The sequence below is a fragment of the Pelobates fuscus genome, chromosome 1 (genome assembly GCF_036172605.1).
Source record: "Pelobates fuscus isolate aPelFus1 chromosome 1, aPelFus1.pri, whole genome shotgun sequence".
Lineage (NCBI taxonomy): Eukaryota > Metazoa > Chordata > Amphibia > Anura > Pelobatidae > Pelobates > Pelobates fuscus.
The window spans coordinates 362,730,568-362,874,746 of record NC_086317.1 but is presented as its reverse complement, the minus strand read 5'-3'; positions in this window follow the sequence as shown (position 1 = coordinate 362,874,746).

Below are 144,179 nucleotides of genomic sequence, written 5' to 3'. Positions count from 1 at the left end.
TAACGAGTATATACCCCTACACGCAGGATCCAGCCTAACAGAAGACAGTACAGAGGAGAGATACGTCTACCGGACCTTAGAGTGGCCGGACTCGACGTAATAGGATAAGACAGAGTCAGGAACGATCCGAGGTCAAGGGCACAAAGAGACAGCGTAAACGAAAACTAGCCGGGGACTGGTACACAGGAATCAGCAAGCCGGCAAACAGTACAGAATAGGATAAAGCGAAAACGAAGTCAGAATACAAAGCCAAGGTCAAATACGGAGAAACACAACTGAACACAACAAGCACTAAAGGGAACTGTAGCAGAAACCACGATAGGGCAAGGAACTAAGGGAAAAGGGTAAGTATAAGTAGCCTTCAAACTAATGTGATTGGCTCCTGTCACTTCCACTCCCCCAACAGGTAAGTGTATGGGGTGATTGGCATGACAGGAGCCAATGGGAGCCTTTTTGCAATTTAGGCTCCCACTGTCTCTTTAAGAGCGCGCCCGAGATTCGCGGCGCGCTCTTAGCTGCAGGCAGGACACGTGACCGCTTCCCGCGGTCACTGCCCGCCTTCCTGTCTGAACAGTCGGACGAGCCGCGCGCGGCTCGTGCAGCCGCAGGACCGCGCGCGGCTTGAAGAGAGGACCGCGTCCGGCCCCCGGATAAGGTAAGTACCGCTACATGGACATACCCCACTTGCAATACCTTGGGTTGTCTACTTTTGCAAATGGTATGCCATCATGGGGGTAATTCTCATTCCTGGGCTACTATATGCTCTCAAAGGCAACATAACCAATCTGGAAATTTCAATGTCAAAAAAAATGAAATGCAAGCCTTATATGTGACTCTCTCACTTTCCAAAACACCATGAAACCTGTACATGGGGGTACTGTTATTCTAGGGAGACTTCGCTAAACACAAATATTAGTGTTTTAAAACAGTAAAACATATTACAACAATAATATAGTCCATAAAAGTGCTGTTCGTTTGTAAAAAATGCAAAAAACATAACTTTTACTTAAAATATCATCATTGTAATACAATTTACCAATTTGAAACACTAATATTTGAGTTCAGCGAAGTCTCCCGAGTAAAACAGTACAATCCATGTACAGGTTTTATGTTGTCTTGGAGAGTTACAGGGTCAAATATAGTGCTTGCAAATTAAATTCTCTGCACTTTCTCCCTGTGTTGTCAAGTATGTCAATCAAATTTTAATTAATCAAATCACCTAATTATGTTAAAAGATTACTTAAATATACACGTAGAATTTTAATATATATGCATTTATAGGTATTTAAATTCTACGTGTATACTAATGTAATCTTTTATGTAATTATATGTATTTATCTATATATATATTTGCGTTTTTTTGCATTTTATATATAGATAGATATCTATAGAATGTCATTCTAAGTGTATTTTGTTACCAATATATATATATATATTAATAACAAAATACAGTTAGAATGAAATTACATATGTATATATATAATTTATATAAAATTTTGTTTCAATATTTTATTTATTAATTTTATTATTTTATTTATTTATTATTGTAATTATACGTATTTATATATATATATAATATATGTGTATATATCTATTATATATATAATATATGTATATTATATATATATAACGTCATTCTAAGTGTATTTTAATACTAATATATGTACTTATATTAGTATTAAAATACACTATGTATGACGTTAAATATATATAATATACATATATATTATATATATAATATATATACATATATTATATATATATATATATATATATATATATATATAAATAAAAAGGTAGAAATCAGGAGCACTCGCTTGGATTTTTCAAACGTGAATAAACTATTTAATCACAACTTCAACATCAACGTTTCGACCCTTCAGGGTCTTTATCAAGATAGTGATAATGTACAAAAAATGCAAATATATACATAATAATAATTGATTAACTTACCCCACCTGTGTGAAGTGATTTCGGAATAGTGTTGTTGCGAACCCGGAATTTTCGGTTCGCGAACGGCGAACGCGAACTTCCGCAAATGTTCGCGAATCGGCGAACCGCGCAAACCGCCATTGACTTCAATGGGCAGGCGAATTTTAAAAACAACAGGGACTCTTTCTGGCCACAATAGTGATGGAAAAGTTGTTTCAAGGGGACTAACACCTGGACTGTGGCATGCCAGAGGGGGATCCATGGCAAAACTCCCATGGAAAATTGCACAGTTGATGCAGAGTCTGCTTTTAATCCATAAAGGGCAGACATCACCTAACATTGACACCTGTCCTCAAAGCCCAGCCCTGATACACACTGACACAGAGCAGAATAGAGACTGTTCCCCCTACATAGGGTCACTTGGCAGATATGGATTGACACCTGTCCTCAAAACCCCTGATACACACTGACACAGAGCAGAATAGAGACTGTTCCCCCTACATAGGGTCACTTGGCAGATATGGATTGACACCTGTCCTCAAAACCCCTGATACACACTGACACAGAGCAGAATAGAGACTGTTCCTTGTCCACAGAGACCATGATACACACTGACACAGAGCAGAATAGGGACTGTTCCCCCTACATAGGGTCACTTGGCAGATATGGATTGACACCTATCCTAATGATCCCTGATACACACTGACACAGAGCAGAATAGAGACTGTTCCCCCTACATAGGGTCACTTGGCAGATATGGATTGACACCTGTCCTCAAAACCCCTGATACACACTGACACAGAGCAGAATAGGGACTGTTCCCCCTACATAGGGTCACTTGGCAGATATGGATTGACACCTGTCCTCAAAACCCCTGATACACACTGACACAGAGAAGAATAGGGACTGTTCCCCCTACATAGGGTCACTTGGCAGATATGGATTGACACCTGTCCTCAAAACCCCTGATACACACTGACACAGAGCAGAATAGGGACTGTTCCCTGTCCACAGAGACCATGATACACACTGACACAGAGCAGAATAGAGACTGTTCACCGTCCACAGAGACCATGATACACACTGACACAGAGCAGAATAGAGACTGTTCACCGTCCACAGAGACCATGATACACACTGACACAGAGCAGAATAGGGACTGTACCCCCTACATAGGGTCACTTGGCAGATATGGATTGACACCTGTCCTCAAAACCCCTGATACACACTGACACAGAGCAGAATAGAGACTGTTCCCTGTCCACAAAGACCGTGATACACACTGACACAGAGCAGAATAGGGACTGTTCCCCCTACATAGGGTCACTTGGCAGATATGGATTGACACCTGTCCTCAAAACCCCTGATACACACTGACACAGAGCAGAATAGGGACTGTTCCCTGTCCACAGAGACCATGATACACACTGACACAGAGCAGAATAGAGACTGTTCACCGTCCACAGAGACCATGATATACACTGACACAGAGCAGAATAGGGACTGTTTCCCCTACATAGGGTCACTTGGCAGATATGGATTGACACCTGTCCTCAAAACCCCTGAAACACACTGACACAGAGCAGAATAGAGACTGTTCCCTGTCCACAGAGACCATGATACACACTGACACAGAGCAGAATAGAGACTGTTCACCGTCCACAGAGACCATGATACACACTGACACAGAGCAGAATAGGGACTGTACCCCCTACATAGGGTCACTTGGCAGATATGGATTGACACCTGTCCTCAAAACCCCTGATACACACTGACACAGAGCAGAATAGAGACTGTTCCCTGTCCACAGAGACCATGATACACACTGACACAGAGCAGAATAGGGACTGTTCCCCCTACATAGGGTCACTTGGCAGATATGGATTGACACCTGTCCTCAAAACCCCTGATACACACTGACACAGAGCAGAATAGAGACTGTTCCCTGTCCTCAGAGACCATGATACACACTGACACAGAGCACAATAGGGACTGTTCCCCCTACATAGGGTCACTTGGCAGATATGGATTGACACCTGTCCTCAAAACCCCTGATACACACTGACACAGAGCAGAATAGGGACTGTTCCCCCTACATAGGGTCACTTGGCAGATATGGATTGACACCTGTCCTCAAAACCCCTGATACACACTGACACAGAGCAGAATAGAGACTGTTCCCTGTCCTCAGAGACCATGATACACACTGACACAGAGCACAATAGGGACTGTTCCCCCTACATAGGGTCACTTGGCAGATATGGATTGACACCTGTCCTCAAAACCCCTGATACACACTGACACAGAGCAGAATAGAGACTGTTCCCTGTCCACAGAGACCATGATACACACTGACACAGAGTGTCCACGTGAAATAGGGCCGTGAGTAATGACGTCATGGGTAGCCTGCCCATAGTATCGCATAGGGTGGAAGAGCTGATAGGACATCTGAAACGTATTGGGATGGAGATGCTTAATTGTTCTCCAAAATGCTTGACAACACCCCATAGTGAATCTCTGCAAACTTTAATACCATCAGAGGAGGAAGAATGTGGCAGCCCACTGGGATTATTCGAAAAATTTCAAATTGATGATTTTCCAGACCCTGGGGTTGACATTAGTCCAGATTTACATCTTGTGACCCATGAGGATGTTCCAGGCACTACTTGTGAAATAAAGACAGATAATAAAGTGAATGATCCTTCTCCTTGGGACTTGCACCCTGTCGTTGAAGGTGGAGTAGGCAATGGCAAGAGCATGCTGTGGGTAGTCAGTGCAAACACTCTCTTCCCGGTGAATAATGAGGAGACTAACTATGATGACATTATTTGCGTTGAAAGTAATGATGCCAGAGATCTTTTGAAACCATATGGAAGGAACGAATTGGTTAAAAGAAAGGCAAGAGACCACCTGCATATAGACAAGAATACGCATAAGAGAAAGAAGAGAACAGGTGAAAAAGAGAAGCTGCAGACTGCCTATCTGCAAATAGTTGAGTTATGTCCTGAAGATGTCCGTGTTACCACAGTGCAGACTCTGTTTGATACACTACTGAGGAGAGTCAGAGAAACCCCAGATCTTCACGTATTGGATGAGTCGGTGCGTGGAGTTGCAGAGAACGTAGAACAAGAAATATTTAAACTTTTCCTGTGTACTGACAGCAGATATAAGAATAAATACCAGATCCTCCTTTTCAATTTGAAGGACCCTAAAAATCAGATCCTGTTCCGTCGTGTGGTCCTTGGTGAAATCACCCCACAGTGTTTGGTTCTAATGAGTGCAACGTAAATTGGCAATGCGCACTGGAACAGTTCTGCAGAGCACACGCTGAAGGAAGGACTGACAGAGCCGCTTGAAGACAAGTAACTGCTATTCAATCTATAACAGTGAAAAACTAATTTTGGTTTTAAAAGCACGCTATAGAGACACCAGATATGAGTGGCAACTGTCAAAGTACGCTGGCAGGGTTGTGCAGGGCACACGCTGAAGGAAGGCCTGACAGAGCCGCTTGAAGGACACTGACTGTCTGCTATTAGCTTACACTGGAAACCTTTTTTCTTTGTAAAAGCACGCTAAAGAGACACCAGATATGATTGGCAACTGTCAAAGCACGCTGGCACAGGTCTGCAGAGCACACGCTGAAGTAGGCCTGACACCCAGATGCTTGATGACAACTAACTGATCTTCTATTACAGTGAAAAAAAATGATTTCTTTAAAATCTAAAGCTTAAGCTATTGTTAAAACAGATATGAGTGGTGGCACTGACTGTGCAAATGGGCAAGGCATCCAACCTGACACAGAAGCTGGCAGGCAGGCAACTGCTCTTCTATTACAGTGAAAAATATTTATTTATTTTAAATCTAAAGCTTAACCAATTGTTAAAACAGATATGAGTGGTGGCACTGGGCTAGTGGGCACAGTATCCAATGTGAACCTCACACAGAAGCTGGCAGGCAGGCAACTGCTCTTCTATTACAGTGGAAACAAAATTTTGGTTGTAAAAGCACGCTAAAGAGACACCAGATATGATTGGCAACTGTCAAAGCACGCTGGCACAGGTCTGCAGAGCACACGCTAAAGTAGGCCTGAAACACAGACGCTTGCAGACAACTAACTGCTCTTCTATTACAGTGAAAAAATAATATTTATTTTAAATGTAAAGCTTAACCTATTGTTAAAACAGATATGAGTGGTGGCACTGGGCAAATAGGCACAGTATCCAATGTGAACCTCACACAGAAGCTGGCAGGCAGGCAACTGCTCTTCTATTACAGTGAAAAAAATATATTTATTTTAAATGTAAAGCTTAACCTATTGTTAAAACAGATATGAGTGGTGGCACTGGGCAAATAGGCACAGTATCCAATGTGAACCTCACACAGAAGCTGGCAGGCAGGCAACTGCTCTTCTATTACAGTGAAAAAAAAATATTTATTTTAAATGTAAAGCTTAACCTATTGTTAAAACAGATATGAGTGGTGGCACTGGGCAAATAGGCACAGTATCCAATGTGAACCTCACACAGAAGCTGGCAGGCAGGCAACTGCTCTTCTATTACAGTGAAAAAAAAATATGTATTTTAAATGTAAAGCTTAACCTATTGTTAAAACAGATATGAGTGGTGGCACTGGGCAAATAGGCACAGTATCCAATGTGAACCTCACACAGAAGCTGGCAGGCAGGCAACTGCTCTTCTATTACAGTGAAAAAAAATATTTATTTTAAATGTAAAGCTTAACCTATTGTTAAAACAGATATGAGTGGTGGCACTGGGCAAATAGGCACAGTATCCAATGTGAACCTCACACAGAAGCTGGCAGGCAGGCAACTGCTCTTCTATTACAGTGAAAAAAAATGTTTATTTTAAATGTAAAGCTTAACCTATTGTTAAAACAGATATGAGTGGTGGCACTGGGCAAATAGGCACAGTATCCAATGTGAACCTTACACAGAAGCTGGCAGGCAGGCAACTGCTCTTCTATTACAGTGAAAAAAAATATTTATTTTAAATGTAAAGCTTAACCTATTGTTAAAACAGATATGAGTGGTGGCACTGGGCAAATAGGCACAGTATCCAATGTGAACCTCACACAGAAGCTGGCAGGCAGGCAACTGCTCTTCTATTACAGTGAAAAAAAATATTTATTTTAAATGTAAAGCTTAACCTATTGTTAAAACAGATATGAGTGGTGGCACTGGGCAAATAGGCACAGTATCCAATGTGAACCTCACACAGAAGCTGGCAGGCAGGCAACTGCTCTTCTATTACAGTGAAAAAAAATATTTATTTTAAATGTAAAGCTTAACCTATTGTTAAAACAGATATGAGTGGTGGCACTGGGCAAATAGGCACAGTATCCAATGTGAACCTCACACAGAAGCTGGCAGGCAGGCAACTGCTCTTCTATTACAGTGGAAACAAAATTTTGGTTGTAAAAGCACGCTATAGAGACACCAGATATGATTGGCAACTGTCAAAGCACGCTGGCACAGGTCTGCAGAGCACACGCTGAAGTAGGCCTGAAACACAGACGCTTGCAGACAACTAACTGCTCTTCTATTACAGTGAAAAAATAATATTTATTTTAAATGTAAATCTTAACCTATTGTTAAAACAGATATGAGTGGTGGCACTGGGCAAATAGGCACAGTATCCAATGTGAACCTCACACAGAAGCTGGCAGGCAGGCAACTGCTCTTCTATTACAGTGAAAAAAAAATATTTATTTTAAATGTAAAGCTTAACCTATTGTTAAAACAGATATGAGTGGTGGCACTGGGCAAATAGGCACAGTATCCAATGTGAACCTCACACAGAAGCTGGCAGGCAGGCACCTGCAATTACATTACACAGGAAAAAAAAAAAAAAAAGCAGACTGATGTTATAGCCCTAAAAAGGGCTTTTTGGGGTGCTGTCCTTACAGCAGAGATCAGATGAGTCCTTCAGGATTGTAGTGGACACTGAATACCCTAGCCTAGCTATCAATTTCCCTATGTAATCAGCAGCAGCTAAACTTTCCCTCCTCTCACTAAGCATGCATCTTCCGAATGAATCAAAAATGGATGCTGGGAGGGAGGTTGGAGGGTGTGGAAGGGAGGGAGTGCTGCTGATTGGCTGTAATGTGTCTGCTGACCGAGAGGCACAGGGTCAAAGTTTGCCCAATGATGACGAATAGGGGGCGGATCGAACTGCGCATGTGTCCGCCCGCCGTGGCGAACGCGAACACGCTAATTTCGCCGGGAACTGTTCGCCGGCGGACAGTTCGGTACATCACTATTCCGGAAATAAAACTAACCGGACGGAGTGTGTGTGCAGAAATGAGAATGTCCGCATCATGACGTTAATACGTTCGTGCGTGATGAAGTACGTGCGGCAAAAGGTGCCCCCCCGCGTGATGACATCATCACGAGTAATGTATACCGAAACCATGGTAACCACACGATCCCCGTGTAGCTAGCCATTCAAGGAGAAACAATATATTATAATCCTATAAACAATTAGTGAGAGAGATATATGAACATGCAAGAGCCACATTGTGAACAGAAGCCAGAAATTGTACCTAAGGCATGCCAACAGAAATAAGAGTGGACATGGAGTGAATGTGTGCGATGTATTAATAATAAGCACAATATATGAAGAATAAATCCTAAGAAAATGAAAAATAAACTAGAATAAAAACATACAATACAAAGAATAACAAGATCAAATGGGATATATGTATAAATATGAGTGTCAGATGAATGCGAATAAGATGTATGTGTAAGTATGAGAGTAGAATCCGATGTATGTGAAAAAAGAGTGAATAAGGTAAACACTATATTGACCAAATGGGATATATGTAGAAATATGAGTGTCAGATGAATGTGAATAAGATGTATGTGTAAGTATGAGAGTAAAATCCGATGTATGTGAAAAAGAGTGAATAAGGTAAACACTATATTGAGACATCATCACGTGGGGGGGCACGTTTTGCCGCACGCACGTCATCACGCACGCACGCACGTCATCACGCACGCACGTATGAACGTCATGATGCGGACGTTCTCATTTCTGCACACACACTCCGTCCGGTTAGTTTTACTTCCGGAATCACTTCACACAGGTGGGGTAAGTTAATCAATTATTATTATGTATATATTTGCATTTTTTGTACATTATCACTATCTTGATAAAGACCCTGAAGGGTCGAAACGTTGATGTTGAAGTTGTGATGAAATAGTTTATTCACGTTTGAAAAATCCAAGCGAGTGCTCCTGATTTCTACCTTTTTATCTATTGGCCTGGAGGCACCCTGGTAATATACATTTGATATACTTTTTTTTTTCTTTGAGGTTGAGTGCCAGAGTCTGGTCTGATATATATAAATATATTTATTTTATTTTTAAACATGTTTAATAATTTTTTTTTACACTACCTACCAGCAGGGGGACTGTCTAATATTTTAGACAGTCCCCCTGCTGGCAGATCCACAGCCAGCTATAGGGGGCCATGTGATCGCTCTTTGAGAGCGATCACATGGCCCCCGGGGGCCTGATTTGCCGTGGGGGGCTGCCTGGGCTGTGAGGCAGTCCTCCTGAAGCGGAGCGCCGGGAAGGTAAGTATCCCGGGTGCTCCAGGGCTCAAAGCCGTTACGGCGTTTTATGCCGTCACAACGGGTTTAAAGCCCACTTAAAGCGTGACGGCATAGAACGTCGTAACGGCGGGAAGGGGTTAAAATGAGGGAGATATAAAAAGTATATCCATATGGTTTCTACATCCACGAAAGTACAGTGTTTATAAATGCTAAAAAAAATTAAAAGAATCTAGATACTAAAACCAGTAAGAGAAATTAAAAATAGCTTCAGCCTTCTCATCCTACTGAATATTACACGATGACATCACATAATGTTAAATAAAAATAAATCAATATGCTCTAATATCTGGTCATATAATACATATTTGTTAGGTTTTTTTTTCTCTTACAATAAACTGCCAATTAACAAAATGTTTAAAGAGAAATGAGTCTACACCTAATTAAGTACTACATACATTTAAAACAAGTCTGAAACATAAAGAACATTGACAGTGATAGAAGCCACCTGCTGAACATCTTGTCATAAGACAAGAAAATCATACAAATTGATTAATTCATAATAAGCCATAATATTAGTAACTAGTTATAGACACATGAGCAGATGGATTGGTTATGAAGTCACACTGTTGGAATTAAATCCTTTACACAAGTTCAGCTAAATATATATATATATATATCAAAACAATTGCTAGAATTATGTTATTCCTCAACATCTTAAAGGGATACTCCAGGCACCCAGACCACTTCTGCCCATTGGCATGGTCTGGGTGCCAAATCCCACTACCCTTAACCCTGAAAGTGTAAATATTGCAGTTTTCATAAACTGCAATATTTACATTGCAGGGTTAAGTCCTCCTCTAGTGGCTGTCTGCTAGACAGCTACTAGAGGGACTTCCGTGTTCATAAAACACAAAAAGTGTTTTCAACAACGATGGATGTCCTCACGCTATGTGAGGACCTCCAGCGTCACTGAAATTCCCATAGGAAAGTATTAGGTCTCCCCTGCTGGCTGACACGGAAGTCATGTTTTAACCCCTTCATCAACTTGGGATAGGGGGTGGGAGGGAGAGGGGCACTGCGGGAACCTGCAGTGCCAGGAAAACTTATATGGTTTCCTGGCACTGGAGAATCCCTTTAAATATATATTATTATTATTATTATTATTATTATTATTGCAATTGATATAGCGCCAACAGATTCCGTAGCGCTTTACAATATTATGAGAGGGGGGATTTAACTATAAATAGGACAATTACAAATAAACTTACAGGAAACAATAGGTTGAACAGGACCCTGCTCGATCGAGCTTACATTCTATAGGAGGTGGGGTGTAAAACACATTAGGACAGGAATTTGCAATCAAATAAGGTGGACTGCCCTTTAGGAGAGGGCAAGAGACAGGTATGTGAGGTATTGGTTAGTCTTGGAGGCCATAAGCTTTCCTAAAGAGATGGGTTTTAAGGCACTTCTTAAAAGATGCAAGACTAGGGGAGAGTCTGATGGCGGTAGGCAGGCTATTCCATAGGAAGGGAGCCGCCCGCGAGAAGTCCTGCAAGCGCGAGTTGGCCGTACGAGTGCGGACAACGGACAGGAGGTGGTCACGGGCAGAGCGGAGAGACCGAGAAGGGACATACCTATGGATCTGTGAGGAGATATAAGAGGGGCTAGAGTTGTTCAGTGCTTTATAGGTGTGAGTTAGTACCTTGAATTGACTCCTATAGCATACAGGAAGCCAATGTAAGGACTGGCAGAGGGGTGAGGTGTGAGAGAAACGACTAGAGAGGAAAATCAGTCTAGCAGCAGCATTCATTACGGACTGTAGGGGTGCAGTACGGCTTTTGGGAAGACCAATCAGGAGAGGGTTACAGTAATCCATGCGGGAAATTACTAGAGCATGGACAAGCTCCTTGGTAGTATCTGGTGCAAGAAAGGGGCGGATGCGGGCTATGTTTTTAAGATGGAATCTACAGGATTTGGCAACATGCTGGATGTGAGGCTCAAAGGTGAGACCAGAGTCAAGTATGACGCCAAGACATCGCGCTTGCAAGGATGGACTGATGTTGGTACCACAAACTTGAATGGAGAGCGAAAGAGGAGGATCAGTATTAGGAGGAGGAAAGACAAGGAGCTCAGTTTTTGAGAGATTGAGTTTCAGAAAGCGGGAGGACATCCAGTCAGAGATGGAAGAAAGGCAAGCAGTGACACGTTGCAGGACAGCAGGGGAGAGGTCCGGGGAGGAGAGATATAGCTGGGTGTCATCAGCGTACAGGTGGTAATGGAATCCAAAAGAGGTAATAAGTTTGCCAAGAGAGGCAGTATAAAGAGAAAATAGAAGGGGACCAAGGACGGAGCCTTGGGGGACTCCAACCGAGACAGGGCGAGGGGAGGAGGTATCATTAGAAAAGGAGACACTGAATGAGCGTTGGGAGAGATAAGAGGAAAGCCACGAGAGGACAGAGCCACAGAGACCAAGCGATTGAAGAGTTTGAAGAAGGAGAGCATGATCAACGGTGTCAAAGGCCGCTGAGAGGTCAAGAAGAATTAGTATGCAGTAGTGGCCTTTGGATTTAGCTGCGATTAGGTCGTTAGTGACTTTGATAAGGGCAGTCTCTGTAGAGTGGAGAGGGCGGAAGCCAGATTGAAGGGGGTCAAGGAGAGAGTTGGAATTGAGGAAATGAGACAAACGGGTAAAGACAAGTCATTCCAGAAGCTTTGAGGAAAAAGGGAGCAGGGATATGGGACGGTAGTTAGAAAGGGTGGATGGGTCGAGGGATGGTTTTTTTAGTATAGGTACTACAGTGGCATGTTTAAGGTCAGCAGGGACGATGCCAGAAGAGAGCGAGCAGTTGAAGATGTGTGTTAGAGAAGGCACGAGACAAGTGGAGAGAGATCTGATAAGGTGAGATGGGACAGGATCGAGCGGGCAAGTGGTGGGGCGAGAGGAGCAAAGAAGAGCAGCCACCTCTTGGTCAGTAGCTGGGGAGAATGTCTGAAGGGTAGGAAAGGCATGATTTATGTGTGATTGAGAAACAGAAAGGCAAGGAGGGGAGAATTCTTTCCTTAGCTGTTCAATCTTGTCAGTGAAGTAACATGCAAAGTTATCAGAAGTAAGGTTAGTTTTGGGGGTGGCCACAGCAGGGCGAAGAAGAGAATTAAAGGTGTAAAAGAGACGCCTGGGGTTGCGGGAACATGAACTAATGAGAGAGGAAAAATAGGACTGTTTGGCAAGGGCAAGGGCTGCACTGTATGAACACAATATGAATCTATAATGGAGAAAGTCTGATTGGGTACGAGACTTCCTCCAGGAGCGTTCAGCACAACGGGAGCATCTTTGCAGGTAGCACGTTGATTTAGTATGCCATGGTTGGGGGCGGGTCCTCCTCGAGGTGCTGGTTTGGAGTGGCGCTGCAGTGTTCAAGGCAGATGCAAGAGTAGAGTTATATATGGAGATGGCCAGTGAAGGACAGGAGAGGGAAGGGATGGACAGCAGTTGTGAATCAATGTCAGCTGACAACTGTTGGAGATCGAGAGAATTAAGGTCCCTCCTGAGTTGAGGGGGGTTAGGCTGAGGTTGTTGGGTGAGGGGGTACGCAAGAGCAAATGATAAGAGGTGGTGATCAGAGAGTGGATATGGAGTGTTGCAGATATTAGTTACTGTACATGCATAAGTGAAGATTAGGTCAAGGGTATTGCCAGCTACATGGGTGGGAGAATCTGCCCACTGCGATAGCCAGAGGGAGGAAGTAATTGAAAGTAGTTTAGTGGCTGCAGAGGTCAAAGGTGGGTTTATAGGAATATTGAAGTCCCCGAGAATTAGGGATGGAATGTTAGAAGAGAGGAAATAGGGTAGCCAGGCAGCAAAGTGGTCAAGGAAGAGAAGAGGGGAACCAGGGGGACGGTAAATAACAGCAATGTTAGCAGAGAAGGGTTTGAAAAGGCGAATTGAGTGTATTTCAAATGATGGGAAAGAGAGGGAAGGGGGGATGGGAAGAGGTTTAAAAGAGCAGTGAGGGGAGAGGAGAAACCCAACACCACCACCTTTACATTCAGAGTTTCTTGGGTTGTGGGTAAGTTGGAGACCACCGAAGGACAAAGATGCAGGGGTGGCAGTGTCAGAGGGGGAGAGCCAGGTTTCTGTTAAGGCTAGTAAATCTATTGAACGAGAGATAAAGAAGTCATGGACAGCAGTGGATTTAGTTATATTGCAAACAGAGCGTGCGGTCCAGAGGGCAGTATTGAAGGAGGATCTAGAGGAACATGAGATGGGTATGAGATTAGCGTGGGTCCTTGGGTTAGTATGTGCTGTGTTTGTTGAGAGGGGACCAGGGTTTGGAGAGACATCACCAGCTGCTAGGAGCAGAAGGATAGTAAGGAAGTGAAGGTGGGAGTAGGATTTGAAAGTTTTGTAGGAGGGTATGTATGTAGAGGATTTGGGAGGAGTTGGTGGAGATAGGCTGGAAAGGTATGTGTAGAGTGCATGGGATGAATAGAGAGGGGAGGGGAGTAAAGTGGAAGTAATGATGATTGTGTTGCCAGGGACAGGTGAGTGAAAGGATAGGGATATTTTAGTGATCAGAGAAGTTAGTGTTAAAGTGAAAAATAAAAGGGAGAACATTAGAGAAAATGTGTATTATATAGATATGTAGATCATATATACAAACACACACAAATATTAATGAGTGTTTAAGCCAATGTAAGGATGCAGTGTGTTAATTGAATTCAGGTGAGGAGAGGTTTGGTGACTTGATTGGTGTTTTAAGGAAACCAGCTGATGTGCACTATCTATAAGTAAGTTGTTGACCATGGGGTGGGATGGTGTGGGGAGGGTAGGGTGGGCAATCTTCCAGAGATGATACCTCTGCTCAGAAGATTCTGCAGGACTTGGTTGCTTGGGAGTGCTGGGTGTTAATGCTGTTTTAAGGGGTCCAGTCTGAAATATAAGGTCTGAGGTTAGAAAATAAATAAATAAAACACACTATTATGGGTGGGGAGACATGGGGCTATTGAGGTAATTAATTAGAGATGAAAAACTAAAAGGAGAGAACATTTGGGATAAAAAGATAGGAAGGATCAGATAGGTGAAAGTCATAAACCATGAACATAAATTTACTAGATTATCAGTGAGAGTAGTGACACTAGCTAAACAAACAATTAACAACGAGTCTTAGGGAATGAACATAAAATTACATGATCACACCAGCTTTAAGAAAAACAAAATCAGAAGATCAGGATGGGAGATATAGTTATCAATTAAGTAGTGATAGTATAGGCAGGGAGATGGAATAGAACACAATTTTAAAATAAGAGTTTAAAGGAAACAGTAATACAGGTATTCTTGAGTAGATCTTCCAGAGATGATACCTCTGCTCAGAAGATTCTGCAGGACTTGGTTGCTTGGGAGTGCTGGGTGTTAATATATATATATATATATATATATATATATATATATATATATATATATATATATATATACACAAGTTAGAAGATGTAACGGACCGTTTCAGTAGACAAGGGGTTAAAATCGTTTAGGCGATAATCCCCTTTACACAGACAGGCATAGCTACTGTAAAATCACCAAAACTCACGAATTGGATATAAGTGAATGCACCAAACTCCCGAACTGCATACAAGGGAATAAAGTAGCACTCCAAACTCCCAAACTGGAACCTCACGAATAGCTGCTAGCAGACGAACAGGAAAAGCTCCCAAGCGGCTTACACTCCTGGCAGTCAGTCCCTATCAGCATACAGTGAATTTCCCCAAGAACGAGACAAGGCTCCGTGTTGAGGGTCAAGCAGTGGTCTGTTTATTGAGGGCTACCTGCCCCTGTATTTATGCAGGTCTCCCACCTGGTGGACACTCCCCTAGGGGACCAGATGGAAGACTGTAACAACGGACAGACAAGTAGCAATTACAGACATACAGAAGTAAGACATCACCACAATGCATCCTGGCTTCCTCCCCTCTGCCCTGGAGAAGTAATTTAATTATCTCCCAGGACAAATGCAAATCGCCATTATGCACGTGTGGACACAAAGACAGTAAAACACCATGAAATACATAAAGTTACATTTTACACACTAAACACAGACATGTCACATATCCCCAGATAGCTGGGATCTGAGCGCACAAAACTACCGAATAGCGTTCAGATCCTATTCACACAGTTCAATTGCCATGGAGCCAAAGTCTTTAATTACACAAATTGGCTCCATGGCTGTGCTATCTGGGTTAACATTCACATATACAAACTACCAAATTAACATGTATTCGGTTAAATATGCACGAATAAGAACCAGGGGGCTGGAGGCTCAGCGGTGCCTGCACGTAAAAGTGTCCGCATTTAGTGCACTGATTCTGGGCTGAGCACCGCTGGCCGTCCGGGGAGCTCCATAACACAGCCACCTAGCGGCCGCTAAGTGTAACCGCGGCCACCCAATAACAGTCAATTAAGCTGCGGTTAACTGCAGCTTCAGGGAGGTAAATTGGCAGCACACTCCAGCTCCTGGGTGGCCTATTAACGGCGCCGGCCGGCTTCCCACTGCTCTGGGGAGGTTGCAAACAGGCTGTTTGTTCGGTAGATAGAATCTACCGAACGGCTGTGCAGAAAGGGAGAAATAAATCCTTCTGCACAGTAAAATTAACCCTTTAGCTGCCGGTTCATAATCCAAAGGCAGCAGGCGGGCGACCAGGCTCCTCCAATGCAATGTGCGAGAATGGTCTCGTCACAAAAGACAATTGAATTTACAAGGTACTGAATGGGCTATGTTGCTGACACTATATTTTAGATTTGGTTTCATCTTCTAAAAATTTTGTAAGTGGACATAAGGATTCATAAGCATGATCAAATATCCAACAAATCCAAACATCTACTTTACAGCTACAATTTCAAATCAGTTCCTAATGCAGAATTGTATTCACTAGGTGCTTTCCATTTATTATACCAATTACATCTCTGACAAAATAATACATTTTGGTGGAATATATTTGTTCTTCTGCCTGATGTTTTCACCTATTTAATATTCAGAAAATCTTTCCACTACCAACCTTCTTTTCTGCAAAACTCCTTATGCATAATTTATCTTTGCCAGGCACGATTACTGTAATTCCCTTCTACTTGATCTTCCACAACACTCCATTATTCCACATCAACAAATCCAAAATGCTGCTGCCTGCATACCCGATAACATGTCCAGTTCTGCTCATGCCAATCCCTTCTTTAAAAGCTCAACTGGCTTCTGATGAGCAGTCTATATTCAAATGCCTTACCCTAATGTTGAAGTCTTGCTCCTCACTCATCTTCCACAACACTCCAAACTGTCTTCTCTGCTCTTTTGTCTACCACTACTTTACCCAATGTCCACACCTAACAGGCCCATTTGTTTTCTCTTTTAACCTGCCTACCAATGGAATAAACTCCCTCCCCACATTTAGTCTGCTACCTCTTTTTTATCTTTCCAAAAACTTCTTAAGGAACACCTCTTTACTGAAGACTTCCATGTTACTAGCTAGCCAAGGCAACTTCTGGCACTCTAAATGGCATCTCCCTTAATGCTTTATCAGCATTATGACAGTAAGAGCATTATGGGAGATGTAGTCCAAAACATCTAGAGTGCCGAAGGCTGTCTATCCCTGAGCTAGCCCAACTCATCACCTTTCTCATCACCTTGCTTGATATGTTTAACCCTATTACCCTCCAATCATTCTCTGATCTCCAGCAGTGTGGCCACCATCCATGCTTCTTCTTGCTTCCAGATGCAATTCTTCCATGCTAATTTAAATTTATTCTGGGCATATGACAAAACTTGATAAATTATCTTCTACAATAAACACTCTTTTCTTCAACACCATCTTCCCTTCTCTTCAGGTCCGTTTGACCCAGGGTACCTTCTAACATCTTACTTCTTATCAACATCTTTATTCTATACTTTACTTACTGTTACTCATTTCTACTTACTTCTATATTCTATCTTCAAAATAACCATGGTGTATAATATGCTGATTTTAAATCACTACTCATTATTTTGCCACAATCATAGATTTATTTCTAATTGTTCACAATTTTTATTTTCTCCACAACCTTTTGTCTCTATTTACAATTGCCCTCTAGATTGTAAGATCATGCGCAGTGTTTTCTTTTGTTTTGGTATGTTTAAGTACTTATTCCATGTTTGTTTAATCACATATTTTTTTGTATAACTTGTAAAGCACACTGGATAAAAGCACTATATAAGAACTGTCAAATAAGTAAAATATCTTTAAGTGCATAAATTGTCCCTCAGGCACACCCTTAATTAAATATTTCAGATGAGGAATGAATGAACAGTAATTTCTAAAAAAATAATTCTGATTATCATCAAAGTCCCTTCTCAGGCTCAGATCTGAAATATAACACTTGTATTGGGTACCATCTTAAAAACTTGTATTTTGATATTCAATATTATCACTCTGTCTACAATTGTTCATGTCTCAATGATGTGTATGAATCATAATTACCCAAAAAACTTGATATAAAACGGGCACTCTTTTCCCCATGTCATTCCTTCACCTCTGGATATCCTATTTAAACAACATCATTATGTGTTAGAAAGATGCAAACAAAGAATGTTTAAATGCAAAAAAGCTTACAAATCACATGCAATATACAAAATGAATGCAAGATAGTGCCACATCCTTAGATTTATTTTAAAAAATTTATTTCAAATGTATTCAAACATTTTAATTCAATTGAAAAGCTTTCTAAAAATATTACATTAGTGTCTACTTTACATTTTTTTTATAGATAGAGGTGTAACAAAATAGTAACAATAGTAACAAATTGAAACAAGCTTTAAAAAAAATATCTTAGTGTTACATTTAATAATCTCCACACAGCAACTAATGAAAAAAAACTCAAAATAGAGTCACAAATTAATCCTGATTGTTCAAATTCCCAATATGTATGGGATTTCTATAACATTTTAGAAGTTATAAAACAAATATTGCAATAAGTGAATTAATGTTTTAATGCTAAAACTTTTCAAAACTTGCCATGCTGAGATTACAACTTACATAGTAGTCACAGAATCCAAGATGGCTACACAAAAGTATATATTTGTAGAAAGTTTAGGAATTACCCGTTAACAACACAGTACAAAATGTTTTGTGAACTCTGTGCATAAGTGCAGCTGGAGAGAGGTATCCCTCTCATGCAGCAGCTCCTGAAATTATGATTTGTGCTGTGCAGCTGGCATAGCCCAGCACCAGTCAGTGGGCAGAATGGTATGCAGGTAGACTTCACAAGGGTCTTTTTAAATAATACCTAATAATAATATCTGTGTCTTCCTGGTTTCAGCAGGGATTTTACCCCTTTTAATGTATGGTGGTCTATTACGTCAATGAATGTTAAAGCCCTGCATTGCATGAATAGTCATGAAGGTAGATGGCAGGTCCAATTTAAGTGTGTTTAGTTCTCCCTTAACAATGTCTTCCTTTTTTTGGTCTTTTTATTATTTCCAATGCCTCCATATTCAGCTAGCAGACAATAAAAAGCTTTGCCCTATTTGTGACACTAAGTCAACAAACTGAAAACAGCAACTTAGGATGAAAACGTAACTCTTGGTGTCATAGATGAATAAGAAAATACTTACAGCTTACTGAAATGAATATTGTCAATTAGAAAGTATAAAAATATTATGATCTGTCTGACACTTTTTAAAATAGAAAATATGCATTCTTAAGCAGGAAAATAGTTTATTGTTCTAATTACTTTTTTTTAAAATTCTTTATTTTGTTGTGCTGAGGATAACAAACAGGTTTACTTCGCCATGACAGCTGAAGCAAGCAATGCAGTGACAATCATTTACATGACATATCAAAACAGCACATTTTTATATCATAGGGAAAACACGTTAAGAACAACAGTTTATATCTTAAGACCTGCTTTCAACAGTAAGTTACGGCAAATAGAGCTATGTCTAAGAAGGTCAAAGGCAAATTAATAGGAACGCTAAGTAACAATTGGATACAAGAGTAAGCCCCCAGGGAGGTCCCAGGCTGGCGACATTCAGAACGTGGGGCAACAATATAATGATATGTATGGTCTAGCAGTGGCAGCAAGGGGGGTCTACTTTAAAACAATAGGCAGCGTGCCTAATGGTACAAGTGCTTAGCTGCCAAGTAGGTTGCCCGTTGTTATCAAAACTGTAAGGAAACAATCAAGTAAGCCACGCACGCCCCTGCTTGTAACAACACAGCACCATTATCCTGCATAGTGGCTAATCCGTGTATGATGTCGATGGTTAGTGTGGACTTGTTTTAGTTAAGTATCTGTGTCTACATTCCGGGAAGAGACAATTCCAATATGCATGAAGTACTTTACACATGGAGAACTGTGCATTATATAATATATGAGACGGAGAACAGGCTAGGTCTAAAGCTTAAAGTTCACCTCATCACTGGTCCCTGCACAATGAGAGCTGAAAAAGTTTAGTAAATGAATGATAACATAAACACAAGAGCATGGCATATAAGAGAAGATTAGTATAAATCACAGCTAATGGTGGCTATCTAAACACTTTTGAGGCTTAAATATTAGACAGCAGCCCTATGCCCATCAGAAAGCCGATTCCTAGGCTCGGGAAAAGCCAGGAGTGTGTTGGTGGGAAGTAAAATGTCCCTGACAGAGTTGGTTGCTCAGGCTGGTGTTGCATGCCTCTGGTGCCCTCCGTGGTTATGCTGTGCTTCTATATCACAGCAAAGCATTTCGGGTCTCTGCGCCAGATTGACAGTGTAAGAGGCCAATCTTTTTGTCGGGTCCAGAGCTGTTGAGGAGCAGAATTTCGTTGCTCTGCGGACCCAGGCACCTTCAGGTGAGGTGAATGAGGCATTTTTTTTATGTTTCTGCGGCGTGTCTTGCATCTTCATCTCCTATAGGATTTTACCCTCCAGTGTTGGGGTCGAGTGAGCAGCGTGCTCCGCCGCCATGATGAGGTCTGTCCTGCGTGCTGGATCTGTGGAGCGTGCTGCCGGGTTAAAGGCTGCTTCTCAGGTGGATGGCTGCTTGGTTGCCATGAGGTAAGTGGCTGTGTCCTGCTCTCCAGCTCACGACAGAAGTTGGCGATTAGTGTGTCTAGCTGTTGTAGGGCTCCCTGCTTTGAGTCAGCAGGGTCGGGGAGACACATGGCGTCTGCCATGATGGGTGCCACACTGGGTCGGAAGCGTTTTGGTGGTGCATCGCCCTGGACTCCCTCTATTCCAGGCCTGCTTCCCTGGGGTGGACCGCGATCACCCCCGTCGGTCCAGGGGGGGAGTAACGGGGCTCTTGCTTGTCGTGAGTCGGCATCGCATAGCGCCGGACCGGGAGATCGTCCGCCTCTCCCGCCTAACACGCGCTAGGCCTCATGCTGCGAGAATGCGGCATGCAGGCTTCAGGAGGAACACAGTCCGCTGAGTTGGATCCCTGCCCTATCGTGGGTCAGGTAAGTCGACTAGTGTCTCCAAGTAAAGGTTTAGTTGGGCTAGAAGTGGCATCAGTCTCCCTGTTTTCAGAGGAGCTCTGCCAGAGCACGTCTGTCCTCCATGGTAGTCAGGCCCTGCCCCCCGTTCTAATTACTTTTAATGTTTGCTTGCATTAATTATGGTGTTACAGTGGTTTGTAGTGGTTTGTAGTCTCAATAAGTGCAAGCATCTATAAAGAGACTTTTTATGGTATTTGATGATATTGATATAAATGAGTAAGTACTACACATGAACATTTTGCTACATGATTCTGGACCTTTAGGTCATTTACAATTATACTCTGATATAAAATATGTCATATCTGGATAAACAAAACAGCTAGTTAAACTAATCCTTAACAACCATCAAAATTTGTCATTAATAAATACAAATAAACACTATAACATTTGAAATAAGTCTAAGGCTGATTGAATACAAATGTTTACAGGGCCGGTGTAAGGATTTTTGCCGCCCTAGGCAAAAAAATTTTTGCCGCCCCCCCATATGTCCAGCCCACCATGTGACATCACAATGCCCCGCCCATATGCTCTGCCATATGGGCCAACGCGTCTTCACAAAGTGTCATCTGAAAAGACAGTGTGTTTACATTAAAAAGCCTACAGGCACAGGCTATAGACACCAGAACCACTACATTATGCTGTAGTGCTTCTGGTGACTATAGTATCCATTTAATGTGAGGTAAATTAGAGATTAGTGCCACTAATAATATATTGTATTGCCTACTTACCACCAGATAAGGACAAGAGGCTGATGATGGGCTCAGTCTGGCTCCACAGGTCTGGTGTAAAAGAGGCTCTCTGGAGACTGTTTTTAACAGTGCTCACAACAATTAACGAACAGGAAGCAGCTCCATTTTTTAGGGCCCCTTACACAGCTCAAGGTCTGGGCCCCCAGGGGGCATACGCCTACAATGCCCACCCATAAATCCACCTACATGGCCCATCCATGAGTTGGGGATGTTTTATGTGTGCAATTTGTGTAAGGGATGTAGTGTGTTTATAAGGAATGCATTGTATGTTTCTGGGTATGTGTGTGTGTAAGGGGTGCAAGGTTTGTTTCTGTGTATGTAATTGAATGCAGTGTGTGTCTGTAAGGGGTGCATTAATTGTGTAAGAGAACGTAAGGGATGAATTGTGTGTTCCGGGTGTGTCTGTGTGTGAGTAGGAATGCATTGTATGTTTCTGTGTGTGTGGGGGGGGGATGCATTGTGTATGTGTGTAGTGTAAAAGAGAGGGTTTGTGGGGTAGGATAGGGACTGAGATGGGAACAGCTTTCTTTTTTTTAAAAAAAATTGATAGTGCTCTCCCCTCAATTATTGATTTCCCCTTCCCTTCTGTCCCTCCGTGTTCTCCCCTTCTGTCACTTAGTGCTCTCCCTTGGCCCCCTGTCCCTCTGCAGTCCCCCTTGGTGGTCTTCTCACTCCCCCCTCCCCCCTTAGTGGTCCTCCCTCTCCCAAACCCCTTAGTGGTCCTCCCTCTCCCAAACCCCTTAGTAGACCTTCCCCTACTCCCCCCACCCCCTTAGTGGTAATCACCCTCCTCCCCTCTCCTTAGTAGTCCTCCCTCCTTACCCCCCTTTGGTGGTCCTTCCCCCCCTTAGTGGTCCTTATCCCCCCAACCTCCCATAGTGGTCCTTATCCCCCCACCCTCCCTCCCCTAGTGGTCCTTATCCCCCTCCCCTAGTGGTCCTTATCCCCCCTCCCCTAGTGGTCCTTATCCCCCCTCCCCTAGTGGTCCTTATCCCACCTCCCATAGTGGTCCTTACCCCCCCCCCCCCTCCCTCCCATAGTGGTCCTTACCCCTCCCCCTCCCTCCCATAGTGGTCCTTACCCCCCCCTCCTGCCCATGTAGCGTTGCCGGGCGGCGCGGAACGCGGGACAGGAACCTTTGTTTCCTGTACCCGGCCGCCGGCGGAATGACAGGAAATGCTCACTGAGTGAGCACTTCCTGTCATTCCGCCGGCGGCCGGGTACAGGAAACAAAGGTTCCTGTTCCGCGCCGCCCGGCCACGCTACATGGAGAGACCGGCAGGAGGGAGCGCTCTGCGCTTCCCTCCTGCCGGTCATAAACCCGGCCGCCCTCCATGCAGCAGTGCTGCGCCGCCTGGGGCTTGCTAAAGCGCTCAGGCGGCGCAGCATGAGGAGGCGCAGCGGGGACAGGGATACGGCGCCCCCTGGTAAGTTGCGCCCTAGGCGGCTGCCTAGGTCGCCTTACAGGTGGCGCCGGCCCTGAATGTTTATATATAAGACTAAATGCCTACTTCATGTGTTAAGGCTATATGAATATATACTTAACTAAAGCTCTCCCTCATGGGTGCTGACATCTTTTTTGTTGGATGTGTCTTTAGCTCCTGGTACTTGAGCCACCAGGTGCCCATTCACTATTTTTACTCTTGCATATGCATGAGAAATCAACAATGAACAGAGGAGGTTGGTAGTCATTCCGGCAAGACTATGGGATCCTCCATAGAACATCTGGCATGAAGTGCAAAATGATGACTCTTTTAACATATCTAGCAATGGCAAAGTTGACAAAAACAAAACCTGGTGATGGAATCTACACCTATTTTTAAAATGAGTCAGCCTCTGCATTTACCATAAGATAAAGTAGTCCTTCCCTTGTCTTATATTATTGCAGTGAAACAACAGCAACATTTCTAAAAGTTTCTAAAGAGCAAATATTTCTTTATATTATACTCAGAAATGATAGATCAACTTTAAATATTTGAAGTATAAGGAACATCTAAGCTTATTATGGTTGGAGATAGGAGATAACATGCATTAGAGATTTATGTTTTTAAAGTTATTCAAGGTCAACAATACGAAATGTAGGTCTGTATACATAAGAGTTACAGGGATTCTGCAAACTCTTGGCTAACACAGACAATGTGAATAAATACCTCCAGTTAAATTGATTTGCTGAATAGTTAGCTAATTGGCTGTCAGAGGTGCCTCATTCCAGGACCCTATTTAACCTTGACCTGCAGAGAGTCCCAGGAGGAAGTATTTCCCAAGTAAGTGGATTACTCTCATAAGAGCAAGCATTAGGCTGCTAGAGTAGGACCTGCCAAGAATAGGGCACATTGATTTTGTTGCAGGCTTATGCAACATATGACATTTAATGTAACTAAACCCCCATTATTTTTTGTTTAGTTGAGATGTTTTTAAATAAAACTATTACAATCTGTAAGATTTGAAATCATTGTTTAGTGAATAAGCGAGTGCGCCGGATTATGTATTTTGTATGTTGTATATATTAGCCCCAGCAGCACCCTATAATGTATGCATGTTCAGGTAAGTGCAGCCCTCTTGATTTCATATAGATATAGTTATTTATGTGGCAACATAGGCACACAGACCACTTCAGCTCAATGAAGTGGTCTAGGTACACTATCACTATCTAACAGACAGCCACTAGAGACACTTCCTGTTGTTTTACGGGTTTTGTACCGTGAAACGACACTGGATATCCTCATAATTTGCTAGTCTTTTAGTGTCTTTTAAATCCCTGTAGAAAATAATTGGTTTAATACATTTCTATGTGCTTCATGCACAGTGCTTACAGTACCTGCACATTAGAGGGCAGAGGGACACTATAGTGTTAGGAATACAGCTTTGTATTCTTAACACTATAGTGTTCCTTTAAAAGTTTATCTAAAAATATCAAATCATTTGGAAAGCTTACCAAATCGAGGCCTTAGTTAATTATAGAGAAATTGAGCTAGCAACTAGTAGTTTTAATAGGGAGACCAGAGAGAATTGAGAATCATATCAGTAGACTAGAGATTATCTTATTAACCAACATATTTGGTCAGTGGCCTAAAAGCCAGCAGTCCCATATTGCAAATGAGAACTACTTTAACCACTAGTACTATGCAAAGATAGTAGCAGCAATTACCTTTATGAAAGATTTAGAGGTAGAGAAGTGTTGGTCAGCAGCATCAGTGTCACCTCTTTTACTTGCCAATGTAACCTTTTCACACTCCACCAAAAAAGTGTATGAAGACAGCATCATTAGTTGGAGTATGAGTTGGAATTAGATTACGGTCCAGAGGAAAAAAGAGGAGGAGAAACAGGAGTCTACTATGGCAACTCCATCAGGTGAAGAACAAAAAAAAACAAGTAGAACTAGTAGGATTAGTAGTTTGATTGAAGTCGCAGTTACAATCCCATTAGCTGTACTGTAACCACCAGAGTCAGACTCACTATTAGTGATACAACAGCAAGCACAATAATAAGAAGCAGCAGTGGCACTTGAATGGAGCTGGAGATTGAGCAGAAACAGGTCTACAGCATAGCGGAAAAGTGTGGGAACATTTTTATTCTGTGGGAGATTTGATTTTGACAAAATGCAGGCTGTGTGGGTAGAAGGTTAGCAGGGGGAAAGTTTGGGAACATTTGAGAAGCGTAGGGCTGACCAATCATCATTCTGTTGTAGGTGGAGATGGAATATTCAACAACAGAACCAGCACTCTCTGTTGGTGCCAGAAATGAAGAGGAAACTCAAGCTAGTCAACAGAGAAGGGGAGGGGGATTATGGAAAAAAAAGACAATTCCATTAGCTGACACTCAAATAATTTGGTGCTGTATATGTCAGGGGCATGTCAAATGCATTTCATGAATATGCACATAAATAAATTTCATAGCCCTTCTTTAAAATTAAAATTTTTTAAATTTATTTTATTTATTTTTGGCTTTATTTTATTTATCTTTTTATTTGCTTTTAATTTGCATCAATCCTGCCTTACAAACATTCATCATCATTTTTTCCATAGAGAATAAAACAAGTTGGTAATTAAACTAAAATGTTACTGACATCCGGCCAAAAAAAAAAAAATATATGAACAAAAGTTGGTCAAACCTTTAAAAATTTTAAATTAACCAAATGACCAAAAAGAACCTAAAGTTTTGTCCTTGCACATTTTTACTATCTTCCTCCATTTCAAATGTAATATATTTAAACTATGAATGCAAATTAGAATTTATGTAATTTTTGACACAAAAAGCCTAAAACAAAAAACGGAAAATTTATGCATATTACTTCTCTTTTTTTTTCTCAAGAAAGCAATAAAAGTTTAACATAGAAGGAAGCAAAAATATAAAAAAAGAATTAAAAGTATCCTTGTTTACTAGACAGGTAAAACAATGAAAGTAAAATGAACAAATCAATATTGCAGCTTTAAGGAACATTGATTTAGCTAGGGGAATGCTGGAATGTCGCCAAGAAAAGCAAAACTGGAAAGACACGATGATCTCCTCAGTCTGGAGCCTAGAGGGAAATATATTTCTGCGCTGGGAGTTTGAAGGTATGGCACCCCAGCAATATCAATAAAGGCTGGACTGACTTAAGAGATAAAATAAACTCATGACCTTGGGTTAATTTACAGCATTTATCAGTTGCAAACTTCTCTTCTACCCATTTAAAAAAAATAAAAAAAATTATATTACTAGTGCTAGACTCATGATGCCAATGTGATTAGCAAAGACGCTGTAATTATAAACGCAAGAGAACTTACTGGCTTGTATTTTAGAATCTATTGTGATCATATCTACAACAAATGCTGAGTGAAAATCAGTCTCCCAAGTGACAATTATTTCAACATAGCAATTGTAATGTTGTGCACAGTCTGATTGAACAGACTCCTGATTGATCAATATTCTATTCTGTTGATGTCATGGACATTATTGTGTGTTAGCTAAGTATGGTTGGAATGAAATTGGTCATGTTCAACCTCCTCAATAAAATAACCTTCCTATTTATCATTTTTAAGTGAGCAAAGTCCTTACTGTGAAAACACCACAATGACAGCAAAGGACATCATTTTAGAAGCGTAATTGATTCAAAGTGAATAGAAAGATGCATTAGATCTTTTAACAAAAACCTCCAAGCCTTCAAGAATCCTAAATAGATAAGTATTTTCCTTGATTTTTTGACAGAAATAACTTCCTCTGTCTATTGACCTTCAGCTTTTGGGAATCATTTAAGTATTTGTTATTAAACTTATTTCTAATATGAGAGTAAATTAGGAGGTATGCACCAATTTTCATACTGTAATAAGAATAACACAACATTTGTTTTATACTTTACTTAATTATTTATATGTTACAGTGTTGTGGACAGAAGAATTAAACCAAAATAGCTATTTACTAATGTCTATTTATTCTGTGTTCACTATGTTAAAACTGGCTGCTAGAGTAAATATTCCCTTCCCCCTTTATGGTTCAGTCATTATTTCCTCTGCAAGTTTCTTGTTACACATTCTTGTGTTAATAGGTAGCCTCCTTTGCTAACTCCTCCCCCACTTCCTTTGTGCCAATTCCACGTGCAACAAAATGGAGAATCACTGTTAAAGTAACAAAGAAACTACTCACTTCCCCTTTCTTCATGTATCCAAGCCAGAGCTGGAATATGGGGGGAAGAGCTCTGTAATGATGACATCACATCCTGTAGGGTGGGACCCTTTTTGAATGTTAACCAATTGTTGAATTGATATTGTATGTTTAAACTGTGACGTATTTTTGCTTTAAGAAGGAGACCCCCCTCTGGGGAATAAAGCTTTCCTTAGTATTTCACTGATCAGAAACATTGTCTCCGGTGTGAATTACTTCTAGGGAAAGCGTGCACGCATTCATCAATCAATTTGGAAGGTGTAGATAGACAAATAATCAAAGTTTTCTTTGATCCAAAACAAATTGGCGCCTGAACAGGGACATTAAGGGTAGTTAATTCACTTGGAAAGCCGTATATACATTACAAGACGGGAGAACAAAAGGACTACCAGAGATTGGAAAAGGAGACTGATCAACTCTGGCTATGGTAAATGAGTTAATTACCTACCTATATTTTCCTTTCTTTGGATTTCGTTTATTCTCCGTGGCTTCACTACGGCTTCGTGTGAATGACGTCTTCAGACAGGTATATATATACACCCATATGTCCTCTTATAGAACTGTATAAACCCTGTCACTTGTCTATCTACAGCCTAACTAAATCCAGAGTTTGAGTTTTTATGTGTGAAAGTGTCTGTTTGAGAATCTGTTTTGCTTTCTTTTGATTATTTGAGGTCGGGGTGTTGAAACCTGGCGTTTGTGGCCGGATTATATTAATTGATAATCCTGGCGTTGTTTTTATTTTGAGATCAGGGGGTTCATAAGACAACCCTGGCGGTTTTTGGCCGGATTATATTAATATTTTAATATTAAATCCTGGCGTTTCTCTATTGTTTTTATTTTAAGTTCGGTTTTGGGAAATACCAAACTGGCGTAATCGGTTTTAGTTTGTTGAAATAATGAAAACAACAAACAAAGAGTTAAGTTGTTGTATGTGTGCTTGAGTGTGAGTTTCTATGTGTATATGTACTGAGTTTATTTTAAGGAGTCTATTTTCAGCTGGCATTAATTTTAAAGAATTTGTGTGCTTTGGCATATATATTGTGCTTTTGCATGTATACTGTTTTTTTTTTTTGTTTGGTTTTTTTGGGGGGGTATATGTTACTTGTTATATATTCTATCTGTGTCCTGTAGTTCTCCTATTCTATCTTTTGTCTTCAGGAGAGCTGTGCTTAGGCACTCACATGGTTAAATACTTTGTGCTGCTTGCAACTCACTTTCTCCTACTTCCCCCCTTTCCCCCCCCCCCCCCTTCTGCCCCCTCCATTCCTTGGAGTCTGTGCTGCCAGATGTTAGGTTTTTTTTTTTTTTTTTTTTGCATCACTCTGGGTGTTTTCTGTGCTCTGCTAGCTTGGTGTGACACTTTATGCAAGTTTCTTGCAAGTCTCTCTCTCTCTCTCTCTTTACGTCCCTCTTTCTCTCTCTTTCAGTCTCTTTCAGTCTCTCTCTCTCTCTTTCTCTCTCTCTCTTTGTCTCACTGTCTCTCTCTGTCTCTTTAAGTCCCTCTCTCTCTTTCAGTCTCTTTCTCTCTCTTTCAGTCTCTCTATCTTTCAGTCTCTTTCTCTCTCTTTCAGTCTCTTTCTCTCTCTTTCAGTCTCTTTCTCTCTCTTTCAGTCTCTCTCTCTCTCTTTCAGTCTCTCTCTCTCTGTCTCACTTTCTCTCTCTCTCACTCACTCTCTTCACTATCTTCACTCTCTTTTGGTCAAGAGTCTGCTTGCTGTCTCTTTTCCCTGTTTCTCTCTATCCAGTTCTACTGTAGTTTATCAATGGGTCAGACTCATGTTAACCCCTCCCGTGGTCGGTTAGCCTGTGATCTTGTAAAGGAAAGAGCTGGGGACTTAGCTGTGGTCAAACTCCGGAAAATTATTAAACTGTGTAGTATTAATATGTCCCCCAGTGGCAGATTGCAGGCGGAAGACTGGAGAAAACTTTTAAACGACAAACATGGGATCTTGGTAGATCATGGGTTGAAGAAATCAGCTGATGCGTGGTATAAGGTTGCTTGTGTAATTAAGAAGGAGGGGTGGATTGAGGAGGAGATAGACCTAGAAGGAAAAAAAGTCTTTGTATATCATGAAAAAGGTTGTTTTGTTGAATCTGTTGCAGACGTTTCCAGCCCTCCTCCATATGATAAAGCCTGGCCTAAAAGGGAGGTGGCTCAACCTGCCTCTGGAGCGCCCCCACAGCCCATTCATGCTAGCTCCCTCTCTCCAGCCCCTGCTGCCTTGTACCCTGTTCTTAAAGCAGATGGTTCATGTTATTTTCCAACCCCCACTCCTTCTCCACTCCAAGTCTCAGTTCCCCCTTCCCTTCCTGTTTCTCTGCCTCCTCCTCCTCTCTTGCCCATCTCTGCAGCTACACCCTCTCTTTCGGCTCCTGTTGCTTCTGTCCACGCCCACTTCCTTTCACTTCTCCCTATAACTTCCGCCCTTACTTCTCCTGTGGAATCCTTCCCTTCTGCCCTTTCACTGACACCATTTCCTGTTTCTAACACACCCATCCCTTCCATGATGGTAACGTACCCTACCAACACCCCTGTGGTCTCTTCCCCCCCCCCCTTCTGTATCCTCTTCCATTCCAACCCCTCTTATGGCTGCCCCCAGTGTATCTTTCTCTATTATGACTATTGGATCCACTGTTCCTACAGCATCAGGCTTTCCTCCTGCTGCGACCCCGGCAGCATCAGGTTATTATCCTGCAACCTCCACAGCTTCCTTAGCCACTTCTCCCCCTGCCTCGCAACTTGATTCGGTCCAAATTACTACTACAGTTAATCACCCTGCGACCAGTACTACAGCTGGTCTGATTCCCATTCTCACTGCCGATAGTAGTGTCCAAGAGGCGCAGCCTCCACAGACCACAACTAATCTACCCTCCAGTCCTATAGCAGGTGCTTGCGGTGCCCAGCATGATCAGGAGGGTGCCCCTTTGATGTATGTTACCTTCAACCCATCCCAAGCTGCAACACTGGTACAATCACTTCCTGACCCTGAGAAACAGCCCATGCCCTTTTTCCGTCGGATTGTTCAGATCCGTAAAACTTACTCTGCAGCATGGCGCGATTTGTTTAGTCTGTGTGAAATTAAGGCAGGGGATGCTTACTGGCCCGTAATGGAAAGGAGCTTTGATGATGCCCGTCTCACTACGGATACAGATTTTCAGTCTGGTATCACATTTTGTGAACAACTCCGTGCATGGGCTCAAGATAAGTTGACTGATCAGGCTATTTCTATTGCTGATATTGTTCAAGAAAAATCAGAAACAGTTGAAAGATTTCATTCTAGGTTAACTCAAACCTTTTCTGATCTAGGTTTCAACACATGTAATAAGTCCCACACACAGATGCTGTCAGCTGCTTTCGTTGCAGGCCTTAAGGAACCCATAAGGAAAGGCCTGGTCCAGTCCCGTCCCGAATTCAGGATAATTCCCCTGGACACTCTCCTCCTGGTCGCTAAAGGCCTGGAGTCAATCCAATTGCCCCTGCAAAAGAAATCCAATCCTTTAATGTTTTCCTTATCTGACCCTGCAACTCATCTTGCCCCTGGCGGGTACCCTATTCCATCACCTCTGGACCCTTTCACAGCTCAGGCCCCAGGACCACCACTCAAAACGTGTTATCACTGTAGGCAACTAGGACATTTTAGAAATGAGTGTCCAAGTCTGCATGCACCTAGGCAGCGCACACATGCTCTACGGCCACCATATCCTGTGGCCGGTTATCCTCCTGCCCAGGCGCTTGGTTATCCGTTACCTGGTTCTCATTATTATCCTAATAACCTACCCTCTGCAACTTATCTGCCCACTAACAATCCAATGCCTAGACAACGACGCCCTACACAGCATGCTCGGCAACCATACTATCCAACTACACCTACACGTACATACCCTGGTCCAGACCAGTCTCATATTGATCTTGTCCAATAGGTAACAGGCAAACCTGTGTCCAATGCCCCTGTCATGGCAGTGTATACAAGGGATAAAGGGGGGCCCCTAGCTACAGTGGTCCTACCTGTGGAAGGCTGCCCAACCACCTTCTTAGTTGACACAGGCGCAGCCCGTAGCGTACTTAGAGCATGTGACCTGCCTGACGATTCCTTTCTCTCTAATATAGATGTTTCCTGTATAGGTGTTGATGGAACCCCTCGTAGCAACCCATTAACTAAGCCCTTACGGGTGGGTACTTTCCCAGATCTCCTTACTCGTTTTGTAGTGTCTTCCTCTTGTCCTCTTAATTTGTTAGGGGCTGATGTCCTGTCCCGCTTGCAAGCCTCCGTCTCCTTTACTCCAGATGGTAAGGTTCAGTTATTGACCCCTCTCTCCAGTGATGATACCTCAGCCCTTTGTTCTTTACCCCTCCTACTCCACATGGAGTCACCCCATGGGAATGCAAGGGTCCCAGATAATTCCCCCAGTGCGCTTGACAGAGTTCCTGTGCAACTGTGGTCTACTGGTCCCGATGATATTGGACGTCTTAAAGTTCCTCCGATACTTGTGCAGTTGCTCCAAGGTGCAAGTCTGCCCAGAAGACCACAATATCCATTGACTCCTGCTCAGTCCCTTTCTATCTCCAAACAAGTTGAAACTCTGCTGGCTGCGGGTGCTCTGGTTAAATGTGTATCGCCTTGTAATACTCCTTTGTTTCCAGTTAAGAAAAAGACCGAAAAGGGTGAGCCGGACAAGTACAGGATGGTTCAAGACCTCAGAGCAGTCAATGATGTTACCATCTTGGAAACCCCCATTGTTCCAAATCCTCATACTCTTCTATCCCAGGTCCCTCCGTCAGCTAAATTCTTCACAGTGGTGGATTTGGCAAATGCCTACTTCAGCGTGCCTTTGCATCCCTCTTGCCAATACCTGTTCGCATTTACTCATGACCGCCAACAATACACCTGGACTGTAATGCCCCAGGGAGCACAAAATTCCCCAAGCCAGTTTGCAAGAGCCATGGCATACATCCTGGAACCATGGCAGAAATCACACACAGACGTGGTCCTCCTGCAATACGTGGACGATCTCCTTCTCTGTGCTGATGATCTCCCGACTGCAGAATGTACCTCTGAAGATTTCCTCTGTTTCCTGGCCGCCCAAGGTTGTAAAGCATCTAAGAAGAAATTGCAGTGGTGCCGACCATCGGTGATCTTTTTGGGGCATTGTCTTTCTCATGGCACCCGGCACCTTACTAGAGACAGAGTGCGGGGTATTACATCACTATGCCCTCCATCGGCTCATAAGTCCCTCCATGCCTTCCTGGGTCTTATCTCTTACTGCAGAGCCTGGATTCCTGAAGCCTCTACACTGTTGCAGCCGCTCTGCGATGCCCTCAAAACTGAACCATTTGCTTTATCTCCTGAAGCCCTTACCAGCTTCTTCGCATTACGACGTGCTGTTGTTACTGCTCCTGCTCTGGGCCTTCCCAATTACGAGAAGCCCTTCAAGCTCTTTGTCTACGAAAAGATGGGCCATGCATCTGGTGTTCTCACTCAGTCTCATGGGTCTCGTCAACGTCCAATAGGGTATTACTCCTGCCAGTTGGATCCTGTGGCCAGAGGAGGACCCTCCTGTCTTCGGGCTGTGTTTGCAGCAAGTGCTCTGCTGGACAAGACATGTGACATAATCCTTGGTCACAAGCTAACCATTCTCGCTCCACATGATATTTCTGCGATACTAAACCAAGTTCAACCTAAACATCTCTCTACTCAAAGACATCTTCGTCTCCAAACAACTTTAATGTTACCCGATAATGTCTCTTTACAGCGATGTTACACTTTGAATCCTGCCACTCTTCTGCCACTTCCCAAGGGGGGAGTACCACACTATTGGTACAGTCTGAACATAGATCCTGATGCCTTCCTTGATCTGGATGTCCATATGCCCACAGTACCACACGATGAACAGCCATCTCCTCTATGGCATTGTACTTTATGGTTCAGAGACGTGTCGGGGCCTGACCCTCAGTATGAAGAAGAACTGTTTCAATTGATTGAAGTACCTCTCACTTTGACAGACATATACTGTGATACAAAAGGTAACACTGTAGTTTTAGTCCAATTACCCACAGAAGTGACTCATATGTACCACCATTGGGAGATGGCAGTTCCTCATGTCTCTATTACTAAATCTCCAAATATCTCATGGAAGGAACTTGGTCCATTAGCCAAAGCATGGAGTGCAACAGATCAAGACCAACTTTCTGCAGAAGGTGTTACCAAACGAACTGTGAATTGTAAGACTACTGGTTACCCACAGTATCACACAGAAATATGTGAAGATGCCCCTCCCAAAGATTCTGACCCAGACATCCCCCATGATTGTTTTGAACAGATGAAGATGGAAACAACCCATCTTCCTACAGTACATGAAACGGCTCTGCCAGATCCTGACTGCACACTGTTTGTGGATGGCTCCAGATTTGCAAATGAACAAGGAAGATACCACACTGGATTTGCAGTGACCACAGTAGATCAGGTACTTCAAGCATCCCCACTTCCTGCGTCTATGTCTGCTCAAGAAGCTGAACTAAAAGCCCTCACTGTAGCATGCCAAATGTTTGAAGGGAAGCGTGTTAATATTTATACCGATTCAAGATATGCCCTGGGCGTAGCACATGATTTTGGATTAATATGGAAAACAAGAGGTTTTCTAACAGCAACCGGTACACCAGTTAAACATGGTACAGCTATCAAGGAATTGATGGATGCTTTACTCCTTCCTGAAGAAGTGGCCATACTGAAAGTAAAGGCCCATGGAAGACGGAATTCGGAAGAAACATGTGGCAATCATAAAGCTGACCAAGCTGCCAAAGATGCTGCATGTCAATCAAGGGAAGTGGACAGAAAAGTGTCCGGTGAGGAAATTACTATTTTTCCCATGCAAACCTTACCTACGGACCTCAAGTTTTTGAAGGAACAGCAAGCAGCTGTAAGTCCCGAAGAAAAGCAAAGCTGGAAACAGAAGGGAGCGACCTTACAGGATGGAGTATATACTAGTAATCTCAAATTTTGTCTGCCTAAATGTATGTATCCGGCTGTGGTTCAATGGGCCCACGGAGCAGCGCACTTGTCTAAGACCCTCATGAACTCTTTAATTGCTAAATATTTCGAAGCACCAGGTATTACCACTCTGACTAAAAACTACTGTAAGTCTTGTGCTATCTGTGCCAAGTGCAATCCGGGAAAATTGGAGAAAGTTTTCCCCAAACATCTGGCGAAGCCACACTACCCATTCCAGAGAGTCCAAATTGACCATATTCAGATGCCAAAGAGTGGCCGGTATGAATATGCCCTAGTTATGGTGGACATGTTCTCAGGATGGCCAGAAGCTTTCCCGGTTACTAATATGACCGCCAAGACCACTGCCAAGCGGTTGCTCACTGAAATTGTCTGTAGATATGGAGTTCCTGAAGTGATTGAAAGTGACCAGTTTTACAGCACTAGTAACTAAGGAAGTCTGGGCAGCACTAGGGGTGACCCTTGCATTTCACACACCCTATCACCCACAAAGTAGTGGTAAGGTAGAACGTATGAATGGCACCTTAAAAGCCAGAATGCTTAAGATGGCCCAAGAAACTAACCTACCCTGGCCAGAGAGTCTCCCCATAGCTCTATTTAGTGTCAGGTACACACCAAGAGGGAAGTTTAACCTGTCTCCCTATGAGATTTTGTTTGGTTCAGCCCCTAGGTTAGGTTGTTACTTTCCTCAACAACTCCAACTGCAATCAGATGTTATGGTTAATTATGTGACTGCTCTTTCCCAAGTTTTAAACAAGATACATGCCCAAGTGTTTTCTTCCATTCCAGATCCAGAGTCTGATACAGGCACACACAAGTTGCTCCCTGGTGATTGGGTTCTGGTTAAGAAGTTCGTGAGAAAACATACCCTTGAACCCAGATATGATGGTCCGTTCCAAGTCCTTCTAACCACAACTACCTCAGTTAAATTGGCTGGAAAGAACTCTTGGATACACGCTTCACACTGCAAGAAAGTTCCAGCTCCAGAGGAACCAGATCCTGTTATAACATGAATTTTGTGTATTTGTTCTTGCTGCTAGGTCTGATAAAGGCCCAACAAGTCGCTATAACCAAAGACAATCATGTTTATACATTTTGGTACAATTCCTCTAATACACGGGTAGCCACATTTGCATTTGATTATTGTGATATCGTAAACTGTACTTTTCCACCAGCGTTGTTGTCAACAGTGTACAAAGATATACCTAACATTAAGGACCCATACATATGTGTGACTAATGACTACTGGGGATATGAGTGTAGTTCATGGAAGGCAGCAGGGTGGAATACAGGGCCAGCCTGGGGCTATAGACCACAAAGTGCCTTAGACAGATTAGATAAAAATGGGGAGTCCTTACTGAAAAGAATGACGTTCAGGAAACCAGGGGGGGGCGACACCTATGAAACTAGCCTTAAACATAGAACACCCCAGTCCTGGAGATGCTGGACAATATGTAATGGGAATGTACTGGAAGGGAGGAGGTTCATACAATAAACAGGGGACCTTTTACTTACAGGACATGTATGACTCACCTGAATGGGTAGGAGCCACACACATGACTATTAATCCTCTTAAGCCACATATCAAAACTCTAAAAGAGATGATAGCTATAGCTAACCCCACGTATGAGGACACTATGGCTGTAGAGACGGGTTTCTCTGACACTAACTTATGGCTTGAGTGGATGAAATATAATGCTAACAAACACAACAGATCTAACTGCTATGTCTGTGGAGGAGCGAGGCCTCACTTAGGTACTGTCCCTTTGAACATACCTCCGGAGATAGAGATGTGTTTCCTAAGTCTCTATACTATACTTAAAACCAACCGGACGGAATGTGGATCATGGATAAAGGAATACCCAGTTGTCCTTAAAGATGTCAAGCCAGATAAAGGTATCACCATATATCCAGGGAACTACACTTGTTATGGTATATATGATGGGGTAGGCCAATTCTTTGGTAATTTCACTGGTAAGTACTGTGCCACATATAGCCCAATTCCAGTTGCCTTTATCCAACAACACATAAGATCCCTTGGAGATATATATTGGATTTGTGGGGATATGCAGATTAGAACCAGATTGGAAGGCGTATGGTGGGGAGAATGTGCTCTAGCTAAGGTAATTATGCCTATACACATAATCTCTGACGGACACCAAGATACCCCAGGTACGTTACACCAATACTCTAGAATAAAGAGAGATACTCCTGTAAAAGGCAGTTTTGATCCCCATATTTATATAGATACCATAGGAGTGCCAAGGGGGGTGCCAAATGAATTTAAAGCAAGAGATGAAGTGTCCGCAGGGTTTGAATCTATTTTTCCAATCATCACGGCCAATAAAAATTTAAATTGGATTAATTACATCTATTATAACCAACAACGTTTTGTAAATTATACAAGAGATGCCCTCCAGGGTTTGGCGGAACAATTACAAGCTACTTCCCAGATGACCTTCCAGAATAGACTGGCCTTAGACATGATTCTGGCAGAGAAAGGGGGAGTATGTAAAATACTCCCAGACACCATGACATGCTGTACCTATATCCCAGATAATACAGGCCCTAATGGTAAGGTAACGTTGGCAATAGAAAAGTTAAAAAGTTTATCCAACGAACTGAAAAGGAATTCTGGGGCCACAGATCCATGGGAAAGATGGTTTGGATGGATGTCTGGATGGCAAGGTGCTCTGGCCCAAATAGGTGTTGCCATTTTAATAACGATACTCATCCTCGCTCTTCTTGTTTGTTGTGTATTACCTTGTCTTAAGAAATGCCTACAAAAGACAGTTGATCAGACAGTCGACCAGACCACCCCGACCTTCCTTCACCAAGAGATTGATGACATAGACCGTGATACACCACATACACCCTTACAGTCCCACCGCACTAAATCAATAGCTACTTCTTCTTAAGGACATTCAGGGATAGCGTCTGTCTCTACGGGCAGAAGTCTGGCGCGGAAGAAGTAGTGGACAAGCTGCTATGGGTAACCCGCACAGTGAAGCGTTCGAGGCCTGTTCAGACAGATGTGCAAGATAACCTTTTGTTATTTTTCTATAGGGACAGTATTAGAGTTAGAGATAGTAGTTATTAGTAAAATAGCCATTTTAAGGGGGGACTGTTGTGGACAGAAGAATTAAACTAAAATAGCTATTTACTAATGTCTATTTATTCTGTGTTCACTATGTTAAAACTGGCTGCTAGAGTAAATATTCCCTTCCCCCTTTATGGTTCAGTCATTATTTCCTCTGCAAGTTTCTTGTTACACATTCTTGTGTTAATAGGTAGCCTCCTTTGCTAACTCCTCCCCCACTTCCTTTGTGCCAATTCCACGTGCAACAAAATGGAGAATCACTGTTAAAGTAACAAAGAAACTACTCACTTCCCCTTTCTTCATGTATCCAAGCCAGAGCTGGAATATGGGGGGAAGAGCTCTGTAATGATGACATCACATCCTGTAGGGTGGGACCCTTTTTGAATGTTAACCAATTGTTGAATTGATATTGTATGTTTAAACTGTGACGTATTTTTGCTTTAAGAAGGAGACCCCCCTCTGGGGAATAAAGCATTCCTTAGTATTTCACTGATCAGAAACTTTGTCTCCGGTGTGAATTACTTCTAGGGAAAGCGTGCACGCATTCATCAATCAATTTGGAAGGTGTAGATAGACAAATAATCAAAGTTTTCTTTGATCCAAAACAACAGGGCTGTATTAACATAGGGGCTGACAGAGCTGCAGCTCCAGGCCCATGCCCATGGAATAGGCCCATTGATTTAAAAAAATATATATATATTTTTTTTTACACACTACTCTTAGGGTTGCCACCTGTAGCGGTACTTACCTTATCCGGGGGCCGGCCGCGGTCCTCTCTTCAAGCCGCGCGCGGTCCTGCGGCTGCACGAGCCGCGCGCGGCCCATCCGACTCTCCTAACAGGAAGACGGGCAGTGACCGCGAGATGCGGTCACGTGTCTCGCCTGCAGCTAAGAGCGCGCCGCGAGTCTCGGGCGCGCTCTTAAAGAGACAGTGGGAGCCTAAATTGCAAAAAGGCTCCCATTGGCTCCTGTCATGCCAATCACCCCATACACTTACCTGTTGGGGGTGTGGAAGTGACAGGAGCCAATCACATTAGTTTGAAGGCTACTTATACTCACCCTTTTCCCTTAGTTCCTTGCCCTATCGTGGTTTCTGCTACAGTTCCCTTTAGTGCTTGTTGTGTTCAGTTGTGTTTCTCCGTATTTGACCTTGGCTTTGTATTCTGACTTCGTTTTCGCTTTATCCTTGTCTGTACTGTTTGCCGGCTTGCTGATTCCTGTGTACCAGACCCCGGCTAGTTTTCGTTTACGCTGTCTCTTTGTGCCCTTGACCTCGGATCGTTCCTGACTCTGTCTTCTCCTATTACGTCGAGTCCGGCCACTCTAAGGTAGACGTATCTCTCCTCTGTGCTGTCTTCTGTTTGGCTGGATCCTGCGTGTAGGGGTATATACTCGTTACACCACCTGACCGGTATTTATCCGTCTTTGATGGTGCCTGGCCAGTGCCAGTATTGCAGTAAACAGAGATTATTCTGCAATACCAGCACATAGGGGTCGCTGTATGTGTGGAGAGAGGCAGGGATAGGAAGTTCCAGCATATTCCTCCATGAGTCCAGAAAGCAGCTCCCAGCCTGCAGAGACAGCTCAGGGAAGTGAGGGATGGGGGAAAGGCTGCAGGGAGACATAGGGACACTGAGACACTAGGGGACACTATGAGATACTAGGGCACACTGAGACATGGGGCACTGTGAGGCATGGGGACACTGAGACACTAGGGGGCATAAATACACTAAAGGGACACTGGGAGACATAGGGACACTGAAACACTAGGGGAAACTGTGAGACATGGGGACACTGGGAGACATGGGGACACTGGGAGACATAGTGACACTGGGAGATATGGGGACACTGAGAAACTAGGGGACACTGAGACACTTGGGGACACTGGGAGACATGGGGACACTAAAACACTAGGGGACACTGGGAGACACTAGGGGACACTGGGAGACACAGGGACACTGAGACACTAGGGGATACTGTTAGACACGGGATACTGAGACACTAGGGGACACTGGGGGACACTAGGGGACACTGAAAACACTAGGGGACACTGTGAGACATGGGGACACTGAGAGACATGGGGATACTGAGAAACTAGGGGACACAGACACTTTGGGACACTGAGAGACATGGGCACACTGTGAGACATAGGGACACTAAGACACAAGACATTAGGGGACACTGAGACACTAGGGGACACTGGGAGACATGGGGACACTAACACACTATGGAACACTGAGACACTAGGGGACACTGGGTGACATAGGGACACTGAGACACTAGGGGTCACTGAGACACTAGGGGACACTGGGAGACATGGGGACACTAAGACAATATGGAACACTGAGACACTAGGGGACACTAGGGAACACTGGGAGACATGGGGACACTGGGCGACTTTAAGACCTGGGAGATATGGGGCACTCTCAGTGTCCCCATGTCTCCCAGCCAGAGTCCCTAGTATCTCAGTGTCACCATGTCTCCCGGTGTCACTGGTTCTCTCAGTGTCCACAGTGTGCCAGTGTCCCTAGTGTCTCAGTGTTTCCTAGTCTCCCAGAGTCCCTAGTATAAAAAAAATGTCAGGCACACACTGATTTAAGCAGGTTTATTTGACACCGCAATTTTTCGACCTGTAGCCAGGTCTTTATAAAGTCTCCAGTGTCCCCTATGTATCACTGTGTCCCAATGCCCCATGTCTCCCAGTGTCCCAGATTGTCTCAAAGTCACCCAGTTTCCCCATGTCTCCCCTAGTGTCTCCATGTCTCCCAGTGTCCCCAAGTGTCTCAGTGTCCCCAGGTCTCCCAGTGTCCATCAGTGTCTCAGTGTCCCTATGTCTCACAGTGTCCCCTAGTGTCCTAGTGACATGGGACACTGGGAAACATGGGGATACAGACATTAAGGGACATTGGGAGCCATGGGACAAACACACTAGGAGCATGTGCGTCCGCAGGAAATTTTCCAAGGGGGGGGGGGGGCATAATTGTAATGACATCCATGCTTGGTCCCTTTTTGACAGTGTCATGAAGGGGAGGAGCATAGTCATTATCACATAATTCCTTTAAGGGGTTAAACCGCTCTCAAATGGTTTAACCCCAAAGGCTTCCTCCAGCTCCAGATTTCCAGGTCGCTCAGTGGTATTCGGCTTCTGAAATGGAGTGTCAGGAAGTGCAGATTGACGTCAGGCATGGGTGCTACAGATTGGCTAGAGTGGTCAGTTGATGCTTTAAGCCAATCGCTAATTCAGGGTTCATAAAAATGTTTTACTTTTTTATGAATGGGGAGCTACTGATTGGCTCAGAGTGCCAGCTGATCGCTCTAGACAATCAGCGACACCCCTCCCCAGTGGCACTCTGTGCTTCCTGACACTCAGTAAATAAAAGTGAACACATTAACACTGATATTTTTTTTTTTACCTGGGGAGATGAGAAGGTCCAAAGTTTCCCTGCCAGGCCAAGGTACCAAAGCCTTATGATGTGGTGTCCAGAATAAAGTGGAGAGTTCACTTCACTTGTCCTTCCTGCTCTAATCTCCTTTTCTTCTCCTTCATTTGACACAGTGTTCTTTTTCTTCTGACACTGTCTTCTCTCCTCCTTGGCTCCTTCTGTTCCTTTACCTTTCTGCTACTTTCTGCTTATTGTGCTCCCCCTTCTGCTTCTTTCTCTTTCTGATCCCTTTCTGCTCCTTGCAGACCCTTTCTGCTCATTCTCCTACTTTACCTATGTGCTCCTTGCTGTCCTTTTCTGCTCCTTCTCCTTCTTTCCTTTGTGCTCCTTCTGATTATTTCTGCTCCTTTACCTTTGTGCTCCTTCTGTCCCGTTCTGCTCTTTCTGCAGACCCTTCCTTCTCATTGTAAACCCGTCCTACTCCCTGCTGCCCATTGCAGACCCTTCCTGCTCCTTGAAGACCCTTCCTGCTCATTTCTGTTCCTTCTCCTACTTCACCTTTGTGCTCCTTCTGTCCTTTCCTGCTCCTTGCTGCAATTTTCAGCTTCATGCTGACCCTTTCTGCTCCTGCTACTTTACCTTTTTGCTGTTTTACCTTCCAGCTCCTTGCTGACCCTTCCTGCTCCTTGCTGACTCTTCCTGCTGCTTGCAGACCCTTCTTTCTCCTTGCAGACTCTTCCTTCTCCTTGTTGACCCTTCCTGCTTCTTGCAGACCCTTCCTTCTCCTTGTTGACCCTTCATGCTCCTTGCAGACCCTTCCTGCTCCTTGCTGACCCTTCCTGCTCATTTGTGTTCCTTTGTGCTCCTTCTTCTCTTTACCTGTTGTGCTCTTTGCTGTCCCTTTCAGCTCCTTGCTGCCCCTTTCTGCTCATTTCTGTTCCTTCTCCTTTCTGCTCTCTTACTTTACCTTCCTTCTCCTTGTTGCTCCTTCTCTTACTTTACCTTCCTGTTTCTTGCTGATCCTTCCTGTAGGCTGTCTCCCCCCCATCCCTCACTTACCTGATCTATATGCTGTCTCCCCCCATCCCTCACTTACCTGATCAATAGGCTATCTCTGCCCCCCCATGCCTCATTTCCCTGATATGTAGGCTATCTATGCCCCCCATGCCTCACTTCCCTTATCTATAGGCTATCTCTGCCCCCCCCATGCCTCACTTCCCTGATCTATAGGCTACCTCTGCCCCCCATGCCTCACTTCCCTGATCTATAGGCTATGTCTGCCCCCCATTCCTCACTTACCTGATCTGTAGGCTCTCTATGCTGGCTGTATTTGTTGCTCCTCTGCGGATTCAGTCAGAGAGAAGCAGGGATAAGATGGAGCTTCCTATCCCTGTCTCTCTCCATACACACCAACTGGCCAGTGCTGGTATTGCACTGTATTTTCAATCTCACACAAAAAATAGCAGAACAAGCTGAAAAATCCAGCCCCCCCCCCCCCCCCCCTCCCCCCCCACTGTGGACGATCATGCTTCCAACAATGGAAAAAAAATTAAACTTTCCTTGTTGGGGAGATTGAATTCAATGAAAATAACAATCCTCCCGAAACTGCTATATATATTCTGGATTTTACCTTTACGTGTACCGATGACCGTTCATAAAACATTACAAAGAACCATCAATGATTTTTTATGGAACAAACAGAAACCAAGATTGCTTAAAACCCTGGTGTACCAGCTACCCCAGGATGGGATGTCTGGCCTCCCCAACATTATGACCTACTACAGAGCCTCTCTACTTGATTTGGCGGTCAGACTACACACCCCAAAGGGTACACTTCAGTGGGAAGACATGGAAGGAGAGGTGCCCATCCTAGCACTAAACAGGGTATCACAGTGGCTTAATTTACAACCCTGGGCAACAGCAGGTATCGAATCTATACAAGACCTCTGCACTCATGCTTCCTACCTTTCCCTGATCTACAGCAGACATACTTTCTACCAAACTCGTTTATCTTTCAATATATACAAATGAAGAGTATTCTGGCCACATGGGTGATCCATAAGGCTGACATGCCAAATACACAAGATGGGTTGACACAACTCTTATGCAACTAATATAATAAAGCACCAACAAAACCTAAAACACTATCTCTATACTACAAAGCACTTTTGAGTGCAAACCCAACCAAAACACACACGTACATGTCACAATGGGCAAACGAATGGATCTATGTGCCCACGAGCGATCAGTGGCTAAAATCTTTCAAAGCCCTAAAAGGTGTCACATCATGCTATACACATGAGGAAGCACACAAAAAGCTTATATATCACTGGTATTTGACCACACACCACCTACATAAAATATATCCCTCAGTATCCCCACTATGTTGGAGATGTGGGAATGCAGACACTGGGTGACATTGTTCCACAACTGGTAGGAGTGCCCCAATATCAAACCACTATGAAATGAGGTTTATTTACTCTTCCTAACACTGAATATCCTGAATATACCCTATACTCCAATAGTAGGCCTGTTTTTACTTTTCCCTAAAGATACACCACTTCAAGACTTCAAGCTAAGCGGATAGCAGTTATAATGCTATTAGCAACATGAAACCTAAACGCTACACACTGGAAGCAGACGCTTTGCCCGACCAAGGCGCTCCTCTGGGACAAAATACACTAACTGTACATATACGAGAAATCAACAACAGACTCCCACTTCAGATCGGAGGCAATAGCCCTCATATGGCAACCATGGCTGGAATTAAGAGGCACCTTATGCTCAATGGAAAGGACAAAAACAAAATAAACAACAACAACAAAAATATCTATGCGTTTCTTTTCATGTCTGTTGGTAGTCAAGTAACAAAGCACGGTAGACACAGATGAATATATAGGCTCTACCTATAGGTAAGAAAGTTTCCGATCAAAGGGACGAACCAGAGAAAATAGTACTGTTACGGTTACCCCCAGGTTAGCTGAAGGCTGGACCGGTTGGATGTCCTGGTTCCCAAAGCTGGAGAGAGAGAAGCGCTGTTCCGTTCAGCAGACCACCAGAGTCCTGTGAATACAAAGCAATCCCACTAGCTCTAGAATAGCTAGGATACCTTGGTTCCCACAAAACGAGTTGAGGCTGCGATTTGAAGGTCAAACACGAACTGGCTTTAATGGCACAGGGTTAGCGTTATTTATGCAAAAGCCCAGGTCCAGGGACAGTCCCCTCTGGACCTGATGGGATACAGGGACAATACATACAGTTGACCAATGACAATACACTGCATCGTTTGAAAAAGTCCCCGCCCAGCCTGGAGATAATAATTCCAACGGTTATGGCAATTCAATTATCTCCAAGTGCCCAGAATCCCATGTGCATTTCCAACACGTAAACACAGAATAAAATATATATTTATAACAATTTACGAAATACCCCTTATATTCTACCATTCGTTAGATAGCTCGGGTCTGAGCGCATCAGATAGACGAATAGCACTCAGACCTCACGAATGGTATGGCTAGTCTCTGAGATATAAGTCTTTTTGTGTCTCATTGTCCCGAACACGAGATGGGGGCCATCTTTTCTACTTGTGGATAGGCGAGCAGGTATCGGTTCCAAAACTCCTGGAACCAAACACGGATAGCAAGCTGCACGAATACCGCTCTCTGGCTGGTTGTCCCAACCCTTCGGGAACTGAACGTAGGCCGCCCTGAATGGACCAATTAGCCTGCGGTTAACCGCAGCCTCAGCATTCTAATTACGAACACACGTCGGGGTGTAGGTGGTCCTCGTTCGGGAGTTTGGATACGGTGAAAATAGTCGACGAATGAGGCCACTTTAAAGTAGTCAATTAAGGTTGTGGTTAACCGCAAACCGCAACCTCCCGGTGGTCGTCCGTTCGGTTGTTTCCGAGGTCAACAGGGTTAAGTGGCGGCACACGCCAGGGGCCGGGTGGTCCGAGTTCGTATGCACGAATTTGTAATCCCAGGGGTTCGTGTAAATATGTATAAGTAATAGAAATACCGAAGGAACCGTCTTCGGTACTTTAACATAGGGTAATCCAATATGATTCTGTGGAGTGTCCGTAACAAGTACTGAGAAAGATGTGTTGGAGAAATAGAAATACACCTATATAAATAGCTGAATGTGGTACGCACAGTGTTGATCTTGTTTCCCCCCTCCCCCCAGTTTTCCCCCATATTCACACATCCCCTCATGCCCATCTCTACAAATCTACACAAGCAGCATCGTAAGATGGTGCATAGCCTTGAAAGTCCGGCTCAAGGCATTCATCTATCATTCATTGGGGGCCACCCAACCTTGACTAAAGAGGATCTGACAAACCCCTAGCTGGCTAGCTAAACCTTTGCCTGTCCACTTTTACACCAGTAAACCGGACCGCCTGTCCTCCAGACAAGTTTATACAAGGCGGGCCCCAGCAAAGGGTTCAGTGGGGCACAGTCTTAAACCAGCTATTTGCCGTTGCTACACAGGGACAGACGGCAGCACTTATGTACTTACATGCCTCTTTGTGTTTTTTTATGTACGAACAATAGAACTGTAACCTCAAACGATGCAATTGTTGTAACCCCATGATTTCCCCTTTTTTTTTCCTTTCTGTATCCCCTATATTTTTTTCTATACTGCAAAATAAAAATTACGAATTGATAAAGAAAAGTTTTTGACGCTAGTCTGAATTTTGTCCCACCCTGTATATGTGACAGATAAGAGCTGTGAAGTTGGAAGGTGTGTTATCATATATCACTGGAACCTTTATTAGTATGTCCTGCACCCTATGAAGACATATTCACAGATATCTGTGAATGCCAAGATACATGGTCTCAGACATTGTAGACCACTGGAAAATATCATAGTGGGTCAGTCCTAGCCTGGAACACGTTGAGAGCACAGAACAACAATATGCTGGGCTAGCAAAGGTCCTGCCTTCAATTTGAATTCAATTTTAATTACACTTTGAATACTCAATTTGGTGAATAACCTTGTAAATTTTATGTCATTATTTTTATTAATCAACTTGGTTGTAATCCTGTTTTTCTGTCTGGTACAGTGGAACTGGCGCTTTAATAACATAAAAAAATAAGAAAAATAACTATCTATAACCAACTATTCAGTTTAAAGAGTAAAACATTTGTTTTTTAATGTAACATTTCATAACAAAATGATGCATATATAAATATTTTACTGTATAGATATAAAAACATATATATATATATATATGATACAGTATTATATATATTTATATATATGTCAGAAAAATATAATGGACATTTTCTGACTTTTATCCATGCATGTGGTCTTTTTTTGTTATGAGTACACAAATGCTTAAAGTGTTTTAGTAACTGGGAACAAGATCTATTTTTAGTTATCGCTTATAATACTTTTGGGTCAATTTCTGAGTGCTTCATGTTCTACAATAATGGCTTTACATCTTTAGGTTATCAAAAACCTTCTGGTTCAATGGATCATCAGATTGTGTTTTTCATAGGTGATATTAAAGAAATTGTTTTATGCAGCTCTGTGTTAAGTTTACAATGCTGAAAAATTACACTGAAAAATATATTCCTTTAAAATATATATACTCTTGAATTACATTACAATATATGTATTTGTACTTTTCTTTGAAAACCACATTTATTTAAAGGATACTAACACACACACACACACACATACTAAAACAGTCACTATTTTGTTTCATTTTAATCCACTCAGCCTCCCTGCCTTTAAAAATATGCATAATTAGCATTATTTAGCATAATTATGCTTTTATCAACTATAAAGAATGTTATCTAAAACATCACTCTGACTAGTTTAATGAAAAAGCCCTCGGTAGAAGGGCGAAACGCGTTGATAGGGTGCTTTACATCATTTATTTTCAACATCCATCTGTAGCAGATCATACAAGTGCCCAGCAGAAGCCTGACTTTTCAGCCAGCGTTCCCCTGCTCACTTCATTACTGACAGCCTTCCCGAGTGCACCGGAGAGGAGCTGCCACGGGGAGATACACCTGCTGCTGGGACAGACTTTTTTCCTGCTACATATTATGATGAGTACAAACTTATTCTAATGTACGAGTTTTAAGTTGGGGGGGGGGACTTTTATTTTGTTCCTATTCTTTGGGTAATAAATTTTTGATACAGTATCACGCTATGTATCTATTCCTGTCTCCTTTTTTCTAAGGTATTTCTACCAACTACTGAGCCCCTGCAAACCACCACGATATTTGGACTCTGTTTTCAGGACTTTGTTTTAGATAGAACTTTTGGACACTTTCTTTTTTCTTTTGTGTATGACTTTTTTATATGACTTTTCCATTTTTGCATATTAATGCACCCTTTTTAATTTTTAAGGGGAACATCTACTTAGCGCTGAAATTTTTATTGCAAATTTGTTCTTGGGAATTTGGGAAAATTCTTTTTGTTTTAGCAGCTATGATTGTTTAAGTACCAGAGGGTACCATATTTTTTGTATTATCTACACTACACATAGACTTTTTATATAGGTCTTTTATTTTCCAATTGTACTCTCTTTTCAAGTATTTCTGACTAGTTTAATGCAGACTAATTCAATGTTATTGTTCCTAATTGGTGAGTTGGATTTCACTTATACACTTTGTTATAATAAAAAAAGCAATCTTCTATATAAAAATAAATAACACAAGTTATAGCTACTTGTATTTGTGACTTTTAAATACTCAATTAAATCTGAAAAATCAACGTTAAACAGTACAAAAGTTTTGTTTGGGGTTTTATAAAACTATAAAAAATTGCATTTTGGTATCTTTTGTGTATCAAACTACAAAGGGCCCATTTGTAATTGGAATGTCATCTATTAAGCTGACATATGGCAAGAAAATATTACAAATTGCTAGCAGTGAAATTAAATTAACATGCGGTGCATTGTACAAGGGGGCTGAATGAAACCATTTGTTCAAGCATAGATGGCAAAATGTAAACCTGAAATGTTTTTTTATTTATTTATCTCAGGCTCTTATCTGTCCATCTCTCAAATCCAATGCGTTATTTAAATAACAAGTCTATTGTTACATAACAAACAATTGGCATGAATCTAATGAGTTACAGATAGCCTCATTTATCATTCTGTTGACATAATAAAATGGTTGCTTTTTAGTACTCAGATTAAATTTATATCTTGTCTGACAAATATTCTGACATCATCCAAGAGAGTTTGCATAAAGAACTGTGAAAGAAGAGAAATTACATGGCTCTCGTTTGTTTATTTGTTGATTTTAGTGTCTATTCAAAAGAATGCTTTTTTGAAGCTAACTTGCAAAATCTAGACCAATAAAGTAAAAAGACCACTAAAATTCTCTAGTTTTGCAAGTTAGTGTTACTTAAGGCATCTTACTCTTAAGTAAAATAACCTTCTAGGTTTGTCAAATAATAAGAAATAGTAGTTAGAATAAATTGTAGATTATGCTAGCTTTAGTGTACCTATAATCTTAATTTTATTAATGACAGGAGGCGAGTATTTGCTTAAGTCTCTCTTTACTAGAACTCCACAGCAGCACAGAAAACAACCAATCAGAAAAAAGTTAGGTACTATAAAACTCCCCTCCCCATGCATCATTTCCTCTTTCAAGCTGCGACAAAACAGAATAAAAAGGCAGAGAACATCATGGGGAAGAAACGAAGTCCTAGATACGATGAATATAACGATGTCCACCATCCAAGTGTAACCGTCAAACTAGATAGTGTAGATGGACTGTAAACTGAAACGAGAGAAAAACAGAATCGAACAGGTTGATTATCCAATGAAATGTACTCTGAATAAACATGTAGGTACCCGATGTAGCAACCAAATAAACCTAATATGTAAATATCCCAACCCTACTTATGGAAAAAAACAGACATAAGGAACAAGCGACAGGTAGCAGAGACAACAAACAGGGTTGCATACTTACCTGATAATCTAAACTATAACATTAAACAAGGGAGGGACAAGAATGGGTGGGAAATACTCGCCTCCTGTCATTAATAAAATTAAGATTATAGGTACACTAAAGCTAGCATAATCTACAATTTTATAACATGACAGGAGGCTTCGTATTTGCTGTTTCAACGCTCAGTTCACCAATCCAACGCTGTTTGTGTCGCTGGTAATTATTCCAGGAAATATCAGAGTAATCCTAATTGGACATTCCAATACGATAAATGACAGCCGACGGGTCAAAGAAGATGCCACCCGACGAAGTATCTCAAATACGGAAAAAAACACCTTCCGTCGGTAAATCCATTGTACGTGGTGTAGCAACCTGTTTCCTAGAAGTCGGTCCATGAGCTGGTAAGCTGACCTATAGCCACATTCCTGTAGTTGTATAACTTCGAAATCCGATCTAGGACCTAGGGTCGTGAGAAGAAAACTGACACCAAGTCTCAACTCATGACCCGTAAGGCGGCTCCTCCGATCGTGCCAGGGCCATTCGGTGATGCGGCCTTGCAGGGAGATCTCCAATCTCAAGGAATGCACCGAAGACCACCACCAAAATCGCAATAGCAACCGAGGAGGATCTTTCGTACCTTCCTGTCCTAACCGGTGGGGTGACTCATCCGAGCATAAATTCATAATGCAGGCGAGAGTGTGGCCAAACCAGCTGTATACTAAGTGATTCCAACATTCCAAACGGACTGTGTAAACTTCGGACGTCGTAGAGAAAAGGCTCCAAAGAACGTCCATTCAGGGTTCCGAACTGAACTTGAGTGGAGGAACGGTGGTCGAGTATCCTGGGAATAGGGAATCCCAGAAATCTTCAAAGGAATGGGAAGTGCAGACAGGAACGCAGATTCCCATCCAGAAATGCCCTCGTCCAAGAGTGAAAGCTGTCTGTGTAGGAGACGGGGTATACCAGGTACCACCATAAGGTCTCGTAGGTCTCCTCGACGATAGGTGAAAAGTAGGGCAGCGTGAATCCAACAAAAACGGCTCCCGTGAGGAATAACTAGAGTATAGACGGAGGGTCCCCCATCTCCGAACCCTGATCACCAGGTATGCGTTTCGAGGAGACGGGGCAGTCCTGCCATCTCATCCCAGGATCTGATGACCGGGGAGGTCAAGACAAACCGGGTGTTCCGGTCTTACCATGTGAACCATAGGTACGGTTTTTACCTTCAGAGCGGGTAATAGGCCCTCCTTAAACTTGTTACCCGAGCAAGGCAGAGCCCGTGTGCTCCATGAAGGTCCCTGTATCTCCTGCCACCTAAATACGGGAGAAACTGTCTGAGCAGTTGAACACAACGGTCTGGATATCCAAAAACAGAAAGCAATCCTCTGTTTTTATGGTGCAGAATATACCCAAACCTGCACTCACATAATACCTGAGTTCCATCCGATAGTCGAACCATGTCCAGGAGCGTGTATAAAATAAGTGGGAGTCACCCCTCGATATACTTCTGTGAGAATATCCCTCCATGACAGGAGATAGACTAGAGGGATCCAGTCTAAATATGGATATCTTGCATGACCAGGCAGTCCTCTATATCGAAATCAGTAGCACGGACGTCAGATCTACTTGAATGCAGGAGGGACACCCCTCCATGTAGTCAGCGATGACTTGCTTACAAGTCTGAGTGCTGAACAAATGGATGGCACCGTAGAGCGTCGAGTGTATGAGAGAGCCGCGCTCTCTACTAATGTGATCAAATAACGTGCTAACGTCCAGCTGATAGCCTGAGCGGGCCGCACCCGTAAAAAACCAAACAGTAGAGTCTGCATCCATGACCGTTCCTCTCTATGAGAATGTTTCCTCCAAACATGACCCCTGTATCCAGCTCAGTCTCTGGCTGAGGTTGAGGGAGGGCTGCGCCCTCTAATAACAAATCAGTGTCCGGTTCCGTATCTGAGAGGGGTTCGCTCTCTGCTCCAGCAGATAAAATATTCTCGGATTGAAGAGATGGAGGGCCGCACCCTCCTGTGATCCAAGCTAGGGTCCCTAGAGACTCAGGGTGACCAACTAAAGGGTACACCAAATACGAGTATCAGCAGAAGGCTGAGGGCAATCTACGGAAAAACGATGGAAAAACTATCAACTGACCGTCCGGATCCCGTGCGCGCGCGCGGGGTCCAGGCGGACTGTTGGTAGTCTGAGGAAAGCTGGAGACGTTCTCCGCAATCCACGAGCACCCGGGAGGTCGGAGGAGGTCAAGTCAGGCCTCTCGACGACCCGAGCGAAAGGAAAGTCACGAAAACGACAAAGACAACAATAATGTAGATACGAGTAAAAACGCAAATTCTATCTCAGTTAGAAGGCAAAAGGCAGGCCGGAAGGCAAGACAAGTAAGCCCCACTGAACAGGGCCAGGAGCTAACCTTACGCAGGAATAATTGCCGATAGCTATATGGATACCGGGAGACAGATACGGAGTTAGTTGATAAAGACAAGGAAAACACCGCGTTCTCCTGTAGGTGTCTGAGTACCGGTCCTTGCCCGTGCAAAGTTCTCCTTGGAGATGTGCCGTCGCCGGACTGGCGCAAACCGCGGATGTGTGTCCGGGGTCTTCATAAGAAAACTTGCCCTTCAGGTCTGAGGTTTAGGGCCTTCACCCTACCTACCATATTCAGATGGCCGTATATTGGTGTCCTCTTGGATAGTATGGCAAAGGTGCTTGGCCGGACACCCGCCTATTTCCATGTCACTGGTGGGCACTGGCTTCTCCTCAGTGAAATTCCCCCAGGCCTGCGGCCAAAAGGGGATAGAGCAGGCCCAACAGGCCAAACTAATGGACACAGAATAGTTGGCCAAGCAAATAGGCACCGACATAGTAGGCCATACAAATAGGCACCGACATAGGAGGCCAATAAATGGGGCACCGACATAGCAGGCCATGCTTATGGGCACCGAGGCCGTTCTTATGGGCACAGACATAGCAGGCCGTTCTTATGGGCACAGACACAGCAGGCCATTCTTATGGGCACAGACACAGCAGGCCGTTCTTATGGGCACAGACATAGCAGGCCGTTCTTATAGGCACAGACAATGCAGGCTGTTCTTATGGGCACAGACAATAGCAGGCCGTTCTTATGGGCACAGACAATAGCAGGCCGTTCTTATGGGCACAGACAATAGCAGGCCGTTCTTATGGGCACAGACAATAGCAGGCCGTTCTTATGGGCACAGACAATAGCAGGCCATTCTTATGGGCACAGACATAGCAGGCCATTCTTATGGGCACAGACATAGCAGGCCGTTCTTAAGGGCACAGACATAGCAGGCCGTTCTTATGGGCACAGACACAGCAGGCCGTTCTTATGGGCACAGACATAGCAGGCCATTCTTATAGGCACAGACATAGCAGGCCGTTCATATGGGCACAGACCAAGCAGGCCAAACAATGGGGCACAGACATAGCAGGCCAATCCTGGGTTAAATATTATATCCTATGAGTATCTGTTATTTATATAGCGCTACCCAAATCCACAGCGCTTTACCATGGGTCTTGGAAGAGTAATGGGGACCTCTGAGCTAGGGTAGAGTTCCCCCAAAATTTTGTAGATCCTCAGAGCACCCTGACATAGGGCCCCCAGACGTCAACCCTTTTAGACAGCGTAATGCCGTGAGAATAAACTCGAACCAGGACTGGCGGTCCCTGAATGCCCAGCAGGCAAATATCGGTATCCCAGCTGTATTGTTATAAGCGGAAGTAGTTTCAGTGATTACCCCGTCCACGAAAGTAAGCTACATGAGCGATACTCTCCTTAAACTGTGAATTGGAATGCATCTGCACACACAGATCTGTTTGATGTTTCCATCATCAATATAGATACCATCATCATATCTGAAAATATTGTATAGTATCCGTCTGCAATTCACAGCAATCCGTGATCTACCCTGTCAGTAAAACTCCCAGGAAACTGTGATATACCTCAGCAAACACACAGCAAACTGTGATATACACAGTCATGAAAACACACAGTAATCTGTGATATAACTGTCAGTAAAACACCCAACAATCCGAGATGTACACTGGCAGCAAAACGCGCAGCAATCTGTTTGCCATAATAGGGTCTGGTGTACCATGCGAAAAAGGGGGTCAGACGTAGGCCCCTGATACAGTAGATATGGTGTATGCAGGGCACAGGTTCCCACTGGAAGTAAGAGTAAGAAGTAAGGAGCCAGTGGTAAAATAAGGTCTGTGTCGCAGACAGAGCATTTAATGGATACTGTCTATAGGCTGTACTACAATCCAGAAAGGATATCATATATACACATATCTCAACATCCATACACGCACACATATCTACATATATATACAAATACATACACCCACACATACATACACCTGGATATAGAAGAACTCATTGGAAAAGTCAAATAATGTCCCATGGAGAAGGTGTCAGCTCAAAGCTGCATTAGGTCCCCCAAAGCAAAAACTGACGTGCAGTGGAAGACGCTGAGCTGGTGGAGGCAGACCTCACACAAGTAATGCACCGACGGGGGAGGGACCGCGAGCGGTCGCACTCCCTCCCGGTCGGGTTCTCCCCCACCCGGTTGGACACACGCGGTCCGCGGGCGGAGGCGGCCGCGGCCACGTGGGGAAGAAGATCCGGCCGCTGGGTACTCGTGTTGCGTACGCGAGTGCCCCCGCGACCGGGAAACCACATGGGACCGCCGGAGATGAAACTCCGCGGTCCCGGAGCTCGGGGTCGAAGGAGGCAGGAGTAGTCAGCCTCCTGAAGCCCCCGAGCGGCACGCACAGCGCCAGGCAAGGCAGGCATACAAGGAAAAGTGAAATGGACAGGGGGGGCACAAGTCTAAGGAAAAGACAGCAAGGACCCCAAAGCCCCCACAAAACATACACAAATAAGGGAAAATACAGTGAAAGCCTGAAGAGCAGGCATTAAGAAAACCCCACAAAGATATATAACAGTACATTGGAGTAAAAACCCACACAGATATATAACAGTATATAGGAGTAAAAACCCACACAGATATATAACAGTATATAGGAGTAAAAACCCACACAGATATCTAACAGTATATAGGAGTAAAAATCCACACAGATATATATAACAGTATATTGGGATAAAAACCCACACAGATACATAACAGTATATTGGGATAAAAAACCCACAAAGATATATACCAGTATATATGAATAAAATCCCACAAGGATATATAACAGAGTAGAAAAGAATACATCTAACCAGGGGAAAACAAACAACTGGACATAGATAAAATCCCACAAGGGCAATATAAAATATAGAAAATAAAATACTGAAAATAAGAGCAAAACCCAAAGCCACCCACTATGAGCAGGAGGCAGAGGTACTCTGACCTGTACTGGTGCGGAGCAGCAAAGAAAGAGAAAATGATGCATGGGGAGGGGAGTTTTATAGTACCTAACTTTTTTCTGATTGGTTGTTTTCTGTGCTGCTGTGGAGTTCTAGTAAAGAGAGACTTAAGCAAATACGAAGCCTCCTGTCATGTTATAAAATTTAGTTTTCGTGAGAAAATATTTTCTTCAGCGCAATGCCCGTGAAACATTATCATGTTTACAATACAAATATATATGCATAATTTGAAAATACACATGGAAATTGTGATGGTTTTATTGGTTAACAATTATTTTAGCCTGAATAATTATATACATTCTATCTTTTCTTAAAACATGTTGCAAGGCTAAAAATTAAGACAATAACAAACAAATGTGTACTAAAGGATGTATGCAAACGAGTGTTTTTTATTATCATGATAGTACATCATATCTCCCAACATTGTGTAATATACCGGTAAATTTAGGACTGTAGGGAGCATGACTGTCATGGAGGAATTGTCTTGATGTGCACAAGAAAACACAATGCAGGAAAGGACTGTTCCAGCATAGTTATTTGTCACAAGCATCTTCTATATTCTTTCTTCTCTTAGACCAATAAATAAATAAATAAATAAATAAGTAAATTGTAAATTGTAGATATATATCTATGTGAAACTTTCATAAAATATGCATCACTGGACTAATACAGCTACAAATCTCTACTCCAACATATCTATTTGTGTAGTTACATAGGTAAGTGGGTTTATGTATATTATTATTATTATTATTATTATTATTATTATTATTATTATTATTATTATTATTATTACTATTATTATTACTATCATAATTTCTAAAGTATGTATATGTGTCTGTGTGTACATATGTACAAATGTATGCATATGTATTGGTGTGTGTATGGGCGTATGTATAAATGTTAATATTTGTATTTGTGTGTGTGTGTGTGTGTGTGTGTTTGTGCATGTGTATATATGTGTGTGTGTTTATAGGTGTATGTACAGGTAGGTACCTGAAGATGAGCCTTTGTCATGCTGTCACTTAAGAAAGGAGCATCTTTAGGTGCTGAAATGTTGGGGATGTAGGTTTACACCCGTCCAGCTCTTAGAGACTTTGTGTAAGTGTTATTTTGTGATTTCATTGCATTTGTCTTTAGTGAATTGCAATAAAAAATATTTGTATATTGATAAAATAGTCTTACACTAAGATGAATGCTAAAATGCCTACTAATCTCCTATCTTCCACTCAATGTTTTCTCTACTACTCCTGGCAATAGTAGCTGTTAGATACAGTATAATGTTAAACCTAGTCTCACACAACAATCAACAATATATGCAAACATCCAAATGGTTTCTACAAGAAGCAGTCTTTATTTTGGAATGTTTGAATATATTTCCAGGGGATCCTTTAGAGGATTTGGCCTCCCTGTCTGGAACACCTTTGTGGATATTATCCCTTACAGTGAGTTAGTTTAGTCACTTTTTTGTACAAACTAGAATCAACAATTACAAAAACTCTCTCTCACTCCCACGCATAATTGTCTGCTTCAATAGTTGAATTTGAGAATCCTGCTTGGAAGTATTGTTGTAGTATTGCTCTGCTATTTTATTATCTATGTGGGTCAGTTGTCATTTGATTTGTGAATAGAATTTAGCCCACTTGATTGGGCAGACCCAAGCTTCGTATTTGCCCCTACCCAAAAAACAAACAAACAAACAAATAAACCCAAAATAAGCCTTTTCTTCATTGCATCCCATTTTTTCTGTTGCTAGGAGATATACATTGAATAACAAATTAAAACAAGCATGTTCAGGCTCGCACAGGTATGTTCTCCTGAGATTCTTTCGAATGTCTGCTATGAAATCTGAAATTTTTTCAATCATCCAATCAGCCCAAATTCGACTGAATTGTAGTTCAGTCTGAAAAGAATCTCCAAGTCTATTCAATAGTAGAATAATATACTGATTGCTGTTTAAATTAACAACTGTAGAAATGATACAATATACTGTATCTTGCAACGTTTCACACAGAGTAATATTAGTATAAAAGTAAAAATAAAATAAAAAATTCAGTAGAAAAAAATGTTAATAAAAATGGTCATACCCTGCTTGAAGGTAATTACTTACTTCTATATATTTGTAAGGACAATGTTGACATTATTAATGGTTTACGAAAGAAGAAAGGACCACAGGCACTCCAAATTGAAACCGTATGCAGATTTATTAGGAAAAAATGCAACGCCAAGCAACGTTTCGACCAACAAAGGTCTTTTTCCAGCTTGAAAAAGACCTTTGTTGGTCGAAACGTTGCTTGGCGTTGCATTTTTTCCTAATAAATCTGCATACGGTTTCAATTTGGAGTGCCTGTGGTCCTTTCTTCTTTCGTGTATAATTCTGGGATTGCTGGTCCTGATCCGGAGCACCCTTGGCCGCTGGGATTGAGTGCGGTTCCCACCATCTACTTTGCGTAATATTATTAATGGTTTGGCATACTAAAAATGGCAACATAATGTAAAAATAATGTCTGCATTTCAACATGCAAAAACCATAGTTAAATATTCATGTATTTGGAAACATAGAAACATAGAATGTGACGGCAGATAAGAACCATTCGGCCCATCTAGTCTGCCCAATTTTCTAAATACTTTCATTAGTCCCTGGCCTTATTTTATAGTTAGGATAGCCTTATGCCTATCCCACGCATGCTTAAACTCCTTTACTGTGTTGACCTCTACCACTTCAGCTGGAAGGCTATTCCATGAAAATATAAGAATTACCTTTATATAAGAAACCTTTTAAGCAATGGATATAATATAATGCATATGGCATAACTTTTATTTTCAGGTTGTTTGCAGACATGACATGAGTAGAATGAGTTCCTGTTGTACAAATTAATTCCTTTACAATCTAGTAACCATTTCAGGAGTTCAACTATTATGTGAGGCTTTGTGGACTAAATTTTGCTTTGCAAAGCAAATAAAAGTAAAAAAAATGTGTGTACATCGTTGGTTGAGTTGTAGAAACGGTACTTTACAACATTTCTAAAGGCCCACCCTGCATATGTTTGCATGCTGTGGTCATACTGGGAAGAACACTTTACAAACTGTATATCACATATATTTTGTAAAACGTATCATTCCTTAGTCCCCTATTACAGTTTTGCTCAAAAGTTTGCATACCCTGGCAGAAATTTAGACATTTTGGCATTGATTGTGCAAAAAAAGTATTTTATTGAAGGATTGTGATAATATGAAGCCATTTATTATCACATAGTTGTTTGGCTACTTTTTACATCATAATGATAACAGAAATCACCCAAATGGCACTGATCAAAAGCTTACAGCTTATATACCCTTGAATGTTTGATACAGACACACTAGATGACACACACAAAGCTTAAAATGGCAATTAAAGGTCAATTTCCCACACCTGTGGCTTGTTAAATTGCAGTTAGTTTCTATGTATACATAGTCAATGAATTTGTTAGCTCTCACGTGGATGCACAGAGCAGGCTAGATACTGAGCCATGGGGAGCATTAAAAAACTGCCAAAAGACCTGCGTAACAAGGTAATGGAACATTATAAAGATATAAAAAGATATCCAAAGCCTTGAGTGCCTGAACTGTTATTTATTCTGCATATCTTGGAAGGGAGGCCTGGCCAGACTTGGCTTCAGAGCACCTGGGTTATTTGATGAGTGCGGTATCCAGTACGTCTCTACCTAAGACTTAGCATTACCTGGAGGCATTTTGCCAAGGCAAATGGGCAGATATACCACCTGCAAAATGTAGGGGCCAAATAGACAAACATGCCATGTTTTGATTTATGATTGTGCCATTCTGTTATAACCTACAGTATTATATGAATCCCATAAGAAATAAAATAAACGTGTTTTGCCTGCTCACTCATGTTTTCATAAAAAATGTTACAGATATTACTAATTCTCCAAAGGTATGCAAACTTTTGAGCACAGCTTTATCTTTCTTTAGCCCACACCCAGTTCTTTCCCTAGCTACCCAAATAACTGTCTGTAGTTATCCAGTTTTATCTCACTAGCCCACTCATGTTTTTTCTCCTGTGTTACATCCCTTAGCTTTTTCTTCCGAACCATCATTTATTCCTCCTTTGACGCACCTATTTATTTTTCCCACTTTTCTTTCTCCGCCTTCCCAATTATCTTTTTCTATCATTGTTAGTCATTTCTACCTAGCCCACATCCTGTTATCTCAACCTAGTTCACTCCCAGTTCTCCCATGCCATACTAGCTCCCAGTTGTCTCTGTCTACCCCCAACTGACTCTTGATCTCCTGTTATTTTTCCCTCACTCTCTCCTAACACAGGATCTATAGCCTGGCCAATCTGGCATTGTTTAAACATCTTCTTATCATCCCACCCGCACATTGTTGAAGGTAGCGCTGTGAGTGGAAGGGGCAGGGAGATAAAGTAACATAAACTTTCTATATGTCTTTCATTATACATTCATTAAACAAACAGTGTTTAGCTATTAAGACTGGGAAGAAGGCACTGCACTAAGCTGCGCAGTAGATTATCACATGGGCAGACACAAGGGATGAAGGTGTGCAGTGTATTACTGGCATTGTGGTGACAACTCTATCCCTTTGGGACTGCAACCCTGCATGCTTTTTGCTCCATGCACTCTCTCTGCATTAATCTCTTTTGAATCATAAAATAGTGACATTGGTTCAGGACAGTGCCATATGAAGGTATTGCAGTCAGGTATTGCAGTCTCCCCTGGCCTAAACTGCAGTCTTGGGTAATGCAGACACAACTTTAAAAATACTTAGTACAGACGATTTCATGAGTACACCCCTCAAATTTTGGTAAATATTTTACTATAATTTTTCAAGTGACAACACTGAAGAAATTACACTCTGCTGCAAGGTAAAGTAGTAAGTGTAGAGCCTGTATAACAGTGTAAATGTGCAGTCTCCTCAAAATAACTCAGCACACAGCTATTCATTTCTAAACTGTTGGCAACAGAAGTGAGTACACCCCTAAGTGGAAATGTCCAGAATGGGCCCAAAGTGTCAATATTTTGTGTTGCCACCATTATATTCACCAGAGCTTCACAGGTTGCCACTAAAGTCCTCTTCCACTCCTCCATGACGACATCACAGAGCTGGTGGATGTTAGAGACCTTGCGGTCCCCCACCTTCCATTTGAGGATGCCCCACAAATGCTCAGTAGGGTTTAGATCTGGGACATGCTTGGTCAGTCCATCACCTTTACCTTCAGCTTCTTTATCAAGGCAGTGGTCGTCTTGGAGGTGTGTTTGGGGTCGTTATCATGTTGGCTTACTGCCCTGCAGCTTCAGTATGTCACAGTACATGCTGGCATTCATGGTCCCCTCAACGAACTTTAGCTCCCCAGTGCAGGCAGCACTCATGCAGGCCCAAACCATGACACTCCCACCACCATGCTTGATTGTAGGCAAGACACACTTGTCTTTGTACTCCTAACCTGGTTGCCGCCACACAAGCTTGAAACCATCTGAACCAAATAAGTTTATCCAGTAATCCATGTCCTTAGTCTGCTTGTCTTCAGCAAACTGTTTGTGGGCTTTCTTGTGCATCATCTGTAGAAGAGGCTTCCTTCTGGGATGACAACCATGCAAACCAATTTGATGCAGTATGCGCAGTGGTGTACATACCATGGTTGCAGGGGTCGCAGCTGCGACTGAGCCCGTCATTCCAGGGGGCCCGGCTGCCCTGCAGACCCCTGCAACCCCTGCGACTGGTTGCACGCTGCCATGTGTTGCTGCCCTGGCTGCACGGTATAATTACCGGGGTCGCACGTGAAGGGGCCCATCAGGTGGCCCATTGTCAGGGTACCTGCTGTCTCTACCTCTGTGGAGGTGAGACACTTGGATGTTCTTCCTCGCAAAAGGGTTGAATAACTCGTTCCTCGCGGTTCCCTCGGTCGTTTACACGCCGGCCGCGAGGGATCCACTTCCTTTTATGACGCGGCGTTCAGTAGCCGACGTCATGACGACAACCCAACCCGATCTGTCAATCAAGCCCCAAGCACGAATGAGGATTCGTCGGGGGCGTGATTACCTGTTTAGAATCAGGGTATAAAAGAGGGCTTTCTACGTTTGTTCATTGCCCTGTCGTGGTTCTAGCTTGTCTAGTCACTCAGTGCTCTTGTATTCTGTTTCTTTGGTTTTGACCCGGCTTGTCTGTTCTACCTCGTTTACCTCTATTACCCTTTGACTCGGCTTGTCTCTCGTTTACCTGCTCTCTCATTCCCTCGACCTCGGCTTGTCTCTAGACCATTCTTTACTACTACTTACGTTAGTCCGGCCATTCTAAGGTCCGGTATACGTACCCTGTACCTGTTTGTACTCTGCGTGTTGGATCCCTGTCCCGATCCTGACATTACGACAGGGCCATGGATCCTGCAGGTACAAACACTCAGGTTGGTTCTTCCGATTCTAGATTTGATGCCATGGATTACAGAATAGACCAGATGGCTCTAGCGCTGCAAGCTTTATTATCTCGATCTAGTAATCCACCGGAGGAGATGCGAGCTACGTCCATCTCTCCTGTAAGTTCAGGTCTAGAAGTAGCCACTGTAGGTGCTTCTTCCCGTATTACACCTCCTGTACGTTATGGTGGTTCTCCGGAGAAGTGCCGTGGTTTCTTAAACCAAATTGGTATTCATTTTGAATTACAACCTCGCTCTTACCCTACAGATAGGGCAAAGGTTGGATTCATTATCACACTCCTCATTGATAAGGCTCTGAGATGGGCCAATCCTCTGTGGGAGAATGAGAATCCGTTAGTCTATAATTATAATGCCTTTGTCGCTGCTTTTAGAAGAACTTTCGACCCTCCAGGTAGAAAGGTCAATGCAGCTAGATTACTATTGCGCCTTAGACAAGATAACCAAACCCTTGTGGATTATGCACTAGAGTTCAGGTCTTTGGCGGCAGAAGTTAAGTGGAATGAACAGGCCTATATAGACGTATTTGTAAACGGATTATCTGATGTAATCCTAGACGAGGTGGCTACTAGAGAGCTCCCTGAACATTTGGAGGATTTAATTTCTTTTATTTCTCGTATTGACGAACGTTTAAGAGAGAGACAGAACACTCGTGATAATATTCGTAGACCTTCCTTTAAACTAGCGCCTTTATTTCAAAGTCCTCAAACCACTATCCCAGTTTTTTCTGAACCTATGCAAATAGGCAATACTCGCCTCTCAGAAGAGTCTCTATTCTGCTCTGTGTCAGTGTGTATCAGGGGTTTTGAGGACAGGTGTCAATCCATATCTGCCAAGTGACCCTATGTAGGGGGAACAGTCTCTATTCTGCTCTGTGTCAGTGTGTATCATGGTCTCTGTGGACGGTGAACAGTCTCTATTCTGCTCTGTGTCAGTGTGTATAAGGGGTTTTGAGGACAGGTGTCAATCCATATCTGCCAAGTGACCCTATGTAGGGGGAATAGTCTCTATTCTGCTCTGTGTCAGTGTGTATCAGGGCTGGGCTTTGAGGACAGGTGTCAATGTTAGGTGATTTCTGCCCTTTATGGATTAAAAGCAGACTCTGCATCAACTGTGCAATTTTCCATGGGAGTTTTGCCATGGATCCCCCTCTGGCATGCCACAGTCCAGGTGTTAGTCCCCTTGAAACAACTTTTCCATCACTATTGTGGCCAGAAAGAGTCCCTGTTGGTTTTAAAATTCGCCTGCCCATTGAAGTCAATCGGGTTCGCGACAACACTAATGCTCATTATTTATTTAGTTTGCCAAGTGATAGAATAGGGAATTTGCAAGAATTTCCTGTATTTTGTTTGAAGTTTTACTCGCATATTACACCTGATATGCATTTTGCTTCAGACATATTGTTCTATCAGTTCCTGGATGCTATCCCAGTATTAAAGCCACCTTGATGATACAGTGGTGTATTTTTAATGCTTGAATTTTTGATGTTCACAATACAATTTTTCCCTTCCAGACAAAGGTCGACATCAGAGATTATCCATCATTAGAAAGATTATAAGTAGAGTTGAGCGGACACCTGGATGTTTGGGTCCGGCGGGTTCGCGGGACTTTGAAAAAAAGTCCAGGTTCGTGCTCGAACTTGACCCCGAACTTGACCCCGAACCCAAACCCCATTGAAGTCAATGGGGACCCGAACTTTTGGGCACAAAAATGGCTCTAAAAACTCCTGGAAAGGGCTAGAGGGCTGCAAAAGGAAGTAAAATGGGGGTAAGAGTAGGACAAGTGCCCTGCAAACACATGTGGGTAGGGAAATCACTTAAAACATAAAATTAGCAGCCGCTTAGTAGATAACTCCCTAATTCACACGGTATTAGGGAGCTATCTACCAAAAGGCTGAGAGACCTAAATTGGTCACCTAAATTGATCTTTCAGCCACATTTACTAATACTAAGTAAAGATTACTTAGTATTAGTAAATTCAGCCCCTACTCGCTATACTGCAAGTAGGGGCGTGTCTAGTAAACAGTAAAAAAAAACCAAAAAAAAAAAACCTGCGCGGTGGGTGGGGGCCATAAATAAACATTGGGGGGGACCTAATGTCCTCCCCCCGGCCCCCCCGGCCCCCACCCCTGAGCGGTGGGTGGGGGCCATGAATTCAAATTGGGGGGACCTAATGTCCTCCCCCCGGCCCCCATCCATGAGCGGTGGGTGGGGGCCATAAAGAAAAATTGGGGGGGGGGACCTAATGTCCTCCCTCCCAACCCCCACCCAACCCCCACCCCTGTGCGGCAGAAGGGGGCCCTAAATAACAATAAGGGGGGACCTAATGTCCTCCACCCCCGGCCCCCATCCCTGCGCAGCGGGTGGGGGCCCTAAATAGCAATAAGGGGGGGACTTAATATCCCCCTCTGGCCCCCACCCCTGAGTGGGTGGGGCCATAAATAAAAATTCCCCCCAGGTGACTAGGGGTCCCCAAACCCCTAATCACCCCCCTACCCCCAAAAAAATTACCCTTACCTACCCCCCTCATCCTAAAAATTATAAGGGGGGACCCTTGTATAAATACCTGTAAAAGAAAAATAGACTTACCAATCGCGCATCGCTCAGGAGGGGGGAATTTTTTTTTTTTTTCAATTTGACAATTTTTATTTTGTCGAAAAGAATGAGCACTAGGGTTACAGAAGAGAATAGGGAGGGGGAACAACATTCATAAGTAGTACATAGGCGAGATAATCATACGTATGTGAGATAATCATATTTGTGAGCCGGTTTCGTGTGTTCAACGTTTAATATTACATATTATGTGCATTTTTTTGGTAGATCATTAGCTGAAGCATCAGTTCCACTTATGGTATATCGTTAGATTGGGTAGTTATGCTTGTATAGGCATGAGGGTTGCCCATTTTTTATATCGTGATGCTGTTGGGAGGGCGCTCTCAGTGCCGGTGCTATATTGCGTGGCCATGTGTGTGTGCCTTGTTTATATTGCATTTGTACCCTTCTTACTATCTTCAACTCCGTTGCCTTTCTGCTAGTTGTATGAATTATTGTTCAAGGGGCAGTATGTGCTAATTGTCACTTCTGTTTGTGTTGTTCTAACAGGGGGGTGGGGGTTGAGGGTTGTGTAAGGATGGAAGTGGTAGGTGACTTTGTGGAGTGAGAGTTCTTGTCTTGAGTTGTGGTTTGGTCGAGACTTTTTTATGCTTCTGTCGTGGGAGCTCATAGCTGTCTGTATGTCATGTTACGTGTTTGTACTTCATGTTTGTCTGGGTTTATGTTTGTCCCACAGTTCCTATGCTGTTGTCCAGTATGTGCCCTTCAGCATTGTTTTCCTTGCCATCAGTTCGTGGTGTCTGGTTGTGTCCATAGTTTTGATGCATTGGTTTAGCTTGGGAGGATGAGTTTGTTTCCATTATCTGCTTATAGTAGCTAGAGCTGCTATGATGATGTGATATAAGAGGTATATGTGGCTTTTTTGTAGTCTGTTTGGGAGTAGTAGAAGGAGAAATATTTCAGGTAGGAGCGGTAGGTGTATTTTGGTACATCAGGCTGCTAGAGTCGCTACATCTTGCCAGTATGCTTTGAGCGCTGGACAGTGCCACCAGGTGTGTATCATAGTGTCTTTGTCCACCAGACATCTCCAGCACATATCTGAGGAGTTGGGGAAGCTGTGTTTAAGACGTGTGGGTACCAGATACCACCTGTAGAGTAGTTTGCGTGAGAGTTCTATATGGGTCGTACAGAGGGTTAATTGTTTGTGGGCTTTAAAGATGTTCTGACATTGATCTTCTGATAGTGGGTGCTGTATGTCTTTTTCCATGCTACTTTGAAAGAGAGGGGGTGTCTCGTAGGTTTGGTGTGTTCTGAGGCATAGATCAGAGAGATTCGTTTTTTTGCTGGTTTGATTGCCAAGCAGATCTTTTCCACGTCCCGGAGAGGTGGATCTGGGGAGGTTATTGTGGATTGTCTTGTTTGTAGTGTAAACCAGGCCTGCAATTGCCTGTAAGAAAAGGTGGCTGTTACGGGTAGTTTGAACTCCATTTGGAGTTTGGAAAGTTTTTTAAGATGGGAACCTGTCATAAGTTGAGACAGGTTTAGTATGCCATGTCTGTTCCAAATTTTGTAGTTAAAGTCTGTGATAATTAGACTCTTATATAGAAGAGTGTCAGTGAGGCGCCACGGTGGTTTTCCTCTGTGTTGGTATTGGTCTTGCATGGTCATCGTAATCGGAGCATGGTCTGACCATACTATACTCCCTATGGAGCAGTCTGTGATGGTCGGGAGGAGTGTACCAGAGATCAGAATGTGATCAATTCTGGAGTAAGTTTTGTGGACTTGTGAGTAGAACGTATACTCTCTTCCATTTGGGTTGCGTGTTCTCCAGGTGTCATAGAGGGCGTGTTCATGGATTAGTTTTGTGAGTGCTTTGTTTACTGGTTTTAATTGGGAATGCCTAGCGGAGTCGGCAGGCATCGTAGAGTCTATGCGGGAGTTCATGGTATGGTTGAAGTCCCTACATATGATCGTTGGAGCATTAGTGTTAATCGGTAGCTTGGTGAGGACCTTGTGTAAGAAGTTCCTTTGTTGGTAGTTCGGGCTGTATATGCATACCAGCAGGAATGGTAGGTTATTTAATATGTAGTGCAGGATCAGAAACCGTCCTTGGTTGTCTTTCTTAATATTGAGCAATTCTATTGTTAGGGATTTGTGCAGAAGGATAGAGACACCTCTTGATTTTGAGGAGTGTGTAGCGTGGTATTTTGTGGGGTAATCTTTAAGAACAAATGAGGGGACTCGATTAGTGGCAAAGTGTGTCTCTTGAATGCATACTATGTCCGCTTTGTGACAGACTGTAGGTCTGTTAGCAGTATTCTCCTTTTGTGTGGGGTGTTCAAACCTTTAGTGTTATGTGAGTAGAGTTTCATCTTGTGTGGCATATGTGGGGGTCTAGTCAGTCCAAGTTCGAGCAAGTATGGTCCGGTTGTCACCTATGAAGTCAGGGAAGGGGGAGGGTGGGGGTCGGGTAATGAGGTTAGATCTTGATAAGGATCTAAGGAAAAGGTCTAAGGTTACCTTGAACCTTTCTCGGTCTTGTACACTAGTCGTGCCGTGGGGAGTTGGAGTCGAAACTTCCAATTGGGTGGCTTGTAGGGCTCCGATATGGAGTACAGTCTGGAACAGAAACATTTGTTGCGAGCTCGAAGGTTAGTCGAGTCTCGCGGTATATCATTCAATACAATAAACATCAATGGGCATGTAAAGTTTTTAACCATATTAATCATGATGGTGCATTGCAGCAGTTCTATCTTATGTTGTTAAACAATGCCTTTATGCAGCAACGCGTCGGCATGTCCCCGCTGAGTCAGGTGTTTTGCGTGCGGGGGGGGGAACAGTTTACTTGTTAATTCCCCCTAACAAATCAGGGGGAGGTCCTGAGTTACCTGGTGTTTGCTTCCAGGGCCTGGGTGCTAAGGGGTCGCATTTGCAGACGAGGCAGGGGAGGGGAAGAGAGGCGTGCCAGGTACTACGCCCTATCTAGAGCCCTATGTGAGGGTGTTTCACCTGGCTTTATGATATGTGCCTCTATATGTCATCGGCTACCTTATGCTTTCAGTTTTCGCTAGTGGCCGTGCCTAGATCATGTCCCCTGGTCATGATATATCTCGCCTGGTATTTAATGGTCCGATTGCTGTTTGTCTAAGTCTTCTGATGTTGCTGGGCTCTAATGCCTCACTGTTTCCAGTGTGGCCTTAGGTATGCTTAATTTGGTTGTGTGATGCTGGTTATCTCCAGCCTTTGGTGTAGAGTGGGCTTGTCTGGCAGTGGTTGTGTGTGATCGGCCAATTTGTTCCTCTTACTCCGGAACCTAATCTGGCCTCTGCTCCTCCCAGCCTCTGAGTTGTTGTGTTATAACCCCAGCTGCTGTGGAGAAGTTCGAGGGCCTAAGTTAACATGTGTGTGTCCCTTCCCCGTGGGTTAGTCTATTGTGGCCACCCAGTGAGCTACTAGTTGGATGTCGAGCGCTGTAGTCCTGCTGCGGTCATTAGTAGCGTTAGTGTCTTTATTGTGGGCATACATGTTTAACACTGCATCAATCATTTATAGCATTAATAAAAAGGAACTTAGGGATAACTGGGATAATATAATACTTGCGGCAGAACTTTGCCTCTTAACGTTCAGTCCATGTACTCAGTTTGCATTAAGTTTGCGGCCTTGGCGGGAAGATGTGGAGAGGTGCTTTGCTGATTGCATGGGCCCAACTCTGCATGCTCATTCATTGCTTCCTCTGGCGTGGAGAAGAATTTTGCCTCTCCATTTCTTGACAAGATAAGCTTTGTGGGGAAGCCCCATCTGTAGCGGATTCCCTGGGTCCTCAGCTTCGTTGTAACTTGCTGGAAGTCCCTTCTCCGAGTGTGAACCCTATCGATCAGTAGCATGCCCATGGGTATTTTAGGGGCATAGGCATGCATTAGGCCCCTCACATATAATTGCAGGTCTGACTCTGGTACCCCCTGCAGCCTTAGGTTGTTCCTCCTCGCCCTGTCTTCGTAATCTGCCATGCGGGTTTCCATCTCTTCCACCTTATGCTGTAGAGCCTGTATGTGGCCTGACATTTCAGTTTGTGCGGCAGATAAATCTTGGCACTGTGCTTCCACTGATGATGTTCTGATCGAGAGGTCACAAACCTTCATCTTAATTTGATTGGCCGTGGCCTGCCAGGTCTGTATTAATTTTGCTGACATAGTCTCCATGGCCAGTTCAAAGTGGCCACTTGTGAGGCAATCTGTATTTTGTGGCTTGCACAGTTTCAGACGTGTTGGATGATTTTTGTCTAAAAAACGTGTGCTTTTCTGCTTTGGGGGCAGATTTCTTCTCCTTGGCTTGTGACATGTCTTGAGGGATGTTTGAGAGTGTTTCTGCTCGGTAGGTTTGTTATTTTTTGGGGCCCATATGCCGGAGAAAAATCCTAAGCGGCCATCATGCTCGTCAATCAGCCACACCCCCCGAATTTTTATTTATTTATTTTTTAACAGTGAGCAGCCTGTGGCTGCTCACTGTTTAATAGACACACCCCTACTCGCGGTATAGCGAGTAGGGGCATAATTTACTAATAATAAGTGACTAGCTTCTACAGAGGCTGGGTCACTTGCTGCACTGGCCAATCACATAAATGATATTAGTAGGCATGGCTGTGATGGCTTCTAAGGGCAAACAAGTCAAACGCTTGTCGATTGGCTGCCCTGACGCCTTTCAAAACGCATCATTAAATCGCCGAACTCCGAACTCCAACCCGAACATACAGTGATATGTCCGTGTTCGGGTCCGGGGTCCAAAAAACGTAATGTTCGGTACGACCCCGAACTTTTCAGTTCGGGTTCGCTCAACTCTAATTATAAGCATAACAATTAAAAACATTTTACACATATACAAGTAGTTCCCAACTTCACAAACTAATTGGTACTGAAGACACAATGTAATAAATGTGGGTTCCGTTCCTGACCAACAAATTTTACCAATGAATACCTAAATTATTAAAGCGGCACTGTCATGCCGAACTTACCTTTCCTCAATCTCTTCCTCTTCTCCCCCTCTCTCAGGATCTGTTATTCTTTTCTTCCTGTCTTCTTTAGTTTTCTTTAAAATCATAAGACAAAGTAGGGACTCTGTCTTATGGAGGATTCCTCCGCTTGACCAGCTCTGACCAGCGGAGGAGCAAAGTGTGCTTCATTTCCGCTGGTCAGAGCAATTTTCCCATGATCCCTAGCTTTCCTCCCTGTTCCCACAATGCTTCCTGTCAGTATTGCCGAAAGTCCTGTCACTTAGACAGAACGCCGGCAAAACTGCCGAATTGCAACAGAATGAGCACCGTTTCTCCATTGGTGTTAGGATGCAATTCGGTACTTTGTTCGGATCGGAATTTCATTCAAATGAATGAAACTCTGATCCTATTCATTGCTGTGGCTGCATCTTGCAGCCGCTTAGTAGATAACTCCCTAATTCCCACGGTATCAGGGAGCTATCTACTAAAAGGCTGAAAGACCTAAATTGGTCTTTCAGCCAAATTTACTAACACCAAGTAAAAATGACTTGGTATTAGTAAATAATATGCCCCTACTCGCTATACCGCGAGTAGGGGCATGTCTAGTAAGCAGTGAGCAGCCTGTGGCTGCTCACTGTAGAAAAAAAATAAAAAAAATATTGCCCCCCACCCCTAAATGACGGGTGGGGGCCGTAAAGTAAAATAAGGGAGGGAGACCTATTGTCCCCCCCCCCGGCCCCCACCCCCACCCCTGAGCGGTGGGTGGGGGCCATAAAGACAATGAGGGGGGGGACCTACTGTCCTCCCCCCCGGCCCCCACCCCTGGGCGGCGGGTGGGGGCCATAATAGTAGTAGGGGGGGGGACCTACTGTCCTCCCCCCCGGCCCCCACCCCTGGCCGGCGGGTGGGGGCCATAATAGTAATAAAGGGGGGGGGACCTACTGTCCTCCCCCCCGGCCCCCACCCCTGGGCGGCGGGTGGGGGCCATAATGGTAATAAGAGGGGGGGGGACCTACTGTCCTCCCCCCCCGGCCCCCACCCCTGGGCGGCGGGTGGGGGCCATAATAATAATAAGGGGGGGGGGACCTACTGTCCTCCACCCCCCCGGCCCCCACCCCTGGGCGGCGGGTGGGGGCCATAATAGTAATGGGGGGGGGACCTACTGTCCTCCCCCCCGGCCCCCACCCCTGGGCGGCGGGTGGGGGCCATAATGGTAATAAGAGGGGGGGGGACCTACTGTCCTCCAGCCCCTGGCCCCCACCCCTGGGCGGCGGGTGGGGGCCCTAATGGAAAAAAAGGGGGGGGACCTACTGTCCTCCCCCCCGGCCCCTACCCCTGGGCGGCGGGTGGGGGCCATAATAGTAATAGGGGGGGATCTACTGTCCTCCCCCCCCCCCGGCCCCCACCCCTGGGCGGCGGGTGGGGGCCATAACGATAATGGGGGGGGACCTACTGTCCTCCCCCCGCCCCCACCCCTGGGCGGCGGGTGGGGGCACTAAGTAAATTCCCCCCCCCATCAAGGTGACTAGGGGTGCCCAAGCCCCTAGTCACCCACCCCCCACCCAAATAAAAAATGCCCCTACCTACCCCCCTCACCCTAAAAAATAGTGAGGGGGGAATAAAATTGCTAACCTGTAAAGTAAAATTAAACTTACCATTCGACGTCTTCTTTTTTCTAAAATCTTCATTTTTCAGCCCCAAAAAAGGCCAAATAAAAAACCATCATAGCCGTCGAACTAAAAATAAAATAAAAAAAAACCCGACGAAAAAAAAAAAAACCCGACGAAAAAGAAAAAACCCGAGCGCACAAAAAAATAATCCATCTTCACCCATGGAGGGCTCCGCGCAGACTGAGCTCCGCAGGGCGGGGCAAGGCTTATAAAGCCTTGCCCCGCCCTGCAATTAGCCTAAGAACACTCTGATTGGTGGGTTTAAGCCAATCAGAGTGCTCTTTGTCATTTTACAAGCGTGGGAAAGTTCTTTGGAATTTTCCCACGCTTGTAAAATGTCACAGAGCACTGTGATTGGATGGCTTGAAATCCATCCAATCACAGTGCTCTGTGTCATTTTACAAGCGTGGGAAAGTTCTTTGGAATTTTCCCACGCTTGTAAAATGACACAGAGCACTGTGATTGGATGGCTTGAAATCCATCCAATCACAGTGCTCTGTGTCATTTTACAAGCGTGGGAAAGTTCTTTGGAACTTTCCCACGCTTGTAAAATGACACAGAGCACTGTGATTGGATGGCTTGAAATCCATCCAATCACAGTGCTCTGTGTCATTTTACAAGCGTGGGAAAGTTCTTTGGAATTTTCCCACGCTTGTAAAATGACACAGAGCACTGTGATTGGATGGCTTGAAATCCATCCAATCACAGTGCTCTGTGTCATTTTACAAGCGTGGGAAAGTTCTTTGGAACTTTCCCACGCTTGTAAAATGACACAGAGCACTGTGATTGGATGGCTTGAAATCCATCCAATCACAGTGCTCTGTGTCATTTTACAAGCGTGGGAAAGTTCTTTGGAATTTCCCCACGCTTGTAAAATGACACAGAGCACTGTGATTGGATGGCTTGAAATCCATCCAATCACAGTGCTCTGTGTCATTTTACAAGCGTGGGAAAGTTCTTTGGAACTTTCCCACGCTTGTAAAATGACACAGAGCACTGTGATTGGATGGCTTGAAATCCATCCAATCACAGTGCTCTGTGTCATTTTACAAGCGTGGGAAAGTTCTTTGGAATTTCCCCACGCTTGTAAAATGACACAGAGCACTGTGATTGGATGGCTTGAAATCCATCCAATCACAGTGCTCTGTGTCATTTTACAAGCGTGGGAAAGTTCTTTGGAACTTTCCCACGCTTGTAAAATGACACAGAGCACTGTGATTGGATGGCTTGAAATCCATCCAATCACAGTGCTCTGTGTCATTTTACAAGCGTGGGAAAGTTCTTTGGAATTTTCCCACGCTTGTAAAATGACACAGAGCACTGTGATTGGATGGATTTCAAGCCATCCAATCACAGTGCTCTGTGTCATTTTACAAGCGTGGGAAAGTTCCAAAGAACTTTCCCACGCTTGTAAAATGACACTGAGCACTGTGATTGGATGGATTTCAAGCCATCCAATCACAGTGCTCTGTGTCATTTTACAAGCGTGGGAAAATTCCAAAGAACTTTCCCACGCTTGTAAAATGACAAAGAGCACTCTGATTGGCTTAAACCCACCAATCAGAGTGTTCTTAGGCTAATTGCAGGGCGGGGCAAGGCTTTATAAGCCTTGCCCCGCCCTGCGGAGCTCAGTCTGCGCGGAGCCCTCCATGGGTGAAGATGGATTATTTTTTTGTGCGCTCGGGTTTTTTCTTTTTCGTCAGGTTTTTTTTTTTGCGCTCGGGTTTTTTATTTTATTTTTAGTTCGACGGCTATGATGGTTTTTTATTTGGCCTTTTTTGGGGCTGAAAAATGAAGATTTTAGAAAAAAGAAGACGTCGAATGGTAAGTTTAATTTTACTTTACAGGTTAGCAATTTTATTCCCCCCTCACTATTTTTTAGGGTGAGGGGGGTAGGTAGGGGCATTTTTTATTTGGGTGGGGGGTGGGTGACTAGGGGCTTGGGCACCCCTAGTCACCTTGATGGGGGGGGGGAATTTACTTAGTGCCCCCACCCGCCACCCAGGGGTGGGGGCGGGGGGAGGACAGTAGGTCCCCCCCCATTATCGTTATGGCCCCCACCCGCCGCCCAGGGGTGGGGGCCGGGGGGGGGAGGACATTAGATTCCACCCCCTTATTACTATTATGGCCCCTACCCGCCGCCCAGGGGTGGGGGCCGGGGGGGAGGACAGTAGGTCCCCCCCCTCCTTTTTTCCATTAGGGCCCCCACCCGACAGTAGGTCCCCCCCCTATTACTATTATGGCCCCCACCCGCCGCCCAGGGGTGGGGGCCGGGGGGGAGGACAGTAGGTCCCCCCCCCTTTTTTCCATTAGGGCCCCCACCCGACAGTAGGTCCCCCCCCCTATTACTATTATGGCCCCCACCCGCCGCCCAGGGGTGGGGGCCGGGGGGTGGAGGACAGTAGGTCCCCCCCCCCTTATTACTATTATGGCCCCCACCCGCCGCCCAGGGGTGGGGGCCGGGGGGAGGACAGTAGGTGTCGTCCCCCCTTTTTTCCATTAGGGCCCCCACCCGCCGCCCAGGGGTGGGGGCCGGGGGGTGGAGGACAGTAGGTCCCCCCCCCCTTATTACTATTATGGCCCCCACCCGCCGCCCAGGGGTGGGGGCCTGAGGGGAGGACAGTAGGTCCCCCCTCATTCCCATTATGGCCCCCACCCGCCGTCCAGGGCCCCCCGTCCCCCCCTTATTACCCTTTTTTTTTTTACAGTGAGCAGCCACAGGCTGCTCACTGTTTAGTGGACATGCCCCTACTCGCGATATAGCGAGTAGGGGCATTGGGGAGATTTTAATCTCCCTTGTGCTATTATGGGGGTCATATTGACCCCCATAGAGTGAGGAGGTGACCTGGGGGCTTATGAAGTGGTGGGGAGCACTGCTCCCTGCCGCTTCTATAGTTACATATTACAAGGAGGGAGCTGCACGCCGGTAGCTCCCTCCTTGTAATAAACTGAACGAACAAACGAACACTGATACACAGTGTTAGTTTGTTCGTCTGATTTTTTCTATTCATTCATTCGTCTGTCTGATGAATGAATGAATAGGTGAAATTCCCGTTCGCATGTCCAGATGTTTCACTGGGCATTTGCGGGAATCTCAGGGCTATCTAGTGTGGGTAGATGACGTGTCCCACAGGGACTTCACCTACCCACACAAAGATGGCGGCGCCCTGAATATAGATCGGGGCAGAAAATAAAGAATAAAAAATAGGTAATGTGGGGGGCATAGGGGCATTTGGGGATGACTAGGGGGTCGATTGGATGTAGTTGAGGCGGGAGGGGGGTTAAAAAAAAAACGGAATTCGGCATGACAGTGCCGCTTTAAGTACAAATGCAAAATGAAAGCTTAGCAAACACATATATGTTGTTGAAATGTTAAAGAAATACATACCATATTGAAATCTTCATCAAATCCTCATCAATCATCATTGATAAAGAGACATGCCGCACAGTCTGCCTTGTTATACTTCTCTTAAGCCCTCCTGCTTCTTGACTTTCTTCTTTATCTATAGTCCAGTCTAAACCAGTGGTCCCCAACCCAGTCCTCATGAACCACCAACAGTACAGGATTTTTGTATTTCCCTTTTTTATTCAAATGGAGATACTGACAAAACCCGGACTGCTAGTGGTCCATGAGGACTGGGTTGGGGACCACTGGTCTAAACCAATTTTTAGACTTAGCTTTATCTTCAGGAACTGTTTTCCTGATCCTCTACTCTCCTCTTGTCTACTGCTGGCCACAAATTCTTCTTCTTCTCTTCATTTCTGTGCTCCAAAGCATGCGCCTCGGTCATGATCCACAGAGCACTGTCACAAAATGTACATGATGCTTCAAGATGTATTAATGAAATTTTGTAAAATTATCTCTGGTGGTCTAGATTTCTTTAGAAGAAATGGCTAGCAATACATAGCTAACTTTTGCAATTATGTTGTTCAATTAATGTAATAATGTTCTGGCAAAATTATACATTTATAATATTAGCGACACTCTGCCTTTTTAAATATTTAAAGCAACCATATGTACATTGAGAAACCCATGTAAATTGTACTGTAAAAGCAACAATAACAGTTGGCACTTTTGTTATATCAGAACATATTGTGTTATTTCAAGATCCTTGACAAGTGACTTTGTTTTGCTGTCAATGGAAGGAATGCAATGAATTTCTGCTCCTTCTGTAAATCATCTGTTGTGGCATTGAAACAGTTATATGCCGTTATAGCATGAGCATACAGATATTGATATACGGCTCAGAGTCCTTGATTATCTGTGAAACCCAATTTATTTTATCATGTAAATCTGAGAAAGCAGTACAGAAATATGACATCATTGTATACTGTGTTTTGTTTGTTTTTTAGGTAAAAAAAACAGTGCTGCCATCAGAATTATTTGGGCTCCTTACAAAACCACTTGCTGTGCCCACTGAAATGCGCATTAGCAAAGCACATTTAAACCAGTATACATAGATTCATATTTAAAGATACATAGATGCACATTCCTAGTCTAGTACATCCCCACACTCACAGATATACTCTTGCACATACAGATCAACAGTGCCACAAACACAATTAGATGTACACGGCCACATATACCTACAAACACAGAAACACACTGCCACACATATACACAGCCAGGCATAGGCGTGCGCAGCCTATTGCATTAGGGTGTGCACCCTAAAGCACAAACACACGCCGCATGTATATGTATGTACATATATATATATATATATATATATATATAAAAAAATATATATATATATATATATATATAAATACACACACACATATACATACACTGCTGTGTGTGTGTGTGTGTGTGTGCTGTTAGTGTGCTGTGTGAGGGTGGTGTGTGTAAGGGTGCTGCTGTGTGTGTGTATGTGTGAGGGTGCTGGTAGTGTGCTATGTGGGTGAGGGTGTTTGTGTGTGTGTTTGTTAGGGACCTGTTAGTGTGCTGTGTGTGTGAGGGTGCTGTTTGTGTGATGTGTGTGTGATGGTGCTGTGTGTGTGAGGGTGCTGTTTGTGTGATGTGTGTGGGTGTCGTGTATTTCTGAGGGTGTTGTTAGTGTGCTGTGTGTGAGGGTGTTGTGTGTTTGTAAAGGTGCTGTGTGTGTTTGTGAGGGTGCGGTTAGTGTACTGTGTGTGTGAGGGTGCTGTATGTGTACTGTATGTGTGTGGGTGCTGTTTTGGTGCTGTGTGTGTGAGGGTGCTGTGTTTGTGCTTTTTGTGTGAGAGTGCTGTATGTCTGTAGGTGCTTTTTGTGTGTGGGTGCTGTATGTGTGTGTGTGTGCTGTATGTTTGGACAGATTGTGGAGGTGGGGGCAGATTAGTAAATACCCCCCTCCCTTCTTACCTTATGTAGGGAGGGGGGATCCTTGCTGCCATGTGCCATCCCTGGTGGTCCAGTGGAGAGTGAACTCTAGCCTGCGGGGCTAGACTTAACTCTCGTGAGATCTGAGCGTTGCCGCGGCAATGCTCAGATCTCGCGAGAGGAACCTGGCGGAGCTGCTGTCTAGAGCTCCCCGGGTCCTCTCCTGCCTCCCTTCATGCTGCTGTGGGCTGGTGAGGTAGATCTTTGATCTCCCCACCGGCCCATGGAGGCTTAGAGCAGAGCCGACGCTCAGCGCCGGTTCTGCATGAGCCGACAGGGGAGAATAAAGTCCTGGGGAATAAAGTGTGGGAACCAAGATTCCCACCCCCCCAAAAAAAATAATATACACTCCAGTGTGTGTATGTATATGTGTGTGTGTGTGTGTGTCACACACACTGACACGCATACTCAAACACACACACATACACTCACAGACACACGCACACTTATACATTCATAGACACACACACATTCACAGACACACATATTCACATACACTGACACACATACACATTCACAGACACACATACACAGATACACACACACACACACAGTCGCAGACACATTCACAGACACACACACACATTCACAGACACACACACACACATTCACAGACACACATTCACATACACAAACACAGTCACAGACAGACACACACACACACACACACACGTTCACAGACACACAGACACACATTCACAAACACAGTCACATACACACACACATACACATTCACACACACACACACACACACACACACACACATTATTATTTTTTTTTATTAAAAAATGTCCACCCAGCCTCCCTACCTGGAGTGCTGGCGTGGACTTGTCCCTGGGGTCCAGTGGGTCGGGCGGCTCTCTCCATATCAGCCGCGGCGAGGGAACTGTGTGCTCTCTGCTTCCTCTCGCCGCGCGGGCTGTCTGCTGTAGCTGGGAGCTGGAATATGACGTCATATTCCGGCTCCCAGCTACAGCAGACAGCCCGCGCGGCGAGAGGGAGCAGAGAGCACACAACTCCCTCGCCGCGGCTGATATGGAGAGAGCCGCCCGACCGGGGGGGTGTTGGGGTCCATCACCTCTTGCCCCCCCTCCCCTCCATGACAGGGGGAGGAAGGGGGGCATTTGGGGCACTGAGTGCCTGCAGGAACGGCGTTCCTGCTCAAAAAAAGTGCAGGAACTCCGTTCCTGCAGGACTCAATCCATAGGCGTGCCACGGGGATTAGGGTGTGCCCAGGCACACCCGGCACACCCCGTGCGCACGCCTAAGCAGCCAGGTACACACTACAACATAGAGATACACACATGCACATGGTGTCAGGGTACCTGTTGTCTCTACCTCAGAGGAGGTGAGACACTCAGAATTCCGCCCTCTCAGAGGGGCTGACTCACTCGTTCCTCGCAGTCCTCTCGGCCGTTTACACGCCGGACGCCTCTGATCCGCCTCCTTTTATGACGCGGCTCTAGTAGCCGACGTCATAACGACTATCCGTTCCGACCTGTCAATCAAGTCCTGAGCACGAATCAGGACTCGTCGGGGGCGTGATCATCTATTTAGAACCAGGGTATAAAATAAGGTTTTGTGTATTGGTTCATTGCCCTGTCGTGGTTCTAGCTAGTCTAGTCACTCAGCGCTCTTATTTCTATTTGTCTCTTTGGTTCTGACCCGGCTCGTATTATTTCTACCCTGCTTACCTCTATTACCTTTTTGACCCGGCTTGTCTCTCGTTTACCTGCTCTCTCGTTCCCTCGACCTCGGCTTGTCTCTAGACCATTCTTTGCTTACTGGCCATTGATTGGCCATTCTAAGGTCCGGTATACGTAACTTCTCCTGTTTGTACTCTGCGTGTTGGATCCCTGTCCCGATCCTGACATTACGACAGGGCCAATGGATCCTGCAGGTACAAACACTCAGGTCGGTTCTCCTGACTCTAGATTTGAGGCCATGGATCATAGAATGGACCAGATGGCTCTAGTGTTGCAAGCCTTACTATCTCGTTCTAGTAACCAATCAGAAGAGATACGTACTGCATCCATCTCTCCTGTAAGTTCAGGCCTAGAGGTAGCCACAGTAGGTGCTTCATCCCGTATAACTCCCCCTGTACGTTATGGTGGCTCTCCGGATACGTGTCGAGGTTTTTTAAACCAGATAGGTATTCATTTCGAATTACAACCCCGCTCCTACCCTACAGATAGGGTGAAGGTTGGATTCATAATCACACTACTCATTGATAAAGCTTTGAGATGGGCTAATCCTTTGTGGGAGAATTATAATCCGTTAGTCTATAATTATAATGCCTTTGTCACTGCTTTTAGAAGGACTTTTGATCCTCCAGGTAGAAAGGTTAATGCTGCTAGACTACTGTTACGTCTTAGACAACATAACCGAACCCTTGTTGATTATGCCTTAGAGTTCAGATCCTTGGCAGCAGAAGTCAAGTGGAATGAACAGGCTTATATGGACGTATTTCTAAACGGACTATCAGACGAAATTCTAGATGAGGTTGCCACAAGAGAGCTTCCTGAAAGTTTGGAGGATTTAATTTCTTTTATTTCTCGAATTGATGAACGTTTAAGACAGAGACAGAACACTCGAGATAGAACCTTCCTTTAGACTAGCTCTCTCATTCCAAAGTCCTGAATCTACAACTTTAGCGCTTCCAGAACCTATGCAGATAGGCAATACTCGTCTCTCAGAAGAGGAGAGACAGTACAGGAGAAGGGAGGGGTTGTGCATGTATTGTGGAGCAAGAGGTCACCTACGCCGAAACTGTCCTAACCGCCCGGGAAACGCTCGCACCTAAGTTCCTCTAGAGGACAGGCCTTGGGTGTTTCTATCTTGTCCTCTATACATGACTATAAAGATCATAGGCTTCTACTACCTGTTTCTTTAGCTTGGGAGAAGGGAGTATTAAATACTATGGCGTTGATAGATTCCGGAGTTGCTGAAAGCTTTATTGACCAAGTCTTCGTCAGTAAACACTCTATCCCATCGCAGCTAAGGGATACACCCTTGGCCGTTGAGGCCATAGATGGTAGACCATTATCTGAACCTGTTATTTTTCATGAGACCATACCTGTTAATTTAACTGTTGGTATCTTACACGAGGAAGGTATATCTGTTATGCTTATTTCATCTCCTTCTGTTCCAATAGTCTTGGGGTATCCTTGGCTTACGAAACATAACCCCATTATCGATTGGGAATTGGGTGAAATAGTCTCCTGGGGTCAAGGTTGCCAAAACAGGTGCTTACAGAAGGTCTCACCGGTTTGCGTAGACTTACAAATACCACCCCTATACCTGGATTTAAAGGCAGTCTTTGACAAGAAGAATGCTGACACTCTACCTTCACACAGGCCCTTTGACTGCAAGATCAGACTCTTGCCCGGTACCATGCCTCCGAGGGGCACGGTATATCCTTTATCTACTAAGGAGAACCTAGTCTTAGAGGAGTATATTCGTGAGAACCTGGACAAGGGATTCATTAGGAGATCCTCCTCCCCTGCCGGGGCCGGGTTCTTTTTTGTGAATAAGAAAGATGGTACATTAAGGCCTTGTATTGATTATCGGGGATTGAATAAAATAACTATTAGAAATGCCTACCCGATTCCTTTGATTACTGAGCTCTTTGATCGTTTAAAAGGCTCCAAAATTTTCACCAAGTTAGATCTCAGAGGGGCGTATAACTTGGTGAGAATTCAACAGGGAGACGAATGGAAAACAGCTTTCAATACCCGTTACGGGCACTATGAGTACACGGTAATGCCTTTTGGTCTCTGTAATGCACCAGCAGTATTTCAGGACCTGATTAATGAAGTTATTAGGGAATTTCAACATGATTGCGTTATTGTATATCTGGATGATATACTTATACACTCTAGTGAGATTGAGACTCACCACAGACAAGTCAGAAGGGTATTGCGCAAACTTCTACAACATGGATTGTACTGCAAATTGGAGAAATGTAGTTTTGACCAGTCTCAGATAAACTTTCTTGGGTACGTTATTTCTAGGGACGGGTTTAAGATGGATCCGGTTAAACTCCAATCTATTTTAGATTGGCCATTGCCCAGGGGACTCAAGGCCATTCAGAGGTTTATTGGATTCTCCAATTATTAAAGGCGCTTCATTAAAGGATACTCGTCTATTATTGCGCCTATTACCAATATGACTAGACAGGGGGCTGACACTAAGACTTGGTCTACTGAAGCTCTCATTGCTTTCAAAACACTCAAGGATCTTTTTGCTTCAGCACCGATTTTAGTTCATCCTGATACGTCTTTGCCTTTTCTACTCGAGGTAGACGCCTCGGAGACAGGTATATGTGCTATCTTGTCTCAAAGATTAGGTGTGGATAAACCGTTACATCCATGTGGTTTATTTTCCAAGAAATTGTCTGGGCCTGAAAGCAGATATGACATTGGTGACAGGGAACTATTAGCGGTTATTATGGCTTTAAAGGAGTGGAGACATTTATTGGAAGGGACCTTGCACCCTGTTACTATTTTGACAGATCACAAGAACTTGTCCTATATTGGGGAGGCCAAGCGCTTGTCCGCCAGGCAAGCTCGTTGGTCCTTATTCCTTACTCATTTCAATGATGTGCTCACTTATAGACCTGGTTCTAAGAACTCTAAGGCCAATGCTTTGTCTCGCCAACATGAACCCTCTACTATATCTGATGCGGTTTTGTCCTCTGTAGTTCCCAAGTGCAATATTATCGCCAACACGAATCTCAGGATACACTCCCCGTTGCTTGTCGAGATCATGAAGGTACAGCATCTGGCTCCCAGACAGGCTCCCGGGGCACGGCACTTCGTTCCTCCTGAACTCCAACTGGAACTGTTGCAGTGCTTTCACAACAGCAAGGTGGCTGGGCATCCTGGCATACGCAAGACGTGTTCCTTGATTTCTAAGGATTTCTGGTGGCCTTCATTACGTAAGGATATTAAGGATTTCGTCGGGGCATGTGAGGTCTGTATGAAGACTAAGCAACCTCATACGCTTCCTTGTGGGCTCTTGCACCCCTTGGAAATTCCCGAGAGACCATGGTCCTGTTTGGCTATGGATTTCATTGTCGATTTGCCTATTTCTAAAAGACAGACTGTTATTCTCACGGTGGTTGACAGGTTTACTAAGATGGCTCATTTCGTGCCCTTACCTAAACTTCCGTCTTCTCCCGAATTGGCTGAGATATTCGCGAGAGAGATTTTTCGTTTACATGGTATACCCTCCGAAATTGTCTCTGATAGAGGTCCCCAATTTGTTTCCCGTTTTTGGAAATCCTTTTGTTCTCAATTGGGTATCAAATTGAATTTCTCTTCTGCATATCATCCCCAGTCTAAGGGAGCTGCTGAACGCACCAACCAAAAGATTGAACAATATTTGCGTTGTTTTGTTTCCGAACACCAGGACGATTGGGTCGGTCTGATTCCTTGGGCGGAGTTTGCACACAACAATCTCGTTTGCGATTCGACTCGTTCTAGCCCCTTTTTCATGAATTATGGCTTTCATCCTCCTATTCTTCCCTCGGTTTCCCCTTCCCAAGGGGTACCGTCGGTTGATGTCCATGTTGCCAATTTGAGGAAGTTGTGGGATCAGACTCGACAAATTCTCCTTCATAATTCCACGTTGTTCAAACAACATGCAGACAAGCGTAGAAGGGCGGCTCCGGTTTTTGTTCCAGGGGATAGGGTATGGTTGAGTACCAGAAACATTCGCTTGAAGGTTCCCTCTATGAAATTTGCGCCTCGTTACATTGGTCCTTACAAGGTTCTGACTCGAATTAATCCTGTTGCGTATCGCCTTGCTCTTCCACCTGGCTTGCGCATTCCTAACTCCTTTCTTGTTTCCTTGTTGAAGCCTCTAGTTTGTAACAGGTTTTCCTCCGCTGCACTCTCTCCTCGCTCTGTTCAGGTTGAGGGCCAGGAGGAGTATGAGATCAACTCCATCGTCGATTCTCGAATTTCTCGGGGGAAGTTACAATATCTTGTGGACTGGAAAGGATATGGTCCTGAGGAGAGGTCTTGGGTGGTCCAGGAGGAGGTGCATGCTCCTCGCCTCCGCAGGGCTTTTCATTCCCGGTTTCCGTCTCGTCCCGGTTCCTTCCGCCCGGTGGGCGTTTCTGAGAGGGGGGGTACTGTCAGGGTACCTGTTGTCTCTACCTCAGAGGAGGTGAGACACTCAGAATTCCGCCCTCTCAGAGGGGCTGACTCACTCGTTCCTCGCAGTCCTCTCGGCCGTTTACACGCCGGATGCCTCTGATCCGCCTCCTTTTATGACGCGGCTCTAGTAGCCGACGTCATAACGACTATCCGTTCCGACCTGTCAATCAAGTCCTGAGCACGAATCAGGACTCGTCGGGGGCATGATCATCTATTTAGAAGCAGGGTATAAAATAAGGTTTTGTGTATTGGTTCATTGCCCTGTCGTGGTTCTAGCTAGTCTAGTCACTCAGCGCTCTTATTTCAATTTGTCTCTTTGGTTCTTACCCGGCTCGTATTATTTCTACCCTGCTTACCTCTATTACCTTTTTGACCCGGCTTGTCTCTCGTTTACCTGCTCTCTCGTTCCCTCGACCTCGGCTTGTCTCTAGACCATTCTTTGCTTACTCCTTACGTTAGTCCGGCCATTCTAAGGTCCGGTATACGTAACTTCTCCTGTTTGTACTCTGCGTGTTGGATCCCTGTCCCGATCCTGACACATGGATATACATATACACAAGTCATGCACACTGCTGGACAGAAAACACACAGATATACACTACCACACATACACAAACACACAGCCAATGTCATACGTATATAAAGTCTGGCGCACACACAGATACTTCCAAAATATTATACCCAGCTGAGCTCCTATCCACCCTCTTCTTTGCCTATCTTTGTGCTGTACAAGAATGGCTTCCCTGGAAACCAGTAAACCTTATCTAGGTCTCCAAGAAATGCACAGTGTCTCTTTCCTTATGTATAGCTTTCTTTATATGCTAGAAGGAATTGATCTGAGCACTTCCTCTCACTTTTGCAGGAAGGAAATGAGGGCTGACAATACAGCAAGTGAAGGGACCTAGCCTTAACCCCTTAAGGACACAGCTTCAGAAGCTTGTCTTAACCCTTAAGGACAAAAGCCATTTTTGCATTTTTTGCTGTTTGTGTTCAAACGCAATTTGCATCTCTGTCACTCAGTGCACCAACAAATATGATATACAGTTTTTTAGAGGGCAAACAGGGCTTTAATTTGATGTCACATATACATAGATACATTCTCATTAATTATAAAAAAAAACACCCCCTCAAAAAAATAAAAATCTATTTTTTTCACAGTTTTGGCAATAATAGTGTGTGCATAATATGTCCAGCTTAGAAAAAGTAATTCAAAATAAATTAATGTATGTGTCTTGATTTACAGAGTACATCATATGTATAGGATTTCAGCTTTTTTGGAAAGTTACGGGTAACAAAATACAAGGACTAAAATAAAATTTCAATTTGCAACAATTTTAGAAGTTTGTCTTGTAGGTTTAGTAGCCATCACAGAAAAAAAAGATTTGCCACACAAAGTATATATTTATATAAAGTAGACATCACAGGCTCTTTACCTAAGGTTAGTTTGACACTTTTTACGTAGCCATTTCATCGCCAATCTCTGCTAAATATTGGCGTAAAATTTTGTTTTTTCTCTATTTTGGCATATACACATATAACAAGGTTTTTGTGATGTGTATTTTGTAAAGCTGGTGTGTGCTATTCATGCACAGAACCCCTTATTGCGTTCAGCTACATCTGCTAAGTATAACAATACCCCCATTGTATGCATTTGGCACTATTCTGCAAAGCTACAATGCCATATAAGAGACAAGGCTATTTCAGTTTCTATAGTTAGAATTATCGTAGATGGATTTGACGGGCCTATGTCTCATTTTAGGGTCTTATAGCAGTGAGACTGTTCAAATAACCCCACAAAGGGTATCTTATATGGTGTATATTGTGCCTTAACGTGTCACCATTTTCTCACCAATTTATGTAAATATTTGTGGAGAGGGGGAAACAAAATGGCATTTTTACATAAGACAAGAAAAAGGAGATAACAGTGTTAACCCCTTAAGGACCGGACTTTTTTTGCGATGTTGTACATTTGCGACCAGGCATATTTTTGACACTTTTGTGGTGTTTGTGTTTAGCTGTAATTTTCTGCTCTATCATTTACTGCTCCCATACAAATTATATATTGTTTTTTTTCAGGACAAAAGGGGCTTTCTTTACATACCATTATTTATATAATCTCATGTAATTTAATTTTAAAAAAATGAAAAAATATGATGAAAAATTGAAAAAAATACACGTTTTTTGAATTTTATGTGAAAAATCTTTTACTCATCTACAAAAGCAAATGAAAAAAACTGCTAAATAGATTCAAAATGTTGTCCTGAGTTCAAAAATACCCAGTGTTTACATGCTTTTTGCTATTTTTTTGCATGTTATAGGGCTATAAGTACAAGTAGGATATTGCGGTTTCAAAACATACATTTTTAAAATGTATCAATAGTGACATTGTAACACTATTATCTGTCATAAATTGCTAAATAACACCCCGCATGTACATATTTTTTTAAAAGTAGACAACCCAGGGTATTCAATATGGGGTATGTCCAGACTTTTTTAGTAGCCACTTAGTCGCAAACACTGGCCAAAGTTAGCGTTCATATTTGTTTGTGTGTGAAAAAAGTAAAAAACTAAATTGAACGCTAATTTTGGCCAGTGTTTGTGACTAAGTGGTTACTAAAAAAGACTGGACATAACCCAAGGTATTGCAAATGGGGTGTCTTCTTTTGCAAATGGTATGCCATCATGGGGGTAATTCTCATTCCTGGGCTACCATACGCTCTCAAAGGCAACGTAACCAACCTGGCCATTTTCAATGTAAAAATATTTGACCCATATATTTGACCCTGTAACTTTCAAAAACGCTATAAAACCTGTACATGGGGGGTCCTGTTCTACTCCGGAGACTTTGATGAACACAAATATTAGTGTTTCAAAACTGGAAAATGTATCACAACAATTATATCATCAGTAAAAGTGCTGTTTGTGTGTGAAAAATGCAAAAAAAGTAACTTTCACTGACAATATCATCGCTGTGATATGTTTTACTGTTTTGAATCACTAATATTTGTGTTCAGCGAAGTCTCCCGAGTAAAACAGTACCCCCCATGTACAGGTTTTAGGGTGTCGTAGAACGTTACAGGGTAAAATACAGTGATAGCAAATTAAATTCTCTGGACTTTCGGCCTGGGTTGGCAGGCAGGTCCCTTAAATTGCAATCAATAAAATAACTTAATTATGTAAAAATATTACATAAATACGCACGTAGAATTTAAATATATATGCATATTTATATATTTGAAGTCTACGTGTATATTTATATAATTATTTATGTAATTTTGTATATGGACATATGAATAGTTCGCATTCTTTTTATTTATTTATATATACATAGATATATATACAATTTCATTCTAAGTGTATTTTGATATAAATATATATATATTAATATCAAAATACAGTTAGAATAAAATTTCGTATAGATATATAATTTTTTTTAATTTGTATTATTATTTTTAATTTTTTTTTTAATTTTTTTTTAAATTCTTTATTTTGGTTGTGCACTGATTGAACAAACAGCCGGCATGTGCCACAACAGCGACAGCCGGTAGGGAAATAAACTCTGGTATGACTTGTTATGGCATTTGAAATACAGGCACACATTTTTTTATATATTATTGGAAAACAATAGATCAGGAACACGTTTGATTTAAAATACTGTAGCATATTACACATGTCATGGAGAAACAGAGATAGTAGAGACCTATGCGGGGAACATGACTTGTGCATACGAGTGTACTTAGAGTGTATCTTAAAAGTGATAGAAAATTAACTGGATAACGGTACTCTTTACTAGCGTATGTGTGTTAACGATTAGGGTAACTGAATACTCGATTGTTAAGAGTCGGGCGCAGTTTTAAGCAAACATATAAACATGTCTAACTACAGGCTGATTTGGGCGTATTTAGACAGACTGATTTAGCTGTAGTGTGGTTTAGGTTGGTACATGTCACTGGAGATATAGAATACAATATAGCATAAGGAGATTGGTTGAAACCGGGGTTGTGTGCCTGCAAACCAGTCTCTTTCAGCCCATGCCGGTCCGTGGCAGGTTGTCTTCCAGGGCAGGGTGGCCTTTGTGCCCCCCTAGCTTGCTGACACCACTTCGGTCGTTGGCTCTGGCGGTGCCCCGTGGGCACAGCTGCCGCCCATTCGCTTGTGTTGCCCTGATCAGTGCTTGGCGTCGGTTCAGGCTGCAATAGGTGCTGGGATTGTGATCCGGTGGGTTGCATGCTTGTGACGGTCGGTGTGCATATCTGGATGCGTGCATTTGCCGGTAAGGGATTGCGCCCGATATGCCAGCCGCCATTTTCCGCCTGTGGGCCCGTTGTAGTCTGTGTTGTCGGGCGGCCATTTTGGAGGCTCGTGGTGTTTGCCTGTAGTAGCTCCGTCGAGCCGCAGGTCGCATCCACGAGGTCACCATTACCTCAGCTTGGTGGTAGGTAGCTCCCCTCCTCTGGAGGGCATCCCTGAAGCTTGAGCAGAGGTGGTCGAATGTTTCCAGAGGGGACATGGGTGGCTGGTTGCGTTTGCTCTGCTTTCTGCGTTTTCGCTGAGCCGCCATCTTGGATTTGCCCTGTGGGTCGGTTGCCCCAGCTTGACATGTGTTTGGGTCGCTTGCTTGCTTACAAGGCGGACCGGGATGTCCCCCACCGGTCCAGAGGGGGGGGGGAGAGTTGCAGAGAGCTCGTTTGGTGGCTTTTGAGCCGAGGAGAGCGGCCGCCTCTCCCCGGCTTCAGCCTCAGTAGGCCGCATCCATATCTCCGTTTTCCCGGCTCCCGCGGGCCCCGGGGTGGCATCAATGGGTTCCGGAGGGCACCCCCGACGTGGGTGGCGCACCCCTGAGTGGCTTTGGGTGAGATTGTCTCCGTTCTTGCCCCGGATTGTGTCCGCTCGGCAGGAGCCCATGTTCGGTGCGTCTATGCGGCTCGGTGGCCAGGCTCCGCCATTTTTAATTTTTTTAATTTAATTTAAATTATTTATTATTCGTATTTTATAATAATATATATATACAATATATATAGTTATTATATATATATTATATATACGTGTGTAAATTAATTATAAGTGTATTTTTATATTAATATATGTACATATTAATATAAAAATACACTTAGCATGACATTATATATATGATATATAGACATATATTATATAGGTATAATATATGTCTATATATCATATATATACACATATATAATAATATTTTTTTTTATTAACTTTCACTTTAATTTTTTTTATGATTTTACAGTTGCAGGGAGACTGCCTGTCAGCACAGACAGTCCCCCTGCAGGCAGAGACTAGGACACCTCTTGTGACCATGTGGTCGCCCTGTTGGGCGATCACATGGCCCCAGGGGTCCTAAACCGCCATGGGGAGACTGTCTGGGCTGCAGGCAGTCTCCCCACACCGGGAGCACCGCCGATCGCCGCCGGGGGAACGACGGCGATCGGGTAAGTACATTTTAAATTTAGGACGGTTCAGGACCGTCGTCGGTCGGCAAGGGAAAAATGCCGATGACGGTCCTGAACCGTCTAGCGTCGACATATCCAAGGGCATGAACCCCAAATAATGTAATATAAAAAATATGAAAGTGGGGTGGCCACTCCCTCTACTATACACAGGTGGATGTCCACTCCACCATGTGATATCTCTTAAGAGTACAAAATTTGTATGTATGGTACAACCTTTATTTAGCCAAATACATATATACACAAACTAACTACATGTGAAAACCTCCTAAGTGTGATAAAAAAATATTTACATGAAAACCAAGTGGTAAAATACCTTTAAAGATAGACTAATTTGTGAAAAGCCACAAAAATGCCAGAAGTATAATTATATAAACTGCAAAGCTTCCAGTGGCTTAGATATATATAATACTTCAAAGATTGACAAACAAATACTGTGTGGCCAAAAAATAACAATAAATAGTATGGCTATAAATGGAGATCACTCTATTAACAGGATAGGAGGCTAGAGTATTAAGTATATACACCCCCACGGCACAGTATAGTGCTATTCCTATTAAAGGCGTAGCATCTGTCAGCAGGGTCTGTATTGAACTCAAACTGCCAGATTCTATGTTAGGTACTGTTTAAAGTATTAGGATAACACAGTAAATACTTCCTGAACCTGCTACACTTTAGATAATAATGTTGCAAATTCCACATATGCACACCTTCTGTTTATCTCAGAGTGCATCGGAGGGGGTGGGGGGCGGGGGGGAATCTTAATGTCCATTAGCTAGACAGGGTAGAAGAGAACAGGCAGAGCATGTATAATTGAGTAGAGGGTTACAGGGTAGATTAAAGAAACTGAACTGTGTAGCCAAAAAAGTAAAAATAATAAGCAGGTGCTTAGCGAGATAATTGCGGTGAATCTTCAAATATATATCACTTACAGGTAGAAAATTGCATACCCGCCAAACCCGGAACAGTGCTATTACCCACATCCCGCCACTCTCCATGAGACACTCTATATTAGTCAACTAAGTCCCCCAGTATTAAAAACAAATTCGGCACTCTAGATCGGATCTTTCAAAAGCTGGACAAATGGGGGCTGGGAGAGGTAATCATAGGGGGGGACACTAACCTTATTCTAGACCAAAACTTAGACACGTCTACCAACCAGACAGTAACAAACTCTACTCTCCAGCACCGACACCACATTACTAAGCAATTGAACCAAACTTTACTGGCATATGGATATGTCGATCCATGGAGGGTTACCCATCCCCTGGAGCGAGACTATTCCTTTCACTCAGGGGCACACAACTCGTACTCCCGGATAGATCGTTTTCTGATCCATGGGTCTCTCATTACTAAAGTGGTGAATAGCACTATTGGGCTGATCACGTGGTCAGACCACGCCCCGATCACCTTGACACTGGGCGACCAATACCCAAATAGGGGCAAGGGTTCATGGAGACTGAACGAACACCTCCTAACTGACACTCAGATACGCAGTGACATTGAGCAGGAACTGCAGCACTACTTTCAAAATAATAAGGTACAAGAATCGCACAAGGCTTACATTAGAGGGGTGTTCATCAAACATGCGAGCAGGGCTAAGGCCCGTAGATTAAAAACATACTTGGAACTTACCAAAAGGCTTACAGAAGCTTCTTTGCAGAATAAATCTTCCCCTTCTTTGCAACACTTACAAGACATTAAAGACATCAACTCTCAACTAATGGAGATGGAACTAGCAAAGACTAATTTTATGTTACTTAGATTAAAACAGAGGTATTTCGCACACGGTAATAGGGCTGGGGCAGTATTGGCCTCACAACTACGGAAAAGGGCAGCCGCCGCAAAAATAGCATACATACACTCAGCACAGGGACACAAAGTTATGAACCCCGAAAACATTGTAGCGGAATTTGCGACATATTATGGCTCGTTGTATAACTTAGATCAAGATAGCCTCTTGAAGGCCCCAACCAAACAACAGATTACCGCCTTTTTAGATCAAGTCCAACTCCCCTTTCTGTCGGAATCCGACAGAACAGGCCTCTTGGAGCCTATTACGGACGAGGAAGTTTTTAAACATATTCAGGCTTTGCCGGCTGCTAAAAGCCCGGGCCCGGACGGTTTGTCAGCCGTATATTACAAGACATACCGAACTCAACTAGTACCCTACCTCGCTACGCTTTTTAATGATGCTTTCTTAAATGGTTCTCTTCCCCCTGACATGCTGCGTGCTCATATTGTTACTCTGCCCAAACCTGGCAAAAAACCTATTATTTGTGCCAACTTTAGGCCTATATCCCTCCTGGACATGGACACAAAATGATATGCAAAGATTTTAGCGGACAGGATGGCCCCTCTTCTACCTTCTCTGATACATCACAATCAATCGGGAGGCCGGCAGGGATCAGATCATTCTAGACTTTTATTAAATATTCTTCAACATATGGATGAGGCACACATGGAGGGCCTTCTGCTTGCATTAGATGCGGAGAAGGCCTTCAACAGATTAAATTGGACATATATGAGGGAGGTACTAAAGAGATTCGGGTTTTCGGAGGCGCTTATTGGTGCTATAATGGCACTTTATACCCATCCCACGGCCTGTGTCTCGAACGCGGGATTTATTTCGACACCCTTTGCCATAACCAATGGCACCCGACAGGGCTGACCTCTGTCTCCCTTGCTTTTCATCCTATGCCTCGAACCTTTAGCTCAACGCATTAGTGGAGTATTGATAGGCGACCACCAACATAAACTCTCCTTATTCGCCGACGATGTCATATTGACACTTACGGAACCGGAAAGATCCCTGCCGGCCCTGCTGGATCTCTTGGAGAGATTTGGAACGATTTCATATTATAAGCTTAACACCAGTAAATCTCAAGCTCTCCCTATTAATGTTCCCATACAGAGGACGGAATACCTTCAGCATCGTTTTAAGATAGATTGGAGGGAGGATTATTTGACATACTTAGGAGTTAGTATCACTAAAACTGCCCAAACCCTGTTTAACCAAAATTACACAAGAATATTTAACTCAATAAAGCAAGAACTAGATACATGGAGAGATGTGAAGCTGTCTTGGGCAGGGCGCATAAATGTCACGAAGATGATATCCTTAGCGAAGCTACTTTATGTGTTTAGGATGCTTCCCATCCCGGTCCCCAAAAGTTATTGCCACAAAATGCAGTGAGTTTTTACGGAATTTATTTGGGCAAAAAAAAGAGCTCGAATAGCGGGGGGATGTATACAGAAACCAGTCGAGAAGGGGGGATGGGCGTACCGCAAGTATGGGCTTACCACAAAGCAGCATTGCTAACTCAAGCCATTAATTTACATGCTCCAAGGGGAACATTAGGTTGGGTTGACATGGAGAGACAGCAGCTAGCAGGAGAGAGATTGCTGTCATACTTGTGGACCCCTCCATCACTGAGGAGTAAAAAACCAACACTGTTCGCGACAACAACAGCTTCGATGGCAGCATGGGATGATTTGCTAAGGTCCCAAAATGGTGCCTCCAAATTCCACAAATTATGCCCATTGGAGGCGCTGGCTGCGGTCTCTCCATGGCTCTCCTTGAAGTGATGGGAGGCCCACCAAATCACTAAGACATCTCAATTTCTATCCGGGAGTACGATAGTGCCATTCCCAGAACTACAGAAGTTGTATGACTTACCCCCTAATTTCACATTCCTATACTTGCAAATTAAGAGTGCCATTATGGACCATGTAGACTTTAACGGAAAAGAGGAAATACAGACAGACTCAGGGGAAAACCTTTTAATTGCTACTAGCTGTAACAGACCCTTGAAACCCAAACTCCTCTCAGCATGTTACAAAACATATTTTGCCAACACTGACATAAATCAATCCTCGTTTGTCCTGCAATGGGAGAGGGAGACAGGGGAAAAAACCCTGTTAGACAAGTGGATCAAGAGGTTAAATGCTCTCGAGGGGATGTCCAATTGCTACTCTCATTTTGAGGCCCATATGAAGCTAATTTATAGGTGGTACTTAACCCCAGACAGGCTCAGGCACATCTTCAAAACCGCACCTGGAACGTGTTGGAGGTGCGGAGTAGACAAGGGCACCATGTTTCACATATGGTGGCAGTGCAGTCATATTAAACCGATGTGGGAAACGGTACACGCAATGATTCAGGAATTGGGGCTTGAAACACCCTTGACACACAGGACTTTCCTATGGTTGGAATTCCCCACACAGCTTTCCTTTTATAACAGGGCACTGCTATCCCAGATAGCACTGGCAGCCAGAGCCTTAATAACCTTAAATTGGAAGACGGGAATATGTCCGAATAGACAGATGCTGATTGATAAAATAAGGCTTAGCTTTACATATGAGCGACTGTCTATAACCTCCCCGACACAGGAGCGAAAAGTTGCAAAGATATGGGAAAGTTGGCAAGTCAAATTCCCACCGTGAACGGGGAAAAGGGGCAAAGGGCCTCGGAAGAGGAGATATAGGGACAATTCATGGCGGAATCTGCCTACGCTATAGAGGTAAATAGATCCATGGCTTAGAATTCCTTCGACAGAACGGGTTGCCAAGTATGCAACTAGCAAAAATATGTATGTGACTGTGCCATATTTCCATGTTCTTTACTATTTTATTCCTTTTCTTTCCTTGAGGGTATATTTTGTTTTCCTTTCCACTACGAGATGTAATACAATGTAGATTTTCTTGAGAACCGGCTTGACATGCAGGCATGAATATTCAAAATGTACGAAATAGGTATGACTCGTTTGCATACATACTGCTTGCCCCCAGTAGTTTATATGGTCTAGAAGGAGGCGAATGGATACGGACGGACGGCTGGAATGCACGTTTAAAGGCCTCAAGATTTTTGGGACCTAGCAGCCCACCTTAATAAAAATCCGAGCCCATGTTAGGGAAATAGGAAAGGTGACCCGAAACTCAAGAGTAGGGTTCTTCACTAGATACCATTGGGACCCTTTTACTATAGTCCAAGCTAGGAGAGAGGCTAGCAGTAAAATGTGATAGCAAATAGACCAACTAACCAATTGATAGACTAGTCAACCAGGGACAAGCCCTCACGCAAAGACATAGCCAGGCCTAGGCGCATACGGGCATACACCGAAGTGTTTTGGCAATGTGATTGAACCTGTAAATGTAATGTTGGAAGATGCAGGAATATACTCATGTATGCATGATATCTCATACAACCCCCTTCCCTTCTTTTTATTCTGTACCCTATTTTTTTTGATCAATATAAAAATCAATAAATTCCAATTATAAAAAAAAAAAAAAAAAATTCGGCACAAAGAAATGCTCAACGCTCATTTCGGTGTGCTATCACGCCTTTGTCAAGAGCATGGAGTTTCTCATGGAGAGTGGGGGGATGTAGGTAAGCTAGTTTGACAGGCTTCCGTGAAGTAGCAGTAGGTGATAGAGAGAACTTTGTTGTTAATAATTTGAGTCTATAGGAGCTTTTCTCAAGTTCAGGTGTAATAGCACTGTTCCTGGTTTGGCGGGTGGGCGATTTTCCGTCTCCTTGCACTTCACACTGAATGTGGAAGAGCAGGGAGGTAGATCAGAAGTCCCTGCAGCACATGTGCTGGAGGCAAGGTGCAATTCTGCACATAATTTACATCTGACATAACTGCTTCTTCCTTGCAGGCTCTGTGTTCCATCCGTCCCACCCACATGAAAACAAGCCCTCCCTCCTCCCAATCCAATCAGTTAATTTTTTAATCCCCAACTTCTTCTGCTTTTAGGCATACAGCAGTGGGAAACATATTTAACACCATCAGAACTAAGAACATGCCAGAACTGTTAATAATGACAATGTACATACAGTATATATAAGACCTTCAGGATTAACAGCATGTCAGAAATATTAACAAGCCTGATTCCCTAGGGGTTAAGTTTTTGAATCTTGTTCATGCCAGCTGACTAGCAGAAACCTACTACCCACATGTATTGCTGTCATAAAGGATTGACATGAAATACACGTTATGATAGATATTATACCATAATTACTTATTTGGATGCTATATATATTTCATGTGCTGCTGCCAAGTAGAAGATATCTTGCATACATTAAGCAACATTCATACATGTTTTATTTCAATATGCTATGCAAGGAGAACTAAAGTATATTTTGCCCTGATTCTAGAATATTAGATAAAGCAAAAATATAATGTGAAATTAAAGTAAAAATGTGAAGAAGAAAAAAAAGGTATTCGCTACTGTTTTTCATGAAAAGTTGTGACTATTTTAAACAGTATTTGTTTTACTATTGTTGTTATTAATTTAGTGTTACCAATAAAGTTTGATATTTAATTACAAACTTCAAATGCAGCACAAATGTGACATATTCTTTATCATACTCTTAGTATTTTGCACTGGCTGAAGCAGGACAAATTTGTAGTAGGAGCCATTTATAATGTACTGCAAGTTACAGAAAGAACACAAGATCAGTTAGGGAAAAAGCATATACTAAACGTAATAGTTTATGTAGAAAGGGTTATGTCAAGAATTTTCTAGATAATTAAAATATTAAGGCTAATATCCTCTGGTTGAAAAATTAGTAGTATTTTGACTTAAAATTTGGAATGACCTGGTTAATTCCTCACAATTCTCTCATTAATCATGCTTTGGGTTGCCTTGTTAGCCCAAGGAGTATGGTCATCATTTTACAATAAAGAACCCAGTAGCTTGTTGAAATGTTCATATATTTGCACACATTACACAAAACCATTGGAGTTTGGTCAGAAAACATACATGCAAAAAAAAAAAAAAAACTAATCTGTAGAATGATTTTTCTCATTTATAATTAGTTTATAGATTTGCCTTCCTGACATCCATAAGGCCTCTTAAAGCAGCATCCCATCATATAATTGTTGCCAAAATGTGGGGGGTTCACTGTTTGTTTATGAGTGGGTCTCTGTGTGTGTAAGGGTCACTGTGTGTGGGGGGATCACTATCTGTGTGGGGGGGTCACTGAGTGTGTCAGGTGTAACTGAGTTGGTGTGTGGATCACTGAGTGTGTATGTGGATCACTGAGTATGTGTGTGGGGGGTCACGGAGTGTGTGGAGGTCACTGAGTGTGTGTGTATGGGTCACTGTGTGTGGGGGTCACTGTTTGTGTAAGTCACTATGTGTGTGGGTCATTGAGTGTGTGTGTGTTGGTCACTGAGGGTATGTGTGGGTCACTTTGTGTATGGATCAATAAGTGTGTGTATGGGTTACTGTGTGTGGGGGGTAACTGTGTGTGTGTGTGTCACTAAGTGTATGTATCTGTGTGTGTGGGTCACTAAGTGTATGTATTTGTCAGTGTGTATGTATATGTGTCAGCATGTGTGTGTATGTATGTGTATCTGTGTCATGACAGGTGCATTGTCGCCATCTGAGCAGGAGGAGAGAGAGAGAGACCCTTAACCACCCACGCCCCCACCAATTACCCAAAAATTCCAACCACTCTGAGTTATGGGTCAATATGTCCCCAACTTTATTGAACATTGTGCATATATCTACAATGAAACATTTTAAAAGTCATTGCCCATCCCCACCTAACCGTACATCAACAAACGTATCCCTTACATTATAAGTAATAATAAGTCAATGACACATATTGTAAGTAATCTTGTAACAATATAACGACCTATAAATATACATATACAATTCAACATAAATATACACCAATCATATTTAACATAACTTAATACCTCCTGGTAAGGGTATACCCGGATACCCCTAACCCACCCAAATTCCATATAAATATATTGCCTCTTCGTAGGGGTATACCTGGATACCGATACTCCACCAAGGTTCCAAGCCACCGCCGGGTTCGAACCACCAACCTAACACCAACATTATACCAACCAACTGGAACCACTCGGCCAAAACATCCTTAATTCCTCTGTAATTCTACCAGGGACTCTTTTATCCCTATATTTTCCCTAACTAACCCCGCCACTGTGACAGAACAGGGACAATAAAAGTTCAACCTAAGGGAGGGAGGGAGGGACCAACTCGAATTGGTAAGGAAATTAAAGGTGACAGGAGCTAAAATGGCTGAGACTTATTTTGGCAGGGCAGGGAAGAATATTGATATTGTTGTAGTGGTGGGCTCAAACACAATGAGCCTATATGATACTGCTATATCAGTGTATCCAATACTTTTTATACAGGTGAGTTAATGCAGACTTGTAATATTAGAAAATATACATTTTGTGTGAGTTTGCTTGTTTCAGGGGTGGGGAGTCTGCTACATTAATCATTTCACATTTTTTTTCCATTTTGTATAAATGGACATTTTTATAGCATTGCCACCATTAAGAAATGTATGTTCCTTTAAAAATTCCATTTTCTCTAAATAAACACACACCAAATTAAAAAGTAACCAGGTACTCAAACCAGGTTGTTATGACTTGGATATTCTTCACTAGCTCTGCACTCCCAACCTATTGCTTCCATCGATCTTTGAAAAAGTCATTAATATCTGGGGAAACAATGCAATAGTCTTGGGGATAAAAATTCTATAATTTTGACTGCTAAATCTGGTGATGTTCTATTTAAACTGTAATTAGGAATCATAAGCACGGGTGAGTTGGTAAACATGAACTTCTCCCTCGGGATGGTAGCTAAACAGCAGGTGATTTTCCTGTTAGAACTAGTTTATAAACACTACTCATTTTTTGCAGAGGTTTATCAACATGACAATAAATTCAGATGTTAAATGTGACTTACCTGTATTTTAACAATTAGATATTTTTTCTAGTTAAAGGCAGTTTCAACCAGCTGAGTTATAATAAAAAAAGCATTTAAATGTTATATCACTAACTTTCTTTTAGCTTGTAATTATCTTTTAAGCTTTTTAAAACCATTCTATACCCATATGCATTTGATATAACCATATTGTTCTCCTCATTTATTTAGAGCGCAAATTGATTCCACAGCACTATACATTTAGAAAATTAGACATATGGTTATCATAGTGAAACCAAGGTTGTGATGAACAAAGAATTTTAGTCTAAGAATGTTAATGAAAAAACTAAGATTGCATTCCTATAATTGTCCTTTATGTTTTGTGACCATTTAGAATATTCCTATCCTAATTATCCACAGAGAAAAAAATATTAAAAGCACAAGATTAAATCCCATTGAATGGGTTGATGTTATTAGAAAACAACAATAAGCATACGCCATTACAGCCACATTATCTATAACAAATGGAAAATGGTTTCCTTTTCTTTATTGAATGAATAAAAACAGGGCATATTATCATGGTAGCATTCCAGGACCATACATATTACAGATACTATTAGAACATCTGTATGTTCTAGAAAATGTTGCAGTTATGATAACCCTGATGTCAAATTGTATCTTACTGTTCCAGCTATTATGCTAGGTCTGGAGAGTGCACTCCTTTTTACTTGAGCCTAACTAAATGTCACGATTCTGGGAACCAAACACGCTAAAACACACACACACACACAGAAAAGGTGCAGTACCGGACCTTAGAGTGGCCGGGCTAAGCACACAAAGAATAGTCAGCAGACAAGCCGAGTAAGGGGAACCAGAAGACAGAATAACGAGAAACAAGCCAAGGTCAAAGGGTAGAAGAAAGTCACAAAGTCAGATTAACAAGCCAGAGAGTATGTAACCAGAAACACAAGTTCAGTAGCAATACTAGCAAGCAAAGACCACAACAGGGCAGGGAGGAACAGGAAAGGTAAGTATTTAAACCATAAGGTTAATTCTGATTGGATAATTTCCAATCAGAATTAACAATCACACGTGGGAGATATCTAAACCTCCCACTGTGATTGAGGCACTGTGCCTTTAACGCCGGGTCAGGTGACTGACCCCGGCATGTAATATATTGGGTGGTCTCCCAGCGTGCAGCGTCATGCATGCTGCCGCTGGGGGACGTGGAGGAAGATGCGGGCGGCATTCGAGGCTGGAAGAATGCCGCTCACCGAGCCCATGAGGAGGAGGGGACCACGGACGGCTGGAGTGTGAGTACCGCGAGCGGAGTGCAGCCTCCCCTCGCAGCCGCCCGCGGGATCCTGACACTAAACATGCTAAGCAAACATATATTACTGTTGCACCTCATCTCCTTGCATCAGTTGTTTCCACACCAGCTTCATTGTTAATCTCAATCCAAGCTCCCATGTGGTTTATTCATCTTCTTTCTAAGGCTTCCCATGCTAGTGTCTATAAAAAATACTACTGGTTATACACATATTTATTCTTAATAGCTGTCTGGAATCATGTTCCTTGCTTGGTTATTAACCCCATTATGAAGGGACTCATGTATACACAATTCATTCCCAGGGTATACGCCATTTTGTCAATTTCACATGAAATTTATTTATTACAAAATGTCCCCTAAAAACTCTCCTGACAGCACCAGAAACCACAATGCTGTCAACATCCAAGCACTGAATACAGAGAGACTAGCTGTCTGTGAATGACATACCCCATATTGAATATCCTTGGTTGTCTACTTTAAAAAAATATGTACATGTGAGGTGTGATTCAGAGATTTATGACAGATAACAGTGTTACAATGTCACTATTGATAAGTTTAAAAAATATATATATTTTGAAAAAGCATTGTCCTACTTGCACTTATAGCCCTATAATTTGCACACAAAAAAGCTAGGGACATTTTAACATTGGGTATTTCTAAACTCAGGACAAAATTTACAAACTATTTAGCATGAGTGTTTTTTTGCGGTTGTAGATACGTAACAGATTTTGGGGGTCAAAGTTAGAAAAGGTGTTTCTTTTTAATTTTTTCATCATATTTTAGAAATTACACTAGCACAAGCTGAGTTGTATATGAACACCAAAAAAGCATATGCCAGAGCATACTGTATGGTTAAAAAAATGTGTCTGAATTTCTTGGAATAAATGTGTTTTCTATTGAAACCATAGTAGCCTTTATAACTGTTTGCCACATATAATGCCATCAAACTATATTTAACAGGAATCCAACATTACATACTAACATCATACCACAACAAAACAACATTGTTATCTTCCTACCCAGTTAAAAGTGTGTTAAGGTATTCAGAGACGTAAACTTCAAAAATAACCTAAAAGACTCCCTATACACAGTAGCATATTCAAGAAAATATCAGAACTACTTGATAAAAAATCCTTTTGATAATTGTACTAACATTAAAAATTTTCTCCAGTTTTAGGGTAAAAAAGGTGTTATCTCTTGCGATAGAATTAATAAAACTTAAGGGGATCCCAGACATTCCCAAAGCTTTAACTAAATGGGAAAAGGATTTAGCAATATCTATTCCATTCAATAACTGGTGTAAATCCTTTATGATGACTAAAAAAAGCCATTCACTGTTTGAATATTCTAGAAACCTTCACCAAAATCCTGTATAGATGGTATCTAAAATATCCAACACTAACCCGTCAAATTGCTGGCGGTGTTTTCACCCAGACGGTTCTATGCTCCATATTTGGTGGGCCTGTCCCAGAATTAAGCCTCTTTGAAATATTTCATTTAATCTTATATATAGGATTGGAGGTTTACTCTTGGAACATAAAGCTGAAATTGCCCTTCTTCATCTTATGGGTTCAGAAATAAAAGATAATCTCGATATTGTGATTATACATTGTTTAATGGCGACTAAAATATTAATCGCTAGACTTTGGAAAAGTACTGAGATCCCCACTAGAGACCAAGTTAAAGCCCAATTACTATACCAATTTGAGATGGAAAAAGGGCTGACCTTCATGAATGATCATATTAATGCTAATATTTTGACGTTATATTCCAACCTCATTGACAAGACTAGAGGGCTGTATTGAGGTGAGCTTAATGGAAAAAAGAAAAAAGAAAAGGAAAAGGGGGAAAAAAAATATGACTTCCCTAGAACTAGTTGTAACCCAGTACTGGACAATATCTTAAGGGCTCCTTGACCATATATCTGATTTTAGCAGTATTTTTTACTTTTTGTTAATGTAATTTTTGACCTACCATATTCTTATAACATTTTGGATCAGTTTTGTTTGCATTGTATGTCCTATTTTTGTGGGTATGTGCCCTTGCTGGAGTATGATGTCTATATATTTTGATATTGCATACTAAATCTTTACGCATCGGAAAAGATATCTTCTACATTTATATGATGTAAATTGCCATACCTGTATTTGTCTTATTCGAGAAGGGTTGTCTTTTTTGTAGTACCTCTCTCGATTACTGTATTGTATATTTATATTGTTATAAAACTCAATAAAAAAAGGATTGAAACTAACATTATTATTAAAGCAGCTGTTTTTTTAGCATTCTATGGTTTTCTGAGACCAAAATAATTCACAGCTGGGAAAACATCTGACCACTAAACATGTCTTAAGCAGAAAAATATAACAAAATTAAATTAGCATTATATTCTATCAATTCCTCATTCGTAAACAAATCAGGCTGGTCCACCAGTAGAAATTCCCATTTATCCAACCTTGTCTAAATGGTAACCAGTAAAAAAATTTTGATACCTTGTCAAATATTCGGAATAATCATGATCTTAATTCCCCATTGCTATCACTACACGGAAATCCACTTACTACAAAAACATTTATGCTGTATATTCGTATACTAATAATTTGTCTAGGAATCAATCCTGCTTCCTTCTCAGGCCATTCTTTACGTATTGGGGAAGCTACGGCAGCTTCAAGCAACCACATTCCTATGCACATAATTAAAAACATGGGATGCTGGAAATCTTCAGAGTATCAGTCCTAATTTCAGGGTCCTGTCCCGACATCCTGATTTTTTTTGCCTGGTGTTCCTCATTCGAGGACAACAGGGAACTGTCTCCAGCCAGCACAACTATGTTCTCAATGAATTAAGTTAAAGAAATGCTGTCACCAAATTTTCATTTATTTGTAAACAAGATGAATATTAATTTTAATATGCACTTTTTTTATTTTTTATATACATGTTAATACTAAAATGCTTACTTTTACAGAAAGGATCTGGTCGCTCTCGCTCCATATGTGTTTACATTTTATGTGATCCTTGGTCAGAAAACACTGATTACTAGAGAATCACTCTGCTAGACAGGCCTCGTAAGTCTTCGTAGCTATATGATGTCACAAATTCTAGTTTTGAATGTGCAGCATGCATGATGGAAGCTCAGAACACTTTTTGATTTTAAAAGAGACTTTTCCACAGTGGTTATTAAGATTAGGAAGTGATACTCACATAGATATCAGACCAGTTCTTGTGTGCGGTGCTGACTAACCACAATTATCATTGTGAAATATTCTACTGTATATTACAGGCTGTTAATAAAAACCATTAATATCCTTTGCCTTCTACAATTTATTCCTTAACTGTAAAATAAAACTAAGGGGGGCATTACCGTTACTAAATTAGATTGAAAAGTGACTTAAGTTTTAATATTAAAATCAAGAAATAAATAAAAGACAGACCAGGGTTGTCCAGTTTGGTCAAATTTCTATACTGAAATAAATTCGAGAAGGTAAACCAGAACAGCAGGACAAATGCTTACTATGAACGTGCTGACATGCAAAGATGGCTACAATATTGCCTGGCCGCAATGCTATGCAATATCAGCCATTTTTGCAATGTTATTAATTGGAGATTCAGAATGTTCCCTGTAACATAAAACATTTGCTAACTTTGAACTGTAGTCAGTGTACATGACAATAGCTGCTGGGTAACCTGGCATAGAACAGGCCATACAGTCTTATTTTAATCCCAGTACCTTGGAGGCTCCTCAGCTGGAAGCAAATTAGGTTTAGCTGGGTAAGCACTACAAGAAGGGTGTAAGACACACAAATGGGAAACATGGGAGATACACTTAAGATACACTAAAGCAGGTAAGACAACCAAAAAAGGGAGTTAAATGGACAACATGCTTATCTACAGCGCTCAGTCCTCTTTATTATTTTTTTTATTTTACAAAAAGTGGACATTTCAGTAGAAATTGGCACATTTACATATTAACCTTTTTACACCCCATGGCCAATTCCAAGAAGGATTTGGCCCTGTTGGCATCTGACTGTTTAGCTTTCTGGAGCTAAACTCAAGAGTGAGGTAATTGCTCAGCACACCAATATAAAATTACATCTTATTCCGGGTCAGACAAGGCAAAGCCAGGGCATACACTGCAGATGACGATGAGAAAAAAAAAACTTTATTTACTTGCTCTTCTTCTCTGTATGTTTTCTCTGAGCTGACTGCCAGGTGCAAAGGAAAAAGCTTATAACAATGATTGCAATGATTGACAGTGAGCTAACATAGAGACCCCCTTATGCAAGATAAATTGGTGTGAATTGTTCATATTACATTTTTTTTTAAACATAACAGAAAATGTAAAAACCCTGAGAAATGACAGTTAAAATCACAATAAAACATTTTAGAAAAGAAATGTCTCTGTATGTTAAATTGCTTACTGAATTTAATTGACCCTCTTCTAATCTTATTGAAAACTGTTAGTCAACGTTCCATTATTAATCAATGTTTCCGCAAAGATCCTGTACCAGTTTCTAAATATGAGATGGATGACCTTAATATCAAAACCCTAGAACTGATGTTGATATTAAGTTTATTGCAATATAGACAAGATATAGAAGAAAAAATACTGCTTTGTAAATTGTGTAGTGTTTAATTCAGAAAAGTGTTTGGATGTGCATAAAAAAAGAAATGTTCTTGAACAATGCTTGCTATTCCCTCCAGTTTTATTATTAAATCACAAATCATGTGAACTGTCTGGTGTAGAGTTCTTGTGTATATATATATATATATATATATATATATATATATATATATATATATATATATATATATATATATATATATATACAAGAATTTATTTATTTATTATTTATTTATTTATATACAAAAGAATTTATTTATTTATTTATTTGTAATCAAAATTATTCAACTACCATTGAAATATAGTTTTTTTTTCCAAAATAAACACAACATTATTCAACTACCATTGAAATTTAGTTTTTTTTCCAAATGCACTACTGTTTGTAATGAACAAATTAAACAAAATCAATTGAAAAAGCTCAACACATGCTTCAAGTGGTTTTCCAAATTCTACTGAAAATGCTAATTATAACGACTTCTCAAGTCTCAAAATTATTTAACCCCTGCAGGGCATGTATCTATGGTACTTATTAGAGCACCCTTTTGCTGTTATTACCTGCTGCAAATGAGATGCACCTCTGTCAATGGGACTGCTTGAAATACCCCAACTCAATAATTAAGATTTTGAATATATTTATTATAGTTCTATTTTTTTTATATATGTGAAGTATGGCAGCACTCATGGTCTTTTCAGCTAATTCAATCTCTACTCATGCAACAAAGTTTAACAGATCAATGTTTCAATCATATCCTGGAAGTTTCTTCAGGATAAAATAATCATTATTATCATTATTTGATCCTGAAGAAAGTCCCAGCATGGGACTGAAACGTTAATCCATCATTAAACTTTATTGCATGAATAAAGATTGAAATCACTGTAAAGACACTGATTGCAGCCATACTACATATATATAAAACATAGAACTATAATAGATATCTATAAAATCTTAGTTATTGAGTTCACGTATGCCGTTGCCAAAGGTGTACAAAATCAAGCACCTAGCCATGCAGTCTACATTTACAGACATTTGTAAAAAAAAAAAAAAAAACACAGGTCATTCTGAGGGGCTCAGGGAATTCAAGTGTGATACTGTGATAGGATGCCACCTTTGCAATAAGACAGTTTGTGAAATTTCATCCTTGCAAGATATTCCACGGTCAACTGTAAATGGTATTATTTGAAAATCGAAGTGTTTAGGAAAACAGCAGCAAAACAGCCATGAAGCAGAAGGCCATGCAAAGTCACAGAATGAGGTCACTTTTCCGATTACATAGCTGAAGAGTTCCAAACCCCCACTGGCATTAATAGCACAGAAATGGTGTGGTAGGAGCTTCATGGAATGGGTTTCCATGGCCGAAGAGCTGAATCCAATCTTGGCCAACAATAGTGACTGACCTCACAAATGCTCTACTGGATGAATGGGCAAGAATTCCCACAGAAACACTCCAACCTCTTGTGTAAAGCTTTCCCAGAAGAGTGGAAACTGTTATAGCTGCAAAGGGGGACCAACTACATATTAATGTCTATGTGTTTAGAATATGATGTCATAAAAGTCCCTGTAGGTGTAATGGCCAGGTGTCCAAATACTTGTGTCCATATAATGAATGCATATATATAGTCATGGGGAAAAGAAAGTACATCATGTTTGAATTCTATGGTTTTACCTATCCGGACATAATAGCAATCATCTGGTCCTTAGCACATCTTAAAATTAGGTAAATAAAACCTCAGATGAACACTATGTCATGTTTTGTTCTATTTATTTTGGTTTTATTTCCTATCCATGAGAGTTAATTTAGAATTTCTTGTTCATTGTAAATTTTAGTTAATTTTTAAAAATGAAAGTCTATGCAGCATAGTTAATGATGCAATTCACAAATTTAGGATGGTTTGGTTTATACGGTCAAAAAGGCATTTTGCAAGGTCAGTGTAATGTACCATATACCAATTGGAAGATATTGCTTTGGAATATAATATCTTGATTCAATTAACTGTAATGTATGATGCTAAATAATGTCTGTGTAAATATTCTTTATAAATCACATTGCTATTCTTTTTGGACACAAGATTAATCTGAATTATATGATCTGTACAATTATAGATATCACTAAAATAAACATTTACAATATATCATAATAAAATTACACCAATATCCAACATGTATCAAACATTTTATATATAATAAATAGTCTCTCTGTATGTGATTAGTTTTATACCCATGCTTTTCATACATAAAATGTGCCCTCAACTCAGCTCTACATTCAGTATGCTATTTTAATTAGGCACTTGTATGCTGCTCTGACTGCATTATCTTAAGGCTATAACCAAAATACTTGGAGACATTTTGGAAAAAAACTTGAAGTCTACCAGTTCTTTATTTCAGGTATTAATAATTATAGATTAAAAGACAAAAGGTACTGATGAAGCAGAATGTAGATTTATTTAATAATGTTCCTTGACTAACCTCCATTTTATGTAAGAGAATACCAGAATGATTTAAAGAAGAATGATATAGTAGAAAGCTGAATCTCATGAACTATCCTTCACTTGCAACAATAGTCCTTTAATGGCCATAACTTCTGATAACCTCACTCCATTCTTAGACTTTATCGCTAGGATCCTCAATTCCAGCAACTGTCCAGTTCTCCAAAATGGTGGCAGGAAATCATACAGAATTACATGTCCAAGGAATTCACTACTATAGAGTTTGCTGGGCTGAAAATCCATGGGTAAAATGGAGAAGATCATCACTGGTTCTTAAACCTTGCACTGCTCTAGGAGGAGCTTATAACAGTATGAGCTATGAGATGTAAGGAACATTTGAAATGGACAAGACTACTCTAAATGTATATGCTTATTTTTGATTGCATTTTGTTTTAATTCTATAAATATGTTGCACTCTCTCCCATCACCATTTTTTCCTTTCCTCGTAGATCTTTTAGCACATTAGACTAATTGGAGACTGTGACGGAAAACCTTTGCCCTATCCCTGAAGCATGAAGTAATGGTTCTGTATGTATCACATGTTTCCCTGAAATCTTATTGCACCAGCATTGGCAACACTCTGTCTAAACTAATGTAAATGAGCTCTGATGTTCTCTCATCATCAATTGGGGAAATAGCAAAGTTATTCCAGAAAGAATATGGAAGCCCATCTTTAGAAACATGGTGGCTATTACTGCAATTGGTTAAGCGATTATAATGGTGCCTAAAAGGATGATACTTTAATTTCTTTTCCTGGATCCCTTCACACAATGATGAAACCGACAATGAGGAAAAACACAAAATCTTTATTTGAGACAAGAAGATGTACATTTACACCACATAAGAACAGATAGGACAAAAGGAGAACAAAAGACAGAACAAAAGGAGAACAGATAGGATATTTTTAAATTGTTGATGTCAACCTTTCTTAAAAATTATGTCCAAAAAGAGATCAGCTCTCAGTAGGCTTTAGAGTTCTGTTATTCTGTTATCTGCTTTAAAACCGTTATATGACCGTTAATTTAAAATTTGAATTGAATTTAATTATGTATTGTGTTTTTTTAAAGTGAAGTAGAAGAAATGTTTTAGGCTATGATAGACTTATGTTGATATAACATATCTTTCCTCCCTGAAGTGTTTCAACTGCCGTGTCTGTCTCCCTCCAAGTCAACGGCACCACCATTACCTTTACCTCGCAGGCCTAGTTGTTCTCTTTGACTCCAACCTCTCCTTCACCCCTAATGTCCAATTAATTGCCAAATCCTGCTGCTTCCATCTTAAAAACATAGCTCAGATCCGCCCCTGTTTAACACCAGATTCAGCTAAGGTGCTGGTCCATGCCGTTGTTCTTTCTCGTCTTGACTACTGCAATCCCCTTTTCAGTGGTCTTACGTGTTCCCATATTGCAACCCTGCAATGTATAATGAATGCGGCGGCGAGGCTCATTTTCCTGTCCGTCCGCACCTCCCATGCCTCCCCCTTCTGTCAGTCCCTACATTGGCTTCCAGTTAGATAAAGGGCTCAATTTAAGATTCTGGTGCTTGCTTACAAGTCCCTACATAATGCTGCTCCAACCTACCTATCCTCCCTAATACTCAAGTATGTTCTCAGTGAATATGTTTCTAGCAACCTATTTCATTACCCCTACTTATACCCTTTGTGTCACTATACCCCACTCCCTCTAGCATGTGAATTCATTGAGCAGGGCCCTCAACCCCTCTGTTCCTGTGCGTCCATTTGTCTGGTTACAATTACATATCTGTTAGTCCACCCATTGTACAGCACTACAGAATTTGCTGGCGCTATATAAATAAAAAAATAATAATAATATAACCTAGCTACTTTCTTCTGGGTAATAATGCCAGTCATATTTAGGGAAGTCATATACATTTCCATATGGTGGTGTGTGGCACATGAAGAATGTTCCCCAACAGTATGCACAGAGTTACATGCTAAATGAGAATTGTTGGGAATTCAAAGTGAATTTTAAGGCCAAAAATTCTCCAAATCAGTTATGTTTTAAGATAGATACCAAAAACGGAGCGCGCTAACAACTGCAGTGGACACAGCAGCTCTATGAACCAGGGGTGATAGGGCTCTGGTACATGTGAGTTTACTTCCTGTCACACTCCTGTATTCTCTTCTCTGTGTTACCAGATAGTCTGCACTATATACTATTAATATTTTTTACAGATTATATATAGAAGATACTGTGTCCACTGCACTTTTTAGCATGCTACGTTTTTGGTATCTATTGTCATTTTGTGTCAGGTAATGTCACTTTGGGGTAGTGCGGCTACAGTGCATATATTATCAAGCGCTTTGACATTGTTTGGTTTTCAGTTATGTTTTAAGTTCACGTACTTTCACTTTAAGTTTTAAATTCACTTTGAATTCATTGCTCGGGTTAGTGAAAAACTCAAACAGTGTTCTTTTACTTGTAGATTAAATCAATAAAATAATCAATCAATGATGTGAACCTTTACTGAACAGCTAATCAATAAGGTTTTTAACTATTTTTTCACATTCACTACTTCAGTACATATATTTTATCCATTCAATTATTTCTCACAACATAGAGCATAGATGTTCAGGGACATAAATGTTGAGTCATATGTGGACTTGCAGACATGTCCAAGAATATCACTAGCTTCCTATATATGTTTGTGTTTCTGAAAGAAAAAATACATATGGTCCTATTGCCCCAGAAAGGAACCATTGTGTTTTTTTTTTTTATATCTATTTTTGCTAAGTTCCAAAAATAAAATAAAATCCACCAATAATATTTCACAAACAAAGTACCTATATGTGTTCAGCTGTTGTAAACTCATTTTTTAAACATGCATATCTCTGCTCTAGAATGTCTCAACAGCAAATACATTTCTTGTGTTTTTACTTGGTGTAATCAGTTAAACTTGTCAGCATTCTCACTCTAGTTTCTTATCTGTATCTTATGATAAATTGCACAATAAATCCATGTCACTAGGCATTTAGCAGACCCAGATAACATTAGGATCTATTTTGGTGCGCTTGTGCTACAAATATATTTTCATTAAAAGTTCAAAAATGGAAAAAATAAAATAAATTAAGTGCAAATTAGCAAAGATTAAGTTGTAGATTTAGCTAAATTTATATTTCAATGTTAAATGTCAAAACAATAATGCTGACAATCATTAAAAACAAATATGTGTTTACAGCTCACTGAAATCAATTGCTAATTAACTTTACCAGACAGAAATAGATTTCTGTTTAGTGCCATGTTTACTCAAATCCATTCTTTGACATTCAGGAGTCAAATGTGTGCAATCATCATTGTCCTGTCTTTCCTCTGGAACTTTCTTCTTCTGGAGTAGTGTTCAAGTATTTTCTAAAAGATCTAGTTCTTTCTGATATGTAAAACTGATTAAATCAATTATAGTATCAATGAAAATATATAGGATTTTAATTCAGTTTCCCCAAAAATATTTTTTTTGTAGAACATTAAATGTTTTATGACACTATATTGATAATTATGAGATGGAGTCTATTTCCTGACAAATAGATTGTGATTTTTTTTTTATATTGACCTATAGATTTAATTAGAATATTTTTAATAAATAGTAACTTTCTCATTAAATTGATTTTATTTTGTGGTGTCTAAAATTATATTAAATTACTTTGGTTGCATTGACACAGATCACACACATTTTACATAATAATATATGAAACATCATTATACATGGCATTTTTTCAATTGCTCTCTTCTGACATATTTATCAATTTCAAGGCTATATGTTTAGTAACCTTCACATGCATTTTAGATAAGCAGGTCTTTTTACCAAAATTGCCTAAAGCTATTAAACAAATAAATAGCTTTGCATTCCATTCAACTGTTCATTTAAAAAAAAAAAGTGCAACTATGCATTTTTAATATAGTGCACTTTTCCAATGTTAAGAACAATTTGTGCCTAGCATACACTGGAATTAAAAACACCGAGCTGAGCTAATTTAAGGTGTATTTATTATGTTCAATAAACTTCAATTTTCTTGTTTGTTTTGCAAAAAAGGGCTATATTTGTATGTTTATATTTTAAAATACGCCTGCAGGTGGCAGAGTTGTATTGCATATACCTTCAGATAATTTCCCACTCACATTTCGCATTTTTGGAGACTGAAGGTAACTTGTTATTTGAAAAAAAAAATGTATTTGACATGAGGTTATCTTTAAAATATTAAATAAAGGGGAAAAAAAAGTATTTTTAATTGTGATTTGAAATAAGAGCATGAATGTTTTTTTGAAATGAAAACAACCTTATATATTACAAAATACAATAGTAATGGCTGTTTTGCAGTATGTTTCCTCTGTATTTAAAAGCCATATAATGAATGTGAATTTGTGGCCTTTGTCGTTGCTGCTGCATTGATGCCCAGGGCTTGTATCATCCTCACATCATAGTAGGTAGGAAACACACTCGGCTAGAAGTCACAGTTGGTGCACTGCAAACAGGAGATGGCAAGCTCTCCAAAAAAGTTCCAGTAAATCCAAAATCCCTGGGCACAGAACCGCTTCAGTCTCAGCAGCTTTGTTAGACCAGAGGAAATAAGGACAACATTTCGGTCTCACTTTGGCAAAGAATGATATACAATTCTCATTTATTCTTCTAGAATACCAAATGCAATTTTGGGGGTTTTATTGTAAAAAAAAAAAAAAAAAAAAAGTAATAAAAAAAAAAGAATTAAAAAAACTTGCTCCCACCCATACTAGAAAACTAACCTGAAGAGGGAAAAAAAACTGTTTTTCAGTATGTTATTAAAAAGGGCATTTAGGACCTCTCCAAATTGGATGTAATAAAAGGGAGAGAATCCATCAGGTTCAGGTGCTTTATATCTAAGGTATTTAATAATGCCCTTTTTTACCTCTACTTCTGTGAACGGGCTGTCTAACACAGCTGCCTGTTTTGGAGTTATCTGAAGCAATTCAAAGCTTCTTAAAAATGTGTCTATTATTTGATGTGTGGGTTGTATCAAACTTAGTTTTTTAGAAAATCCTTTCTGCTGGTTTGGATACTATGAGACATATGCACTCTTACAGAAAGAGTGTTGAATTCTCAGCCCTTCCCTACTTGCATACTGTGATCGGAGTGGGGAAGTCCAAGCTTGCTCTCATCCCGCTGCAGCTCTCTGTGCCCTGGGAGGAAGTAATTGATGTTTATTTCCTCCCAACACTGCCAGAGTGAAAGGTGAACTTACTTCCAAGTAAGAGTCCACTTTACAGGATATCTTCATCATGTTCCAGTTTGGGAGAGGTTCTATCTACCCAACTAGAACTCGGTGGCCCTCCCCGCTTGAGTGGGCCGATTACCGGAGTAGTGACTGTTTCCCTCTGATCACAGCTCTGCAAACAGCTAGTAAGATCAACATACTGCATGATGCAAACACCCTGCAAAATACTCTCACACGTAAACAATTAGGGAAATGCTTACAAGTTATTTTTAACCTACCTGACGTTTGCCTAAATGTTGGCCTAACAAGGGGACTTGCATGTTGTCTAGGGGCATCTTTCACTTCTGCATGACATCCTTAGAGCATTAGGAGGAAGTTATAAGCACATAACTTTGGTAACCTAATTATATTTAAATACAAATCTTCAGGTGTCATAAATATATTATATCTTGACCTTCTTTATGAATGGTGTGTACATATCTCCAAATGTTATGTAGAACTAAGCATATGATTTATTAGTAGGTCTAAAATAATTATATCTCAAGTTTATTAATTAAGCTATTTCATTATGCTATAATTTTATTCATGTGTCCCTTTGCCTAGGTGCAATTATTTTTGTGAGACAAGGATTAATTAATCTTGTGCAAGGTAATGAAAGGTAGTTTGTTATCCATCTGTCTGTCTGGCTCTGTACTTTATTTATCAATCAGTCTATCTACCTGGGATATATCTTGGAAGGTTGTTCTTAATATATGTGGATTAGTACAGCAACCATCAGAGGAACTATCAAAATTTGTGAGCCATTCTTTTACAATTTAGGAAAAAATGTCTAATATGTAAAAAAAGTTGGATTGTCATATCTGCAGCATTAATTTTTCAAAAGTGTTTCTTTAAAATGGATATCTACGACCTGCACTTAAATTTTGCATCCAAAAGTAACAGTTCAAAGAACCAACATGACCTGGATTTATTAGACTGCAGTAACATATACATTAAAAAATAACTCTTTATAGAACTGAACTGCAGCGTCTCCATGTGTCTCATTCCCCCATCCTCCTCCTGTACCTGTTCAGCTCCATGTAGTGTGGCTGAGTGGACCACAGTACCCAGTCTGATAGAATGTGCTTGTTGCTCTCATTGTCTTCTTGGGCATGCTACATGCAGTGACTGGCAGGAGGGGGAGCACAGTGCTGTGCGCTTCCCTTCTGCCATTCACCTGGCAACTACACACCCCAGGCCGGCATGGCCATGCACTGACCATCAATCCCACAGAAGGGAAAGCTGCAAACTTAATGAACAGATATTGAGATCCATCACAAGGAAGAAAAGATTATAACTATAAACAAAGGGAAGTGGCAAAGGGAATGAGATACAGGTGCATAATGAAAGAAAAATGACATGCCCGCTTTAAGGTGTGAAGAAAACACTATGGGGTCTATTTACAAAATGGCCAATTTTCTAGAGAATATTTGGTTACTTTCAGTTCTTATGAATTAATATATTATGATTTCCCTGAGGTTAACTTTATTTACTGTTAATGTGATCCTCAGGGAATATTAACTGCATTAAACCGAAGGTGTCCCCTTATTGCAGTGATGAAGATGCATAATGAAAATGACTGCAGCAAAGTGGAAACCATATTGCAACAAGATTGTAACTGAATGACAAGAGAAGGCAAAATAACATTAATAAAAAAAAGAGAGTTTTTAGGAGATTTCAATTTTTGTTATTGCCATAGGGTAATAGGGGTTGGGTGTATCTTAAAGGTGATTTTGGATCTGACTTTTTGTAAAACTGTTTTTTTTTTTTGTTGTAATTAGCACATTAGGGACATTGCAGAGTGGTGTTTCAGGTATTCCAAACAATTTTTTTGTATGTTATCAATTTTGTTACTTTTTAGTTTAGTTATAGTGCTTATTTGTCTTTTAATTTATCTAATGGATTAACTTGTAATTTGTAGTTAAAGCAGATCTGTCACTTCCCCAAACATTTGAGCAAATCATAAACATAAAATCGTTATTTAACGCTCATAACGTCTGCCTAAGAATTGAATTTAAAATTTGTATGCAATGATAAGATATCATAATAAAAGAAGGAGCTCATATCAAACTAGCTTAATTACATTCTAAAAAGTTAGTTCCTGTGAGTGAATAGAAGTTTAGGTCAGGGTACGGCAGTGGATGCAATCTACTTGGAGTTTGTCAAGGCATTCTCTATGGTTCTACACAATAGAGTAAAATAAATTGGTCCAGATGAAAATTATTGTTCATGGGTAAAACATTGGCTTAAAATGGAGAATAGAGAGTTGTCATTAATAGTAAATTTTCAACCTGGTCAAAAGTTGTAAGCATTGTCCCTCATGGGTCTGTTCTGGGACCACTTTTATTCAACATATTTATGTAAATGATCTTAAAATAGGCATTGAAAAAAAGTGCGATTTTGGGCACGTTAAAAAAAAAGGATATTATGGTAAATCTGTTTAGTTTTGATAAATGGCACCTCAGAGGGAATATGCTTCATAAAAATATATCTGGGGCCAGTATAAGCATTTTCTAGAAATCTATTCATAAACAAGACTATAAATAGTATATGGAGTCACCACTTTAGACTGGAAGAAAGGAGATTTAGTGTAATGTAAAGGAAAACATTATTTACAATTAGAACAATTAAGATGTGAATGTATCTGCCTGAAGAGATGGTATTATCAGACTCTGTACAAATATTTACAGCAACTGGATGAATCTTGCAATAAGCAGGGATGTAACTTTTAATATGTGGGGTAAGAGATTCTTGATCGAATTAGAGAGATCTGACAGTTTTTCTGGGGTCGGGAAGAATTTTTTCCTTACTTTGTTGTAAGATTGGAAAGCATTTGAAACTGGGGTTTTTGCCTTCTTTTGGATAAACACAAAAATAGATATGAGAGACTGTAATTTCTGTAACACTAAAAGATGTTTTTGTGACCTTAAATCACCCATCGTATACTAGGGTTCAGTTTATTATATTTGTTTCCACAGAGATTTTGGGATGCTTCTAGAATATAATCTACTCACCAGGGCCTTAAATGTAAATGTAAATCATAATAACTATTTTATTTATGGTATTGTATACATTTAACATTATTTTCATGAAATAACACGTTTTCTGTTGGTTATGCTGCCGAAACTGCTATTGAAAAATATGTTTATTTACAAAGGCAATGCAAATGTGCCTTGAAAATATTTTTGTCCAGCAGATGGCAATGTGGCTCTGTGATAAATGCACTGTATCACTGCAGAACATTTGGGTGCAGTGTTTAGATTATAATACATGTCTGCAGAAAACAAATGATCTTATAGCATTCTGGTCATGATAAATAATTAGAAGGACGTTTACAGTTTTAAATGTGTAGCCCTATATAGCTCTTTTGTTCTTAAAAATGTTAACATTTTATTGAAAACCAGCTGTAACTTGTTAAACCTATTATCAAGGTAACACATTCTAATCAAAATATTCAAATAACTTTCACAATGTAAAATTAAGGATGTATAATTATTCAATATGATTGCAATATTTGTGAAAAAGTTTGTGTTACCTATAATTTGTGAATTTTGGCTGTTTATTGCGATGTTGAGGAATTCATTTTACATTCTTCACAAGGGATGTATTGATTCAAGAGATGTAATGAACACCTAAGACCGAAGTTGTTTATGAATTGTATTTAAAATTGTTAAATGTTAACAGGTTTATACATTGTTCAGAATAGTATTACATTTGTTATATTCAGTAACAACATGATGCACATATAGAAATGTGTAAAATATACTGCAACTCAATAATGTCCCAAGCAGTAAGATATTCAAAAACGCAGGGTACTACACTCACACTTAGGAGTCCAGGTGCTTCTCAGGGCCAGGATTGTCAAAACCCAATTCAGTAGATAAAATAAATCACTCAGGATTGCTGCAGGAAAGGGTATACTAAAACATATAATTTTAAAAAAGCCAAGTTCAATAAGATTAGGGCAGCTCTACAACATATCGACTGGCATACACTCCTTAGTGAAAAAAACACTGAGGATAAATGGAAGCTCTTCAAACAAATATTAGAAAGGTACATTTCTCAGTATGTACCATTGGGTAATAAATATAAAAGAAACAAATGGAAACCAATGTGGGTTAGTAGAAAAGTAAAGCAAGAGATTAAAAATAAGAAAAGGACATTTAAAGCATTTAAATACGACAAATCAGAGGAATCCTATATAAGATATATAATACTTGCAAAAAGGCAATTAAAGTGGCTAAACTAGAAAATGAGAAATTGATAATCCAAGAATGCAAAACCAACCCCCAATTTTTGACCAAGTACATCAATTCTACAAAAAACAAATAATGAAAGTGTAGGTATACTGGAAACATAGATGGGTCTGTTAGTTAATGAAGACCAGGAAAAGGCAGACATTTTCAATAACTATTTTTCTTAATTATATATTAATTAGGATCCTATGGCAAGAGATATGCAAATGATTGCTGCAAAAAACTTGCAACTTGTGATTGGATGAATCAAGACAAGGTGCTACTGCAGTTAAAGAAAATTAATGTAAATAAAGCTCCAGGGCCTGACGGTATTCACTTAAGGAGCTAAGTAGGGAAATAAGTGAACCTCTGTATTTAATCTTTCAAAATTTATTTGTTTCAGGTATTGTACTTCTTCTCGACCCCAGAAAAAAAGTCATATCTCTCGAATTGGATCAAGAAGTCTTATCCCACATATTAAAAGTTACATCCTTGCTTATTGTGTTTTTGCAAGATTCATCCAGTTGCTGTAAATATTTGTACAGACTCTGATAAAACCATCTCTTCAGGCAGATAAATTCACATCTTAATTGTTCTAATTGTAAATAATGTTTTCCTTTACGTTAGACTAAATCTCCTTCCTTCCAGTCTAAACTGGTGACTCCATGTACTATTTATAGTTTTGTTTAGGAATAGATTTCTAGAAAATGCTTATACTGGCCCAAGATATATTTTTATGATGCATATTCCCTCTGAGGTGCCATTTATCAAAACTAAACAGATTTACCATAATATCCTTTTTTAAGGTGCCCAAAATGGCACTTTTTTTTGAGGAAGGAACACGTCGTTCCTATATTTAAAAAGGGTTCAAAATCCTTGCCTGGAAAATATAGACCTGTGAGCTTAACTTCTATGACTGGGAAAATATTTGAAGGGCTATTAAGGGATAATATTCAGGAATTCATTGGGAAGAAGTTTGTTATTAGCAATAATCAGCATGGTTTTATGAAACATAGGTCATGTCACACTAACCTAATTGCATTCCATGAAGAAGTAAATTGAAATATAGATCAGGGTGTTGCAGTGGATGTGATCTGCTTGGATTTTGCCAAGGTATTTGATTTGGTTCCTCACAGTAGGTTAGTCTTCAAACTAAAAGAAATTGGTCTAGATGAATATAGTTTTTTGTTATAGTCAACAAATTAGGCAGCAGTATGCAATGTCAATCTGCACTTGCTAAGGCCAGTAAGGTTTTGCCATGTATAAATAGGGGCATAGATTCTCGGGAAGAAAATAAAATTTTACCTCTTTATAAATTGCTGGTAAGACCACACCTTGAATATGCTGTGCAATATTGGGCAGTAACATTGCAGTTACTGAGTGCTTGGACCTAATTTATTTTATCTACCTATCAGTAAGATAACAGACAATAGTGATATAAAGGATAGTTATCAACAACAATGTATATATCTTAGTAATCTCAGAAAAGTATTCAGCATTAATAAGATTAATGAATATACCATTATAAAAGTAGTCATTGCGTATTTGAAAGCTAAACTATGACAGTTCCTAAACCTCCTGCTTTGGCTGGAAATGCTATTTTTGAAAGTGTTTTTGTATTTTTTTTATGTACTATATAATGAAAAGTAAAACAATAAAAACAATTTTCACAGCAGGAGTGTGGCGGAACCAACCTCGCCACTGAGAACTGGAGAAGCCTGGTTGCTAGCCTCCTGCCCAGTGATTATGGTCCCTGGGAGATATTTCCCTTTAAGGGACTGAATTAGGGCTTATGGACTGCTACCATAATGTACTGACCCTTTAAGAACTACTTTTGGGCATGTGGATTGTATAATACTGTCCCTAGCCCTTTAAATACTTTGGGGACAGATTGGTACTTTTGTATATGGCACTTCAGACACAGTCGAAGCTGTCGAAGTTGTCGAAGCTGTCGAAGTTGTCAAAGCTGTCGAAGTTACCGAAGTTACCGAAGTTGTCGAAGTCGTCGAAGTGGCCGGTATCGGACAAAGGACCACATGGCGGCGGCCATTTTAACTTCGAACACCGCCGACCCTTAACATCAACTCCACTTCGACACTTCGACCAAAGTCGAAGTACAGGCACACTTCGAATGGGACTTAGCCGTTTTTATGCCAGGAATTGACCGACCGCACAGCCCAAATCTATGGAACTGTTTTGGGCAAGAAAATGTGCTTGCGGTCGGTCATAAAAGGACTTCCGTGTAACTTTTGATCCACTGGAGGGATTTGCCTGAATTTTGGAAGTGTTTATGTTTAAAGTATGCTGAGTCTGAATATGTGTATGTGAATGTGATGTATGGTTTTGAAGTTACATATATTGTGTAGAAGTTATGTTTTAAACTGTATAATAAGTGGATTATCTCTCAGGCTAAGGGGAGGGGATGTGTGGGTTGTACCATATCTCGGATTGGTTATTTTATGCCTCCCCCTGGGTGTGGCCTGTATGTGTGAGATGGAAATAAAAGCCAGGCTGGATGAGCCAGTCCAGAGTTCCTGTTTAACCCTCAAAGTGAAGTGTCGTCTCATTATTGGGGGAGGATTTATTGCACGCTGTTCCAGTTTGACTGCTAGGAGTGCAAACCTATTCGTAGGGTTCCTATTCAACGGTCTACAGCATTCAGAGGCTTGAGAGGATTTATATGCTTCTCAGATTCGGTGATTGTGGTGTCGGCCAGAGTGCTTGGAGTCCTCAGGAAGCGCTAGGAGCATCCATTAACGGAGGTACCCGGTCGGGGTGCCAGGTGATCCGTTACAAGGAGTTTATATATAAACATGTAAATGCTATATAAATTATGAATCAATCAAAAATTTTATTTCAGGTTCCTTGTAACCAAAATGTCTGAAATCTTGAGCAAATGTGATAGTCAATGACAATTTATAAAGACAATAGTCCATATAAAAAGCATAATAAAACAGCATTTTATTATTTTATCATAAGACCATCACTAAAATGATAATTGTCAGGAATTTGAGGTGAAAATAACTGGCCAAAATAATCAAACTGGTTTAGCTACTTTATCCTTAAATGTATCCTTAAATTTAAAATTCACTTTGAATTTACTTTGAATTTCCAACAATTCTCACTTTTCTGAATAATTATGAATGAAATGTCATTGAGTGTATAGCAGCTGCAACTATTTTCTGTTCTCATCCAAGTATTATTAAATTAAATGTAGCTTTGTACTTGTGATCCTCTCCCTAGTGAAGAAAGTAAGGATACAAGTGTTTAAAGTTACGCTGCTCAATATAGAAGAAGTGAATGGACTCTTAGTGGAGAAATTGTATTTTCTGTTAGCCCAAAGATGTGAGCAAAGAAAAAGCTAAGTGAGATTTTATTTTAATTTTGTTTTGTATTGCTTTGTCAATTTACCCTCAGTGACAGATTACTTTATTCTACACAGGAATCCTACAGTTTTCATGATTCTTATACCTTGCACCTCACTGTCAATAGTTTATTACCCTCAGTTCCAAGGCCAACTAGCTGATATATCAGCTTATAAGAGCAGTGGAAACATTGCTGCCTTAGGTCCAGGAAATCCAGGTTTGGGCAAGACACCTAATTACATATATCCACTTAACTTAAGTCCCCATAGATTGCAAGCTTGGGTGAGCAGGGTTTACTTAGCCGCTAAACATTTCCTTTTGTAGATTATGTATATATATTATACTATATAAATGCTAATTTTACTTTATATATATATAATGATAATAAGCCTCTTCATAAAGGTCCTTTACTTACTTATCAAGATTCCTTAGCTTTTGTTTCCATATGTTTTACTTTCAGTTCCATTAGTGGGACAATTTTTTTTTTTTTTTAAACCACCAAGAAACACTGTTAAGCAAATATCCAAACCGAAAAAATAATAATAGAAGAGTATGTAATAAATGTTTATAGACTTAATAATACCTTGGAAAGATTGCGTTATTGAGCACGCTTCTTACACACCCATCTCATTTTAAGACCAGTCCACAAATGAAAGACAGAAACAGGGCATTGTTGTGCAGCAGCGACTGATCAGACTCCCTCTCTTTTACCTCTATCGGGATGGTGCAAGGTGAAGAGACCTTCCAACTACACATGTGTAAATCTGTCAGTCATGCTGAATGCACTTGTCCAACATTCCTATGGATAGGGCACAGATTGGTTAAATCAGTGTCTCCTCTGCCGTGGGTGTGGAAAGCATAAGAAAGAAGAAGCAGGTAAAAGTGAGAGAACTCTCTCATTCACAACTAACTATTATGAATTAGGCCGTTGTTTTAACGCAATCTTGCTAAAAGTATACGTTGTGACTAACCTTTTATTTATGATGTGTCATGGTTCCTTATTATCAATCCTCTGTATTCTTACGTCTAGTTACCTTATTCCCTGGAACTATGTCTGCTGTGCTTTCTGTATCTCTTAGATATGTCTGCTTCTTCCTTCCAATGTACTTTTCCCCAGCTACCCATAACATTCATTCTTATATTGCTGTCTTTATTTTTGTCTGTGTTCCCTATCTACCTTCTGCAATGTTCTTCTATTTCTCCTTACATTGCTCTCTGAACTTTAACAAGGTTTACATTGCTCTCTAACCCTTTTTGCCCTATACTTGGTCTCTCTAAATCCCTTCTATTGCTCCTCCTAGGGTATTCATTTGCTTTTTCTCATACTCTGTGTTCCCTTTTATTCCATGTCCTATTGCTCTGCCACTATTTTTTGCATTTCCCTTTTATTTTTATTTGCTCCATTGTTCTCACCCTATTTGCATGTCTTCTGTTTCTTCAAATGACTTGTTACACCTTTCTTCCATGCTTTCTCTATCTTCCTATATTGCAGAGATTGTTTTACTTATTATCATATATAGATAAACAACACTATAATTGTAACTATTAACGGAAATGGAGTAATATCTACATGAAACATTACATTTTATTTTTTTCAAATCTAATATGGAGTGTCACTTTATCATATTTTATTGCTTATTTAAGTAGTACATACGTTGACAATTATTTTTTAAAGCAAGATTGAAAATTAAAATTGAATGTGGCACAAGCCTCCATCCCTAAAACTACACTTAGCAAAGTGGCTACATTGCACTAAAAGATGATTTTATTATTGACAGGTAGTGATGTCACGAACATGAAATTTTCCGTTCCCGAACGGCGAACGTGAACTTCCGCAAATGTTCGTGAACGGGCGAACCCGGCGAACCGCCATAGACATAGACAATAGGCAGGCGAATTTTAAAACCCACAGGGACTCTTTCTGGCCACAATAGTGATGGGCCCCCACCCACCTGAGCGGTGGGTGGGGGCCCTAAACAAGAATAAGGGGGGGACCTAATGTCCTCCCCCCTGGCCCCCACCCCTGAGCGGCTGGTGGGGGCCCTTAACACAAATGGGGGGGGACCTAATGTCCTCCCCCTGGCCCCCACCCCTGAGCGGCGGGTGGGGGCCCTAAATACCAATAAGGGGGGACCTATTGTCTTCCCCCCGTCCCCCACCCCTGAGCGGCGGGTGGGGGCCCTAAATACCAATAGGGGGGGACCTATTGTCCTCCCCATGGCCCCCACCCCTGAGCGGCAGTTCGGGGCCCTAAAAACCAATAGGGGGGACCTAATGTCCTCCCCCCTGGCCCCCACCCCTGAGCGGCTGGTGGGGGCCCTTAACACAAATGGGGGGACCTAATGTCCTCCCCCCTGGCCCCCACCCCTGAGCGGCGGGTGGGGGCCCTAAATACCAATAGGGGGGAACCTATTGTCTTCCCCCCGGACCCCACCCATGAGCGGTGGGTGGGGGCCCTAAATACCAATAGGGGGGACCTAATGTCCTCCCCCTGGCCCCCACCCCTGAGCGGCGGGTGGGGGCCCTAAATACCAATAGGGGGGATCTATTGTCCTCCCCCCTGGCCCCCACCCCTGAGCGGCGGGTGGGGGCCCTAAATACCAATAGGGGCGACCTATTGTCCTCCCCCCGGCCCCCACCCCTGAGCGGCGGGTGGGGGACCTAAATACCAAAAGGGGGGACGTATTGTCCTCCCCCCGGCCCCCACCCCTGAGCGGCGGGTGGGGGCCCTAAAAACCAATAGGGGGGACCTAATGTCCTCCCCCCGGACCCCACCCCTGAGTGGCGGGTGGGGGCCCTAAAAACCAATAGGGGGGGACCTAATGTCCTCCCCCTGGCCCCCACCCCTGAGCGGCGGGTGGGGGCCCTAAATACCAAGAGGGGGGGACCTATTGTCCTCCCCCATGGCCCCCACCCCTGAGCGGCGGGTGGGGGCCCTAAATACCAATAGGGGCGACCTATTGTCCTCCCCCCGGCCCCCACCCCTGAGCGGCGGGTGGGGGTCCTAAAAAAATGTCCCCCCCAGGTGACTAGGGGTCCCCAAACCCCTAGTCACCCCCTCCCCCCCGCAAAAACATTATCCCCTGCCTACCCCTCTCACCCTAAAAATAATGACGGGGGAGTCAATAAAGCTAAAAACCTGTAAATAAATAAAAATAAACTTACCATTAGATGTCTTTTTTCTAAAATCTTCTTTCTTCAGCCCCCAAAAAGGCCAAATAAAAAGCCAATATAACCGTCGCACTTTAAAAAAAAAAAAAAAGCGCCCAAAAAATTAATCCTTGTTCACCCATCGAGGGCACGCCGCGTACTGAGCTCCGCAGGGCGGGTCAAGGCTTATAAAGCCTTGCCACTCCCTGCAATTAGGCTTAGAACACTCTGATTGGTTGGTTTAACCCCTTAAGGACACATGACATGTGTGACATGTCATGATTCCCTTTTATTACAGAAGTTTGGGGTCGTTAAGGGGTTAAGCCAATCAGAGTGCTCTGTGTCATTTTACACAGCGTGGGAAAATTCCAAAGAACTTTCCCACGCTGTGTAAAATGACACAGAGCACTCTGATTGGGTGGATTTCAAGCCACCCAATCAGAGTGTTCTGTGTCATTTTACACAGCGTGGAAAAGTTCTGTGGAATTTTCCCACGCTGTGTAATTTGACTCATAACTCTCTGATTGGTTACTTAATTTTTTTTAAAGTGCGACGGTTATATTGGCTTTTTATTTGGCCTTTTGGGGGCTGAAGAAAAAAGAAAAATCTAATGGTAAGTTTATTTTTATTTATTTACAGGTTTTTAGCTTTATTGACTCCCCCCTCATTATTTTTAGGGTGAGGGGGGTAGGTAGGGGGATCATTTTTTTTGGGGGGGAGGGGTGGGGTGGACCCCACCCCTCAGGGGGGGGAGGACAATAGGTCCCCCCCTATTGGTATTTAGGGCCCCCACCCGCTGATCAGGGGTGGGGGCCGGGGGGGAGGACAATAGGTCCCCCCTATTGGTATTTAGGGCCCCCACCCACCGCTCAGGGGTGGGGGATGGGGGGAAGGATATTAGGTCCCCCCTATTGGTATTTAGGGCCCCCAGCCACCGCTCAGGGGTGGGGGCCGGGAGGAGGACAATAGGTCCCCCCCTATTAGTATTTAGGGCCCCCACCCGACAATAGGTCCTCCCCCCTTTTTTTACTTTAGGGCCCCTACCCACCACAGGCTGCTCACTGTTTAATAGACATGCCCCTACTCGCGGTATTGCGAGTAGGGGCACCATTTACTAATACTAAGTAATTTTTCAATTTGGCTGAAAGACCACAAAAAAAAATAGGGGGCGGACCGAACATCGCATATGTTCGCCGTCCGCGGTGTACGCGAACATGCTATGTTTGCCGGGAACTATACGCCAGCGAACCGTTTGGGACATCACTATTGACAGGCAGAAGCTTTTAAGTAAAGAAAACTGTATGCTTATATTTTTTTTGAAATTTGCTAGGATCAATGCCACTCTGAGCATTTTCAGATTTACTTTTAAGACTTGTAGAAAATTGCTGATCGTATCCATAAATTGTCATAGATATATATAGTTTTTCATGACCACACTTATTTTACATTTTTTTTCACCCCAATATATGTTAGATAATATTTTCTTGGTGGTGCCAATCTATTACAGCAGGCTTCAACACAAAGCTTCAAGTTGGGTTAGTTTTCGAACAGTCTGTTAATGACATTATATCTAATGTTCTCTCCATGGCATGGAAAATAGTTTTCTAGTGGCCTTGAACTTCTTAATGATAGAACCTGATATATTAAGCTTTTTATGAATTTTGTTTTCACAGTCATTACCCAACTTATGGAGATTAATGGACCTTTTCCTGAATTGTTTGGAGTGTCTCGGACTTTAATAATGGTGATGGATGTTACTAAAATAAATTCTCATTAATGGGCCGCCTATTTTTACCTTTCATGGACACAATCCACACAGTTCCATATGCCTTTTATGCCCATGCAGTCTTTTTTTTCCAATTACATTTTTATACATACTTAGGGATGTGAATTATTCATTGGTAACACATTGAACCACTTTAGTATTGTTAGCACTGAGTGTTATCTTAACAAAACTATTTTACGGTTAGTGATAAGCGTTTTTCTATTTATGTTTTTATTACTATTTATAGTATATTCTATGTTAGAAAATCAAACTTAATCCATTAGCACTTTTTTAACAGTGTGAGCTTTGTTGTCTGTTAAAATATTTATATTGTATATTAATCATAGATGACATAACATTATGTTTCAATGGATATCTTACCACGCAACATATATATATATATATATATATATATATATATATATATATATATATATATATATATATCATATTAGACATTATGATTGGAAACACCACAAATTGTTTGCTAAATCCCATGTGAGTAGACACAAATTTGCATTTAAAATATCTAGGATTTGTTTGTATTTGGTTGTAAATTCTTTGGTGCCCTGAATTGAAACATTTTTGAAAATGCGCAGCTCATGTGTACATGTGTACATTTCAATGAGTAAATTGTGGAGAATTAGTGGGAAATTAACCACCAGACATGATAAAACTCTACACAATGCAGATAGAAAATGTGTTGTACATCACTTGCATATCTCAAGTTGGACTTTGAGAAGTCCACCTTGGCACAAAAGCTTAGAGCACTTATTTTTCCATATTTTATCCCAGAATTCCCAGATTACCATGCAAATACCACAAACACATAATCCAATTCCAGAAAAGATTCAATGTACCCAAACTATGTTTATATGCACCGCCCACAATGTTCACAAACTGCAAGCACAAGGTTTGCAAAAACTCAATAATATGACACTAACAGGATTATTCTCTAAAGTCCAAATGGCTCTGTACTGCATGGGGCAAAACTATTTGCTGCTGAACAGGCCATTGGGACTGCATACTCTTTACATTGCTTTAATATGCAAATAACACAAACACAGAATCCAATTACTAGAAATGATTCAATGTACCCAAACTACATTTAAATAAGCGAGAAAGAATAATTATAATGTTTCTTTAAATGTACAAGCTTGTTACTGCAAAACCATTATCTGCAAAAGTCCACAGTGCCAAATTGAGGAAATCCTCCACTTCATGCAAATATATATACCCCCTAACTCCAAGTGAGGATTTTTTTTTTTCCAAACTTGGCTTAAACAATCTTTAAAAGTGATTGTCTCCAATTGTGAGGGAGATGGATCACTATAAAATAAAACCAGAAATTATGTAACACTCTTTATTACACTCAATATTTAAATAAGGTTCGAAAATACTTACAAATGAAGTTATATTATTTATGAAGGAATGAGAAGTTGCTCTTACTGATGTTCATCAGGTTGACTGCCAAAATAATTTTAAAGGGGGTCCCCAACTCCTGATCCATTTTATGTGCTCTATCACACTTTCCACTTCATATTGATTTTCCACATCACATGTACATAGATATTATGCTCTACCACAGGAATATCAAACTCAAAGGCTTGCACGGGCCAATTTATGTGGGCCACAAAAAAAAAAAAAAACCTTTAACTTTTATAGAAATGTAGGTTTATTTTAAAAAGTACAGTATAAAAAAAAACAGCACCCCCCTCTTCCAAACCCCAGCACCCTCCTCTACTAAACCCCAATCCCCCTCTATTCTAAATCCCAGTCAATCCTCTGTAATAAATCCCAGCATTTCCGTCTACTAAACCCCGGCCGCTGTTTAAAAAAAACAAAACAATATTAGCCAACAAGCAGAATCCTCTCACTTTGCTGCTGCTAGTATGCAACTTCAGAGTCCAGCCTCTGGTATACCCCCGATGGCGCCGTACGCACCCTGTGCCAAAGCGGATCTCCCACTACTTTTTGAAACTCTGTAAAGGTGGAGCGTGTTGACATCACATCAGAATGTAACGTGGCATTGCGTCCCTCCGTGCACCTCCAGGTCCTCCACTGTCCAGCCACGGCCATCGCAACACTGACCAACACACACTCGCTGACAGACACACACGCTCACTCACTGACAAACACACACACACACACACTGTCAGACAATACCCACACTGACAGACAACGCACACTGACACACACACAGACACACACACACACACACACACACACACACTGACAATCACACATTAATACATTCTTGCACACACCCACAAATCATTTTATTTATTGCTCCCTCCCTTTGAGAGCTGATGTTGGTCCTCTTCCTGGGGTCCAATGGGGATCTTCTCTCTGGAGATCTCCCTTCCTGCTCCTCACTGCTCTGCACTCACTGCAGTTTAGTCATGCTGGACCGGAATTATGTCATATTTCGGCACTCAGCATTACTACAGAGGGTACGCGCACCAGCGTCCTCCCCACCGGCCGGGTAAATGTTAACAGAGTAGGTACCTGAAATGTGGTGAGAGCAGGTTCCTACTCTGCCTTAACATGTCAAACTCACGGCTCGCTGGGCCACAAATATATTTATTGAGGGCCACATGCGGCCCATGGGCCATGAGTTTGACATGCTTGCTCTACAGCTTAAAATCCACTGTGGATAGTCCTTTGTTCTATATAAACTGTGGTTTCATGGAGCTCCCTTGAATTCTGGGTCTAAGCATTGCGTACATGCGTGGTGAGGTGTAGTTTGACAGTGTCGTTTACATGGTTCGCCCAAATCAGCCTTCCTCAAAGTGTTCACCATCATTTTTTTTTCTTAAATAATTTGCATGAAATAATCATTCCATTTAACATGAAATAATCATTCCATTTAATGTGTCACTAGCCTTTTATATATAATGCAACTTTTATGTGTTCGATCCTCAGCAAATTTATCATAATATCCAAAAGCCATGTGGGTAAATTAATCAATCAATCAATAAATAAATATTCCATATTCCAAAAATTTATTTCAATAACATTTCAACTTTATAGCAAACTTAATTCACTTTAAATAATCATTTTCTTACATGAGGTGCTTCCTATTATGGTCCTGAAACTTTTTCAGGGCTGATATTCTGAGTCTCCTTGTTCTGCAATAAATGGGAAAAAGATTTAAAAGTATTCTGTCTATATTGATTTTTCATATGTCACATGTACATAGATAATATGCTTATGCGTTACATGTTTCTTATTTAATAAACCTTGTTAAAAAAAATACATTGGTGTAATTGGTGCATGTTTCTCAATGCATTTTTTGTAGCATTTGTAACTAAATTGTACATGCTATTCTGGGGGCACATATGTATTTATGATGTATATCTATTTTATGATGGTTTTGAAAAAATAAAATGCAAACTTTTCGATACATTGGTCTCCCAGTTGTTCACGGAAAAGGTTAATATAGTTATGTTTTGAAGAAACAATGTAGTTTGAACATCTACAATGCAAACTGAGATATATTTTCCCTTTAGTTGAATCAATATCAGCTTTACAGAGAAATAATACATCAATATTTCAAACTTGAAAAGACATAATTGCTTTGATATAAACTAGTACAAAAGCCAGTAAATACAAAATCCATTAGTAAGAAAAAAATAGTCATACTCCATTAATATCTAGAGTACATAAATAGAACAGGTAACAATCATAATGCACAAACAATACAAAATAATTCAAGTTCACCCAAGCACTCAACTCACCTTTTTGGTGGGATAGGGAAGAAGCCAGATAAGTTTCCATTAACCTCAATAAATGTGAAAAGCGTATGAAGTGACTAGGATATAAATAGTTTTGATGCAGAGCAAGTACAAAGTTTTTGTATGGAGTCTATGCACAAGTTCCTATGTTTATTGACCCATGGAAGATTAGCGGAGGAACTGAATGTTTTCTGCATAGTATTTCTACACAATATCTTTTTCAATCAGTTCAACAATGCATTTTCATATATAAACATGAAACACATTTAAGAGAATTTAACAGTGTTGTGCTATGATGCAACGATGTTCAGTGGAAAAATGTAATATATAACATAAATTTAAATAGTTGCACTAAACATATATCTGCTCATTTTTGGAAGAAGGCAGTTTGTTTATAAAAGTTTGTTATGTCGCTAAAAATCATTTCCATTTATTGCCCATGTTACATATGAAGGAATGAGAGGTTGCTCTTACTGATGTCCACCAGGATCTCACCCAAAACAATTTTCCATGGGGTCACCAACTCCTTACACATTTTATGTGCAGTTATGGAACCTAGACCCATAAATACAGTGCCACAGGTTTATTTATTTATGTATAAAATGTTTAGGTTGCCTAAACCCTTCACACAAATGTTTCCATATTTCTCCAAGAAAGGTGGCAGAGAGTTGTCCCGTCCCATGACATAGGTGCCTGTAAAAAATAAATAAAACATTTAGGGGGCAATTCTTGGAGTCTGAGCAATTCACTTTACATTTTTAAAATTCAGATTATGACATACCTGCACAGGGTACTTGTAAGTAGTGGTAGATTTGAAAAGTGTGGTAATATGGTTGACTGAAGACAAATGACAGAGTAGGGCCAGCAGTGTCAGACGGCATCAGATGTAGCAGAAAAAGAATAGTAGAGAACAAAGAAATTTGAGCTAGATTTGGCTGAAATTATACTGCTTTGAGGAATAAATTAAGCAATTTTATAAGCTTACATTTATTTTTAAAATGTGCTAGTCTAACTTGCTTTTGCTGTAACTAGAAATTGTTATTGGTATAAGTCAGCAGGTAGTACTACCACATGTACGGGGCAAACTAAAAGTCCTGTAATGTGGCGCTAGTGATAAGGATTGGTATCTGAATGGAATTTATGGTAGACACTTGCTTGAGAAGAGGGTATGGACATTAAAAACAAAAGACAGATTCAAAGTCTATTCAAAATAGAGAGGCAGGAAGAGATCTGTTATCTTCTTTAAAATATTCTCGTTAAAGCAATGTTCAGCCCATGGGCGACAACAGGGAGGGCCAAGAAGGGGCACTTGCCGCCCTCCAGATCTTTCAACATGGCCCCCTTCCCCACAGGCAATTTTCCCTCAGACAGTGAGAGACAGTGTGTGTGCCTGATAGTGAGCTTGGGTATGTGTGCCTAATAGTGAGTGAGCTTGTGTGTGTGTGTTTGTTTGTGTCTGATAGTGGGTAAGCTTGTGTGTGTTTGTCAGTGCACTTGTCTGTAGTGAGTATGTGTGTCAGTGAGCTTGTGTGTGTATGTCAGTGAGTTTGTCTGTAGTGAGTATGTGTGTGGCAGTGAGCTTGTTTGTGGTGAGCGTGTGTGACAGTATGCTTGTCTGTAGTAAGTTTTTGTGTGTGTACCAGTAAGCTTGTCTGTCAGTGAGATTGTCTGTCATTGAGCCTAATTGTGTGTATAAGTGAGCATGTGTTTTTTTTTAATTCTTTATTTTCTGCCCTGCTTACAAGCTTGCAGTACATTTGTTTCATATGTGATACATGGCCTTCTGTCATGAGTGCACTGTGCTTGAGAGGAGGGGGTTTTATGCTTTTGTGGCTCGGTCTATGTTGAGTAGTCATAGTTGGTGTCTGGTCCTGGGTGGTCTGCCATGTGGTTCCATGCGTTACGCTGAGCCCTTAGACAAAAGTAGCGATAGTTTAGTAGTGGGGAGCTGTAGCTTGGGCCCCTTCTATGTAGGTCATGTGTGTGGTTCACATCAGCTGTAATCCCTTCGCCCCTGTCTTGGCTGCATAAGTAGCCAGGTGCCGTCAGGTACTATAGTCGAAGTTGCATTTAATTACACCTTCATGGGTCTTTTGCATCTGGGGATTTTGTCTGTCTTCATCTTGGAGGTGGGGGGGGGTAAAGGGGGCCTTCTCTGGTTCTCTCCGGGGTTTGGGGATCCGGATGGCCACTTCAATATTGACATTTCTGTCTTTCTTAGGTGCCAGCAAGACTCAGATGAGTCATCTTAGGAGATGCAGATTTTCTTCTGTTGGTATCTCTTCTGCGACACCGCGGCTCTTCAGATTATTACGGCATCTTGCGTCCTCCATTGCTGAAAGGGTTGCTCAATCTTGGCTTGCTGTACTATGAGTGACTTTACCTTCTGTCAGAGCTCTGCTAATTCCTGTTTATGTTGTGTGGAGGATGTCTCCACCTTACCAATTCATTGTGGCTGTCACTGGTCCCGCATCCCCCGGAACTGTTGTTGACTGTTGAGGCCATTTATGGGGTAGGTGCTCAGGGCCTCTTCTGGGAAAAAAATCCTCCGAGGTGTCGGAGTAGCCCTCGAGGTCAGCGGCCATTTTGGGCGATTTATTTTTTTCACCATATTGCTTGGTAATCATGGGGTCTCCTTTGTCGGTATCTGGGATGCAGTATAACACCAGTTTTGGATGTATATCCATGGAGAACATCTAACATGCGTCCGCTTGATTTAGCTGTCAAGCTCTGCCCCCTTGAACTAGTTTTTTTATGTCAATGAGTTTGTGTGTCTTTATGTGAGTATGCTTACTGTATAATTACATTTTACAGAACCAATATTTTGAATTAGAAAAATAAACATACCAATTATATATATATAAATGCAAGGCCTCTCCTCACCTATGCTGTTCTCGCTGGTTGACCATTACCATAGCAACCAGCACTTCCGCTTTGGAGAAGCCCGCCAAAACTTCAACTCCAGCGTCCCAGTGCTCCGACCTCCGGCTTCCCTGTTGGCATCCTCCCGCCTTACAGACACGAGACCCGGCATGCACACGTAAGTTCACGTTGGGAATAACGTTTGGTTATTCCTTTGCTTGGGCCTAAAAATGTGGGGATAGGCTCCCTTTTTCATCACATCTTATTCATTTTCTCGTTCATGTAGTTGTTCGTTCAAATATAATTTGGCTGCTTTCAGCACGTTCATACAAAGCTTCCTACAGTTTCACGTATCACCTGTACCTGTTCGTGCATACAAATGGTCTATTCATCTAGCATGTAGTTAGTTCATTCACAAAATTCCTTCCCCTATTTAATTTGTACGCTTTTCAAATGTTTTTTCTTCGTTAAATACTGGTTCACTATTTTCATTCGTTTACATGGCACTTCGGTTAAAATCTATTTGCACACTAATTTGTATCCTAGTCAGTCTTTCACATGTATCCTTATACAAATTCTCTTTCAATTAAAGGATTCGGTAACCTATGCCAATGCCTGCTACATCCACATAGCCAATCTCACTGGCCTTCGCTATATCAAGAGTACTACTTTCACTATGTCACTCTGCTTACTTTTACAACTACGTTAAACTTCAGGAGTTTCTTATCTATATTACTCTCTGTTTCAGTCAAGACTAACAGTTGTTTTATTTGATAAGCAAGCTCTAGCACGGCTAGGTTCTCAAAACTCGATTAGCTTTAAAAGGTCACATAACTAGGTCACATATCTGTTCAAGTTATACTTGGCTACCATTTATACACCCTATTCAGAGGGTTTATTTTCCCTTTCCACCGCTCGCGCGCTATTAAACCTCATGCATCTCTTAATTCTCTCAAATACGTTTTACTTAGCTCTCCCACTATGTCACGACTTTAGGCACATCGAATTGCCACGTTTAAAAATACGGATTGTTGACCTTGTTCCTGACATATGGTATCAGCTACTTGAAATTTTACTCATTGCGATTACCTCAATTTCACAAGGCCTCACTGTCGTTACGTTCAGTCCCCCATACAATTAGGGGCTTGTCTCTAGTATGGACCAACGATTCAGCTCCTCCATGTCCTGTCTGCCATTTCCACACTCACAGCCCTCAGCCTAATTATTTGCACTCTCATACCCACTCGTATCTATCTCATCCGTAGGATACTCCAGTTTTGAACCAGTCCTATACCTAGTTATTCACCTATCTCCCCACCTGCAGTTCATTTTTCACAGGCATGTACCTGCCTGCTTACATTAGTCAGTCAGAGACAAGCCCCACCAAGGGTAGAGAACTGGCTCATAGGATTAGGTGCTGATTAGGTCACCGAGAGGCCAACACCCCGCCACAACATCTGGTAGCCATGAGCCCCCACGGTCTAATCCATAGGTAGAGCCTCTCACCGCCACTTGGCACTAGCAGGGCCTCACCTGTCATGTTAGCTAATTCCTTCGCCTATCGGAACAAGTCAGCAAGCCAGTTCTATGAAGGTCTTGATTTCCTGTTCCCTGTATCTTTCTAATTGATGCTCTTTCACAGGATGTCACAAGAACTAATCCCAGGTGACGACCATCCAAGACACACCCAGTACACTCGCCAGGCTCGGGTCCCCCGAAGTAACCCTAGCCCCCTCCACCCCAGGTTCCTGAGACCATGGACCATACCAAAACTATCGGCAGAGCTACGGCATAGAGGTATCTCTTTCCTGGCTACTGCTAGGAAGGCAGAACTCTACAAACTGCTTACAGCTCAGTCCAGTGATCCCAAGCGCTAGCACAAGCTCTCAAGGGCTACACACCAACACCACAGACGCTACGCAAGAAACCTTATTGGCTATATTGTCAAACCAACAGTCACTAAACAAAAGGCTATCGAAAGTAGAAATAGCCATCTCTACTCCATGTGACCTACCCGCCCCTTCAGTTCCTCATCTAGCACGCTAGGTAGTGCACCCACGCCCCACCCACCACCACTACCCCTCACATTTCCCCCGCCCACTCAGTCCCAGCCCCCATTAAAAAAAGACACACTTGACGGTAAAGACCTCATCCTAGTTTTCCTCCTTATTGCCTCACAGGACATCCTCGAGAATAGAGCTTACAACTATGGCGATATCTCAGTAGTACTGAAAATCAGAGACCCACTTCTCAACAAAACACTTTCTATTCCTCAATTTGTCATTGCTTTCGGGATATATAGAGATGTAAGCTGATCTGTATACCCACAAAGGAGGGAATAACTAGATCTATACATGCATAAGTTGGTGGACTTAGGGCTCAAATACAGGGGATCCTCGTTATATGACTACCTCAAGTCAGTGTCAGCCAAGGCAAAAGCTCATCTGGCCCTGTTTAATATCCGGATAAACTGGAGTCAGATGGACACAAAGCTCTTCTGCCGACATTTTGCTGGCTTGAGGCCCCCGTCTTGTGTAGCATGCAATTCCACGACTTGTGCCCCTGCAAAGCAGATCCCTCCTCTTCCCATCCCACCCTAAGCTCAAACTCTAGTCAAGAAAGCGATCAAAGGGATAAGCTTGGCAGACCCATAGTGTTCCTTGGAAAGGTGCAAGTGTGTAACAATTTTAATGCTGGCACCTGCAGTTACAACCCATGCAGGTGGTTGCATATTTGCTATATTTGTTTTAGAGCACACACAAAGTCCATGTGCCCCCCAGGCTTTCTCCAAAAAAAATGACTAACAGAGATTAATATTCACGTGTTGGCATACCACCTACGCACTTACCCCTCCATTCACTTAGTGGAGTTTCTGGTGTCAGGGTTCTCCCAGGGCTTTCACACAGGTCTAATTGCTATCCCCACAGGTACTTTAGAATGCCTGAACCTTTTGTCCACCGCCAATGATCCTTCCACAGTGGACGAACTGTTAAATAAAGAAACCCAGGCAGTTTTCATGATAGGTCCGTTCTCCGATCCCCCGTTCTCTACCTGGAGTACAAATCCCATTGGGGTTGCTGTAAACAAATCTTCCAATAAAAACATTTAATCAGAGATCTCTCAGCTCCTCATTCATCGCACAACCCCAGCATAAATTCACTCATACCTGCCAAAGAAATTTCCCTCCAATACGCCACGCTAGATAACGCCATGCAAGCCATTCTACTAGCAGGCAGTTGCGCATGTCTGAGCAAAACAGACATTTCAAATGCATTCAAATTCCTGCCCATCCATCCTTCACTATGGCACAGCCATGGCATAAAGTGGAGATATAAATATTACTTTGCAACCCGACTTACGTTCGGTTCAAGGAGCAGCCCAAAACTGTTTGACATCTTCGCAGAAACTCTGTTGGCTGCTCCTGAATGTCGTCAGGTGTCCATCAGTCATACACTACTTGGACAATTTCTTATTGATTGAAACAGGCTCTCACACACCTAGAAGCATCCTTAGTACCACAGCCCTCTTCACATCCCTGTGTGTCCCCCTGTCTCCTGACAAAACACTAGACCCCACTACCAAACTGGTTTTCTTGGGTATATCACTTGGTACAGTGGTCTGCATCAGAGAGGAATTAGATCTATTCTTTCATAGCAATACCTGCACGCGAAAAGGTCTCCAATCTTTATTGGGGTCCCTAAATGTCGCCATGTGGATCATCCCACAGGGCAGATCATTCATCTCCAGGCTACTGTGTCTCTTACACGGGACATCAGACATGGGTACTATCACAATCAACCCACCAGCCAGGGCAGATTTGCTCATCTGGAAGAATCTCCTCTTACAATGGAATTTCGTCTCCATGTTTATTCCCCCACTATCTGAACAATCCCCAGTAATTTGCTCATACCAGGTTCGCTGCAATATTTGGCAACTATTGTTTCAGGGAAAACTGGCCCATGGAGATATCTGCTTTGCTGGCCTTTAGAGAAACCTTGGCTTTGTTTGAAATCTACTCTGTCGTGGCAGCAGCCCATACCTGGGGCCATCTCTGGACCGGCACGGCAGGCTAATGTTCCACAGACAATTTGTTGGCTTGTGAGATTATCAACAAAGGACGTTCATACTCAGTAATAATCATGAGGTTGGTCCACAGGTTGACCTGGCTTGCCGCCAAACCATAATTCTACCTAGTCTACGAACACATCCCGGAAAAAAATAACACAGCAGCTGACGCACTTTGCCGATCTCGTTTTCTGCCAACAACCAACCATCCAGGATACTGACATTCCACAAATTAATTATGGACTAACTGAATTGCTACAACACGCCCAATCACTTACACACAACGCACTTTCAGCTAACACCAAGACCAATGAAGCCAAGGCACTAACCATTTTCCAAAAATTTGCGGCAGAATTTAAAGTACAATATAATTTTTCCATAGAAACCATGGTGGCTTCTGCCTCCTTCTGCCACTTACATATCAAATTATAACACAACACCATCAAACTATATCTCACAGGTGTACAACATCTCGTTCTCACCACTTTCCCCAATCACTTCCCTTTTTTATCCTCTTATCCCATTACAAATATCCTCAAAGGTATTAACAAAACAGTTCGCCCCCGTACAACCACTAGACTACCTATATTGCGGAAACTCAGTGACATGTTAGACACCAGCCCCTTTGATTCACAGACTAATTCAGTCATTGCCTTCTAGTTTGTATTTTTACATCAGAACTCTGCTGTTAAGATTAGGCTACAACCCATCTTACTTTTCCAGACACTCCTTCAGAATAGGAGCAGCCTCGTCAGCATCCAGCTCAAACACACCAGTCCACATCATCAAAAGATTGGGCAGATGGAAGTCATCTGTATATAATACCTATATTCCACGACCAGAGCAAGAGCTAAGAAAAGCATTTAAATGTTTAGCCTTATAAGAAGGCAATAACATGTGTTTTTTTCATTATTCTTTTTGCCCGCTTTTATTACAGGCCTACTCGTTTGTTGGTTTCGGCACCACTCCACCAACTCTACACCACCTACCACATTCCATAACCTATTTAATTTCGACCACAAATAAATATATATATATATATATATATATATATATATATATATATATATATATATATATATTTATATATTTATATATATGTATTAAGGCAATTTCGCCTTGATTTGTGGGAGGTGCTGGTATCCACTCCTAGCATACTTAAGGCACACCTCTTACCTTGCTCCTTACCGTTCGAGGTCAGCGTTGAATGAGGATCCACTTCAGGGTTCTCTCAGACGCCATCTTGGTTTTCTGTATCCATAAGTTTTTTCCGTGGCAAGCTGTGTCCAGGAATCCTGTTGCAGGCCTTTCCGTCCGTCCAGCTTCTTCTGACCCCCGGTCTTCATTGTAGATCGCGTCCCAGGGACTCCTAAACCGTAAGTTAGACCTACCTGTCACGCCAGGATCGGTTTCCACGGTGCACGGTACAGTACGGGTCCTCGCTTTACGTTTTTTTTCCCTGTTATGCCGCAATTGATCAAGCCGTTCGCGGCTTCATTTCGTACAGTTATTCGGCTAATCATATATATTAGTTAAGTGGTCATTTTGCATATAACTTTTCCCTTGCTACAGTGAAACAAGTTATCATTTCGGTTGTTTTGCCGTTCAGCACTTAATTCATGACATGCTTAAACACGCTGGCTGTTCGCATAAAATTCATACGTTTAAACTATTCGTCCCAGCTTCTGTTTCCCTTCACATTGAGTTTCGGTTTTCTTGCTATGTATTACGCATAAATCCTTTTGTGGATTACATTTCATCATTTCATGTATATACCATTCGGTTAATGATTTGCTTGATTAAATACAAAGATTATTTCCATTACTGTTTAACCCCTTAAGGACACATGACATGTCTGACATGTCATGATTCCCTTTTATTCCAGAAGTTTGGTCCTTAAGGGGTTAAAGGTATCAGTATTCTATCAACGTTCATAAAAAAAAACAGCTAACATATCCGTATGGTTCATTTTGACTCCCACGCTTTCAGGGGTCTTCCATACTTGTCCATTTCATTCAAGTTGGTTCAGCCTACATTACAGGCCTCATTTCTGTGTTTTAAACTACGACACATACATAAGGATACAGTTTTCCTTTTCCAAATAATGACTTCTCGGGTTGAATCACACGTACTGATCCAACCAATCATACGGCTTTTACAGTACAGTGATATACATATATATAACTTTACATAATTTTAAAGCATTGTGTTTTCCCTGCCACATTTGTCATTATATAACACATATATGCTGTTTAAACATAGGCCACGGCCTCCCTCACCCCATCCTCTTATTTTTCTTGACACCCATCATACATTCCCCACTGTTTTAGACAGAATTGTGTATTAAAGGCACTGCAGCACTTTGCCTTGGTAACACATTTATATTCCCATGATATATTACTACTTTTCATTTACTAGTAATACGCCAGCAAGCCTTAAAAAATATCGCTGGTACAGGCTACACAGTCTACTTCTTTCCCACACAGTCCACACTCATTATACTACTCTCTTTTACCCATTTCAGGCTGTCCAGGTTTAAATATATTTTCACCACACGGTTTTTCCTGTGAGATTTTCATACTACCAGGTACGTACACCTGCTCATATGGTATTCTGCCATACATTTAATTTCTCCCCCCTAGGTTAGAGTACTGGCAATAGGCTTCCCAATAGGTATTTACCCCTTCATGGCAATTGCCATCAGTTAGTGGTCCCGCGAGGCCAACACCCAGCCTCAACGTTTCAGAGGCAAACACCCATCGGGCCACATGGTAGCTAGCCGCCTCGCATGTTGCATGGGCCTCACCTGTCACTCCCTTCCCCTGTTTTTATGTGTTACAGTCACCGAGAGGCCTAAAATTCCTGCCGCTACAACGGGTGGCCTCAAATCTCCTAGCGCCAACGCATAGATAGAGCCTCTCAAGCCACTTGGCAACTGTCACCAAAACAAGTGTAATGTTTCGCCATACGGCTTAGCTAGCCTGCCAGTATGATTTGCTGGTTTCCATACACTAATTAATTGTTTTGTTTGTAGTATGTCTCAGGAAGGGGTAGAGGATTTCTCCCTGCCTAGCACTCCAGCTAGAGCTATCACTCCTACACAAGGAGGAGAGGTAACTAGTCCAGCATCGATCAGATCCTGGACGATCCCTCGTATAACTACGGAATTGAGGAGACGGCATATCCCCTACCCCGCTACAGCAAGGAAAGCAGAACTTTTCAAACTGCTACGCACTTCAACAAACAACATGGATGCCGGGAAAGGACCTAGCCAGTCCAACCCAGGAGACATACATTCCATGTTGTCTTCACTCATGGCGTCCATGAGCAAGGTCAACTCCAGGCTGGAGAAACATGAGTCGGTCACCACGGCCTTACTCTAGCAGGGCCCCCCGCTGCTGCTTTACCAGCCAACATGCTATTAGTTACTCCAACCATCACCCTGGATGACCAGGAAGTTAGCCCGGCTCATATGATCCCTGAGCACATTAAAAGAGATATCCTGGGTAAAGACGTCAACCTGGCTTCCCTGCTGATTGCTTCCCAGGATATTGTGGAAAATAAGACTTACGCTTATGTTGATGTGTCTGTTGTTGTCAGATCTAGGGACGTCCGCCTAAACAGAAAACTGACTATCCCTGAGTACTGGCCTTTGGTATTTACAAAGATGTCATCTGTGCAGTCTATCCCAATAGAAAAGAGTAGTTTGATCTTTATATGCACAAGCTGGTAGACCTGGGCAACAAATATGGTGGTTCAGCCTTTTATGATTACCATAGGTCTTTTTCTGCAAAAGTGTCTGGAGCCTTCTCCCAGTATGGAACAAGATCCAACTGGGGAAGGATTGATACCGTCATATTTTGCAGACACTTTGCAGGTCTAAGAACACCGGCTTGTGCATACTGCTCCTCTACAGCCCATACAACAAATTTCTGTCCCAACACGGCGGACAAACATTCGTCCACGCAAGGAGCTAGTTCCTCTGGTGTTCCAGAGAAATTGTCAAAAGACAAACTGGGACGCCCAATCAAGTTTCTGGGCAAGTCCCAGATATGTAATAATTTCAAAGTTGGGTTGTGTAATTATAGCGGTTGCAGATTATTGCATATCTGTTTAAAATGTTTTAGGGCACATGCAAAAACCATGTGTCCAAATAAAATGTACTCCAAGCCTTACCTAACGTCCATTAATATGCCGGTATTTACTGCATTTATGTCACATCACCCGTCTAGACACTTGGTAGACTTTCTTATCTCTGGTTTAACAGAAGGCTTCCACACGGGTATTCTAAACATACCATCCGGGACTCTGGAATGCCCTAATCTACAATTGGCACAACACAACCCCACAGCGGTTGACACTCTCATAGCCCAAGAAGTGGCTGAGGGTTTCGTATTGGGGCCTTTCAAAACTGCTCTATTCATAGAATGGCGCACTAACCCCATTGGTATTGTCACAGGGAAATCTTCCCATAAACAGAGACTCATCATTGACTTGTCGGCACCACACTCATCGGCCAACCCGAGTCTTAACTCCCTCATACCCTCCGAGGAATTCTCCCTGCAATACACCACCATAGATCACGCCATTACAGCTATCATACAAGCAGGGGGCGGAGCCTAGCTTAGTAAGACCGATACTAATACTAATACTAATTACTAATACTAATACCGATTACTAATGCCTTTAAATTGCTGCCAATCCACCCCACACTGTGGCACCTGCATGGCATCAAGTGGGCCGGGAACTACTATTTTTTCTCCCGTTTAACTTTTGGGTGCAAAGGTAGCCCAGCTATTTTTGACACATTTGCCGAAGCATTGTGCTGGTTACTATTGAACATAGCCAGATGCCCTACGGTATTACATTACCTGGACGATTTCTTACTGGTCAAGGAAAATACTTCCCCTCCTAGTAACCTCAAAGCTACCACTAAGCTATTTGAGCAACTAGGTGTACCAATCTCCCCTAAGAAAATGGAGGGGCCCAACACGATTTTCACTTTCCTGGGTATTCAATTAGACTCAGCCACAATGCAAGCAAGCCTACCACACGACAAGATAGAGAACATTCTTACCTACATCAACCGCTACCTTCAGCTCGGTACTTGCAATCGCAAAGAGCTACAGTCCCTGCTGGGATCACTAAATTTTGGCATGCGTATCATACCTCAAGGCCGCTCCTTCATATCACGACTCTTGTATCTTTTTCCACGCTTCCTACACGACACACACAGTTTGTCCTTAGATACCCAAGCTACGGCAGACCTAAACATGTGGAAGAGATTTTTAACCACTTGGAGTGGTAAAAGTATGTTCCTCCCTCAATTGACTGACTCATCTCCTACAATTTGGTCAGATGCGGCATCTACCACAGGTTTTGCAGCAATTTTTGGGAACGAATGGCTTTGGGGCAGCTGGTCTACAACAGTTCAGGATTTGGAAGGTTTTTCTACTACCTCAGCTCTCTTTGAGATCTATCCCATCGTGGTGGCTGCCGTAGCATGGGGTCATTTATGGGCAAATATGCCAGTTCGTTTTTACTCAGACAACCAGGCAACCTGTCACATCATTAACAAAGGTCGTTCCAAATCCCTTACGATCATGAGATTTCTGAGGAAACTCACTTGTTTGGCAGCTTGTCATAATTTCTTTCTATATTTATTCCATGTTCCAGGTATATGTAACACAGCTGATTAAATTTCAGGCATTTCAGCAAGCACTCCCGTCAGCTGCGCCCACAGCCACCACCACTCCAACATTTCAACAACTAATACTGGACTAGACACCATCATGCATCATAGCAGGACACTGTCCCAATTGGCACTATCAAAAAATACACACAAAACATATGACAGGGCTTTTACCCTATTCAAAAGATTCCTTTTGGAACATAACATCATGTAACCATTTGTTATGACATCTTTTTTGGGTTTTGCTTCTTTTTGCCACCTTAAACTCAAACTGTCATATAACACCAATCAAACTTCATCTCACAGGCCTTCAACACCATATGCTAATCTTACAACCAAACAACACTAGTTTCATGGCCTCTCACCAGATTAAGACCATACTCAGAGGCATTCAGAATCTGAACCCACACGTACTTTACAGAGGCTACCCATAGATAACCATATCTTCAAAGCATTGTCTAACCTGCTTGATTTAAAACCTTTTGACACCACTACAAATTATGTCATCAAAGCAGCAATATACATAGCTTTCTATGGATTCCTAAGACCTAGAGAGTTCACTACAACTAACACAACACAATCTACTTCCATTCTCCTCTATTCCCACTTAACAAAACACATGGATCATTACATCCTGACTCTACCTCACTCCAAAACCAGTCAGCACATACCAGTAAACATTCCATACTATCCCACGCACAACAGGTGGTGCCCCGTCAGGGTTCTTGATGCATACATAGAGCATCATAATTTACTACCATCACAACCATTACTACTATTACAAGGTTCGGTACTCACCACTACAACCTTCATGACCTACGTCAGGTCTTTGCTCACTCAACCGAGCCTCAACACAGCCAACTACTCAAGGCACTCCTTCCGCATAGGAGCAGCATCCACAGCCTCCAGTGTCAACATTCCAATTCATGTTATAAAAACACTGGGGCGGTGGAAGTCATCCGCTTACTCACGATACATACCGAACCCAGTACAAGAATTAAGGGATGCTTTCAAAAACATGTCTGGTTGATATATGTATCTGTATTGGTTGTCTGTAATAAATTTGATTACCGTATATACTCGAGTATAAGCCGACCCGAATATAAGCCGAGGCCCCTAATTTTACCCCAAAAAACTGGGAAAACTTATTGACTCGAGTATAAGACTAGGGTGGGAAATGCAGCAGCTACTGGTAAATTTCTAAATAAAATTACAGGGAGTGCAGAATTATTAGGCAAATGAGAATTTTGACCACATCATCCTCTTTATGCATGTTGTCTTACTCCAAGCTGTATAGGCTCGAAAGCCTACTACCAATTAAGCATATTAGGTGATGTGCATCTCTGTAATGAGAAGGGGTGTGGTCTAATGACATCAACACCCTATATCAGGTGTGCATAATTATTAGGCAACTTCCTTTCCTTTGGCAAAATGGGTCAAAAGAAGGACTTGACAGGCTTAGAAAAGTCAAAAATAGTGAGATATCTTGCAGAGGGATGCAGCACTCTTAAAATTGCAAAGCTTCTGAAGCGTGATCATCGAACAATCAAGCGTTTCATTCAAAATAGTCAACAGGGTCGCAAGAAGCGTGTTTAGAAACCAAGGCGCAAAATAACTGCCCATGAACTGAGAAAAGTCAAGCGTGCAGCTGCCAAGATGCCACTTGCCACCAGTTTGGCCATATTTCAGAGCTGCAACATCACTGGAGTGCCCAAAAGCACAAGGTGTGCATTACTCAGAGACATTGCTAAGGTAAGAAAGGCTGAAAGACGACCACCACTGAACAAGACACACAAGCTGAAACGTCAAGACTGGGCCAAGAAATATCTCAAGACTGATTTTTCTAAGGTTTTATGGACTGATGAAATGAAAGTGAGTCTTGATGGGCCAGATGGATGGGCCCGTGGCTGGATTGGTAAAGGGCAGAGAGCTCCAGTCCGACTCAGACGCCAGCAAGGTGGAGGTGGAGTACTGGTTTGGGCTGGTATCATCAAAGATGAGCTTGTGGGGCCTTTTCGGGTTGAGGATGGAGTCAAGCTCAACTCCCAGTCCTACTGCCAGTTTCTGGAAGACACCTTATTCAAGCAGTGGTACAGGAAGAAGTCTGCATCCTTCAAGAAAAACATGATTTTCATGCAGGACAATGCTCCATCACACGCGTCCAAGTACTCCACAGCGTGGCTGGCAAGAAAGGGTATAAAAGAAGAAAATCTAATGACATGGCCTCCTTGTTCACCTGATCTGAACCCCATTGAGAACCTGTGGTCCATCATCAAATGTGAGATTTACAAGGAGGGAAAACAGTACACCTCTCTGAACAGTGTCTGGGAGGCTGTGGGTGCTGCTGCACGCAATGTTGATGGTGAACAGATCAAAACACTGACAGAATCCATGGATGGCAGGCTTTTGAGTGTCCTTGCAAAGAAAGGTGGCTATATTGGTCACTGATTTATTTTTGTTATGTTTTTGAATGTCAGAAATGTATATTTGTGAATGTTGAGATGTTATATTGGTTTCACTGGTAAAAATAAATAATTGAAATGGGTATATATTTGTTTTTTGTTAAGTTGCCTAATAATTATGCACAGTAATAGTCACCTGCACACACAGATATCCCCCTAAAATAGCTAAAACTAAAAACTACTTCCAAAAATATTCAGCTTTGATATTAATGAGTTTTTTGGGTTCATTGAGAACATGGTTGTTGTTCAATAATAAAATTAATCCTCAAAAATACAACTTGCCTAATAATTCTGCACTCCCTGTAGATCCTAAAAAAAATATATTAATTGAATATTTATTTACAGTGTGTGTATAATGAATGCAGCGTGAGTGTATGAGTGCAGCGTGAGTGTATGAGTGCAGCGTGAGTGTATGAGTGCAGCGTGTGTGTATAATTGCATAGTTTGTGTTTATGAGTGCAGCGTGTGTGTATGAGTGCAGCGTGTGTGTATGAGTGCAGCGTGTGTGTATGAGTGCAGCGTGTGTGTATGAGTGCAGCGTGTGTGTATGAGTGCAGCGTGAGTGTATGAGTGCAGTGTGTGTGTATGAGGTGTGTGTGTGTGTGTGTGTGTATGAGGTGTGTGTGTGTGTGTGTGTGTGTGTGTGTCAGAGCCTTGGTGGGGGGTGGGCAGTTTTTTATTTTAATTTTTTTATTATTTTTATTATTATTATTTATTATTTGTATTTAATTTAATTATTATTTTTGTATTATTATTTAATTATAATTATTTTATTATTGTTATATTTTATATTGTTATATTGTTATACTGCTTGATACATGGCAGGGAGGGGGGCTCTCCTTCCCTGGTGGTCCAGCATTGGCAGTTCAGTGGGGGGAGAGGGGGGCTGGCAGAGAGTTTACTTACCTCTCCTGCAGCTCCTGTCAGCTCTCTCCTCCTCTGCGCCGTCCGTGCAGCTCCCTCTGTCAGCTCCCAGTGTAAGTCTCGCGAGAGCTGCGGCTCTCGCGAGATTTACACTGGGAGCTGACCGAGGTGCTGAACGGACGGCGCGGAGGAGGAGAGAGCTGACAGGAGCTGCAGGAGGTAAGTAAACTCTCTGCCAGCCCCCCTCTCCCCCAGTCTGTATTATGCCAATGCAAATTGCCATAATACAGACTATTGACTCGAGTATAAGCCAAGTTGGGTTTTTTTAGCACAAAAAACATGCTAAAAAAACTCGGCTTATACTCGAGTATATACGGTACTTAATTTTTGCCCTCTTCTTTCTCAGGCCTACCTCATCGTCAGTTCCGGCACACCACAACCGACTTGCCCTTTTTACTATCCTATATTTAATTATGCTATTTCACTCTGTACTATCATAAGCACCTAACACAAATATATATATATATCCAAAATATAAATAAAATACCACACTCTTAATATAGTATCAGAAGTGAAAAAAATAAGAAGCAATGTAGTATGCAAAAAATAATTTAATAAGATATATATGTAATCAAAAATTTATATATATATACATGCAAAAGATTTGATGATCTCAACCCTTATTTGAAAATTCATCCGCTTATTGCTCCAAACAATGTGTACTAGTAACCAGTTCTACGAAATGTATTAAATTAGAGATTACTTGAATAAGGCAGAACTTGTCTGAGAATTCATGTATATACACATACACCTATGATAATCCAGAAAATATCTCAAAATTCATATATATACACAATCACAGCTCTGCATAAAGGACAGACCATACAGTCAATCCTTTGAAATTCATTAAGTTAACGTAACGAGAATATGGCAGAACCTCCCTCTAAATTCATATATATACACACTCAAGGATCACTTAGATAGTATAACAGCTATCTCAAATTCATATATATACACTCAAAACTCTGTATAAAGGTCAACCGATGTGTGAATATAGAAAAAGTAACAGTTATGATATATATAGAAAAACAAACAAATAAATACACTGCTTTTGCATAAAGGTCAGTCCTTAATCAATTCCATGGATCAGAGACTCATATCACCACATATAAAGCTATGTATAGCACTCTAACATAACACAGTCCTGATGGATCCAAATCCTTGCAAGGAGAAGACAATATGTAAAAATGAAAAAAATATAAAAAAATCCAAAATGAAAAAGATGAAAAAATGAAAAATCGGAAAAATAAAGAAAAACAGGAAGCAAAAAAACAAAGTCCTGTGCAAAGTCACTATACACATGTGTAATATATCTATGGATGGATCTCACCGCTTGGTGTGTTATAATTCCAACTCCCAGTTGTTTTGCCGTCACTAGTACGCTGTTGTGAACTATCCTGGTAAGAAATATTGGTGTGAGAGGTTCTCTGTGTTGAATAATAGAGCAGCTTCCACGTGACTAGAGGTGTTTCATTGAGCAAGATGAATGTCGATCAGCTGGATGAAGTGTCAGATCCACGGATTGTATTCCTCGGGCTGCGCGCTCGGGACAAACCATCCCTTCAATGGCCCAAACCATCCCTTCAATTATATACACACATATATAAAAAAAATAAACATACCAAATATATATATTTATATATATATATATATATATATATATGGAACATGGGGGGGTGGTTGCACTCACCTGAACATGCTTAAATGGGGTGCTGCTGGGGGCCATATTATACAATGAACAATACACAAGATCCAGCGCACTCTCCTATCTACTAAACAGCAACTTCAATGTTGACAGATTTTCTTAGTTTTTCAAAGGTTTTTTTTTTTTAAAAAACACCTTATCTAGGCAAAAAATAATGGGGATTTAGTTACATTATATGATCATACATTGCATAAGCCTGCCACAACGTCAATGTACCCCATCTTTGGCAGGTCCTACTCTCACAGCCTAATGTCTGCTCTTATGAGATTAACCCACTTACTTGGGAAACAAATTCCATCTGAGGCTCTCTGCAGTACAAGGCTAAATAGGGACCTGAGATGAGGCACCTGTGACAGGGAGGGGTGCAAAACCAAGGAGTTGGCTAGACTCCCAAATATATATATATATGGAACATGGGGGGGTGGTTGCACTCACCTGAACATGCTTAAATGGGGTGCTGCTGGGGGCCATATTATACAATGAACAATACACAAGATCCAGCGCACTCTCCTATCTACTAAACAGCAACTTCAATGTTGACAGATTTTCTTAGTTTTTCAAAGGTTTTTTTTTTTTTTTTTTTTTTTTTTTTTTTTAAAAACACCTTATCTAGGCTATCTATCTATATCTATATATATATCTATCTATATATATATAAACATACATATTATGTATTTATAAAATATTTTACCTGGAAGGATACATTGTGATTTCACCCGTTTTCAAGTATGTCCTGGGTCCACAAAACAATGCATTGATACAATAGGGTACAATAAAATGCAAAAACAATATTAATACACAATATATACAAAATTGAACATGGAACAGGAAGGAAATTTATAATCAACCATGACAGGTGCATTTTGTTTTGAGATATGTAGAGAGGGATCTCTTAAAGCAAAATGTGAAAGTGTGCGGGAGGTCGTTCCATAATTGAGGTGCTCTGTAGGAAAAGGAGGATCGAGTTGCTTTCTTTTTGTATTAAGGTAGACTAA